At 35.1% G+C, this 144179-nt stretch overlaps 5 protein-coding genes and 1 pseudogene across 5 annotated transcripts; 4 read left to right on the top strand and 2 right to left on the bottom strand.

Annotated features, from left to right (window-relative positions):
• LOC117927124 overlaps window positions 1–7318 on the top strand; it is an 18151-nt pseudogene extending 10833 nt beyond the window's left edge.
• A 273-nt stretch (window positions 7319–7591) lies between these two features.
• On the bottom strand, window positions 7592–9774 carry LOC117927153 (chaperone protein DnaJ). The gene is made up of 3 exons (XM_034846571.1): window positions 9528–9774; window positions 8780–9396; window positions 7592–8209 (listed from the first exon to the last, which is right to left on the bottom strand). Exons 1-3 carry the CDS (start codon window positions 9711–9713, stop codon window positions 7765–7767), a joined length of 1248 nt encoding a protein of 415 aa, XP_034702462.1. The 5' UTR covers window positions 9714–9774; the 3' UTR covers window positions 7592–7764.
• Window positions 9775–15920: 6146 nt separating this feature from the next.
• On the top strand, window positions 15921–18297 carry LOC117925814 (probable receptor-like protein kinase At1g11050). The gene has a single exon (XM_034844907.1). The coding sequence runs from the start codon at window positions 16012–16014 to the stop codon at window positions 17986–17988; it is 1977 nt and encodes a 658-aa protein (XP_034700798.1). The 5' UTR covers window positions 15921–16011; the 3' UTR covers window positions 17989–18297.
• A 32752-nt stretch (window positions 18298–51049) lies between these two features.
• LOC117926926 (probable receptor-like protein kinase At1g11050) lies at window positions 51050–54963 on the top strand. The gene is made up of 4 exons (XM_034846246.1): window positions 51050–53135; window positions 53778–53878; window positions 54444–54485; window positions 54652–54963. Exons 1-2 carry the CDS (start codon window positions 51163–51165, stop codon window positions 53809–53811), a joined length of 2007 nt encoding a protein of 668 aa, XP_034702137.1. The 5' UTR covers window positions 51050–51162; the 3' UTR covers window positions 53812–53878; window positions 54444–54485; window positions 54652–54963.
• A 1678-nt stretch (window positions 54964–56641) lies between these two features.
• Window positions 56642–118136, top strand: LOC117927030 (UDP-glucose:glycoprotein glucosyltransferase). Its single transcript, XM_034846398.1, is given in 39 exon segments — window positions 56642–56951; window positions 67201–67650; window positions 67781–67928; window positions 73092–73263; window positions 74642–74715; window positions 78583–78679; window positions 78815–78927; window positions 79065–79180; window positions 82607–82664; window positions 88816–88968; window positions 89063–89161; window positions 89280–89441; window positions 90873–90941; window positions 92142–92227; window positions 92412–92574; window positions 101734–101868; window positions 102012–102117; window positions 102215–102309; window positions 102416–102528; window positions 102677–102887; window positions 103617–103685; window positions 103887–104032; window positions 105281–105382; window positions 107144–107291; window positions 108342–108398; window positions 108478–108562; window positions 108565–108607; window positions 108730–108818; window positions 108905–109254; window positions 109383–109478; window positions 113157–113221; window positions 114658–114713; window positions 114716–114759; window positions 114879–115037; window positions 115166–115306; window positions 115437–115480; window positions 115576–115690; window positions 117213–117365; window positions 117476–118136. Coding segments are annotated over 39 exon segments (4923 nt in total). The 5' UTR covers window positions 56642–56790; the 3' UTR covers window positions 117656–118136.
• A 13666-nt stretch (window positions 118137–131802) lies between these two features.
• On the bottom strand, window positions 131803–132831 carry LOC117925910. The gene has a single exon (XM_034845020.1). The coding sequence runs from the start codon at window positions 132829–132831 to the stop codon at window positions 131803–131805; it is 1029 nt and encodes a 342-aa protein (XP_034700911.1).
• Window positions 132832–144179: the final 11348 nt, after the last annotated feature.

Raw genomic sequence — 144179 nt, 5'->3', positions numbered from 1 at the left:
CACAGGGTATACGACCCTGTTTGGCTGAGGAGAGGGATGTCTTTTCGAAGGAATTAGGTGCTATTAGAGGTCTTTGGCATGATCCCTGGTGTGTGGGAGGGGATTTCAATGTAGTCAGATTCTTGAAGGAAAGGAGGAATTGTCAAAGATAATCGACTTCTATGAGGCGCTTTTCTCAGTTTATTGAGGAATGTGCCTTAAAGATCTCCCTCTTTCTAGTGGTCTGTTTACTTGGTGTGGTGGGTCTAATAACGAGTCAGCATCCAGGTTGGACCGCTTTCTTGTTTCTGATGATTGGGAGAATCATTTCATTGGGTTGTTTCGAAATACCCTTCCAAAGCCAGTTTTAGATCATGCACCAATTTTGCTGGATGGTGGAGGGAAAAGGAAAGGCAAGATGCCTTTCAGATTTGAGAATATGTTGTTAAAGGTGGAAGGTTTCAAAGATCTTATTAGAAATTGGTGGGAGGGGTACAGTGTTCAAGGGTCTTGCAGTCACATACTGGCTGTGAAGCTTAAGGCTTTGAAACAAGATCTGAAAATTTGGAATAAGGAGGTTCTCGAAAATGTGACCACCAAGAAACTGGAGGCCTTGGCTCAGTTAGGGCTGTGGGATGTGAAGGAAAGAGAAAGAGCCCTCACAGTGGAGGAAACTGAGGTTAGAAGGGGTGTGGTGGAAGAGTTTAAGAAATGGCAGAGATGGAGGAAATCTCTTGGGGGCAAAAGTCTAGAGAGTTATGGCTAAAAGAAGGGGATAAAAACACTAGTTTCTTTCACAAAATGGCCAAGCTAAGGGTAGATGGTGTTTTGTTAGATGGGAAGGATAACATCAAAGAAGCAGTCACAAATGCCTTTCAAAGAATTCTAGCAGAAACAGGGGAGTGGAGACTGAGTTTAGATGGACTAGACTTTGACTGTCTGCAATGTGTAGATTCTGAAGTTTTGGAGACCCCTTTCTCTGAAGAGGAGGTCCTTGAAGCTTTATCCAATTTGTGCGGTGATAAGGCCCTAGGTCCGGATGGTTTTACCTTGGCATTTTGGCAGCACTGTTGGGACTTTGTGAAACCTGAGGTGATGGGCTTGATTTGCTGAATTCTATGGTTTAGGGTCTGTTGAGAGGAGTTTGAATGCTACATTCTTAGTCTTGATGCCTAAGAAAGAGGGGGTAGATGACCTGAAGGACTTTAGACTTATTAGTTTGGTTGGAGGGCTCTACAAGCTTTGGCTAAGGTTCTAGCAAATAGGCTTAAAAAGGTGGTGGGCTTCTTAGTTTCAAATTTTCAGCATGCCTTTGTGGCAAGGAGACAAATTTTAGATGTTGTGTTAATTGCAAATGAGGCCATTGACTCCAAAATTAAGGATAATTTGAGAGGTGTCTTATGCAAGCTGGACATCGAAAAGGCCATGTTAATTGGAATTTTATCCTGGCAATAATGGAGAAAATGGAGTTTGGCCCCAAGTGGATAGGATGGATCAGATGGTGTATTTCAACAGTGCCCTTCTCTGTTTTGTTAAATGGCTTCCCTTTAGGTTTTTTTCCATAACTCTAAAGGGTTGAGACAAGGAGAACCATTGTCTCCTTGTTCATTTTGGCGATGGAGACTCTTTCCCGTTTGCTCTCTAAGGCAAAGGAAGGTAGTTTCATTAATGGATTTTTATTCAGAGGGAGGAACGGTGTGGGAGTGGAGGTGTCACACTTCTTGTTCGCAGACGACACACTAATCTTGTGCGATGCTAGTAAGGAAAACCTTGAGTATCTAAATTGGGTTTTTATGTGGTGTGAGGCTTGTTCAAGGTTGAAGATCAATCTGAGGAAAAGTGAGATGATTCCAGTAGGGAATGGCCCAAATTTGGAGGAGTTTGCGGAGGTTTTAGGATGCAAGGTGGGAGCCATCCCAACCACCTATCTTGGTATCCCTCTTGAAGCTCCCTATAATTTTCTAAAGTTTGGGAAGGGGTGGAGGAGAGGTTTTAGAAAAGGCTAGCTTGGTGGAAGCAGCAGTATCTTTCAAAAGGCGGAAGACAGACCTTGATTAAGAGCACCTTATGTAGTTTACCAATTTATTATATGTCCCTTTTTGTCATTCCTAAGAGGGTAACAGCTAGATTGGAAAAGATTCAAAGGGATTTCCTTTGGGGTGGGGGAGCTCTGGTTAATAAACCCCATCTATTGAGCTGGTCGGTTGTTTGCTTGGAAAAAGTGAAAGGAGGGTTGGGATTTAGAAGTCTTGGAACCTTTAGTAAGGCCCTTTTGGGGAAGTGGTCTTGGAGATTTGCGATTGAAAGAAACCCTCTTTGGAAACAAGTAATTGTTGGAAAGTATGGGCAAGAAGATGAGGGTTGGTGCACGAATGGGGTGAGAGAGAGGCATGGAGTGGGGGTTTGGAAGGTAATCAAAAATGGTTGGGAGGATCTCAAAGTTAGAATGCGTTTCAAGGTTGGTTCTGGAAACAGGGTGAAGTTCTAGAAAGATAGATGGTGTGGGGATGTGCCGTTGAGGGATGTTTTCCCGAACCTTTTTTCTATAGCTTCCTTTAAAGATGCTCGGGTGGCTAATGCTTGGGATGGTGGTAGCTGGAATCCTAGGTTTATTAGACAACTGAATGATTGGGAGCTGGAGGAGGTAGACATCTTCTTTGAGAGGTTGTATGATCATTCTATTTCTATGGATACTGAGGATTTAGTGGAGTGGGTTGACACAAAGAGTGGTATTTTTTCTGTTAGGCCCTTCTACTCCTCCTTGGCTAATAGGGGAGTGGATCCTTTCCCTCATGGTATAGTCTGAAATTCTTGGGTCCCTGTTAGAGTCAGCTTCTTTGCTTGGGAGGCAACTTTGGCTAAGATTTTGACTTTAGATCAACTCAAAAAGAGGGGGTGGAAGATGCCTAATGGATGCTACATGTGCAAAGAGGAAGAAGAAACGAGTGTTCATATTCTTCTTCATTGCCCGAAAGCTCGTATTTTGTGGCAGCTTCTTTTTGCTTTATTCAGTGTACAATGGGTGATGCGCTCTTCAGTGAGAGGTTTAATCTTAAGTTGAGGAGGCTTTCCTATTGGTAGAAAAAGGAAAAAGGCTTGGAAGGTTGCTCCGTTATGCCTTTTTTGGTCTATTTGGAGGGAAAGAAATAGGAGAGTCTTTGAGAATTGTGAGTGTTCAGATCATTCTTTAAAAAGTTCTTTTTGTATCTATTTTGGGATTGGGTAAGATTGTATATTAGGGATGACTCCTTGTCGATACTGGATTTTGTAGATTGGTTAGGAGCTCCGTAATGTGCGGTTGTTTTTGTGTGTCTAGGCCTGTTTGTTTTTTGTTTCCTTGTATACATCGTGTATACTTTTCTTTTACCTATCAAAAAAAATAAAAAAATAAAATCAGCATCCTTATCAATCTGCAGGTGAATGGGATGCCGATAACTGTAGGAGTGGGAAATGTCATCTCTGAAGATGGATTTTCATTTATGATGTCACCAGCTATTGCCGGATCTGTCTGGAAAGCTCTTCTAAGTCAAGGTGCTATCCCAATGGGTTCTAATGCTTGGGAAAAACTAAGGATTTTTCAAGGTCATAAACTCTTCACCTAATGATTTGGCTTGCATACATTCACCTGTTTAATATCTATATATATATGCGTTATAGCCTTTTCATCTGATTATTTTAACATCTGGTCAGTTCTAGCTTTGAATTTTGTGTAAATGATAAGGTGATTTTTTTTATCAAAACAATCAACTCACTTCCAAAAAGCCACATAACCATTTGGAGGAGGTTGATTAAATAGCTCAAACTGGTAAATATTGTTTATCTGAGTATAATTTTGCACTGATTGTACAATATCCTGTCTCACACAATAGGTTGAGTGCAGTGGGAAAAGTGTTGCTTCTCAGTGATGTTTTAATGAAAAAAAGTGTTTTTAGCTGGATGTTATAAAAATGCAATAGAAATAGTATTACCTATACGCTGTTCTGGAGGTGAATCAAATCTAGCAGCTAATGACATTCCAGGAATATCAAGTCATCAACCTTCTATGAGTTTGATATGTTACAAGTGAAGCGAACGGTGCACCAATATTGTCTAGAAATAGAATATGGTTCATGTTACAGTGAACCTTGATAGTTAGACCATATATATATATTAACTCAGCCAAGCTAACAATAACAAAATATTGGAATAAAAAATAAGATTACACACTAAATCAGCAATGTCCATTTGATTCTTTCCAAATTTTCCTTTATGTTGATTGCACAACCATTGCATAACTTTTTCTTTGGTGGAAAGTTGCTAAGGGTACCAAAGTTTGAAGATTAGTGTCTGTAGTGATTTCAAATGGGTACTTTTTTAAACTTTGTTAATTGTGTTCAACATGGGTTTGGTTGATGACGATACAACTTTTGAAGTTCACGTGACAATACAACTTTTGAAGTACGTGACGATACAACTTTTGAAGTTTACAGAAGAATTCCATCTTATTAAACAGACACTGTTTCTCAATACAGGAATGTGATTTCCTCCAAGAACTTATTTTAATCCAATGTATTTCTCTTTCTTGCAGTGCTTTCTCGCATGATAGGAAATTATTGATTTAAAAATCAGTACTTTTTAATCATTGTGTGGTTCAGACTTTAGACCTTAACTCAACTGTTTTGGTAAACTATTTTTATTTAATCCCTTCTACTCTATCATGAGATGCTGAAATGTGTACATGTGTTTCTCATTACTGTACTCAAAACATTTTGTTTTCTCCTTGATCCGTAGAGCCTTACGATTAAATAAAAACATTACCCGTTGGTAGCACTAGTCGTTGATCTTAGTTGTATGTAGCAGAAAGTTTCAGTTGGTTCTCCTTTTTCTCTGTTACCTATATGGTCTTTTAATGCTTTTAGTTCCAATTTTGCTTTCACCATCATTTACTTATCTCAATCATGCTTATTTCATTAGTATTTTGCATCAACCAACGCTTTGCTTGGAAAAGCATTTCTATTTCTGATGCAGGGCATCACTTAAACCTTGAAAGGTGCTAGTTGGCTTAGTCTAGGAAAGTTGATGTTTTTATTTGTCAAGAAGGAAGCCAATTGCTGGAATAAAAAAACATGAAGTTCCTTTTTATGTAACTCGCTTGGACATTCTATTATAGCTCTATGTACTACAGTTAGCCCCTCTGGCACTTACTTTTTTGTCAAATGTATCTCTCTTAAATATTAAGAAAGGTTAGGATGTCAACTACTTAACAGTTTTGGGTGTTTATTTGATGCCCTAAAGGTAAGTGGATATAGGATCATGAAATCTGGGTTTTTAGGCTAGAAGAATGTAGGAATAGGTTATTATTGGCTGAACTTATCATTGTGGCAGCAAAATGAAAAACCTGGCAATCATGTACCTAAAATAGTTATATCCAAACCAATTACAGAAATTTTCTTAAAACTTAATGGGCTAGTTTGTGGCCTATCAAAAAGCTGCTGATTAAATTCAATATGAAAATTCCATTAAAATGTATACCATAGTTTCTAAATTGGAAGTTTCGGGTTGGCAGAACTGTGGAAATTCCTTTTACAAACTTACTGTCTTTCATGCCTAGATTTCATAAATATATTTATTATGCTTGTGTGCTTCCTGGACGGTTGCCAACATCTCTCTAATTCTTTGTGGTTTTCTTATATTTCCCCCCTTGAATCACTGTTCTTGTTTTTGGTTTACTGTAGGTTTGGCCTTTTCTGGAGGCATTTTGCCTTAGTGATTTGCACTGGTGTAAAGGATATACCTCCTTGTAACGCTTGTGTTGAAAGCGAAATATAATAAGTTTTTTAAAACAATCTACAAAATATAAGCAAGTTCAATTGTTTGAATTAGTTTCAGTAATGTAAGATTGTTTTTTGAGAAAGCCATAAAAAAGGGGAAGTATTCTTGGAAAAGAACAACCATTGGGGTTTAGGAAAGCTGTTCAAATATTTATTCTCCCCCACATTAGCAACCAAATGAAGTTTAAGGCAGAGAAGCAGTTTTGTATTGGAACTTGGTGGAAAAGTCCATGTCATCTTTTGAGGTTTCTTTCTTTCTCTCATCTTCTGAGATTTCCTTCTCTATGATTTTTGCAGGAAGACCAGCTCCTGGAAAAGAGCTTACCAATGAATTCAATGTCCTGGAGGCTGGTCTCTGGAACTCAATTTCCCTTAACAAAGGTATCTTACTCACCAAAAAATCTCTGTATACAAAGAGGTTTTATTGAATATAAACATAGTTTTATTGAATAATTTCTGATCCAAGAGCAATGACTAAGATATTCTTAAACCCAATAAAGTCATATCTAAATCAAATCAGAGAGACTATGGGAAGAGTACATGGTTGTTGGTCAAGTGTAGCTATCAAGACATAATATTTGAAGTCATAGTTTCCTATGGAAGGTTGTTCTAATCCTAATCTTCTCAGGGTGTTACAAGGGACAAGAGACCATCTCTAGACTCATAACATATGATGGTGTCAAGCAGAGACTTTGGGGAATAAGCCTTTCAGGACCAGCAGAACCAGGCAGCCCTATTACAGTCGACGGAAAAAAGGTATGCATCATATCCTTGTTTAATTTGGAAAATTACTAAAATAGCTGGTGATTTAAAAGCTTTGCTCTCTGACTGAAAATGCATCATTTGACCCATTTTGTTTTGTGCATTATTGTCCCACACTTGTTTTCTTTCTTCCTTCCTTATATTTTTAATTTTTTTTAAGCCTTAAAAATTCATAGCAATGTTTAACAATACTTGGCCTGCATAGGTGGGGAAGCTAACTAGCTATGCATGTGGAAGAACGGAATCTGAACATTTTGGATTAGGCTATATCAAGAGGCAAGCTGCTTCAAATGGCAACACTGTGATTGTTGGAGATAACATTGTTGGCACAGTGGTGGAAGTTCCTTTTCTTGCTTGGCAATCACCACCATCAAAAAGCTCGGGTCCTTAACTTTCTATGGTCATGCAGATAATTTCAAACCACTTCATAACTCTTCAACAACAGCAGGAGGGATGACTTACGTAATGGTGTTCTTGCAACCATTATTGAAGATGAACCTCCCACCAAAAAGAAAGATTATAATCTCCATCAAAAGACAGAAGCTGCTCTCTGCTTGTTAAAGAATGTTGTATCAAATGCAGGCCAGAACAGGGTAGTTTGATTTGGATATATCATATTATTGTTGTAAATCATCCTCTTCCTTTCTTAGACTGCAACTGATATGTGCATGGGTTTTTTATAATCTGATTGCAATCAAAGTCTGTTCATAGTGAGTGTTGCAAAGCTTAATGAAATTATTATCTTGGCCAAATTGGAGCCAAAATCAGTACCTTCCTAAATCTTTTATCCAAAATTTGTATGTGCTTGCTGTCTCAAAACCTTGTCATTGAAACATGTCTTCTTCTAATGGCCATAAGAATCATTACAAGAGTGGAAGATCAGACTGCCTGAGACCCACAATGTGACTCTCATAACAATAGAAAGGCATAATTATCCTTTAGAAGAGTGGTTATAGGACACACCAATATTCAGATTTATTTTTATTTATTTTTTATTTTTTGTATTTTTTGATAACAAAGAATCCACCTCAACAGTGAGACATTTATGTTCTTTGTTGATAAAAACTCAAATGCTTCTACATCAAAGCAATGTATAAAATGCTATGAAAAATGCATGATTTTGAGGTCTTGTGACAAAATGTTAACTGTATTCATCCATAGAAGAGGGTGTCAGCAAAAACCAAGAAACATGAACATCAACATATTTTGAAGATCAAGAAGAATCCTGCAGAATTCTATAAACATCAGACCGTTGTTGATCACTCAATTCTGTTGGGAAACTGACAAGAAATTTGATTTTCAGATCTCCTCTCCTTCCTTCTTGTTTGGCCATGGGCATACCTTGGCCTGGAATAATCTTCTCATATCCATGGTATATGATATCATCAATGAACAAGCTCATCTTTTCACCTCCTAATAGAGGAACTGAAAGTGGACAACCAGTAATAGCCTTCACCAAAGGGATCTCAACTCCTATCTCCAAATTGTCGCCTACCCTCTTGAAGATGGGATGTCTCTTCTCATCTATCAAGAAGATTATATCAGCTGGGAGAGTACCTGGTCTCTCATCGCCTCTTCCATCAAATTTAACCTTTGTTCCTTGCCTCCATCCTGGTTTTATTTGTATCCGTAGTATCTCCTCTTCTTGAACTATTAGCCTGCAGAGACAAACACATATCATAAGAAGGTCAAATTGTCAAATTGAAACTAAGGACACTTCTTAGTCACTAATTCCTGACTAAAAGGTCGAAAACTTTCTTTCTAAGGTTTTGATGTTCATCCGTTATCTAACAACTTAAACTTTTAGATTAATCGGGGTGTAATAGTATTAAAGCTTTGAGCTATTTGTTTCATTAGTGACCCCATGTGTAAGTCCAAAAAGGGTTGCCTGTGAGATGGGGTGTTAGATTTGTAGCCTTTCTGGTTCAAGTTAACGAGCTAGAAACACAAAAGAAATCTTGCAGATTCAAGGGCTTGAACCACAACTGGACAAATTCCTTTCTATGAGTTTTTGCTGGAAATGACTCGTTGAGAAAGGTATGCCATTCATCAATGAAGTTAAGGGCCCATTTGAGGATGTAGCTGAAACACAAATTAAATTCTCCCTGAACATATGTTTCCAAAACTTGCAATTGCAAGCCTTCTGAGTGCTGAATGTTGGACAGGATTATCTACTACTATTGCCACTTAGAAAAGAAGGTGATGATTTGGGAAAGAAGGCAACAAACCCGATGTCGGAGATGACATCTCTTGTGATCTTGATCTTCTTGTTGCATCCATGGCACAGCTCCTCCAGTGTGCACTCAAGCTTCTTCTCAATGGGCTGTGGTTTCCTCCGAACTGTCGACTGGGAATAGATGATAGGCGTGGTGCTCCTCCTGCTTGTACTTTTCGACAGAGAGGCCGCAAAATCTGTTGAGGTACCAGCGCTGTTGCTCCGCCGACTAGCACTTTTTGATAGAGAGTTAGGGGTGGTGCTCTGCCTGCTAGCACTTTTGGATAGGGAGGTGGGGGTGGTGCTCCTCCTGTTGGGCGTACCGTCTGATGGGGAGGAGGGGAAGTCTGCAGGGCTGCTGCTAGTCCAAGTGGGTGTGGTTGTTGACGGTGAGATTGGAAAATCGGTGGGGATGGAGTTTCTCCGACTAGCACTTTTGGACAAGGAGACTCCGAACCTTGTAGGGGTTTGGGCACGCGGTGGAGTATGGCTTCGCCTACTTGAACTCTTTGACAGAAAAGAAGGGAGCTGGAAGAAGCCATCGTCCATGCTCAGGTGGAAGTAGGACCCTTTAGGCGTGGTTGAATCATCAGCTCCCATTGTAGTCTTTTCTTCCTCCTTGTTGAGGGCCTAACAAATGAGCAGAAATTAACAAAAGATGAATGACCTTAAACTCAAAACCATTCTCATTTTTTCATTCTGCATGGCTTTGCATGGATTCATGTCTATATCCATACGCATGAGAACAGAGATGGTCTTACCTTATAGGCTTCATTAATGGCTTGAAACTTGGCCTGAGCCTCGGGTTTATTCGACGGATTCTTATCAGGGTGCCATTTCTTGGCGAGGGATTTGTATGCTTTGCAGACATCCAGTATGGAAGCCCCTCTTGAGATCCCGAGAATGCTGTAAAAATCTGGGGTTGGTGAACGTGGAGGATCTCCCATGCGAGAGATGGCTGCGAAGCAGGAGAAGAAGAAGGGGAAGAGCTACAGGGAGACAGATGGATTGCAGAGAAGGAGGAGAAATTGTCCAAAAAGGGAGAAGGAGCTGCAGCTCTACATCCAACCAAATGTGCGGATAACCAAACATATATCAACTGTTTTGTTATGGCTTTTATTAGGCAGAACCTGTTTTGAAGTTTCTAAGTAGGGTTTGTGTTTTTTTTTCCTCATTGATGATTCCACTATTTTTAGTGGGTGTTGTGATTTATCTTCTGTCCTTTGTTACAACAGACCACACCCTTAATGAATTCCCAGCTATAAACAAGTACTCAAGTATATTAACAAAGCTAATATTAGCCATATATCTTCAATCTATTAACATTTGAAATTGAACAACTCTCTCATATGATGCCTAATTGCATAAAATTTAGGAGTGAGTTTCATCATTTTTATAGCTTTTTGCTCTAAATCATGATCACTTTGTTGTTCATATGCATTAGTCCGGCACCGGGCGAAATTTATGGCAAGGACTAGGGCTGCCAAACACACCTTGGACACTCACTAGAGAACAACTCAAGATGATCAACATTATAAGAATCAAAGCTTATTAATTTGTGGCTACAATGGAGATCTTAATTCTTAAATGGGCTAAACTCCAAGCTAGCTAGTTTAAAAATCAAAGCAATGTAGAAGTGTATGTGACACATCTTTGGAGGCATCGATGGAAATGATGGCTTTGTGTATAGGGGGTTTGGACTTATTTACAAGCTGAGGTCTACCATGTTGAAAAAAATGTGAATGTCCGGCTAGGGTTTGTCAGTTTGTGAATTCATTCCTTTGCTTTGTCTTCCATGTATTATTCTTGTCCAAGCTAGCCTATATGCTTTTACTACTTCTTGGGGCCATTAGTAATCTCCCTATAGATAAGTGTCTTAATATATTACCTCGATTACTTTATACTTTCTATTGAAGCATTTTAGGTTGACTTAGTAGTTTTAAGTGTCATATGTTAGCTTAGAAAAAGTCCAAGTCCGTGACAATTTGCTTTAGTTTTTATTCAACGATCAACTAAAAAAAATATATGTGGGCTAGGTTCAAATTGCATGCAAATTTAATTAATGACAATAAATAAGAAAATCTAGGTCTATTTGGGAATATTTTCAAATACTGTTTCCAAAAAACATTTTTTGAAAACAAGTTTTAGAAGCAATCCTTAATTGTTTTTAGAAGCAAAACTTTGCTTGAAAATTTAAATATGAAAAATAGTCTTTTGGGGTTGTATATTCTCAATGAACTATTGTATCTTTATGTACAATACCAAATATTTTAAAATATTTTCCATTATTTCAATTGTTATTTGGAGCACTATACAAAAAATAATTCAAAATATCTAAATTCTATTCTCAAAATAGCTTGTTCAATAAGAAGTGTGTTAAATGTATTTTTTTTGACTTAGAAAATTGTTTTCAAAAACAATTTCAAAACATAATCCTATTTTTTGAAAAGCAAACTTTGATATATACCATATTAAGTTATTAATTAACCTAAAAGTTTAAAATGTTAAGTATAATATATAAAATTAATCATTGGTTTGACGATGAAATTATGCCCACAAAGGAAAAATACGTTAATAGGCTAAAAAAAGGGTTATAAGACATGAAAATTAAGGGGGAAAGGAAACATTAAAGGCTATGTTTAGTTTATGGAAAATACTAAGAAAATAAAATAAAAAAATATAAAGAAAATGGTTTTTTCGTATTTGGTTTTATTGTGAAAAATATGAAAAAAAAAATCAAATACAATTAAAATTTAATAGTTGTAAAATTACTTAATCTTTATATAATGAAAAATAATAAGTGAAATAAGTTTAAAAAGACATATAAAAATAATTTTTTACTTATTTACTTCAAATTTATATTTTATTTTCTTTCATTTTTTTTATTTTCTTCTATTTTCATTCGTTGCATTTATAACACCCTCAATGAAAATAGTAAACTTTGTGTATGTTATTGAAGGTAAAGTTAAAAGAGAAACCCAACTTCTACTAAATTCAAAAGAGAAACACACATTGATACAACAAACCCAATAAATTAAATTGACTTGCTTTAATTGGTAAGTTTAATCTTTCATTAAAAAAAGAAGGAAAAAGTCATTTGGAAAGGGAAAGTAAGTATGATGACCCAAATTGAATATTTATGATAATTTAATATATTTTACATATTCATTCCTTTGTCATGGGACTACTCACTCTCTCAATGGCTTAAGCTATGCTAAATTTGCAAGGGAAAGAAAGTATGAAAAAAATGGAAGGAAAATAAATAATAAATTTAAAATTAATTAAATATTTTTATATGTTACTTTCAACTCATTTTATTTATTTTAAATAATTTTTATAAATATTAAAAAATTTAAAATATATATAAAATTTTAATTATTTTTAATTATTTTTTATAATAAAATCAAACATAAAAAATTATTTTCTTCAATTCTTTTTTCATACCATTTTGCAGAACTAAACATACTCTTAATATTTTGATTTGTTGTTCAAAGTGATTCAAAGGAGATGCTCAAGATTTAAAATTTGGTTGAAGATAATGATATGATTTATAAAGTTAATGAAATGAAACTACAAATTATTAAATAAAATATATATATATATATATAAAATAAAAAAAAAACACCATACGTAGGAGGGAATCTCCCAAATTTCCACGACTTTTAGACAATTTCAAGTGAGATCTTTGAAGGGAAGTTAAGGAAAAGTCTTCAACCACTTCATGGAAATTGTTAGAAGAAATGTGGAAAATAGGAAGCAATAGGCTTTTTGACTTATGAGCCTCGGATGACTAAAATTCATTAAGGCTATGTTTGGTTCCCGGAAAATACAAAGGAAAGAAAAAAAATGCTAAGGAAAATGATTTTCTCATGTTTGGTTGTGTTATAAAAAATATCAAAGAAAATCAAATATAATTAAAACTAATTAAAAACTTATGTATTTTTAAATTATTTAATCTTTATATTGATGAGTTAAAATAAATAAAATGAATTTGAAGTAACAAAAAAAATAATTTATCAACTTTTAATCTATTTTTTTATTTTCCTTCACTTTTTCTTTCCTTCTACTTTTCCTTTGTATTTTCTTTCCCTCGCATTTTCCCTCAAATTTTCCGGGAACCAAACATAGCCTAAGGGTCTGTTTTTATAGGCCTTTTAAGTCATGAGCTTACATATTTTCGTAGAATATCTTTTAATTGTTTTTTTTATTATTTTTACTTATTTTTTTAAGAGTTATTTTAAAAAATAATTATATAAATATATAGAATTATTAAAAATAAAATACTAGATATAAAAATTATTTTTAAAACATATTTGAAAATATTAAAAATATTTCAAATTTCCAAACAAATTTTTATTCTACAAATGATTAGAAAACGGTTTTCAAAAACCATTTTTCAGTATTATTTTTTAAAACAGTTATCGGCCTTAACTTTTGCCATTGAAGTGATCATTATATTTTCTATTGTGAGAAATCAAGGGCCTCTAACTATATATATATATATATATATATATATAAAAGCACGAGATAATACCCATAAATAAATAGGATTTTTAGAAAATAATTATTTATTTATTAAACCAAATTAGATGTATTTAAAATACCCAAATAAAGTGGCATGTGAGCGATTTTATAATTGAAGTCATTTTTTTTAATGATAAATTCAAATTTTATTATTTAAATTAAATTATTTTTTTCAATAGATAACTTTTTATTTGATTTCATTAAATTGTCATAGATTTGAAAATGTTTTTTTGAACAATCACTTCTATTTTTTTTTTTTTTGGAAATCCCTTCATCTTGGTTCCATGTTCATTCCAATGAAATGAAAATAAATATATTTTTTTTCCTCTCAGCCCTTCTACTTTTAAATTTTCTCCCTTCCTTCCTATTCATTTTCAATATTTTCCACAAGTAATAGAGGAAAAAAATACAGGGAGAACCAACACTGAAAGACCCAGAAAAAAGTTTGCATAGGAAATAAGGGAAAAAGTTTTTTTTTTCAAAGGTGACTTGGAGTTATCTTATCATGAGCTTATATAAATGAAAAAAAATTGATTTTTTTCATATTTAATTTATTATAAAAAAAAGTATTATTTAAAAATTAATTACAATTAATATTAGTTAAGAATGTACACTTTTTTAATGAAAAAATTAAGTGAAATAAATTTGAAGAAATATATAAAAATAATTTATCAATCTCAATTTTTTTTTCTTTTTACTTTTTTTTCTTTATTTTCTTTTTCTCTAAATTCCCTCAAATCTTTTTACAACCAAACATAAGGGTAATGTTTGGATTATTATATATTTTTTTTCTCTAACTGACTTGATATTTTATGGTCAAATGAAACTAATTCATGTATGGTAGTTGTAATCTACCCCTTAATCTTTGAGGTACCTAATCGCAGTTGATTATTATTATTATTTTTTTTAATGTGTAAACATCACTAATTGACTAATAGTAATTTGTTAGATTTTTAGATGGAAATACTAAGGCTATATTTGATAACTGTTTTTTAAAATGGTTCTAAAAAACTATTTTTGAAAACTATTATAAAAAACAATTTTTAAAAATTATTTTCTAATGTTTTGTAAAACAAAAATCTATTTAAAAACCTAAAACATTTTTAACCTATTTTTAATATTTTAAAAAATAATTTTTTATATCTAGTATTTTATTTTTAATTATTTTACATATTTATATAATTATTTTTTTTAAACGCTTAAAAAAATAAAAAAGTTTTTAGTTTTTAACGTATTTTTTTATTCTAAACAATAATGAAGTGTTTTCGAAAAAAATTGTCAAATAGCCCCAAGTCTTCAATCAAATACCACCAAACTTAATTAATTCTAGGATTTTATATAACACCTTTTTCATAATCTAAATGATGTAACATATTTATTGAATTTTAAGGTATAAAATTGACTTTTAAGAGGATTTTCTGTCTATTAGTTGAATTTTAAGGTGGTTGAAACCTTAATTTTCTTCTCTACTACTACTATTAACTTCGTGAGTCGACCAATCGATTGATTTTGCTTTTTCGTATACACACCTATAAGCAAAAGCATGCATTGAATATGGGGATCTTAGTAGACCCCATTCTACAATCAAGTCAATATAAGAGATGAATGGGAAAGAAAAAATAAGAGGGGAAGAAGAATGGTATGAAGATTTGTCTTGGTATTGGTATTACCACTTATTACATTCAATGACTAGTAAGCCGTGTTGCATCACACCTTCCTACCCTAACGTATGTGTCAAGACTCAAAAGGATGAAAGGGAAAGAAAAGTATCAAGTTCAATCCCCACTTTACCATCTCATTGGTCTTCTCTAAGTCCAATTGGAAAAGGAAATTGCTTGGAGTAAGGAAAATCTATCAGGTGAATATTAATTAATTCATAAATTAATAATTATTAAAAAAATTCTTATATCCTTGTTGACTTACAAACACATAAGGAGAGTAGAAGTGGACGCACTTCCACGGCAGTGTCCTAATAAATACTATCACTTTCTCTCGAATCATACTATTTAATCACCTCATTAAATCATTTATTTCTCTTGAAATCTTTTTAATGTTTGTTTCTATACAATTTATTCCTATACACGTCTTTTTTTAGGAGGGATACAACCTGTTATTTTTAAAGCAACTTTATCTATTGAGCGATGACCCTTCCACTTGTCACTATCTGATCAGTAAGACCGACTTTCGTCTATGCTTGATAAATACTATTTTTTTTTTCTTCATCACAATAATAATATATTTTTTTTCTACAATAATAATGCTCTAAAAATATTTATCATCTCGATAACATTATTGAGATAATATATTTTTTTTCTAAAATAAAAAATATTTCTACGTTATGTATTTTCCTTGAGATTTGATGGATCTAATCTATATGATGGTATTATTTGTTAAAAAAAAGTATAAATTTAAATAAAAATAATTTAATTGAACTTAAAATTTAATTAAAATCGAGTTGGGGCCTTCAATCACTTCAATGCCAAACAATCTATTTGAGGGCCCATACCAACCCTAGCGCGTGGCGTGCACGCTCCAGAGTATGAGACTGGACTAATCTTAGCTCTCCACCCAGCAGATGACAAGGAGAGAAGGCTTTTGACTCCCTTCCATTCAATATCTGCGTCTCTCCCCTATCATTTCTATCTCTGAAACTCCAAATTTTCCCAAATCTGAAGTCACCCACCATAGATCCTCCCAAACCCAGAAACACAGCCAACAAACATGGACAACGGCAGCAACTTCAGGTGGGTTTTGAGCCTGCTGACGACTCTCTGTCTCCTCTCTCTCCCCGCCACCACCGCTCTCTCTCAATCCTCCAACGTCTCCTCATGTCCCATGGACTTCAACTACGTTCTCAGAATCCCATGGAACTCCTCAAATTGCCACAACTTCGTCTCACAGGGCAGCCCCAGAGACAACAGCAATATTCTATGTTGCACAACTCTCCTCAGCCTCTTTGCAGTCGCACTCGCTCAACACCTCAAAGAGACCTCCCTCTTTCGGCTCCCGGATGTCTCCACCTCCCAATCCTGCATCCTCGATTTTCAATCCAAGCTCACCTCTCTTCCCCTGCCCGACAACCTCGCCTCCTCTTGCTTTAATCCTCAGCGGTTCGTGATTGGACCCAACATATGTGCCGGTGTGCAGAACATCTCCGACTGGGTGGCGAAGCTCGGCCGCTCCACCGCCCTCGACGGCAACTGCCGGGCGGATCTCACTGTCCTGACGGCATGCGACGCCTGTGTGAAAGCTGGGTTCCAGGTGCAATCCAAGTTGATTCAGATTGATGGTAACGAGTCTCATAGTAACAATTGCTTTTATTTCACGATTTTGTATGCCGCTGGCGTTGTGAATGAAGCCGGGCCTGAGAGTAATGGTGCAATGTCGTGTGTACTCGCAGTACCTTTGGATTCTCATGTGGGGTCTGCGAGTAAGAGCCATTCGGCTCTGGTTTTTGGGTTGACAGGGGTGGGTGTTGCTGTATTGGTGATGTCCTGCTTGTTGGGGCTGTACTTTTGGTCGGAGAGAAAGTGGGGCACAAAGAGTAAGAGGAGTGATTCAGGGTTTTTCGGAGTGGATTTGGAGGATTTGGGAGGGTCTAGGCCGCGGGTTAGGCCGAATACTGGCTCAATCTGGTTCAAAATCCCGGACCTTGTGAGGGCGACCGACAATTTTTCACAGAAGAATTTCATTGGGCGAGGGGGGTTTGGTCTTGTTTACAAGGGGACTTTAGCAGATGGGAGCAATGTTGCAGTCAAGAAGATTATAGAGTCCGATATTCAGGGTGATACAGAATTTTGTAATGAGATTGAGATCATTAGCAATTTGAAGCATAGGAATCTGGTTCCCCTCAGAGGTTGTTGTGTGGTTGATGGAGATGAGAGTTATGATGACAGGGCAAGCCAGAGGTACCTTGTTTATGATTACATGCCAAATGGGAATCTTGATGACCATTTGTTTTCGAAACGGGAGAATGGGAATGGGAATGGAATGGGAAAGAAGCCATTGACATGGCCTCAGAGGAAGAGCATAATCTTGGATGTGGCAAAGGGGCTTGCTTATCTTCACTATGGAGTGAAACCCGCGATATATCATCGAGACATTAAGGCCACAAACATACTGTTGGATGCAGATATGAGAGCAAGAGTGGCCGATTTTGGGCTAGCGAAACAGAGCAGGGAAGGGCAGTCTCATCTCACTACTAGAGTGGCCGGTACTCATGGGTACCTAGCCCCAGAGTATGCGCTTTATGGACAGCTGACTGAGAAGAGCGATGTTTATAGCTTTGGGGTAGTTGTTTTGGAGATAATGTGTGGGAGAAAAGCTCTTGATTTGTCATCACGATCGCCGGGGGCATTTTTGATAACTGATTGGGCTTGGTCAATGGTGAAAGCTGGGAAAATAGAAGAGGCTTTAGATGCTTCTTTGTTGAAAGATGAGGATTCATCAAATTCAAACCCAAAGGCGATAATGGAGAGATTTTTGCTGGTTGGGATTTTGTGTGCTCATGTTATGGTGGCTCTCAGGCCTACCATTTCAGATGCACTGAAAATGCTTGAAGGCGATGTTGAGGTTCCTGCCATTCCCGATAGGCCAGTTCCTCTTGGGCACCCTTCGTTTTTCACTGATGGGAATACGTTTAGCATATCACCAGCATTGAGCGGACCTCAATTACACACAGGAGACATGCTCAGGTAATCAAGAATGTTTATAATGTATAGTCTCTTCACCCAAAAGGCTTCATGGATTGAACTCCCTCAGTTGATTCATGGAATGTTGTTGAGAAGATGAGACCATTGGAGAAGGCTTGGAGATTGATGTCCACAAATGAATATATCAAAGATTTATATGAGCAGATGGTATTTTATTTTTTAACACATCTGATGCAAAAATGTGTTTAACGAATATATCGGAAATATCGGAAAAATACTAGTAGATATTTGGTCAAATATCCACTATCTCTTCTTTTATAATGGAATTGACACAGGGTTTAATAGTTTATTCCCACTATCTCTTCTTCAATTTATTCTCCTATTAACTTCTTTTATAACATGTTATCAACATGAGCATTTGAAGACTTCTGTTTTTGTACTCATCTTATTCAAGTAATTCTTACATTCAAATAGAAGTCTTCTTCCACTTATTTGATTCAAGTAAAATAGAGAAGCACAAGGCAATACCAAAGTGTGAAACCTCATCTATTTTTAAAGACTCTTATATGATAAGGTAAGTCATAATATAACTTTTACAATAGAGATATCTTTTAGGTAGAGAAAATACTATTTTTTTTTAAATAAACTCTTTTATCTCGCTTTCTATCAAAAGAGTAATTAGTTATCAAATTCTCTTAGAATTGATCAATAGGATTTTTAGGCAATAATTATTTATTTATTAAACCAAATTAAACATATTTATGATACCCAAATAAAAGTGACTCATAACTAAGAATTTTTAGACAATAATTATTTATTTATTAAACCAAATTAGATGTATTTATAATATCCAAATAAAAGTGACATGTGAGCCACTTTATGATTGAAGTTATTTTTTCAGAAGTTCAAAATTTATTATTTAAACTAAAATGATCTTTTCAATAGATAACTTTTTATTTAATTTCATTAAATTGTCGTAGATTTAAAAATATTTTTTGAACAATCGCTTCTAAATTCTTTTTTTAGAAATCCCTTCATCTTGGCTCCATGTTCAGTCCAATGAAATGAAAAAACATAGTTTTTTTCCTCACCGTTGTACTTTTACTTTTTCTCTCTTCTTTCCTATTCATTTTCAATCTCTTCCATAAGTAATAAAGGAAAAAAATACAAAATTTGTTGGTGCACGGTTAACAATTTGCAATTCAGCTAGCTCCCTCTGAGTGAATGGCGAATGCACCTACGACAAGGAGTGTTCAGATGGTTTTTTCGTGCACATCCCTTTGAAGTTTAAGTTAATCTAGGGAAGATATGGCTAAAAATTTGCTAGGAACTTGTTTCATACTTGGATTCTGACTTATGATGGCTATTTATCTTAGCCAAGTCACAACATTTGCCATACGCCTTAATTATCTTTAATGCCAATTAGCTTGTGCATAACAGTTTTTGTGCTTTTAGATCAGACATTTATTCTTATGAATAACCTTAATGTAACGATTACGACATTAAGAGCTTTAGTATTTAATGTCCGTCAGGTAGCAATAACCGATGCTCGAATAGTATTTCGTCGTCCAGATTCATAAATGGGAAAAAGTCTCATGCTAGATGGAAGCAAGGAGCCCACAATGCCCCTAAATTTTTTTAGTCTAATCCAGCTAAGTTCTAGACAATAGGGGGAAATAATCTTATGTGTTGTTTTCGAGAAGAGTTTCAAATTTTTAGTGCCAAAAGGACACATGTCCGTCGCACATGTACGGTTTGAGGGGTCATATCATTGCGACGATTGGCAGGCAGCATGGCTTTTCAGTTGCCTCAATACATGCATCCCTTTAACCTATTTAAAGACACATTTTTAGGTTTTGGACCCTCATTTATTGCATTTTGATGGGTTTTTTACTTTTCTTGTGTACATTGCCACTATGCACCCTCATCGTTGTTGGGGTATCGTCATTATGCTTTTGATATTGACTCTAGCATTCATCTTCCATGTTGGTGTTTCCTTCTATCACTCTGATTATTTTACAATGTTTCACGTTTTTCCTATTCTTGTCTTTGTGATTTCTTGTTTTTCATGCGCTTTAGGGCTATAATGTTTGGTTTGAGGTTTTTGGTTACCTTTCTCATTTTTAAATTTTTTTTTTTTTTTTTTTTTTTTTTTTGGAATGCAATCATGTTGAAAACATTATTTGAGTGGAGTTCTAGAGTTCAGATTGTTTAGGCAATAAGTTTCTTGGGAAGGTTCAGTTCATTTGGACTAGTATGTGTTTGAGAAGTCAAAATCCTCTTAGCAATGTAGGATGATTGGTTAGTGTTTGTCAAGTCTAGTCATTCAACTTATTAGTTTGCACTTTTCCCACACAAGTGTCTAATCGACCTTTGTCTCATCTATGTGCATGGATAGAAGAGGTGTTGCTTCTATGAGTGATAGGTCTCAACAATGTAGGACGAAGGTTTCTCGATTCAAGCACTCTAGAATGGATTGCCCTGTGGATGAGTTGTTTGAACATGAGTTTTGAGCTCGTTCTCATATTCTCGATTCTGTCGATATCTAGCTGTCAGACGAAAAAACTTTGTCAACAAACGAGCTTCCTCACAATATGATTTACTTCACTAAGGAGTACTTTGTAGCAAAGCTCTGTTTTCCTATTCTATCATTACTCAAACAGTTTTTACATTGTTCGGTAATTCCGCTCATCTACATTTACCCGAATGTCATCCAAATCCTCATAGGTTGCAACGTCTTGGATGTGTTACACCAACTAGAACTCTTTATTTTAGAGATTCTATTAGTCTATACCATTAAGATGTGCCCTAGAGAACAATTCAACCTATCAACTCATATTCTTTCGCTACAAATGATGGGCAAAAGTGCACGTCTTGGTGTCTGGCCCTTGGAGTGGTTCAACTAATGGGTCAGATCGTTTCTTCAAGTCGAACCATTCACTTGACTTACCAAGTATAGTTATTTGTTCATAGCTCGTTTGTTATTTGTTATGAGTGAAGTTTCAAATGCAATAATAATTTTAATTTCTTCGTGTAAATAAAGAAAGGTAAGGTCACTTAGTTGAGTAGGTGGAGAAATCATCTTGGGCCTTACTTAATAAGTTGTATGAGATTAACTTGGTCGAAAGGAAGTTCTCTATGCCGCTAATAGAAAATAATTTCAAAAGTTAATTGGAGAACCCTCGTTCATTTTTTATTTTGGTATTTACCTAACTTGCTCCACTTATTCTTGTTCTCAATGAGTATTTTGTGTTAAAAGACTTAACATTTTATGAAGTTGTTTGCTTCACTGATATAGAGGCATAAAAGGCCCGTTTGGACACCAAGATCGTCCCTACTACTAGTTCACACTCTACTACTCCAACTCTTAAGCAATTTGACGTCAACTCCATTCCATGGGAGATCTTGTGGTAATTTCGAGCAGTTCCACTCCGATTCCATCACAACACCTTGTTGTTCTTAGTGATGTGCCTTGTAGGGAAGAGTTAGATGATTTGCTGAGATGTTTTCCCACTTTTACAAACATAGAGTCCTCTATGAGCTCGGATCCCTTATGGCACTCCAAATAGTGTCCTTGAAGCAATCATTGCCATGCGAGGATATTCTACCTTGCAAATGGCAAAAGCGGTATTGGATTTTTATTTTTTATTTTTAAGTTTTATGACCCCTCTTAATTTGTGCGGCACATTCAAATTGAAGCTTAGGTCCACAATCTAATGTGGCAAAGTGACCATCTCTTCTAGAGATTGGAAGCAACTAAGAAAATTAGATCTTATATGACATTCTTGGCAAACAAACAACAAAAGTTGCACAAAGAGCTTGATATTGCCTGGGTTGTAGCTGCTAAGGCTTGGAAGGAGGCTGATGAAGAGGTTGGCTTGCTTAGGGATTCGAAGTTGACAAATGAGGCACTTTAGGCAAAGATACGGAGCTTAAAGCTAGACAATGCATCTTTAGGATCTGCCAAAGCCAAAGTCGAAGAGGAGAGTACCCGGCTAAAGCTCGAGCTCGAGCAAGTTCAAGTTGATTTCTTTAAAGAAAGGAAGGATGTTAAGGTAGTGGACCACAGACAAGAAGACAATATGTTCTTCAATGGGTACAACTATTGTATGAGGAAGCATGAGATTATTGGTGATATTTCCAATATTTCATCTAATGATGAGGTCGAGCCAAACAAAGAAGTTCCAGTTCTAGACGATCGAGACACTCAAGATAAAGATGTTAAGGCCCAATCAAGCAATGTGGTTGAATAAGTCGTCTTTCAACTTCATTAATTTCAACCCAATAGGCTTTTTTTTTATAATATGACTATCTTGGTTAACTAGGCCTAACTTCGTTTTTGTCATATGATGTTACACTTTGGTCGTTATAACCAAATTATGCATGTTTTTCTTGATAATTTGTACTTTTATGGTTTTTCAAAGGCTTTTTTGCCATTCAATTTGCCTTTACTTTGGGGACTTATGTTGTTTTTGCATGATTTTGAGGCTTATGCCATTTGGGTTTTGATGTGCCTTGGTGGCTTACGTGGTTTAGCTTTGCCTTATGTTGAATTTTGGTTTGCTTGCCACTTTTGGGCCTAAGCCATTTGGCTTTGCTTTCTTTGGATTTTGGCTTGTTTGCCACGTTTGAGTTTAAGCCATTTAGCTTTGTTTTCTTTGTATTTTGGCTTGTCTGCCACTTTTGGGTTTAAGTCGTTTGGTTTTGCCTTCTTTATCTTAGTTTACCTTTGTTGGCTCTGCCTTTCTAAATAAGTGATTGGTATTCAATGCATTTGATAATATTTATACTTTATTGATAACTTTTTTTCAAATTTGCAAAACTCTATCATCATGGTAATGGTATTTCGTTCATAGTCTACATATGATATGACCTGGAATTCTCTGCCTTGGTTGTAACATATGGTTCTTCCTAGTTAGCCTGGAGCTTGCTAACTCCAATTAATATTATATTTTTGAAGACTCGTCTCATTACTAGGTCTCATGTGGGTTTTAGACTAGTAGTTCGATAAGCTCATAATTCGTCTAGGAGTTCATCCACCCATTTTCTTTTTGCCCCTTCAAGCCTTTTCTTGAGTGAATTTAGTAGAGTCTTGTTTGTTGCTTCTGCCTGTCCGTAACTCTGGGGATATCTAAGAGTGGAATAAAGATTTTTTTATTTTCAATTTTCGAACAAATGGTTCGGAAAACTTGACTATTAAATTACAGCTCATTGTCAACAACAATTGACTGAGGGATTTTGATTAGCATACGATGTTTTTCCAGATGAACTTAATAATGTCCTTGTCCTTGATGGTGGCATAAGCTTCTGCTTCCACTCATTTGTTGAAATAATCAGTTGCCACCAGCAACGGTTTTTTCTATGTTGCTCCGATTGGGAGAAGACTAACTATGTCAATGCCCCACATTGTGCAAACGACCAAGGGCTAATAACCGAATTGAGACATTCGAATGGTAGTCTAAGTATAGGGGTGTACCTTTAGCATTTGTCGCAATTTTAACATAACTTTCTGCATTATTTTTCATAGTGGGCCAATTGTATCCTTTGGAATATGCTTGATATGTTAGGGTATCTCCTCTAGAGTGATTGTCACACACTCTTTCATGTAGCTCTACTAGAATATATTGTGTCTTCGAATTGTTTATGTACCTAAGGTAAGGTCCTCCAAAGGATCGTCTATATAATTGCCCATTGATTAAAGAATATTGTGTGGTTTGCACCCATATCTTGTGAGTTTCTTTTCCATCGTTAGAGATTTCTCCTATTTTAAGGTATTTTGCAATTGATTTCATCCATCCTAGGTCTGTTTTAGTGATGTCATTTACTTGTCCACAAGAGATGGAAAGAGTAGAGATTGACAACAAGGTGGTTTCCCATATGGGAACAACAACTGCAGTCCCAACTAGAGCATCAACTCGCCTATTTTCCTCTTAAGATTTTCATTTGATTTCCATTCTTCTAACTTTTTTGTCCAAGCAGCCATTAAGGCAAGATAGCGAGCCATGTGTTCGTCCTTTGCCTCATATTCTTTATGGATTTGTCTGACCATCAATTGTGAATCGCTTTTGATTTCTATTTTTGCAATTGTTAGAGCGATTGCTAGGTCAAGTCCGACTATGATCACCTTATATTCTGCCTTATTATTGGATATTAGGAAATTGAGTCATACAACTTGCCTAATTTGCTCTCCCATGGGAGATTGTAATATGATTCCTACTCCGACCCTTGATATTCTTAATGATTCGTCTACGTGGAAGATCCATCATTACTTTTTGTTCTCAGACATTGTTCGTCATTGGGGTAACTCAGCTATGAAGTTGGCTAGAACTTGCCATTTGAGGGAATGTCAAGGTTTATACCATATGTTGTACACACTTAATTCATCTTCCTCTTTCACCATTCGCTCAGATAGATCTGGATTATGTAAAGTGGCTCGTAACGACAAGTTTGTTAATATTGTCACCTAGCCAGCTTGGAAGTATGGTCACAAAATTTTGGCAGCACTCTTAGTGCAAAGGTAGTTTGCTCTAGTTAGGAATACCTTATTTTAACATCTACCAAGGTTTTGCTCACATAATAAATGGGTTTTTGCTCATTGCACTGGTCCTGTCAGAATAAGGTGATGCTAACAAGAAAAAAAAATTGATATGGCAAGATACATGAATAACTCTTCATTAGCTACAAGACTGATAAGGATCAATGGCTCTGAAAGGTACTGTTTTATGTTATTGAAAGCGTATTTGCATTCATCTGTTTAGTCGAAGACTCTTACTCCTTGAAGAATGCTAAAAAATAGATGAAGCCAATCTATGAAGCATGATATAAATCGTTTTAAGGCAACTAGCCGGCCAGTGAGGCGTTGCACTTATTTCTTGCTTGTTGGAAGATGAGATTCTAGAATTACTTTGACTTAGGCAGGATTTGCTTTTATGGCCCTTTGGGTTACCATGAATTCAAGGAACTTGCCTATATTTATCCCGAATACATATTTGAGTGGATTCATATTCATTCCAAATTTTCACAACAATTCAAAAGTTTCTTCCAAATAGTGAAAATGATTGGGACAAGTTTCACTATTTGATCAAGATATCGTCGATGTACACTTCCATCGTTCTACCTATCAAAGGCTGGAAAATTTTAGTCATCAGCCATTGGTACATGACCCCTGCATTTTTTAATCTAAACGACATGACTTTGTAGTAGTACAATCCTTACAAGGTAACGAAGGCTATTTTCTTTACTTTAGGTGGAAACATAGGTATTGTGTGGTACCTAAAGAAGGCATCAAGGAAAAATAATATCCCATATTTGACTACAACGTCTACTATTTAATCTATTTAGAGCAATGGAAAATTGTCTTTTAGACAAACATCATTTAGATCTGTGTAGTCGATGCATACTCTCCATTTTACGCCATTCTTTTGTACCAACACTATATTGGCCAACTAGTTCGAATAGGAGACTTCCCTGATAAATCCAACTTTTAATAAATTATCCACTTCTACTTACATGATTTTTTTCGATTATAGTGGAAGTGTTGAACTCTTTGTCGCATCAGTCTCGCAAAAAGGATGATATTCAATTTGTGGGACGCTATTGTCGGGTTTATCCCAGGCAGGTTAGAGTGCTTCCATGTGAACACGTATTTATTCCTTCTTAACACTTTCCACAAACAATCACACTCATCTTCGATTAGCATAATACTAACATAAGTCACATGCTCTTTATCTTCTAATAAGGCCAATTGTTCCAATGGATTTGCTGCCAAAAGGTCTCTATCCTTCACCATTTTTTGCATTTGGCTCTATAATTGTTATTTAGATTTTTTTCGCAAAGGACTGAGGTTCTTTTTCATGTTGGAATCTTTATTTGGCATCTATTGTGAATTGATAACATTTTCGGGCAGCTAGTTAACTCCTATGCAAATCCACTTGGCTTATCTCTATTAGGTAGTTGATCATCTAATGATGAGTAGACAGAATGACTTTCATCTTGTGCAGCCATGATTGTCCCAATATGGCATTATATGGTGACAAATCTTCCACAACGAAGAACCTTACATTGAGTGTGACCAATCCGACTTCAATAGGGAACACAACATCTCCTAGAGATATGGTAGTGGTTTCATTAAATCCGAATAGCACACAACCTGGATTCTCTAGGGAAACTGGTGAATATCGCATTTGCTTATAGGCTGACATTTGCAGCAAGTCAACAAAGTGGCCCGAATTGATTAAAGTTTTGCACACATTAAAATCATCAAGTCCAAGTGTCATTACCAATGTGTCCTCGTGGACCACTATAACTCGATTAAGATTAACTTGAGGGAAGGTGATGAGTCCATCAATGGGTTAGACACTCTCTATAGTAAAGGTGCATTGGACTGTGTTTACTCATTCTTTTATAGTTTTCATCATGATCATTCTCTTCATTTTCCATCTGGAGTCTGTCGCTCACCGACCCCCTATGAAAATAGTTTATCACCGCTCACTATGTCATAGGAGAAACAAGAACTATTTTGGTGTTTCTCAAGCAATGTCTTCATGTCCTTTAGCTATTTGAATGTATTGTTTTAGATGTTCAAATTTTATCAACTTTTTCACTAAGTAGTGTAGATGTTGACACTCTTTTGTAGTGTGTCAGTGCTCCTTATGCTAAGAGCATTACTGCCTCTAATCCCTTCTAGTCAGGTCAGCTTTGATGGGCTCTGGCCATTTGAATTCAGGTAATTCTCATATGAGTGGCAGAATTCTTTCATAGGAGACGGTCAATGGGGTGAATGGAGATGATTGTCGTCGTTGCTTCCCCTGTTGAGAATATTTTCGGTTACCTTATCTTAACCGATTGTCTGGTGACTTAGAGCTTTATGTTTTACTATTATTTTTTATGCTTTGGCTTGCAACAAGAATCCATTAAAAGACTACTTAAACATCATTCTCAAGCGTAGCATATTTATCTACTATTCGAAATAGATTATCCATAGTAATTGGCGGCTTTTTAGCGAGGGACTTGAAGAAAAGCGTACTTGGACTTATACTTTTTTTGAAAATCAAGCGTCCATACTATATGATTCTACCTACAATACCGCTTGGCCAAATTACTTCATAAAATCTCTTAATGATTTGTTTTCTAGCATTTTAATGTTTTGCAAGATGTTGATATTCTTCTTCTAGCAAGCGGAACATAGACAATGAGTCACAGAGGCCTTTGCTTTATCCTTAAAGAAGTTAAGCAATTTTCGAGGAAGGTGATGAAACCATGAGAGAGTTGAACCATGCAGATTAACTGGAAATACCTTGCATACTAGCAAGGCATTGCCTATGTCCAATGTCATTGTCTATTGGAAGTGCATCAGGAAATTGAAGGGGTCACTCGATTCATCATATATAATGAAGTTTGGTGCAACAAATCCCCTAGGAGAATCGTAGCTTATGATGTGAAAACCAAATGGCATTGAGAGCATGTCATCCAATCGTCTACTTATTGAACCGAGACAAGCTTTTAACAAACGACCCTGAGGTTGTAACTCTGGCATTATGCGTTGGGGAATATGACTTGGTGACACTTCTTCTTAAGGCTGCCTTAGATGAACTATTAGGGCCTTCAATACTCGTGGTTCCCATTCAAAACTTCTCATATGTTTTTGTTGCATAGAGCTAGTGGCTTCATCCATTCGACTTTTCTCGATCGCGCGCATTTGCTTGGAATTACCTAGTTCGGGCAAAGTACGGACACCACTAGTGGATGATACGTCATGCGCTTATAGTGAGAGTTCCTAATCAGATGGAGGAGTTCTCATTGTATGACTTCGAGTAGGTCTTAAAGCCGTCCAACTAGGCATGCGGTGGCTCATTCACTCATATGGGACCCAGAAGACATTTGCGCTTGTAAATTTTTGTTTTCCTATTTCAATTGTTTTGTGTATTGTTGTAGGGCTCGCATACACCTCTCATACTCTTCATGCTTTCGCTCCATTTCAGTTTGCCATGCGTGGAATCAGTCATCCAGGTCCGCCAATGGGGATGGGCTCCAAGAGGTACGTTGGCCATGTGTTCTTTTAGCTTTTGGTTCACTTCCCACATACGGTGCCAATGGTTGGTGCACAATCAACAATTTGCAATCCAGCCAGCCTCCTCTGAGTGAATGGGAAATGTACCTACAATAAGGAGTGTCCAAATGGTTTTTTCGGGCACATCATTCAAAGTTTTAAGTTAATATAGGGAAAAAAACGAGCAAAAATTTACTAGGAACTTGTTGTTTACCTGGATTCTAATGTTTGATGACTATTTATCTTAGCCAAGTCGCAACGTTTCCCATATGCCTTAATTGGCTTGTGCATAACGGTTTTCATGCTTTAAGATCAAACATTTATGCTCATGAATAGTCTTGATGTAACGCTTACAACATTCAAAGCTTTAGTATTTAATGTCCGTCATGTAGCAATAAGTGATTCCTGGATAGTATTTTTTTCTATCCAGATTCATAGATGAGAAAAAATGCATTTGAAGTTCATAAATTATTTTTATATAAAAGTTAAACAAATTAAGTGAAATTATTTTGAAAAAATATATAAAAATAATTTATGAACTTCAAATGCATTTTTTATTTTTCTTCTATTTTTTTCTTTATTTTCTTTTTCTCGTAATTCCCTCAAATTTTTTGAAAAGCAAACAAGAGGGTAATATTTAGGTTATTATATTTATTTTTTTCATAAACTAACTTAATATTCTATGGTCAAATGAAACTAATTCATGCATGGTAGTTGTAATGTACTCTTTAATTTTTGAGTTACCAACAAGCTTAATTAGTTCTAGGTTTTTTCTATAACACCTATTTATGGACTCATCATCTAAATGATGTAACATATTTATTGAATGTTAAGGCATAAAATTAACTTCTAGGATAATTTTTTGTATCTTAGTTGAATTTTAAGGTGGTTGTAATCTTAATTTTCTTCCTTGAATTTTCCTCTCTACTACTATTATTAACTTTGTGAGTTGACCAATCAATTGATTTTGCTTTTTCCTATACACCACCTATAAGAAAAATGATATGTTGAATATGGGGATTTCAATAGATCCCCTTCGACAATCAAGTCAATATGAGAGACGACGGAAAAGAAAAAAATAAGAGAGGAAGAAGAATAGTATGAAGATTTGCCTTTGTATTGGTATTAAGCTACTTGTACATATACTTCAGGATAATCTATTTAATTGTTACTATATAGATGTATCTCTTGATAGGATGAATATCGTTCATAGATATCTTTGGAGATTTCACACACAAGTTTTATGTCATTTCTACGTGATTTCGTGTTATACACGTTACCATTAATCAAATGATCCATTATTATGATAGATGAAATACAAGATAAAATTGTTTCAACATCATCCTTCACTCATACAATAATTAGGTCCAAGGATAATGGAAAGATGACAAATTCACTCCTTAATCATATATGAACATATGTTTTGTTTCTTTGTTTAAATTAGAGAAGATAGAATTTGTAATCTTCAATTTTTTTAAAACTTTTTTTAGTGACAATATTTCAAAATATAAATAGGTTACGTAGTGTAGCTGCTTATTTCATGGAGTTTTGGGCCAAAATGGGCTTCTCCCCAAAGTTAATATTAAAAGTAGGCTTCATCCAAAACAATTGTTCAAAGTAGTCATCATCTATCCACATAAGCATAGAGGCCATTTTTTATGTTATTTTTGTTTACTTTCCCATTTGCTTCCCATCCTATGATTGCTTTGTCCAGTTTTTCTCTTCAAACCTTAGCCCCACTAGTGGGCCACTATGAGAGAAACATTGTTGGAGTTGCAAAGCATCAAGATTGAAGTTGGTCCTAATCTTCCTTTTGGCTTGTTTTATGTAAAGTTTTTGGCATTTTCTCGTCTTCTTCCACATCTCATAATCACGATTTTCAGAAATATAGAGGGATCTTCCATTGAATCAAAACAAGGCACTTAGGTTTCTCCAAAACCTTTCCTAGAGATGTAACTGAATCTATGCATGTCCAAATCAATCTCAAAAGAATTTTCCCCCTGTAAGAGTTTCCAAAAAAATTCTATAAAGCACATATACATATTTCTATATGCACTAGTGTTGTTTAATCTCATGTGAAATTCAAATGCAATGATTTGTTTTTTAGAAAATGGTACAAATTATATTAATGATGTATGAAAAGTTGGACTAAAATTTACCAAGTAAAACTCATGTTGAGGACACGATAGAACAGGCTTTTTGTTGTAGGCATTCATTAGCTTCCTCTCAACTGCACTTAAATGAAGATCCTTCATATTTACTAGTCGGCCCAATATCTTTAGTCTTTCCCTAAATGGTGTAATTATATCGATAGCAAAACCTCTTACCATCTCTACTTCATCATCAATTAACCTCTGTGATGGAAAGAAACAAGGATACAAACTAATTAATAAATTGTGGCCAATAAATAGACCTATAAGCCTTTCTAAAATAAAGAACAGCTTCTCAAGAACCATCCACATGGGTAAATTATTCATTTTAAGCATTTTTGTAGTATTAAAAACTATGCTTCTCAAACTCACAGCAATGATCAAAAGTAGAAAGCTACAAATGAGTCCTTCTTACTTTGATATTTTCTTGGAAATGAAGTGGAAGTTAGTTTAAGAAACTTTCAAATAGCTTGAAGTACAACATCAAACTCATTCATTCTCTGTCATTTTCACTTTGGAAAATTGTGGCAGGATACAATGGTACCTATAAAAGGAAATTTACATCTTTAAAAATATTTCCAAACAACTCCTCTATTCATGCAAAATAATGGAGAAAACAAATTCTTAAATGTCCATCTTAGAGAATATATTAGGACCATAAAACAAATGGTTAACAATGATTTCACTAGTTTCTAACATATTCCCACAAGTAATGGACATCATTTGGTAAACCCAAAAAGGTTAAATATAGTACACAAGATCAAACATTTAATTTTTTTTATTTAAATTAAATAAATGAAAAGCAATTTTATTACTAGTTTTTCTTCCCCATACATTTAATTTAATTTGTTCCACTAGGTTTGTATTTTGGTTAGAGTTCCAGAACTTGATTGCTTGAAGTCCATCTCTTGGTAGCTTCATTAGCCAAAAAGGCATCACGTTCAGTAGGATCAAGTGTCCATAGCAATACCACCCTCTGATCACAAAGAATTTGAAATTGTAAGTATCAACCATCAAAATTAGACTAGATTATTTTCTAGTTTCATCATTTGTTCAAGCATTTAATTTTTTATTTAAATTAAATAAATAAATAAAAAGCAATTTTATTACTAGTTCTTCTTCCCCAAGCATTTAATTTAATTTAATTTGTTCTACTAAGTTTGCATTTTTGTTAGAGGACCAGACAATAGACATAGTAGTAAGCTCAACAATTTCTCAGCATCCAAATAAGAGTATTACCATTAGATAGTTTTCTAAAAATATTTTATAAACTTTTATATTGTATATAAATATGTAGTAATTTTATGAAGAATAAGCTGAGCAAATTGTATTTCATATTTCAATTCTCAAACATAATTTTGTTCTTAAAAACAATTTTTAAGAATTATAGAATAGATTTAGTTGACTTGTCTTTTAGATGTGATATATGTTATTGGAACTCAGGGAACTTCCTTAGTAGCCTTTCATTATTTTTTTTTCGATGTGGTTGTATAAATTGTCAATGGAGAAACCGTTAGGTAGAAGTTAGTATTTAGGGAATGACGGAAAAATTCTTATCCATTTCGAATATGCTACCACCCAAGACAAGAGTCCTGATGCCCATATTGATGTTTAGTATTATGACCAATGCTACAATTTATTGCCATTATTTAGGCCATCTAGGACATACTCATGATTTTTTATTTAAAAATCAATATAAAAAAATTGAACCTAAACCCTATACTATTTTCTTTTATTTTTTGAATATAAAATGACATGTGAATTCACTACCATGAGTTCTTCATCTCTATGAGTTCTTCATTTTCAAATATATATTGATATTATGATATTAATTCATAATATCATCCTACTCTTTACTCATACACTTATTTACTTATAAATTGCTTTCATTTGAGTTGAACTTGGTATTTAGACATGAAGCTTTGTTCCATTTCAATATTTATTTGGTTTATTCTTGTATTTTATGAATCATTGACCGTAAAATATTATTTTTTATTTGAATAAATATTATTTTTTATGTAATAACCATTTGATATTATCTATATGAAGGCAATTATGATTGATTCCACAGTAGAAGTGTTATGTTATTGGAATGGAATAATTTTGAGGACATAAATGGATTTGAGATATATTGGAAATAATGTAGAGATTGAGCTTATAGATGTGCCCATTCATACGCCCTTTGGGAGTTACTGAACATGATATATGATATCATTGGTGTTGACAGACACAATCAGTTAGTCTTGAAATGTCAACATCGAACTGAAATGAACAAATTTCAATTGTTAGTGGTTAGAAATGATCGAATAGTTACACATATGTTAGCGGTGCCATCGAAGTTTGAAATGTCTTCAATTCAATTATTCATAGGGCAAGCTCTCAATCACTATCATATGAGTAATGAAATGGATCATTTGACACAGTTATCGACAGGTGATACTGATGTTGATGAGAAAAATGAGATATATGAGCAAGATCATAGAGATAATGCAATCAATATAGATGAGATTCATTTACCTAATAATGATGAAAATTGTGGTCAAAGAGAAAATATTGATTTGGTGATGGTCCAACAAGTTGTGGAATGTGAAAGCACAAGATATTTGAACCTTGAAGTTAGTAATAGGTCCAATGATCCTGAGGTTGAGTTTGAGGTTCAAAACACATCACCAATTGCCTCTCCACATGGCACCCAAATTAATATATCTAATAAGAACCTAGAGGCAACATTTTCACTCATTTCATACCATATTCCACCTACACCACAATTTTTAAATATGGACGAGACAATTAATTGTGTTGTAAGAGATTGGACTCCATGGAAAAATCCAACTTTAGGAAATGTTGATAGGGAGTTATCAATTGGCCAAATATTTTCCTCAAAATCATATTTGCAATATGTTGTGAAGATGTTTTCCATAAAGTCGCACTAAGAGTTTACAGTTTATAAATCAAATACATGTATATTAGTTCTTAAATGTAAAAAAGCACTTGAGTGCCAATAGTGACTAAGGGCAATGGCGATGAAAGATACAAGTATGTTTAGAATCACAAAGTACAAAGGTTCTCATACATGTGTCAATCCATGTATTAATCAGGATCATTCATAATTGGATTCTAGCTTTGTATTTGAGTATATTGAAACATTAGTAAAGGTAGAAATGATCATTACAATTGCTGCAATTCAAGATGTTGTTGCGGAACAATTTGGTTACCAAATTTTTTATCAAAAAGCAATGAAGGCAAAAAAGAAAGCAATAACTCGATTATTTGGTGATTGGTACAAGTCTTATGTAGAGTTGCCTTGCTTCTTCCTTGCTTTGGAGCAGTTAAATTCTGGATGTATTGTGTATTCCAAAATGGTTCCTGGAAACAACCTGGATGAAGAAATTTTTCAGCGTGTTTTTTGAGCATTCACTTCATCTATTAAAGGGTTTACTCATTGTCGACCAATTTTCTTAGTATTAATGGGACACATTTGTATGGAAAATATAAAAAGACTTTGTTGATTGTTATGAGATGTGATAGTAATAACCAATTGTTTCTACTTGCATTTGTCATTACAGAATGAGATAATAAAGATAGTTAAAGTTGGTTTTTGGCATGTATCAAAATTGGGGTAACACAAAGGAAAGGTTTGTGTTTGATCTTTGACCGTCATCCTGGCATTATAGCTTTTGTAAATGAGATATATTCAAAATATACTGAGCCAAATGCTTAATATAGATTTTGCATGTGTCATTTAGTGAGTAACTTCAACACAAGGTTCAAAGATAAGACTTTAAAAGATCTCATATGTAGGGCTACTATGAAGAATAAAGTTTAAAAATTTATTTCTCACATGGATACAATTAGCTGGATAAATGTTGAGGCTAGAAATTGGTTGGAGCATATTCCTCTTGAAAAATAGTCACTCTCACATTATAGTGGGCGGAAATATCAAATTATGACAACTAACATGTCTGAAGTTTTTAATGGTATCCTTAAGGGTGCTCATAACTTACCAATAACAGCTTTAGTCCAATTAACTTTCTAATGAGTTAACAATTACTTCACAGTCAGGCGAGAGCATTGTGCCAGTCAACTCGCTTCGAGTAAAGAATTCGCTTCATATATTGACGCCAAGATAAAAGTTAAAGTTGTTAAGGCAAGTTCACATGAGGTTGTTTTGTATGATCATATGGAGGGACGTTTTCACGTTAAAACTAGACGTTATGTTGGAAACAGTAATAGGAAACCTCGCACATTTCATGTTAACCTTCGAAAAGGGTCTTGCACATGTAACAAAACACTTTTGTTAGGATTCCCATGTTCGCACATTCTTGCCGCTTGTCATTGTCGGTCAATTGATTTTCAACAATTTGTACAAGGTTATTACACCATACATGCTTACCTATCAACATGGGCTCCCTTGTTTTATCCCATATTTTATAAGTTTGAGTGGCTTCAATATAATGGACCAATAATTGTACCTTCAAACTCAATGAAGCGTCTAACTTCTGATCGACCAAAATCAAGTTGTTTGCATAATGAGATGGATGCAAGGGAAACTAGAACTCCACAAACATGTAGACTTTGCAAGCAATCGTGTCACAATCGTCATTCTTGTCCTAATAGAGAAACCAATGATAAGAGCAGTTGATGTACTTCGTGAACATCTTATTGTACTATTATTTTCTTATTTATTAATATTAACCTTAATCGTTTTAAAATATATGTAGAAACTATCTTATTGAACATCTTATTGACGTTTGTTTGTTAGAAATTGTTGTTTATTGTTAATTAATTCATTTGCTTATATCAGGTTACTTGGAAAAAAATCTCAATCACTACTGTTTAGGGGAGATGTTGCTCAAATTTTTAAAATTTTAATCATAAAATTCATGGGTAAGAAATTGTTGTTTCTTGTCAATTCATTCATATTTTGCTTATATCGGGTTATTTAGAAAAAAATCTGAATATCTACTATTTAGGGGAGTTGTTGCTCAAATTTTTAAAATTTTAATCATAAAATTCATGTTGTTAGAAATTGTTATTTCTTGTCAATTCATTTATATTTTGCTAATATCTTGTATTGATGTACATACAGACATGGACACTCGGTCGTTTCTTGTTCGTCCTAACCCTAATGATACATCTTTGCTTACTCTTCAGCATTGACATCAATCATCCACCATTCGTGTTGATCCAGATATGGGTCATGTTTTGACTTGTCGACATAGGTTTGTTGAGAGTGGGGTTTGGATGATTGTGTTTGGTCATACATTATACAATCAGGATTTTATGTCTTTCATTGAGTGGGGCATGCTAAGGTTGACTGGCCTTTCATTATTGCACTAGAAGAGAGGTGGCGCCTAGAGAAGCACACATTCCACATGCCAGTTGGTAAGATGACCATCACATTACAGGACGTAGTCATCTTATTAATTTGGATTTATGTGTACATGGTCATCCTATCACTGGTACTACAGATATCAATTGGCATGCACTTTGTGAAGAGTTATTGGGCGCCATTTGATTCCGACTCATGGTAGCTTAGCTTTAAAGGCGTATCAACAAAATTTATACCTTAGATACTATTACTAAAGTAGCCAAGCTACTATAGCATAGTGGTTCTAGGATCGTTCACTGGGAAGGGTTTTCGCAAACACAAGTGATATTCAAATTAGGAAAAAAGGTGATTTTCTTATGGATGTTAGCTTTAAAAGAAGATGTAAATGTTTTAGAAAGATTTAAACTAATTTAAGCTAACATTAAAGTCTAAAATGAAAGGGTGTAAAAACAAGTTTCTCAAAGATAGGATGGCTATGCTCTGGCTTTTATGCAAATTGGAAATCTCAGGATAGGCTCCTCGCGTTGGGGTTGCAACTATGGTGATGCTTGCTTCCCGAACCGGTATGGATTTAGCAAATCAAGTTTTAATCCTTTAAAATGGCAAAACAGATGGTAGTGAATTTCATCAATGGTTAGTCACCTTAGACTTCCTTTGAATGGCTCGTAAGAGATAACTAATGGTCTAAAGCCAAAAGCTTACCAAATATTGGCAACTCAAAGTCATTCCGGGTGATAAACTCACCTTTCAATGGCCATTGAAATTGGTTCTAATGGATTAATGCAAAACTTGGAATTGAAAACCTCACCTTCCAATAGCTCGTAGGAGATAACTAATGGATAGAAATCCAAAAGCTTATCAAGTATTGGCCGTTGGAAGTTGTCCAATGGAAATAAAAACTAAACTTTGCATTAATGAACCATTAATGAAAAACGACTACCTTACCTTCCGGGTGCAAGAAATTTCCATGGGAATGCATCCAAGCCATCACATAACATCCATACTTTGAGAAACTTAAAAGGTTTTAGCCTCTCATCCTTGGGGATTTCATCCACCAAGGATGTTTGGCTACTAAGAAAATAAGAAAGAGAAGAGAAGGAGAAACAGAGCAAGGCTCTGTGGTATATTTCAATATTTATGGGTATATTACATAAATTTCTCCATATGTTTCAACGGATGCAAAGGAGTATAAATAGAGAAGCTTTTCCATCCTTCCTAGCTAAGAAATCTTATGATTGGTGGATTACAAGGAGAAGAATGGAAATTTATACAAAAATATCTAAAAGAAAAGATCTCGTGTGGAGTCGGCAAAACAGGGGAAGGGGTGTGCGAAATTCGCACACCATTGGAGAGGTGTGCGAAATTCGCACACCATTCAGAAGGTGTGCGAAATTTTCGCACACCTGGAGCAGTTTTCTTCCAAAGGCCATAACTTCCTCGTTTCAGCTCCAAATTGTACACGGTTTGAAGCGTTGGATTCTTGACTTCCTGAGCTTTGAAACGGTATATAGCATGTAGAAAATGAACTTCGGGAAGTGCTCCAAAAGTGCCAAAGAACACTACAGCTGCTGTCCTCAGATTTCCTCCTTGCTTCTCTTTGCTTTTCTTTTGCTTTTCTTTGCTTTTCTTCGCTTTTCTTCTTTGGTTGGCTTGTCTAAGTAGCTCCTCCATCATTTGGCATGCTTGAATTGATTCATAAGCTGATATAAACATGTAAACTTGCCACAAAATGGTTAAAACCAATTACTAAGGACCTTAATGAATTAATTGAGTTAAATGAATATGATTACTACACAAAGGTGCTTAAAACCATTATAATTAGGTCTACAAAATAGCACTTTTTGGTAGTAATCACACCCCCCAACCGACTCATTGCTAGTCCCTTAGCAATGGAGGAGATAAAAACTAAGTAAACTATAATAATATACATAAAAGGGATCATGCAAATCACTCCAAAAAATGATATGAGTGGCATGATTGGATCAAACTCTCACATGGCAAGTCAAGGATATAAAACTCAATCATCAACAAGAGTCATTAAATAACTTACCTATCACAACATGCAAAGAGCGGGCATTATGCAAATTTGAGTATCAAAATAATTTCCACTCCCAAAGGTCCAACACTTAATCTTCCACAAAAATCTATGTGTTATTTATTAGTTTCCGAATATAGTATGTCAAACTAATCTCTCCCCTCAACCTAGTTCTTTTCAAAGCTTAGCAAACTAATCAACCTCCAATAGGCTAAGAACGCACCTCTTTTCTTTCACATTTTTTTCTTGTAGGAGTGCAAAGCTTAAAGGCATTCTTTTCTAAATTGTCCATGTAATGGGGGTCCATCGATGACTCCCAACCAATCAAGGTTTAGGGCATCAAGCTTTAAGGATCTTTCAACCACTAACTCCTCGGATTTTACCCCGGACTTTTGAGAATGAATTTTTAAATACCCAAGCACCTACAATATGTTAAACTCCACCTATTCACCCTTGTAACGAGCATTGAGGTCGGTGACTCCCAACCAATAAAGGCTTAGGGCACCAGGTTTTAAAGATTTTCACCATATACCCCTCGAACCTTGCTCGGGTTTCAAGGCAAGCAAACATTTTTCTTTTTCTTTTTCAAAGGCTCATTGGCCTTTTACAAGGTGTCCCAACACTATTAAATGAGGTCAAAGGTACCAAGTCTAAAATTTTCCTAAGTCAAGGGGGAAAATAGTTCTTCATCTTATAATCGGAACCTATTGTGTTTAGTGTGTGGATAGCTTAAAGTGGAAGAACTAAGCTTGAATTCAATAGAAGTTTCAACAATTCATCAACTTTAGTAAGCATAATACAAACTCTAAGACTATGGTAATAAGATAAGAATTTAATTTCTCCCATTTTCTTTTGAGAATTTTTCCTTAATAACCATGGAGAGTAGAATAAAAACTTAAAAAATTTTAAAATTAAGCAAAAAGCAACTAAATTACCAAAATAACTTAGCATTAATAACAAAAACTTCCTTCCTCAACTCTCCCCCCAACCAAGCTGAACATTGTCCTCAATGTGACAAAGCGATTAAAAAATAGGGAGGAAGTGGTACCTCCTGAGTAATATGAAGTATGAGTCATGTAGGAGAAACCACATGTTTCAAAGAAAACATAAGAGTTAGTGAGTAGAGGAAATAGATAAATGCCAAACTTAAACAAAAAATGATGTCTATATATGATGTATCATCAGTAATACATCCAATATAAAGCATCAAAACATGGAATTATCTATATTAATATGTAAATACAAAAAATTAAAGAGATGATCAAGTAATGGAAGGGTCCTGTGGAGTTGATGCATCTGTGGTGGCCTTCTGAGTAGGTTGGATCAAGACTTTGGCCTCTATTCTGGTATTCTCCTTGGATGGCATAGTCTCCTCAACTGGAGCTCTCAGTTGGAGCTATGGGCTTTGATGGTTTAAGGAGGTTAGAAATGGAGTGAAAGGCTTCATGTGTGTGATCCCAGGGTGCGCGGGGCTCTTTGACTGCTCTGGGGAGCTGTGGCATAGCCTCCTCGGGTCTTAGGCATAATGGAGTAAAGAAATGAGGCTTAGAGGCTTAGGTTTGGGGAGGGTAGGGATGAAGAAGCTGAAAAATTCGCACAAGGCAAGAGGTGTGCGAAATTTTCGCACACTTGTGCGAAATTTTCGCACAGGGCACTATTCACCCGCCCAAATGCAAAATTGGATTTTTTTCAAATGGCCATAACTTCTTCGTTTCAAATCCAAATCGCACACCGTTTGAACCACTGGACTCCTGACTTCCTAAGCTTCAAAATGATATATGGTATGCATAATTTGAGCTCCAGAAAGTGCTCCAAAAACGTGTCCAACAGTAGCAAAAATGGGTGCGGCTGCAACATTTCCGTTTTAGCTTTGCACAGTCATCTTCAAACAGCCATAACTTCTTCGTTTCAACTCCAAATCGAGCACCGTTTGAAGCTATGAACTCCTGACTTCCTAAGCTTCAAAACGAGATATAGTACACATGAAATGAACTTCGGAAAGTGCTCCAAAAGTGGCTGTCATGACTGTCATCAAGGATGCTTCATGGCAAATTTCTTTTTGCTTCCCCTGTTTCCTCTGTTTCACCTCCATTTCGATTTTTGCAAGCATCGTACCTACATGAACACTTCAAAACTCATCTCAAAAACATATTAAAACTAAATTAAAGCTAAGAATTCAAATTAAAACATGCATAAATTTAAAGAAAGCATAGAATTTAAATGAAGCTGATAGCATGTACCCCAAAAAGAAGATGAACTATTTAGCTCATCCTCACTCACACACCCACGTCATGCTGAATTCCCCCTGGATCCCAAACAAAATTGGCATCCTTCCCAATTGGTCCAAGGGAATTTGTTTCTCTTCTCTTCCCTAGAGAAGTGGATGCTTTAAAGGGTTCAAGTAACCCTTTATCATCTTGAACCTTATGATTTTCAATGGAAGGTTGGTCCATAGAGTTGTCATAGCAATCCCCCACCAAAGTGTCGATCTTCAACACTTTCCTTGATCTTTTTGTATTGGTTCCTTGAAGGTTATGGTGGGGTTGAGGAGGAAGCTTCCTTTTCCCCCTTGCTATGTCGAGATTGGTGAGCTTCTCAATGGAGTCTTGAACTTTTTCTATCCTTAGTGATAGATCATTATAAACCTCCTCCATTCTTACATTTATTGAACTCTCCAAATTATCAATCTTTTCATTAAGATGAGAGTTGATCTTTTGTTGCTCACCTACAAAGTCCTCCATGACTTTGCTTATCTTCAAAATGGCTTGCTCCAATGAAGATGTACTCATTGATGGTTGAGGTTGAGGTTGGGTTGTAAGGTTGGGATGGTTATTCCAGCTTGAGGTGTAAGAGTTTTGGTAACCGCACATGTCTCTCACAGTTGGAATGGTAGGGCACTCCCCTACCGTATGCTCATATGCTCGTATGCAAATTTGTCCTTCTCATGATGTTGAGAGCTTTGATCACTACCCTATTGGCTTTGTTGAACTTGCCTTTTCCCTAATTCAATCCGATCCCTCATGGATAAGTATGCAAATTTGTCCTTCTCATGATCATAATGAGAGCTTTGATCTTCATGTGGAATTTCCATTTCTAAAAAATGATATTCAACTAAGGCTCTTTTCTTCAACTTGTACCAGGGTTCCCTCTTGGTCTCGAATCCAACAAGGAATGCACAAATTGAAATTAAAACAAAAATAAAAGAAAAGAGAATAAAAAATTTAACTAAATAAAAACTAAACTAAAAAAAATTATAAGAAAACTCACCAAACTTGTGATGAAGATCACAAGTTACCCTTAATGGTTGCTTCACTGTGCTTGTGGCACCTTCCCCGGCAACGGCGCCATTTGATTCCGACTCATGGTAGCTTAGCTTTAAAGACGTATCAACAAAATTTATACCTTAGATACTATTACTAAAGTAGCCAAGCTACTATAGCATAGTGGTTCTAGGATCGTTCACTGGGAAGGGTTTTCGCAAACACAAGTGATATTCAAATTAGGAAAATAGGTGATTTTCTTATGGATGTTAGCTTTAAAAGAAGATGTAAATGTTTTAGAAAGATTTAAACTAATTTAAGCTAACATTAAAGTCTAAAATGAAAGGGTGTAAAAACAAGTTTCTCAAAGATAGGATGGCTATGCTCTGGCTTTTATGCAAATTGGAAATCTCAGGATAGGCTCCTCGCGTTGGGGTTGCAACTATGGTGATGCTTGCTTCCCGAACCGGTATGGATTTAGCAAATCAAGTTTTAATCCTTTAAAATGGCAAAACAGATGGTAGTGAATTTCATCAATGGTTAGTCACCTTAGACTTCCTTTGAATGGCTCGTAAGAGATAACTAATGGTCTAAAGCCAAAAGCTTACCAAATATTGGCAACTCAAAGTCATTCCGGGTGATAAACTCACCTTTCAATGGCCATTGAAATTGGTTCTAATGGATTAATGCAAAACTTGGAATTGAAAACCTCACCTTCCAATAGCTCGTAGGAGATAACTAATGGATAGAAATCCAAAAGCTTATCAAGTATTGGCCGTTGGAAGTTGTCCAATGGAAATAAAAACTAAACTTTGCATTAATGAACCATTAATGAAAAACGACTACCTTACCTTCCGGGTGCAAGAAATTTCCATGGGAATGCATCCAAGCCATCACATAACATCCATACTTTGAGAAACTTAAAAGGTTTTAGCCTCTCATCCTTGGGGATTTCATCCACCAAGGATGTTTGGCTACTAAGAAAATAAGAAAGAGAAGAGAAGGAGAAACAGAGCAAGGCTCTGTGGTATATTTCAATATTTATGGGTATATTACATAAATTTCTCCATATGTTTCAACGGATGCAAAGGAGTATAAATAGAGAAGCTTTTCCATCCTTCCTAGCTAAGAAATCTTATGATTGGTGGATTACAAGGAGAAGAATGGAAATTTATACAAAAATATCTAAAAGAAAAGATCTCGTGTGGAGTCGGCAAAACAGGGGAAGGGGTGTGCGAAATTCGCACACCATTGGAGAGGTGTGCGAAATTCGCACACCATTCAGAAGGTGTGCGAAATTTTCGCACACCTGGAGCAGTTTTCTTCCAAAGGCCATAACTTCCTCGTTTCAGCTCCAAATTGTACACGGTTTGAAGCGTTGGATTCTTGACTTCCTGAGCTTTGAAACGGTATATAGCATGTAGAAAATGGACTTCGGTATGCTCCAAAAGTGCCAAAGCACACTACAGCTGCTATCCTCAGATTTCCTCCTTGCTTCTCTTTGCTTTTCTTTTGCTTTTCTTTGCTTTTCTTCGCTTTTCTTCTTTGGTTGGCTTGTCTAAGTAGCTCCTCCATCATTTGGCATGCTTGAATTGATTCATAAGCTGATATAAACATGTAAACTTGCCACAAAATGGTTAAAACCAATTAATAAGGACCTTAATGAATTAATTGAGTTAAATGAATATGATTACTACACAAAGGTGCTTAAAACCATTATAATTAGGTCTACAAAATAGCACTTTTTGGTAGTAATCAGGTGTTCAACTGACAGAGACTGATATTTGTGGAACATCCCTTAGAGTTTGTTTTATTACCACCTATTTCTCTCACTTACCACTAGAGGTTTTAGATGAGGTCACATTAAAGTGTCATGCTAGAGCATATATTTTATTGTTAGTTGGTGGTTCATTATTTCCAGATAAGAAGGAAACCTATCTCCAATTAACAATTCTACCCATGTTAAGAGATTTTGATGAGACTGCACGATATAGTTAGGGAAGTGCAACACTAGCACATCTTTATAAAGAGTTATGTCGAGCTAGCTTAAATAGTGCAGAAACTATTGCAGGACCATTACAGTTGTTGCAAGTATAATTACAAGTCTTATTAATTATGTAATTTTGTCATAATTATGTGCCTTTAAACATAATCTTGTTTCATTTTTAGTTATGGTCATGGGAGCGATTACAAGTGGGTTGTCTTACTAGATCACTTCCCCATGCACCAGTGCCTATAGATGAGATACTCCCACCAAATGCACTAAGAAGTAGGTGGAAAGTTCCCTTATCTCATACAGACACTCCTCATCATGTGTTGGTCACATACATACAACGATTTGATTAGGTTTAAGCTAAATACTTGTATTCTTTAACAAGATTATTAATATTAATATTATAATTTAAACTTTATTAAATACATACTAAGATTTGAATATGTCAGGTATTATGGTAACCTTACACAGATGATACGCTAGCATTGCTTCTAGACATTTGTTTAGTTGATCAGGATATTTGGCGGACGATGTCACCACTTATATTTTTTTATATTGTTGAGTGGCATTGTCCTAAGCGTGTGTTGCGACAATTTGGACTCATACAAGGTATTCCTTCAACATCCTATATAGATTCTGACATTCACTCCATAGATCGACGCAGTCGAGCTCAGTTTGATTAGAGGTTGTATCATGAGCACTATGTGGCATTATTGGAGGCTGGAAGGGACCACATTATTTCTATGAAGCCTATAGAGCCTCGTATGGACTACCATGCTCCATACCTAACATGGTACCATCGTATTACACATCACTTTATTACACGTATGGATGATTTTGGACTTATGTAGTACTAGGCTACTGCCCTATCTGCCTACTTATTGATTTGTATCACTTTAATATTATGTACATATTGTGTATAGTATTTATTCCAACAAATAACTACATATCATTTTATGTGATAGATTGAGATTGACATTGATCATATCTCGAGGAGGTCATGCATTGGAGGACTCTAATATTGATGTTTGTCGCACTAGTATTATTGATATTATTTGTATGGCCACTGATGTTATGTGCATTATTCGGGGGGATTATCGTATCCCACATGTAGAGCATGGAGGAAGTAGGTCACCAGCTCAGTCGACAGTTGCTCGACTGCCACTTGTTCGAGGTCGATCAAGTGGAGGTAAATATATTAGTCGTCAGCCCATCACCTCATCATTGTCAGCATCATTACAGTCCCCTCATTTTTTATCCTCACAATTAGTACAATCACCCATCTTTTCAGACTTACCATAAGTGCAACCCCCTACCTCTTGAAACCTACCATCAGTGTAGCCTTCTACCTCTTCAAACCTACCATCAGAGTAGCCCCCTACCTATTCAAACCTACCATAGTACAACCCCCTATTTTTTTAGACCTACCTTCAATTTAGCCTCCTACCTCTTCAAACCCACCATCAGTACAACCCCCTACCTCTTCAAACCCACCATCAATATAGCCCCTTCTCTCTTTAGACCTACCTCCATTACAACCCCCTACCTCTTCAGACCCACCATCAGTGCAACCCCCTACCTATTCAGACCTACTATTAGTACAACCACTTATCTCTTCAAACCCACTTTCAGTGCCTACTACCCCATATGTTGATCCTCTTTCATTACACCTAAATGTTTCCTTAGCTACTCCACTAGGACCTGAGTTTAGGACATCAGTTTTACCATCACCAGAGTCATTTATATTTGTCCCTATGCCTATGCAGACTAACACATCTACTCAATTAGATTTACCTCCAGCCATTCCGAGGGGTAGGTAGGGCCTACGTCAACCTAGATTGCTACTTCCACCACCACCTCTATTTCTAGCTCCAACTCCATTACAGACAAATGTTCTTCATGTGTCACATACAGTACCTACTACAGTTAGAGAAGAGTAACTAAAAAGAAAAAGAGTACCAGTTACACATAGATTCTCTCATTGTGGAGGCATATGAGATTATATATGTTTTTTTTTTCCATTATATAAATGTTTACAGGGTATTTTTTGTGACTTTGATGAAATTACTAAAAATTACATTTTGTAACTAATTAATTTCATTAACTAATTTTGTCATAAAATCTATATATGGCAACTACGACTTAAGAGTATATTATTATTTCGATAAAGATAAATTTGTCATACAAATAAATTAATATCTTAAAAAACAAAAAATTAAATATCTTAAATTAATAAGTTATACAATTTTATATATTATTTATATGTTGTATAAATTTATTATTTTAAGATTATTAATTTATTAATAAATAAAATATTCATTTATAATATCTTCTATTTATTAATTTATGTTTGTTGAAGTAATACTAGATTATTAAGTTTAAATATAAATAATTTATTATTAAAGTATATATTTTTAACTTCAATAATAAATTGTAATTTAATAGTTTTTAATTAAATTTTAATTTTTTTTAAAAAAAAATAACTAAAACCTCAATTGGTAATTGAGGCTTTAGTTCAAAAATGAAGCCTTAGTTACCAATTGAGGCTTCAATTAAAAAATGAAGCTTCAATTGGCAACTGCGAGTTCAGTTCATAAATGAAACCTCAATTGCCAATTGAGGCTTCAATTCAAAAATGAAGCCTTAGTTGGCAACTACGACTTCAATTAAAAAATGAAATTTCAGTTGCCAATTGAAACTTTAGTTCAAAAATTAAGTCTCAGTTAACAATTGCGACTTTAGTTAAAAAAAACGGAAGTCTCAATTGGCAAATGCGGCTTTAGTTCAAAAATGAAGTCGCAGTTATCAATTGAGACTTTAACTAAAATTATGAAAATATATATTTATAACATGGCTCCTACGTGGCATTAAAGATGTCAATTTGAACATAAATTTCATAAAGTGTTTAGATTTTATATTTATATATATATAAATGGGACATTTTGACCCAAAACTCTATTTCATGGTATTTCTCACATGTGAAAACAAGACTTCGCGGCTTGATTACCACTTATTACATTCAATGATTAATAAGCTAAGTTTCATCACACTCTTCTACCCTAAGGCATGAGTGTCAAAAGCATTGTTTTAAAAACCGGACTGGATTGTCGACTGGTGAACTTTTCGGTTCGATCCATCTCAATGAACCATTTCGTGGTCAAATCGACATTGCCGTTCAAATTGACGATTGAACCGTTGAACTAGCCAAACCTTAATTGCTACAAATATTTGTTTACTATTAGGAGGTTCATTATCCATCAAGCCCATTCCACACAATACTTTTAAAACTAAAACTAATTATAAGCCCATATTTGGTCCAAGCCACTAGGCCCAATCCAATGACAAGAAATGCCTATAAAACTTATATTTGGGTCATGCCTCCAGGCCCAATTTGCTACCAAGTTTGGCTTGCAAGGTATTTATAGAGCACATAAAATTCATAACGCACGGATCTCTAAAATATTAAAGTTTGAAGTCTTTGAACCATTGAGCATTGCTACATATTTATTAAATGATGTTGTTAAAAAATATATATAATAAGAATATAAGATTAATGTTTTTATTTCAAATTTTTATCATAAAAAAATCTTTAAAGAAATGTAAATATTTAAATTCCTGTTTATTTTTATAATAATAATATGATAATAATTATAAAAAATAATATAAATTAATTAATATAATAATTTTAAAACAATAAAATACAAAGACAAAAAGATAAAATTAAATATTATAAATTTTTTTCATCTTAAATATATCTTCATTCTCAAATATTACATATTTCTATTTAATAAATTTTAAAACATTAAACTTTGTCATTTAATTTAATATACCAAATATAAAAATTACACATTATTAAAATTTGTAATTTTACATATTTTTAATTTTTTATAATTAATTTTAATTTTATATAATATATAAATTATATATTTATTATATCATCGGTTGAACCGCGGTTCGACCAGTGAATCGGTTCAATAACCGATCCAATAATGGAAACATTGGTCAAAAGGATAAAGGGCAAGTATCAAATTAATGCATCAAAGCAAGTTGAATCAACTTTCATTTTAATGGACTCTCAAAATAATTCACGAACTCCTCTTTTTGTCTTGACCCCTCACCTACTCCATTGTCTTTGACCCATTTCTCACCACCTTTCCATTTTTCCATGTCATTGGCCTTGTCCCACCCCAATAGAAAATGGAAATTGATTGGAGCATGGAATATCTATCAACTAGGTCAAAATTAGTTAACTAACAAATTATTAATTTATTAATAAATTTCTTGTTTTTCCAAAATATTGTATCTTTGTTGACTTGTGGCAAAGTAGAAGTGGAAATACTTTTTTTTTTTATATACGTTAGGAAAAGTTAAAAAGGAAATTCAAATCAACATGTGAACATACATATTACGAAGACCTCCTAAAAAGATTGTATGGATTTAATTAAATATTAAAAAATATTAATATATGTAACAAATCACGCATGTTGGTCCTAAATTGAGACTAATAAAAAATATTATTTAATTAAAGATTATTAATTTATGAAGGTTTTTTACTACACGTTTCATTGAAATATCATTTGACTAAAAATGATATATTATGTCGATGGCACAATTTGATAATATTGTTTTTTTCTAAAATAGAAAATATTTATATATTTTTCCTTGAGATGTATTATTTTTCAAAAACATATATATAAAAATTTAGCTAAAATATTTATTCGAATTTTGATTGTATTATCAATACTTAAAAACTAATCTTATAATAATCTTTTTTTAACAATGTATAATTTGATTGGATTAAATTTAATTTGCTTTGAGTCTAATTTTAGAATAATTTAATGAAAAATAATTTAATTTAATTAAAATCGAGTTGAGGCCTTCAATGCAAAACTATTTATTTGGCGGTGGATATCAACCCTAGCGCGTGGCATACACGCGCCGGAAACTGGGTCTGGGCTAACCTTACCTCTCCACCCAGCACCATAAGTTATTAAATTGATTTACTAGACTGAAATTAATTTTTTATTCTCATTCTCATTATTTTATTTTCTTAAATTTTTTTGGTTCTCATTCTAGTTTAAAGCGGTTTAACATCTAACCAACGATATTATAAACTTCTTTGAATAATCCACTATAATAATTGTTGGGACAAGATTTTCCAACTATGTTTCTTCCTTGAATTTCTCTCTTTAATTCTACTATTAGCGGTGTGAATTGAACAATTGATTGCTTTTTGCCTTCTCCTATAGACCACTTGCAAGCAAAAGGATGTGTTACGCGTCGGATATATGGGATTCAAGAGGTGCCCTTTGAAAATAAAAGGGTTATTATTTAACAACTTAAGTTGATTTTAAGTTTATTTTTTATTTTTACTATTAAAGTTGTTCGATATTGAAATATTAATCCTTCTTAATTTTAATTAATATTTATCCCCACATATTTCAACTCATATTTATTTTTATTAAGGTGGTGTTTGTTATTTTTTACTTAATTCTAAATAAAATTTGAAATTAAATAGTGTTTAATAATGTTAAGTATTAGATTGTTTGTTTTTTTAATATTTTATTTCTATTAAGTATTAAGAAAATAAAGGTTAATCTGAATAGGAAAAACACTCAAGAGGGGGGTGAACTGAGTTTTTAAAAATCTTTTTCAAATATAACAAAGAAAACAAAGAAACACAAATATAAAGAGATAAGGTTAGAGGAAGCAAACTCGGATTTTATAATAGTTCGACACTCCTTGCCTATATCCACTCTCTTTAAGCTCCTAACCGAGTAAGGGTTCCATTATAATTTGAAGTTTCAACCAAACTTCCAACACTTTTACATTTAGATTCTAACTCTAATGGACTCTTACACAATCTCTTCAAGTCTCTTCTCACTTGAAACTTCTAACACTCAAATAACAAATTTAAATCTCTCAACCTGGCTAAAAAATAACTCAAATGCTATAATGAATAACAAGGGTGCACTAAAGTATATGTAAATGGAAGTTTAATGCACCAAAGAAAGAATGAAAACTTTTCAGGTAAGAACAAATAGATAAACAAATAAATGCAAGTGTTCTTATACTCATAAATGAAGTGAAGTTCTCAATTTATAGTTTTCTAGCATCGAGAGCCAAAATGCCAAAAAGTAACCTTGATTGGTCGAGTTAAGGGGTCGACTGGTTGACTAGTTGTGGTAGGTGATTGTTTGGCCTCAACCAGCCCTTAACAGAACCTTGATCGAACCTCGATTGGGAAGACATAACCCTCGATCGAGAATACAAGACTACTAGAAAAGAGAGAAGATTTTTTTACATTTTTCAACTGAACCTCAACCGGGAAGATATAATTAGTCAATCAATACCTTAATAGGTTGAGTTGATTGACCAGTGCCTCGACTAGTTCACAATTTTTTGCCCAAAATCCTATCTTTTAATATTCTTTTCCCTTCTAAAACTTAGGTAAGGTTTTTAGGTAAATTAATATGTCAATTTTAAAATAATTTGCCTAAGGTTCATTTGACAAAACTTGGTTTTTATTGGAAATGTAACTTGAATGCATATACCGAGTTTTTAAAGATGCATGAAAAACTTAAGTGCACTTATGCATTCATCTTACATATGTTTCCTATAATTAAAGGTTTTCCAATTGTCTTGATCTTACATCCATTGGGTCCTTTCATAAATTTCCAAACTAACACATGAAATTCTTTTTAAATTTAAAATGATTAACAACTTAATCATAGTTTGTTGTAAACAAAAAACGATTAGGAAAACTCTTGAGCTAACAAATATTAAAAAGTAAAAAACAAAAAAATTGTCTAAAAATTGAAATGGAGGGGATGGGATTTGTTCCCTTGAATATTGAAAGTATTTTCAAATACAACTAGGTTACTTTGTGTGGTAACTAATTACATAGTATTTCTCACATTTGAAATGAGACTTGGATGACACGATTACCACTTATTATATTCAATGATTGGTAATAATAATAAAAAATATGGGTGAGGACAAAGCAAGGAAATGTAAGAAATTCTCATCTTTATCTCATCTGTACATTGATTATTCTTTTCAATTTTTTATTTTTAAAATTTAAATTCATTAAAAATGAATATGAGTTATAAATAAAAAAAATATTAGAAATACTTATAATTATTTTTATGAGAAGTAATATTTTATTTATCTTTAAAAAGTTTTCTAAAAAAATCAATTAATATAATTTTTTTATTTAAAATTATGTATAATTATCATACTCGAACTCATTTCAAACTTGTCCCAAATTTTTAAAAACTTCTGAAATCTCTTTTAAATTTACTTATCTTTATCTCAAATTCTTTCTATTAACAAGGGGACATTATAAATACAAAATAAATAAATAAATAAAATAAAAATCAACCCTGTTGTCATTCCTATCATCACAATTTTTCTATCCCTCCCATCAGCACCCAAGGTATGAATGTCAAAAAGGATAGGAAAGTATCACCTTTCATTTTCATGGCATGTGGTACGTGGAAATACATGTAACTTTCAAAATGACTCACTCGCTTCTTTCTTTTTAGTCTCAACTCCGTTATCTTTGACTCATTTCTCACCACCTTCCCACAAACCCCACAATATTATTAAATTTTTTTATAACGTATTATCTTACAAATTTATCAAATTATTAATTTAGGATATTGACCCGAAATCAGAACCGACATAAAATATTATTTATTTGAAAATTATTAATTTATTAGGGTTCTACTATCGTATTGTCGAAGTATCATTTTATTAGCAATGATATATGACGTAAATTTTGTATAACATAAAAAACATATTTAATGCATATTTATTTGATAAAATTTTATCAATACTATAATAATAATAGGTTTTATCTAAGATTGAAAAATATTTGTACACTATATATTTTTTTCTTGAATTTATTCTATATTTATGGTATTATTTGTTTAAAAAATATATAAATTTATCAAAAATAATTATTGGAATTTTGGTCAAGTCTAATCAATAATTAAAAACTAATCTTAAACTATATTTTCCTAACAAAGTATAATTTGATTGGATTAAACTTAATTTTCTTTCGGTATAATTTATATATATATATATATATATATATATATAATATCTTATAGAAAAATAATTTAATAATTTAATTTAATTAAATTCGAGTTGAGGCCTGCAATGCCAAACTAAATGGGCCCACACCAACCCTAGCGCGTGGAGTGCACGCTCCAGAATCTGGGACTGGACTAACCTTAGCTCTCCACCCAGCAGCCGGGGATGACAAAGAGGGAGGCGTTTTTTGACTCCCTTCCCTTCGCTGTAGGTATCATATCTATCTCTGCAACTCCAAATTTTCCCAAATCAGAAGCCACCCACCATAAATCCTCCCAAACCCAGAAACACAGCTAACAAGCATGGACAACGGCCGCAACTTCAGCTGGGCTTTGAGCCTGCTGACGACTCTCTATCTCCTCTCTGTCTCCGCCACCACCGCTCTCTCTCAATCCTCCAACGCATCCGCATGTCCCATGGACTTCAACTACGTTCTCAGAATCTCATGGAACTCCTCAAACTGCCACAACTTCGTCTCACAGGGCAACACCAGCGTCAACAGCAAAAGCTCATGTTGCACAACTCTCCTCAGCCTCTTTGCAGTCTCACTCGCTCAACACCTCAAAGAGACCTCCCTCTTTAATCTCCCGGACGTCTCCACCTCCCAATCCTGTCTCCACGATTTTCAATCCAAGCTCACCTCTCTCCCCCTGGCCAACAACCTCGCCTCTTCTTGCTTTGATCCTCAGCAGTTCGTGATTGGACCTGACATATGTGCCGGTGTGCAGAACATCTCCGACTGGGTGGCGAAACTCGGCCCCTCCACCGCCCTCGACAGCAGCTGCCGGGCGGATCTGACCGACCTGACGGCATGTGACGCCTGCGTGAACGCTGGGTTCGAGGTTCAATCCAAGTTGATTGAGATTGATGGCAACAAGTCTCATTCTACGGATTGCTTTTATTTCACGGTTTTGTATGCTGCTGGAATTGTAAATGAGGCTGGGCCTGAGAGTACTGGCGCAATGTCGTGTGTACTCGCAGTACCTTTGAATTCTGATGAGGGGTCTAGTAGTAAGAGCCATTCGGCTCTGATTTTTGGGTTTACAGGGGCGGGTGTTGCTGTATTGGTGATGTCCTGCTTGTTGGGGCTGTACTTTTGGTGGGAGAGGAAGTGGGGGAAGAAGAGTAAGAGGAGTGGTTCAGGGTTTTTCGGAATGGATTTGGAGGATTTGGGAGGGTCTAGGCCGCGGGTTAGGCCGAATACTGGCTCAATCTGGTTCAAAATTCCGGACCTTGAGAGGGCAACCGACAATTTTTCGCAGAAGAATTTCATTGGGCGAGGGGGGTTTGGTCTTGTTTACAAGGGGACTTTAGCAGATGGGAGCACTGTTGCAGTCAAGAAGATTATAGAGTCCGATATTCAGGTCGATGCAGACTTTTGTAATGAGATTGAGATCATTAGCAATTTGAAGCATCGGAATCTCGTTCCCCTTAGAGGTTGTTGTGTGGTTGATGGAGGTGAGGGTTATGATGACAGGGCAAGCCCGAGGTACCTTGTTTATGATTACATGCCAAATGGGAATCTTGATGACCATTTGTTTTCGAAATGGGAGAATGGAAATGGGAATGGAATGGGAAAGAAGCCATTGACATGGCCTCAGAGGAAGAGCATAATCTTGGATGTGGCAAAGGGGCTTGCTTATCTTCACTATGGAGTGAAACCCGCGATATATCATCGAGATATTAAGGCCACAAACATACTGTTGGATGCAGATATGAGAGCAAGAGTGGCCGATTTTGGGCTAGCGAAGCAGAGCAGAGAAGGGCAGTCTCATCTCACTACTAGAGTGGCCGGTACTCATGGGTACCTAGCCCCAGAGTATGCCCTCTATGGACAGCTGACTGAGAAGAGCGATGTTTATAGCTTTGGGGTGGTTGTTTTGGAGATAATGTGTGGGAGAAAAGCTCTTGATTTGTCATCAAGATCGCCTCGGGCATTTTTGATAACGGATTGGGCTTGGTCAATGGTGAAAGCTGGGAAAGCAGAAGAGGCTTTAGATGCTTCTTTGGTGAAAGATGGGGATTCATCAAATTCAAACCCAAAGGCGATAATGGAGAGATTTTTGCTGGTTGGGATTTTGTGTGCTCATGTCATGGTGGCTCTCAGGCCTACCATTTCAGATGCACTGAAAATGCTCGAAGGTGATGTTGAGGTTCCTGCCATTCCCGATAGGCCAGTGCCTCTTGGGCACCCTTCGTTTCTCAGTGATGGGAATACGTTTAGCATATCACCAGCATTGAGCGGACCTAAATTACACACAGGAGACATGCTCAGGTAACCAAGAATGTTTATAATGTATAGTCTCTTGACCCAAAAGGCTGCATGGATCGAACTCCCTCAGTTGATTCATGGAATGTTGTTGAGAAGATGAGACCATAGAAGAAGGCTTGGAGATTGATGGACACAAACGAATGTATCATAGATGGATATTAGCTTATGTTATTTTATTTTTTTACAAATCCTATGCACAGCAGTAATCATCCAGCTCAGTTTGGTTTCCTATAAGGTGAAAGTATGAAATGAAATTTTAGAAATTTCTAAATTTCCATTTCCTACTGACTCATCGGAAACCAAAATGGGCAAAAAGGATCTCTATAGTAAGGAAATTCTTGAGAAGTCGACTTGTAATATAGATACTACCTGTAGTTTTGTGTATTAATGTTTATGTGGGGAGTAAGAGTTAAGCATTGACTTCTTCATTGTAGAGCTGTGAGTTTGATTACTAGCTGGCAAAAAGGTTCATTGTACGACATTAAGATCTTAGTCATAGAATTTGAACTGTAATTTAGACAATTACAAGCTTCTCATATATGTACTTTCAATGTCTTAAAAGAGTTTTTCTGGTTTTGATTTGCCTTGATGCTATCTCTTCCTTAAGAATGTTTGTATGCCTTAATACTTTATTTGGGGAATTAGGGAAGGACGTTTTAGAGGACAGCTGCAGGCTTGACGGGCTTTTCACAGATGAGGTGTTCTGAAGTGCGTTAAAGCTCTTCCCTCAGTGTAATGAGGAACAGGTGCTTCCCTCCTTTCTCCTGATAGAAGATCGTTGTACTTTTGGTAATGCTGCAGTAGAGAACACTAGTTAATATAGTTAATTGCATGAAAAGACAGAAAAAAGATATGCTTTCTCATTTGAAGCAATTCCAAGTACATGTTTTTATGTAAGTGAAGCAATTTGATGTCAATACTAATTTATAGTGTAAGATCAACAACTTCTATTTACTTAAACACTGAGTTCTTTTCTGTCTTTTGAAATTATCTTCGTGCCCTGCAATCTGAAACTGTTGTTGGTCGAGGTGTTCGGCCTGGATCAGTGATTTTTGAGAAGTTGATGTGAAAAAAAGAACCCCACCTGAGTTTACTTGCATATCACACATATAGTGTCGGATTTTATACCTTTCATGCTAATTACTGGAACGTGTTAGTATGTCCATCCTTATACACTGAAGCCAGCCTCAAAGGTCATACTCAGAGATTAATGGTGGACAGGAGCGCCCGATCCTTGTTACCTTCAGCATGGAATGAAATCTGCAACATATCAAACATATACTGAAGTTGCTAACACTCTGTTAAATGCAGATAAGAGTCTCAGCTCAATACCAAAGTGGCCTTGATGGACAGGTAAGTGCCTTTGAAATGTGCCCTTTTTTTTTTTGCAGCTTTGAGGAAAGCTCTTGATTTTTCTTAAGCATTTGCTGCATACCTTCCTTTTTTCTTTCTTTTCTACAAGACCATATTGGAAGGCTTTTGGATTGATTGACACAAGATGGGTATTTGTTTTCATCAGATGCCTGGGAAGTGAGCATTGAGCTCAGTTTTGATGCAGATACAGTGAAGAGAAAAAGAAAGTAAAAGTTTGGAATCTTGGAACCTAACGTGAGTTGGGATTTGTGTGATGTTCTTTCTCTCGGAGCAAAGAAACTGACCATTACATTGAAGAGCTGCAACTTTCTTGGCTGCATGTATAAATATAAGAGGTTCATCATCAGAGCATCCTAAAATTTCTTGGGTCATGATCTTTTTTTTTGTAGAAATTGAATTGTAACTTATTTATGTTGCATTCCATGTATTGAAAATTACTAGGGTTAGTTGCCCAAAACCTCATGAGTCTTGCTCAGTGGTATTGCCCTTTGGTCATCAACTTTAAGGGTATAATGGTCTGTTTGACAATAATTTTAAAAAACATTTTTAATCTTAAAAGTGAAAGCGTTTTTGAAAAAAAATTAGGTGTTCGACAAAATTTTAAAAACATTTTAAAAATTTTGAAAAATCACTTATACTTTTTTTTTTAAATAAATACTTGATAGATAATTCTCTTAAAAACACTTTTGAGTAAAAAATAACAAAATGTAGAATGCGTTGGACAGTGTTTGACCTTGAAATGTTTTTACCGAAAATGTTTTTTCTAAAAGTGTTTTTAGGAAAATCACTTATCAAATGTTTTTTTAGTTAAAAATATTTTTTAAATTTTACTAAATACCTTATCTTTTTAAAAAAAATATTTTTTAGGTTAAAAACATTTTGTAGACAGACTTTTAATTTACTTTGGTTCTAGAAATACCAGATAAATGAAACAAAAGTTTTAATTTACTTGATAAATATGATTGTTCTATCATCAAACATTTTCAATTTTTGAGTGATTTATAATTTAATATGGTATCAAAATTTTGATTCTTAAAGATTGGTGTACTAGAAATGTATTTATGAGATAGGTCACCCATAATTTTAGGCAAATGTAAATTTGTAAAATTAATTTTTGAAAGGGCAGTGATTTGAATGTAAATATTTGGAGAGTTGGTTTTTGTTGAAGGAAAAAGAGAATCTATAAATTTATAATGTTTGAAAACTATTTTTGAGAATAACTTTTGATTTTTCAAAACAAAAAGAAATACGAAATAATGTTTGATAATCAAAAACAATTTTTTATTTTTCATTCAAAAGAAAAATGAAAAAGAAAATATATTTGACAATTAGAAATCATTTTTTGTTTTCTATTCTTAAGAATAAAAAATATGGTATTTAAAAAAAAAATATTTTAATTGTTTTAACTTATTTTTTTTAAAAAATAATTATACTAATATGTAAAATGATTAAAAATAAAACATTTAATATAAAATTACTTTTAAAACATATTTAAAAATGTTAAAAAAAAATTGAAAATAATAATTTTCAAAATCTATTCTTAAAAACTGCTTTTTAAAATTGTTTTTGGAAATAATTACCTCATAGGACCCTAATTTTTCATAAAATAATAATGACATATATTTAATAGCCTATTTCTTTTATGTATTCTATCTTTTATTTTTTATTTAAAATTTTTTTTTTAGAAATTGTATTTTAAAAATGTAATTTTAATATAAATTTAGATATTTGATTTTGAAATTGCGATTTTAGTATATATATTTAGAAATAATATTCTTAAATTATGGTTTATAATGTCTATCAAAACTATATTTTTAAGATACGATTTCAAATTAATTTAAAGAAAAAAAGAAGAAGACTATTTTAAAGAATAATTTCTTCTACCAAATATATTTTGATTGGTTAGTGGCGATTTACTAGGATTTCTTGTAAACCCGACATGACTGGTTGACCCGACCCGATGTTGACCTACCTGACTTGAAATTCCAACCAGAGGCCGACACCTCGAAAACAGGACGTGGCCCAAAACCCAAAACCCGTACATTCCCAAACTACCCTTGAACTTTCCTCCAGAAAGACTAAAAACCCACAGAGTCATGACGTGGCAGCCCCGCATTGAGTACAGGCAAACCAGAGAGAAAATCTCAGAGCCCTAAGTGCACTCGGTGGAAACTGCAACAAGCTCCTCCAAAAACCCAGAAGTCTTCGTCGTCTCTGAGTCTTCTGATACTAATCGACGGAGGATCTATTCATCGGATAGATCCGAACCCATTTTCAATCACCAATGGGGACCCATTTCAGATCTGGGTTCTGGGTTTTGGTGGTTCTGGCTTGTGCAAGCCTGTGTTGGAATGGTTCGGTTGTAGCTGATAATCGTCGACCCAAGAACGTGCAAGTGGCGGTTCGGGCCAAATGGTCTGGCACCCCACTTCTTCTGGAAGCTGGGTATGTGATTTTTCTCATTGTTTTTGTGGGTGTAATTATTGAATTGGTTGTGCAAGGGAATTGTTTTGGCTGCATTTGAAGGTGGGTTTTTCGTTGGTCTGTTGTTATTTTCATTGTTTTGATGGTTTCGAGCATAGGACTATTGGGCTAGTTCAGTTTTTGTGAATTTTGAAAAGGGTCTTTGTGGGTGAGATTGAGTGGGGTGTGGGAGTCGTTGTTTGGCATTCATTGACAATTAAAAGTTTGGTTTTTTGATCTTTATATGTATGCCACGTGTGATTATATATTGAGTTTTCTGAAATTTGAGATGGGTTTTATCATAATTTTTAAAGGTTTGATAGTAGAGTTGTATGGGTGAGTTCAATTTACGTGAATTTTGAAATGGGTGCTTGTGAGCGAGATTGAGTGACTGTGGAAATGTTGGTTGCCATTTATTCAGAATAAAAAAGATTTGAATTTTTGATCTTGTAATTATATCTGAAGTTGTAACAATCATTGGGTTCATAATGTAAGCTTAGTTGATCATTAAATATTAGCTCTTTTGTTCACAAAGTAGGCTTTTTTTCATTGCCTAAAACCGTTCCAGCTTAGAATCTCTGTGAATATGATACGAGGGAAGCATATTTAACACTGGTGCTAAGATTGTCATTGGAAATCCTAGAGGTCATGTGAGACTGAGGGAGTGTGAATAAAGAATTGTCCACTTTTCCTCTTTAGGTTCAATTGGATCACAGAGTGAATGTAAAAAAAGGAAGGCAATTTCCAGGATCCAAATTGAGCCTTTAGGTGTCTTAAGGTCCTGTTCATTCTCTTCAATTGTTCGAGAATTTTGAAGTCCCAGAACTCAGAAATTCATGGAATCTGGAATCTCAAGATTTGAGAGTTTACTGCTCTTTACTTCTTTGAGGACTTGAAACATTTACTTTCTGCAATTCAGATTATGTTGTTATTTTGATTTTTTTGGTTTCAAATACAATTTTTGCTTCTTGTTTTATTTTAGTTATTTCCTTGATCCAATTTTGAGCAGCTGAGTGATAAAAATAATCTGAAACATCATACTTTGCCATGAAAATTAGAAGGACATCCCTATGAATGAAGCACTGATCATAAATTAGATATGAAAAAATAATTTGTAGTGGCCAATGGAGGTATATAACATTGATCAAAATTAAATGCTAACCAAAATTCTATCACCCTTAATATTAGAACAAATTCCGAAGTCTCACTCTCTCCTCATGAAGATGTTTAAGTGACCAAGATTGCCTTAGTTTAAGATCGATGGTGAGAAGTGTTTCAGTCTTTGCTCATCATCAGCAAGGTTTTGCCACTACAATAAGATTAGTGCCGAGGTCTTCAAGCTTCTTAACTTTGGGTTGCATCATTATTCATCCTCTCTTCCACAATATACTTTTTTTTTGTTTTGTTTTTGATCAGAAACAAAACATATATATTAATAAGAAAAGAAACACGAGAAGGATGAGGAATCCTCCCCATGATGTACAAATCTGATCAAAAGAACTAAGTAAACCTCTAGTAACCAAGGAAGGCTATACAAGAGGTAAAAAAGCCTATACAAGTATAACGTCTCTTGACCCTATAAACCCAATCCTAGGTGTACATATCAAAAGTCAACTAAGCTAAATTACATCTCAAAGGATAGGGTTTAAAAATGTTTGTACAGTGAGCCTAAAAAGAAACATAGAAATGAAGTTGATCCCACATCATTACCGGTGTTTTCCAAATGTCCTCGAAAATCCTAGCATTCCTCTTTCTCTACGCAATCCATAACAGAGAGAGACACATGATTTTCCAAAGAGTTTTGCCTCTAATAGAATTCCCAAAACACGTGAAAGAAATCACCATCATATCGTAAATACTTTTCTTTTTTCTTAATTGAATCAAAGTTGAGACTTGAGATCATTAGATCATTAGACGTGGTTGTTTTAAGGTTCCAGTGAAATCAGTTTGATCAACTGGATGGTAAATGCTACATATTCTCATATAATTTTACTTCTGCATAGAATTTTTTCTTATAAAGTACAGTGAATCAGATTCATTTGTTTCCTTTTACCCATCAGTTATTTATATCTAGAAAATTCATATCATAAATCCCCTGTTAATTATAAAATAGTAAACTAAGGTGTCATTTGGATATACTTCTTGTTTTCTGTTTTAAAAACAGAAAATGATATAACTCCTATAAAAAATGCAGAAACTCTTTCAGGTTTACCTTAAAAAGGTAATGATATTTTAAAAGCTGTTTTAAAAAATTAAGGTATTAAAGAATATTTAATATTTCAAATTTGAACCATTTTAAAAGTATTTTTTAAGGACATAAGGTAAGTCCATATTTTTTATATAAGAATATAGAAGTTACTACTATTTTTCTATTTTTAAAAATAGGAAATAGAATGCATATCCAACTGAGCACTAAGTTACATATTTATTATATAAAGGAGCTGGATGCAGTTAAAAGAGAATATGGGCATCATCCTAATTTCAGTGCAAGGCTAAAGAAATTAAAGTGAAAACCTATGAAATAACACTAAGCATAAATTTAGAAAAAGAAAATGAAACTCAAAGCATGGTACTTTTTCAGTTAAATCTCTCTACTCCTCTTTGTCTGATGAAAATGCGAAGGCTTTTTTCCTTCAGGAATTGTTTGGAATCCTTGGGCTCCATAGAGACTCAACTTTTTTGCCTCATAAGCTGTGTGGGGAAGGATATTGAGGTTGGACTATGTAACAGCCAGGAAGAAGACACGGTATAGACTAAAAAATAGAGCTTTTATTTTTTTTTGATAGGCAAACACACAACAAAAATATATTAGAAAAGGGCGCCTTGAGGCTGACCCAAGCATATAGGATGTATACAAGAGGCGCCAATAGGCACAAAAAGAAAAAGAGATACAATACCAGCCCTCAACTAGCGCCTAGCCAATAAAAAAAATTGATCAAAGGAAGAGGACCCTCATTTACAACCGATTTAGTCCACAACCAAAGATTACAAACAAAAGAATTCTTCAACCTATGAATTGATAACTCTTTATAATCAAAAGCTATCCTGTTTCTTTCCTTCCAAACCGCCCAAAAAATGCACAAAGGGGCTGCGTTCCACACCTTCCTACGCTTCTTGCCCAACTTAAAGCCACACCAACCACTAAGAGTATCTCTAATCGAAGAAGGGAGGACCCAAGTAACACCAAACAGAGCAAACAATAACTCCCATAACCCTCTTGCCTTAGAGCACTGAATAAGAATATGATCAATTGACTCTTCTTCCATACTGCAAAGGAAGCATCTGTTAGCTAGAGACCGGCCCCTCTTTTTAAGTTGATCCAAGGTTAGCACCTTACCCCAATAAGCTTCCCAAGCAAAGAAGCTCACTTTGGTAGGCACACAAATACTCCAAATATTACTATAAGGGAACTGAACATCTCTTCTTGAAGCTAGCGAACTATAAAGGGACTTAACTGAGAAAATCCCATCTTTAGTCTCTTTCCACAGCATTCTATCTTCCAAAAGAGGATTAAGCCTCCTACCCCGGATTGTTAGAAGTAATCTCTCCACCCCTTCCACCTCCCAGTCATTAAAGGACCTAGAGAAGCTAGGATTCCAAACCCCTTCATCTCCCGAATGATCCCATAACTCCACTAGCCAAGCCTCTTTAAATGAAGCAAAGGCATACAACGAGGGAAACAAATTACTGAGAGAGAAATTCCCACACCAATTATCATTCCAAAATTTCACCCTTCTACCATTCCCCACAGAAAAGACAACTTTGTTTTGCAATAGAGCTCCTTCCTTCCTTATTTCCTTCCACAAGCCTACTCCAAACCCCTCCCTAACTTCTCTAGTATACCAGCCCCTTTCATCCTCCCCGAACTTCCTACTAATGACTTGCCTCCAAAGAGCCTCCTTTTCATTCGCAAACCGCCAGTTCCACTTGCATAAAAGGGCTCTATTGAGAGTAGACAAACTTCTAACTCCCAAGCCACCCTTCCTTATGTCCGAGCACACGGAATCCCAATTTACTAGATGAGGCTTCCTCTCCAAAGCTCCTTCTCCCCACAAAAAATCCCTTTGAATTTTTTCCAATCTTAAACTAACCACTCTTGGCATTCGAAGGAAAGACATCAAGTATATGGGCATACTTGACAAAGTACTACGAATTAGGGTAATTCTACCACCTTTGGAGATATAATTCCTTTTCCACAAGGCAAGCCTTCTCTGAAATCTCTCTTCCACCCCATCCCAAACAGCCACGGACTTGTGATTCGCCCCCAAAGGGATCCCCAAGTAAGAATTTGGCAGCCTTCCCACTTTACAACCAACCTCAAGAGCCAAAGCCTCCAAATTCTCTACTCTCCCAACCGGCAAAATCTCGCTCTTATCCAAATTAATCCTCAAACCTGATATGGCTTCAAACCACATCAACAACCAGCTTAAACGAACCATCTGATCTTGGGAAGCTTCACAAAAAACTAAAGTATCATCGGCGAACAGCAAATGAGTTACCATAGCCCCGTCTCCACTTCTTCCTTTTATCCTGCAGCCCGAAAGAAAACCCCCCCTCACTGCTCTAAGGATGAGCCTACTAAAAGCCTCCATCCCGATAACAAATAGGTAGGGAGAGAGAGGATCCCCCTGACGCAAACCCCTTGAACTATTGAAAAAACCGGTTGGAGTGCCATTGATCAAGACTGAAAACGTCGCTGTGGAGATACACCAGGAGATTCAGCCAGTCCACTTCTCCCCAAACCCCATTCTTTGCAATACCAATGGTAGAAAATTCCAATTCAAGTGATCGTACGCCTTCTCTATATCTAGCTTACACAACACCCCACTCTCATTTCTCTTCAGCAACAAGTCTATTGCCTCATTGGCAATTAGGACAGCATCCAGAATTTGTTTTCTTTCAACAAAGGCGTTTTGAGCTGAAGATACCACCTTTCCCACCACCTTCTTGATCCTGTTTGCTAGCACTTTTGCCAACAGTTTATACAATCCACCTATCAAGCTAATCGGTCTGAAATCTTTAAGGTCCTCCGCATCCGGTTTTTTAGGGATAAGGACCAGGAAAGTTGAATTCAGGCTCCTCACAAATCTGCCATGCTCGTGGAACTCCTTCATAAAGCCCATAACCTCATCTTTCACAAAATCCCAGCTGAACTGCCAAAAGCTGAGAGAAAAGCCGTCTCATAATCTCTACCAAAAGAACCTATCTCTTTATACCTAAGAGTCACTGACTCAACAAAAATAAAAGGAAAGCATAAATCACGGAATAAAATCAAATAAAATCAAGCAATTGCCAAACTTGGCTTATTCAGAAATACCTAAAATAACCAAAATAAAATCAAACTTGGCTTACTTGATTCTTGATTGTATCTCTCAAACCACTTATGAAGCAATTGCTGATTTTATTTTGGTTATTTTAGGTATTTCTAAATAAGCCAAGTTTGACAATTGCTTGATTTTGTTTGATTTTATTCTATGATTTATGCTTTCCTTTTATTTTTGCTGAGTCAATTTTTTTTTTTTGATAAGTAAGCACATATATTAACAGAAGGCAAAAAAGCTTGAAAGCATACAAGGAGTATACGAGGCGACTATGACCTCCCAACCAAAAAACAAAACACCCCAACCCCTAATTGGAGGCTAACCACTCCAAGAAACCTATTAAGGAGTTCAACTCCATACCAATGTACACTTTAGCCCAACCCCAAATATTACACACAAACGAAGTTTTTAACTTCTGAACTGCTAACACCCCCCTAAAAGCTAGCCTATTCCTCTCCTTCCAAATTGTCCAAAAAATGTACAGCGGAATGGACTTCTACAATTTTTTCCTTTTTTTCCCCACAAAAGAGCCCTTCCAGCTACATAGAACCTCCTTTACAGATTCTGGAAAGACCCACTGAACACCACACAACACAAGAATGATATCCCACAACCCTCTTACCACTGTACAATGAATTAAAATATGATTAATCGTTTCCTCTTCACACCCACACAAGAAACAACGGTTAGGAAATTGCCACCCTCTTCTCTGAAGCCTATCAAGAGTGAGGATTATTTTTGCTGAGTCAATGACTCTTAGGTATAAAGAGATTGGTTCTTTTGGTAAGGATTATGAGACGTTTATTCAATAAAAGTTCTATTTTTTAGTCTATACCATGTCTTCTTCTTCCTGACTGTTACAAACTAGCTCAAAAAAGGGGATAGATGATGCCAAATAGATGTTTTATGTATAAAAAAGTAGAAGAAATAGTTGATCACATCCTCCTTCACTGTTTGAAAGCAAAAACCTTGTGGCAACTGATTTACGCTCTATTTAGAATAGAGTGGGTAATGCACTTCTTAGTAAAGAATGCTGTAGTGAGTTGGCATGGATCCTTTGATGGGAGACAAAGGAAGAAAGCTTGGAGAGTTGCTCCCTTATGCCTATTTTGGACCATATGAAGGAGATAAATAGGTGAATGTTTGAGAATATTGAAAAAACGGGTTAAAAAATCAAACGATCATTTATGAATGGGTTAGAGAGTAAGTAGGAGATTGTCCTTTGTCCATGTTGGATTTTATTGATTGGTTGAGCTTTATGTAGTGTGTGGGAGTTGTTTTTCGTGTATTCCTCCATTTGGTATGGCCGTTTGGTGCCTTTGTTTACATCGTGTATTCTTTAGTGTGCTCTCTTGTTAGGTACTATTAATATAATGGATATTTGCCTATCAAAGAAAAAGAAAAGAAAAGAAAAAGAAAATCAACAAGAGATGAACCAACAAACGAGCGATGGTTATGGTGTTGGGTTATGGAAGGTTATAAGAAAATTGTGGGAGGTAGTAAATTGTAGAATATCTTTCTTTGTGGGCAACAAGAGAAGGGTAAAGTTTTGGAAGGATAAATGGTGTGACAACGAACCTTTAAGTGTTTCTTTTCCCTCCTTATTTACCTTAGCTAGTTCAAAGGAGGCTTAGGTGGTGGACTTTGGAAAGCAATTAGGAAGGAGTGGTGAAGAGGAGGGGGGTTGGTGCACTTGGGAAGTAAGTGGGAGATACGGTGTTGGGCTTTGGAAAGCAATTAGGAAGGAGTGGTTGTTTTTAAATGGAAGATTGGCCTACCATGTGGGTAGTGGGCAGAGAGTGAGATTCTGGACGGACAAGTGGTGTGGAGATGAGCCACTTTATGAGTCATTCCCCTCTTTATTTTCCATCTCTTTGTCTAAGAATGCTTGGGTTTCGGATGTTTGGAATCCCGTTGGTGATGGGGATGGCTGGACCCCTCTTTTCGTAAGGGCGTTTAATGATTGGGAGATCGAGTTGGTGGAGCATTTTTTGCAGAAGATCCAAGCCTTTCGGGTGCAAAGGGAGGAGGAAGATAGAGTATTCTGGACAACTTCAAAGTGTGGCGCTTTCTCAGTCAAGTCTCTTTATTCTATTTTGGAGCTCGGAGGTCCTTCTTTGTTCCCTTATGATAGTATTTGGAGGGTGAGAGTGCCTCCTAAGGTAGCATTCTTCGCTTGGGAGGCTTCCTGGGGTAAAGTCTTAACTTTGGAGCAACTTCAAAAGAGGGGGTTCTCTTTGGCAAACAGGTGTTTTCTTTGTCTATCTGAAGTAGAAACGGTGGATCACCTTTTACTTTATTGTTTTAAGACGCGGGTCTTGTGGAATCTTCTTTTCTCCCTCTTTGGTGTGACTTGGACTTTTTCGTGTATAGTGTAGGAAACTCTTCTTGGGTGGCATGGAGCGTTTGTGGGGAAAGTTCGTAAGAAGGCTTGGCAAATGACCCTCTTATGTATTTTTTGGTCAGTTTGGAAGGAAAGGAATTTTTTAGCTTTTGGGAATGGAGAACTTTCGCTTCAAAGATTGAAATATTCTTTTGTATGTAATCTTTGGTCTTAGGTCAGGGTTTCTTTAGTTTTAAGTCCTTCTTCTTTTGTAAGTTTTTTAGACTGGTTAGGCTCTAAGTAAGGGAAGGTGGTGTGTTGCTTTCCTTTCCCCCTTAGGAGTGTGTCTTTGGGCTTGTTTGTATACTCCCTGTATACTTAGAGGGCACTGTTTTTGGTGCTTCTTCTTTTCGTTTAATATACTTCCTTTTTATCTATCAAAAAAAAAAAAAAAAAAGGAGGCTTAGGTGATGGACTTGTGGTTTCATTCTAATGGAAGGGGTGTTTAGACTCCTAGATTCTCTAGGCGTTTAAATGATTGGGAGATTGAAATTGTGGAGTGCTTCTTGGCAAGGCTACAAGATAAGGTGGTAGTTGATGAAGGAGAGGATAAGGTGTGGTGGTTGGAGACAAGGAGTGAAACTTTCTTTGTTAAGTCCCTTTACTCTAGTCTTGAGATGGGGAGATCAGTGCCGTTCTCAGTAAGTACTAGGTGGAATGTTTGGGTTCCACCTAAGGTGAGTTTTTTTGCTTAGGAGGCGATTTAGGGAAAAACTTGGACTCTTGACTAGCTATAGTGGAGAGTTTGGTCATTGGCTAATAGATGTTTTTTGTGTTACACTCATGAGGAGTCAAATGACCACATCCTTCTGCATTGTAGCAAGGTGAGGTTGTTGTGGTAGCTTTTGTTATCTCTTTTTGGTATTTCATGGGTGGTTTACTCTTTAGTTGGAGAGACTTTGTTAGGTTGACATGACTCTTTTGTCAGAAGGAAGTGGGAAAAGGTTAGGGTAGTGGCTCTTTTATGCCTTTCTTGGATAATTTGAAAGGAGAGAAACAAAAGATCGTTTGAAAATGTGGATTTCTCTGATCAAAGACTAAAAGTCTTATTTTTATGTAGCTTGTTTTTTTAGACCAAACTTTTTATAGGAGAAAGATCAATGTCCTTATTTGATTTCATTGATTGGTTGAGTTTGGTTTGAGGGAGGGAGTGGTTTTTGTTTTCCCTTCCTTTTTTTTTGTGCCTTTTGGTAGTCGTTGTATACATCCTGTGTACTTTGGTGCGCCCCTTTTTGGCGCTTTTCAATACTATTGCTATTTACTTATTGGGACCACATTTCCTAGTGTTCGCCCTGACCAACTGGGTTACCCTAGTGGGTAATGTCATTAAAAGCCCTTCTATTCCTTTCAATAGTCCACAACAGGCATAAGAGAGAAGCCCTCCACGCTTTTTTCTCTTTTTTGCACACGAAAGAGCCATGTCAGCTCAACAAATCCCCTCTAATAGAGGAACACAACACCCACTGCACTCCAAAAAACAAGAGATGAACCTGGAAAATAATAAAGAAAGGAAAAAGGGAAAAGACTGTTCAGTAAAATGAGAAAAAAAGTTCAAAACATGTGCCAAAGGCGTTTAGTGATGAAACTATTAGATGAAGGCTGTAAACTTATAATACTAATATGCTGCGAACCGATAGTTGCACGACTAAAGTCCAACAGACAGATCTGAAAATTGATGAAGAAGAATGAAATATAAGAAGAAAGAAAGGGGTGGCTAGGCAGTGCATGTCAGGTTTGTTGCTACAAACTAAATAGGAGATTCTTTAAGAGAAGACAAAGGCAAGAGATATTCCAGTCTTTCCATTTTTTGAAATGACAAGAGGAGATGTGGGGATCTTAAATCCTTTGAATTTTGGGAATTAAAAATCTTGACCAAGAGCTGGGACTTAGAAACACTTATGAGAAGTCCTGACTCCTGGGACATGGTAAATCACACCCTTCAACATTACATTAAGCATTTGCAAAAATGCTGTGGTTTTAAAATACACCCCATCCATACTGGGTGTAATAAAATTTTGTTATGGAAAATGGTTAGAAGTTGTGTGTCTTGCTTAAGACTAAAAATATTTGTTTGTTCTAAAATAGTTTCATGTTATCACTAGATCACTGGTTCTGATATATCACCCCTATGTGCTAATCCCAGCTACAAGGGACATGTGCATGAGTCACATGAGAAAAGTTGTGGACTTGAAGTCTTGGAGCACCCTCTTTTCTACAAATGGCATGTGTTCTTGCATGTCATGATAACAACGCATGCACAGGCTTAGTGGGCTCCTGTTGGGAATATTCTTGGTTCTTTGAATAGTTATTAGCAAATAAATTTTGTCATTTGTTTTGGATGCCCTTTTTTGGGCCATTTCTGCAGTCTTTGGTTTTGTTCTGCAGAAGTTGTTCTCAGAGGTTAACTGTAATTGGAACTAACATATGAATTTTTTTCATCTACTATTTGGAAGTGCAGTTTAGTTTCTTTAAAAGAAATTCATCTTTTTCAAACCTGTAATAACTTCCACTTGTTTCCATTCTACAGTGAGTTACTAGCTAAAGAAAGGAAAGATCTATTTTGGCGGTTCATTGAGGTCTGGCTTAGTGCTGAGAAGGATGATGCTGATTCTTTTACAGCTAAAGATTGTCTTAAAAAAATTGTAAAATATGGACACTCTCTTTTAAGTGAATCGCTGGCATCATTGTTTGAATTTTCTCTTACTCTTAGATCAGCATCCCCAAGATTGGTGCTTTATCGGCAATTAGCAGAGGAATCTCTTTCGTCTTTTCCCCTGACAGATGAGAGTAACCCTAACAACATTGGTGGGGGAACTTCAGAGATAAATGAAAACATGGAAACTAAAAAATTAGATCCTTTCCTTGTTGGTGTAAACCCGAAAAGCCCTGGTGGAAAATGTTGTTGGGTGGATACTGGTGGGTCACTGTTCTTTGATGGGGCAGAATTGCTTTTATGGCTTCGCAGCCCTACTGAATCGTAGGTCCTACCCTATATTTTTCATGTAACCGTTTGATATCTTTCTTTTGAATCCTATAATTTTCATATGATGCTGTCTTATGTACATCTGTTTGTATATGCTTGTCTTTTCCTTGTTTTTGGTTGCCAGGGGTTCATTTCAGCCGCCTGAACTTTTTGATTTTGATCACATCCATTTTGGTTCAAGTGTTTCAAGCCCAGTTACGATTTTGTATGGAGCTCTGGGAACTGATTGCTTCAGGGAATTTCATGTCATCTTAGCAGAAGCTGCCAAAGAGGTTTGTATTAGTTTTTAACCTATCTATGTTATTTTCTAATCTTGTTTCATTCTGTGTTTCTAGGAATTAAATTAATTGATTTTTATGATATTATTTATCCCACTTTCTGAATTGGAATTACTTTCTGGGAATGTAAAAAGATAAATTGGGGGAGACTGGTTAATTCCATAACAAATGACAATAGACAAGTAATAGAACAAGGACGAGATATACAGTTTTGTAGACAAATGAGAGAATAAATACAGGATCACTATAATATAACATTTATAGATTGGTTAGGGTCCACCTCATGAAGGGGCCTTTGTTTTTGTTGCCCATTTTATTGTGTTTTACTTTTTGGCATCCTGTGTATACTACCTATGTATTTTGGTGCTCTTTTGCTAGGCACTGTTACTTGTCTATCAAAAAAAAAAAAAAAAGTGTAATAAAATTTCAATAGTCATATTACTGTTTCCACTTTTTACTCTACCTAACTGCTTGGTTACTATCAGGCATTTTAGAATTTGGGGCTTAACAAAGGACAGATCTTTCAGCTTTTAAATCCCCAATCATGGACAACAGTTGCCTTAAACCTGTAATCTCTCTACTTTCATCAGTGGAAAATATTTTTTACTGTTAATATATATTTTTTTTATAGGAAATGACAAAGGAATATATTGATAAAAAGGATGTACAAGAGAAGGATGAGGAATCCTCCCACCAAAGAAAAATAAAACTACAAGGAATCAAATACAAGAAAATACAAAGTAAAAACAAACAAACTCTCTAGGTTAGGCCAACCCATTGGGATTACACACCGCTAACCAATCAAGTTGTAACACGTTAAGGGGAATCCCCTTAAAAACCTTAGAACAAAAACCCCAAAGAGAAGCAAGGAAATGAATAGAATCCCAAAGGTTCTCTGAATTCCTTGCTTTATCCTCGAAAATCCTTGCATTTCTTTCCCGCCACACCACCCAAATTAAAGCGATGCACGCAGCTTGCCATAAAACAATCCCTCTCTTAGAAGATCCAAAACCGTTAAAATTGGTAGATAGCATGTCAAAGATGCTCCTTGAGGGAACCCAATCCGTCTTTGCTAACTGAAATAATTTGTGCCACAACCCTGTCGTCAAAGAGCAATGGAGAAAAAGATGATCTACTGTTCTCCATATTTCATGCACAACTTACAAATGTCGGGACTAGGTGCTTTGTAGGGTCTTCTCAACTATAGCAAGTCATTAGTATTTACTTTCTTGTGTACCACTAACCAGACAAGGGACTTGAGAATTCCAGACGAACTTAGTAGGGAAAACTGGAGGCAAACTAGAAAATTGGGATAAGGCAAGAAAGAAAGATTTGACCAATGATCCTATGTCCATCTAGGAAGAACTTCTTGAAGACTTTGAGGAAATAATTGTTCCCACTCATTAGAGTAAAGAAAATGATCTAATATTTGCATACGGGATACTCTTGCATGTTTGACCAAGTGAATGGTGTGCTCCTTAAAGGTGAATCTATCAATTCACATTCTCTTATAAAATCATCAAAGTCCTTCATGCTTGGGGTTAAACTAGAAGCTCCCAATTTTTTTGAACTTCTCCTTATGACATTGATATCGCCGCCCACACACCAACACGGGGAAGGAAGTCCAAAAATGTTTGAAATCTCCACCCAAAAATCCTTCCTAAGTACTGTGTTGTTTGGGCCATAAATTGCGGATAACCATAACAGTTCGCATCCATCCAATGTGAACTTGACTGAGACCGAAAAGGAGCCTATTACCACCTCCTCACTACGCAGTTTTTTAGAGTCCCAAATAATCAAAATCCCAACCAAAGCCCCGCACGTCGGAAGGGCTGCCCATTCCTTATTTCTAACTGTCCAAACACTACCCATGAACCTTCTATCACACTCCGCCTTTTTTGTTTCCTAAATCATCACTACATTTGGATTTTCTGATCTTAGAAAATCTTTAACCACCCTTCGCTTTTTCCTTGAACCCAAACCCCTGGTATTCCAACTAATTATCTTCATGGATTAAACTCACAGACCCTAATCCTCTAATCCAGTTCCAACAAGTCTAACAAACCTATGGAGCATATGCTCTTCCTCCTGGAATATACCTTAATATCCAGAGACTTTAAAACCTCACGAACTTTTGCCATTTTCCTGGTGGACAGTCCTTCGATTTGGAACACACCCAATGGGGAGCCCGCAGTAACACCCTGGCTAACTGTAACCAGGTTGGAGGCCTTATTAGGTGAAATTGGTTTAGGCAAAAATGGGTTAACACTCTCGGTCATCTGGTATGGATAAGCAGGCTGGATCACCTCCATTACAAGATTAGGGATGCCAACAGAAGATTGACTTACAGAACCATCGTCATCTTTTTTGGAAAAAAATTCAGAGTTGAGTCGATTTTCCATAGGAAACTGAGATCGAAAGGCTGAACTGGGAAGATTGGGAACAGAAGGACTCGGAAAGAAAGAAGTCAAACCATAAGAAGGGGGTATAGAAGACGAGGGTGACTGAATAGGTGAAGACGGGATTACCTCCAAATTTTCTACGACCAACAATCCACAATTCCCCATAAAGTTAAGCCCTTTACCTCTGATTTTAGGCGTAGAGGGCAAAACCATGACTGCTGGGCCATGAAGATTGGACCCCACTCGGCCCAAAAATCCTTCCCTGTCTTCGTCGGAGGAAAATTTGTTCAGAGCCACTTCGTTTCTTGAGGACGAAGCCCCTTTCCCCAAACAATTCTTCCGAAACCTTGGAAATCAACGAGAAAAGAGAGGACTTGCACTAGATCCTCGATCCGCCTGAAAATCGGCCCTGGGAGCCTCTTCCTTTGGGTCCTCTTCGCTTTCTGCTTGATTCTTCCCGTGCAATAGAGGCTCGCTGCGACACCGAAGACCTTGTTGGCTCTCAGAGCTTGGAGGAAAAAGGGTAGACCACAACTTCTTTGAACCAAACATCACCTTCTTCTTTGCGGAACTACTCGACTGAACCTCAAGAAATACAGAAGCTGTTTTCCCCTTTCCCGCTGTAGAAGGATCTTCTTCCTTTTGTAACGACACCACCGTCTCATTTGGGTTTTTTCCTCCTAGGCTTAGGCCCAACCCCGACTGGTCTTTGGAGTTGCAGCCCACTTTTGCATATTTTGGACCAGTCTTAGACAATGACTGGGCCGCCTTCCTCTCGTAGGCCCGATAGCCCTCAACAGCGGAGGCCTCGTCCCCTCTGGCTCTAACTCCTGCTTCCTCAGTCCCAACAAGCCTATTGTCTATTTTATTTGAATTCAAATTGGGCAACGATGGAATCTGACCACCCTTACCACGTGTCCCCTCTGAAAGAAATGCAACCATACCCCTTTCTTCCTCCTTCCCTTCCTCATTCTGCTATCTTCCCCGACACGGCATCTTTCCCCAGCCGTTGATCTTACTCTCTCCCCCTGCCTTCCTCCACCTGTCCCCGAATGAGATGCAATAGCCTCCCTAGTCGACTCACCCTTTACGCTACCTCTTCGACCATCTTCATTTCCGACCACTACGATGGAACCTGTAAACACCCAATCCCTGTCTGTCACCTCGATCAAAGCTGGGAGGACTGACCTATCCTTCATTGCAATTCTTACCCTCGCCTTGCTAAGATCGAACAGTTTCAACGTTCGCCAATCAATTTCAGTCACCGTCCCCCACTGCTCCACAATTTTCTTCAGGTGTACCTCAGACCATAGATGAAATGGCAACCCCCGTAATTCGATCCAGCCTCCTCTGAACTTCCTCTCTATTTTCGAATTTTCCTTCGGCGACCATCGTCGCAACTAGACCGTATTCCTTCCCTCAACCCTTAAATTCCTCAAATCTTGGAGAAAGAGAGCTTCCTCTGTTGTTTCAACGAAAAATACTCCTTTTCCACCTGAGATGGGTACAATCGTTACTATACCTTTCTTCCTTAAGCTTCTCGCCACCGCTTGGCCAACCTCAACCCATTTAATGCTATCATCATTGCGTTCACACACCATGGCTTGCACCCACCTCTCGACAGGAACAAGGCTCTTCCTTTTGGTCCTTCACCACTGACTACTTTCGTGAAGGACCGATGCAGAGGACCCATGTGATAGTGGGAAAATCTTTCCCCTCTATATTGCCTTCCTTATTCGATTGCATTCGAAGGGGGAACCACCAACATTGAAGACAACAGGCTTTTAATATTCTCCCATCCTCTGCCCTTCTCGTCCTCAGGAATAATCAGAAAAGAAGATTTTCTGTTGGTAGCAAACTCCGAGATCCTTATGAACCTTCCGTGGTTGTTGAAGCCAACTTCCATCAAGTGGACACAACATTTTCCCCTGAACTTTCTGTTGAATCCTAGGTGACTCTTCATTGCGATGGCTTTCGTCAAATGTTCGATCATCCATCCGACTGCATCCTTTTCAAAACCTTAGACAAAAACAGAGCCTTTACTGTGCTCTGTAATCAAGCACCAATTTCCTCCGTGCTCGCCTTCCAACCTAACCAAGAAAGTCTTCCTCTCCACAAAGACCTTCAACGTTCTTACCATGTCTTCTTTTGACGTTATCACCTGGCATTTCAGTCCCATTCTAGGCTAAGGAAATGAAAGGCTCAGGAGTCAAGCACTTCTATTTGAAGGAGGTTATAGAACATTGTGGTGCTGATCCCACTTTACTAAAAATATTGCATGTTCACTATGACACATAATATATTGATTTGTTAATTAAAAGGGAAATCTTTAAGCACAGCAGAAAAACATACTAGAGAGGAAGTTTCAATGAAACAATTTGGCTATGTGCTTTCTGATGATCGCTAATCCCTATACTCTAGGAGCTGCATATTCTCATTCAGTTTCTGCATTGTCTGGGAGCTAATTCAGCCTTATTTTGATCAACTTTTCAAGTTCTATGTACACTTTCCTCTACGACAGAGCTATTTTTTTTTTACCTATATTAAGGAGCTGTTTGAAGATCCACCCTAAAAGACTGGTAGCAATCAAAAGAATTCTGGAAATAACACTTCCATTTTTCTAGTCAATTTGGAAAGATTACCATTTATTCTCTCTTTTTTACTATGGATTATTTATAGCATTTGAAGTAACAATCTAGTCTTCAGGTTATTCTGTTTTAATTGTGCTGATAAATTTTGCTCAATCAATTTTCAGGGAAAAGTTAAATATGTTGTTAGACCTGTATTACCTTCTGGATGTGAAACAAAGATTGGCCATTGTGGTGTTGTTGGTACAAAAGATCCCTTAAACTTGGGTGGCTATGGTGTTGAACTTGCTTTGAAGAATATGGAATATAAGGCTATGGATGACAGTATGATAAAGAAAGGTTAGAGTGGTTGACTCATTCTGTATCTACTTTTTTTTCAGCTTATGCTTAAACTTTAAAAGCTAGACTTTGTGCTGTTTTCTGTGGCTACAATTTTATTGATTGGATTCCAAACCTAGCTGTTATTTTAAGCTTAATAGCTTAATCTTTTTTTTTTCTTTTTTTCTTCTTGGTTTGTCTTGTCGGTCTCTTATTTCTATTGGTTACTTGACATACTACATGAATACCTTTATTATTTTTTTGTGCTTGTCATTAGTGATGGATGGAATTCATTTCTAATTTTCTTATTCTTTGACCTGGTATCTTTATTTTTATATCATTTGCTTTTGCCCCCAAATATCTCATGCCTCTCTTTCACGGGCCTAATATATAATCATTTTGCTTGTAAGAGTTAAATGGTTTTGTCATCCTGTGGTTCTAAGCTGGTTTTACAGTGGCCTTGCAATCATATTTTACTTTTTATAGGATGAAGTGCATTTATCTCCTTTATGATTTGCAACAATTACTTCGTGTGTACTGTTTTCGCTGTTTCTAGTGTTTCTAATACATGCTCTTATTTACCTATCAAAAATGATTTTCAATAATTACAGGAAATAGCCTTTTTGTTTCTATAATTATAATTATCACCCCTCCAGTTACTGTTACTGTCACAGGTCTACCCTAACCATTAAGTCAGGTGATTGATGATGGTGACATCAGTAAAGCCCAATTTCAAGAGGAGTTTACTGTTGTTTGACCTATTGACCCAGCAAAAAAACTAATATATCTTTACTTTGCCTTCTTTTATTGGAAATAAGGGTATGTGGGTTTTTTCCTCATGTCAGCATGTTAAATATGGTTTTAAGAAAGTGTCTTTTGGAACAAAAAAGTTTAGTGATATCGGCAGCTTGACAATGAGGGGAGCCTGTGATAGTGTTAATAAAGTATAGGAAGGATAGTGGTTTTATCGAAATGTTATGGGGAGTTTTCTGCAGTCCAGAAACCTTTAGGGAGGTGAGTGTGATATTACCTTTTTAAGCCCTGCTTAGTGCTCCCATTTCTTGGTTAGCATTTATTACATTTTGTATTTATATGCAGTTTCATAACATTGTAAGAATGTTCTCAATGTTCTATTATGGAAGCCTCTTGGGAAATTATTTTATTTACTCTGACATAAGTTCATCATGGAAGTCAGTTAAGTCTTGCTGATAAAAGTTAAAGTTATGAAGGTCAGGGCTCTAAGGGCTCTATTCTTGAACTTGGTCCTATTTGTATTTGCATGTTTAGTACTTTGTTTTTAGATTTTGTTCTATCTTTCTAGTTAGTTGATTTCTTTTTCAGTTCTATTCATTTTTCAGTGGAGGATGCTTTCCTTAAAAATGTGAGGTTTGAGTTGCAGGTGTCACGTTAGAGGATCCTCGGACTGAAGATCTTAGCCAAGAAGTTAGAGGGTTCATATTCTCTAAAATTCTGGTTTGTTATCCTGAAAAGTCCCTTAAACTTTTGTTCAGTTTGTAATATAATATTACCTACTTCTACCTAAACCTCAAAAGTGGTGTGAAGCTACTTCATGGAGTTGTTTTTTTATGTGAGCCATTTCTTTGTTATATAATTTTTCTTTTTTAAATTTATTTTTTAGCTTTTATTTTATTAATAATTACTTTTGCATCTTCCTTCCTCTGACTGCTCAACATTAATAGAACACCAAACATATGAGAAGACGATATATCTAACATTGAAGTCCTGCTAGTCTGTAACTGAACCTTGCCTGGAAGGACCGTTAAGGGGATTAACAAAGGGGTGTAGGAACTCTAAACAATAACAAGTGAAGTAGCATATTGGAAATTATGAAAAATAAGGGAATTTACATCATGGACAAAAGCGAATTATCATATTAGCAAAGACGGTTTGGAAAGAGAGGAATAGGTTAGCTTTTAGGGGAGGGTCTTTAGCTATACAGAAGCTCAAAAATTCTTTTGTTTGTAATCTTTGGAGTTGTGCTTGGGTGTACATTGGTGGGGAGTCCTTGTCTCTCTTAGGCTTTTGGAGTGGCTAGCGTCCACTTAAGGGCTGGTGAGGGTGTTTGTTTTTTTGTGTTTTTTGGGTTAGGCTGCTGTGTATACTCCCTGTATGCCTTGTGGCTTTTTGCCTTTTAATCTATTGCTTGCTTATTTATAAAAAAAAAAAAAACAAAAGTTTATGTAAGGGAATTTACTAAGGGGGTGCTTTTTTTTTACTTAATTCTAAATAGAATTTAAAACTAAATAGTACTTAATAGTGTTAAACATTAAGTTGTTTGTTTTTTTAATATTTTATTTCTATTAAGTATTAAAAAGTAAAGGAAAACCAATATATTACTTTTAACATTCAGAAAAAGCCAAATATTTTGCCTTTTTCTATTCAATTAAAAAATTTAAGAAAGAAGTAAAGTCAACAGAAAGTGAAAAAACAATCTGAATTTGAAAGTAAATTGCTTTTAGCAAAAAGTAAAAAAAAAAAAATGCCACCTAAGTCTATCTAGCTCAGCATTAAGTGAATTTACAAAGTCTATTTTTGAGAATGGGTTAAAGTGTACATAAGTTACTGTGGAATGTTCTTTATAGAATTTGTAGATTGACTGAGCTTCCTGTAAGGAGAGGGAGTTCGTTTTTTGTTTTCCCTTTCCTTGGTTAGCCTTTTGGTGTGTATTGTGTGTGCATCAGCAGGTCTCCTCTTAGGTGCTTCTAATATATTTTCTTATTTGCCTATCAGAAAAAAAGAAAAAAAAAAGGGAAAAAAGAAAAAGAAAAAGAAAAAAATAATGCTTGTGTGAGACCAACTTCCAACCGTTGGTTCATGGTTTCTGAGTTTTGAAGACCAGTAAATTTCTTACCTCTCTTAACCCTTTACTGAAACAGAGATTGAAAAGGAGAAGGAAAATTTAGACCATCTGCAATTAAGGAAGACAAGTGGCAAGGAAGCACTTCCTTTTGTTCTTTTCTTTTCCCTCAATATCTTGGAAAGTTAATCTGTAGCTTATTGATGTTTTGGAGTTGTGATTAGGTGCACCTATAGTTGCTTTGGGATCCTTATTTAACTTCTATACAGTTCAGAACATGATTCAGAGAATTTTAGTTGATCCTGAAATGTTACAGAAACACAAGTTTGGAAATGCCTTTATGTTTTTGTAATGTATAAGTAAAACTGGAAAAGGAAAAAAATTAAGCATATTAGAGAACAATCCTTTTTGGGTGTTTGTTAGGTATCAATGTTAGTGAAGACCAACTTCTGGCTTTAGCTTCCCTTTTATATTGTTGGGTCTTTGATAGGCCTATGCCCGTTTTGGTTTTCCTATTAGGAGGGAATCCAACTGTAGTTTCCCTTTGAGATCCAGTCTTAGAAAGGATTTTTTGAAGCTTATAAATGATTGGAAGAGAGTCTACTTTTCTTTTGGTGACAGAATATTTCATTCGTCATTGGTTGTTACTCATTTCTATTTTATTTTCTGTCAGTTTTTAAAATTCCATTAAAAACGAGTTTTGGGATTAAATATTTGCAGAGATTTTCTTGCTTCAGGAATAGGGGAAAGAGAGAATTCACCTTGTGGGTTGGAACCTTGTGTGTAGACCTAAGAGGGAAGGGTGTAACTGTAGGTATGATATCCCCAAGGAAGGAAAGTGGCCATGGAGGTTTCCAAGGGAGAATTATGCTAGATGACACAAGGTGAATTTGAGTATCTATGGGTCACATTCTAATGATTAGGATGTGAACACTATTATCATGCCATTGCATTGTTGCCTAGGAAGGTTATAGCTCAAATCGCCTTTGATTTCTCTCTTTACTCATTTGGTTGTGGGTGACGAAAAAAAATCCACTTTTAGGAAGACATTTGGTGTAGTGAGTTACCCTTTTGTCTTTAATACTTAAATCTCTTTTGTGTGGCAAGGATAAGAGACTTTCATGCTTTTGTTGATTTTGTCACTTCCACTTCCTCTTTTTGTCTTGGAACTTTACCTTATGCTGAGACCTTTTGGATTATGAAATTAAGGAACCAGCTTTTATTATGTCTTTTGTAGTCTAAGTGTATCCATTACCTTCACAGCTTGATGTGATGGTTTGGTCTTTGATCTCTCCAAGTTTGTACGGTTCATTCTTCTGAGCTCGTCTGAATTCTATCAAATCCATTTCTTGCCTTTTCGAACATTATTGGGAGATCTAAAGCCCCTCCTAAAGAAAGACTTTTGTTTGACTTGTAGCTTGGAAGAAGATTAATACTAATTATATGCCTAGAATTGGAGGTCTTTCAAGGCCTTCAATTTGAAGTGGCGTGTCATACTCAAGGGGAGTGAAGAATCAATGAATAAAAAATGGTAGACATACAAAATTTTGGTGACAGATGGACAAGGGAGTTTAGGTTATTCGCTTTTCAGAATAGCCTCTTCCAATAATGCTACAGTTGCATATTTATGGGATACGGGTGGAGGTGGTCATTGGGAGGTTCAATTCGGAAGACCCTTCCAAGATTGAGAAATAAAGGAGCTAACCCAATTTTTAGATCTTATTCACCCTTTGAGAGTGCAAGAAGACACTTTTTACTTTAGAAAGAGGATGGGAGGGGAAATTTTAGTGTCAAGTATACTATAAATCCTTAAGTGCTTAGGGTAATATAGTATTCCTAGCCAAAGAGATTTGAGGATCCTGGGCTCCCTTGAGAATGTGTTTTTTTTTTTCTTTTGCATGGGAAACTGTTTGGAGGACATTTGTAACAGTAGATATGTTAATGAAGGAGGGATGGTCCATTGGTCAACAGATGCAACCTTTGTAAAGACGATGAAGAATCAACCAATCATATCTTTGTTCATTGTGATAAAACAAGAGTGCTTTGGACTTTTCTTTTAGTAGTCTTTAGCTTGAAATAAGTGTTCCCAGTTTCAGTGAGAAACCTCCTTGAGTGGAGATTTAAGGGGCTGGATAAGAAGAGAAGAATTGTTGTTTGGTATATGGCTCCGGTTTTCTTATTTTGGTGCATATGAAAAGAGTGTAACTGATAGATTTTCGATGAAGAAGAGTTCTCAGATCAAAGATTGAAGGAGTTCTTGATTAAATCACTATTGGAGTGGTCCCATGTATCATTGGAAATGGAGGGCCCCTCTATTCTAGATTTCTTAGATGCTCTTCCTTGTGGATAGCTTGGCTTGATTTGTAGGCTGTTCTTGTTCATGTCTTTTGGTGCTGGTATTGTGATGCTCTACGTACACTGCCTGGATACATAGGGTGCACCCCTCTCTTTGGTGCTTTTTAGTCCATGTTGGTGTTGTCTATCAATTTCCCCCCCTCACTACTGTGTTTGTCAATATGCAGGAACGCAAACCTGAGCTGTCATCTGAGATAATGGCTTTTAGGGATTATCTCTTGTCATCAACAATATCAGATACTCTTGATGTTTGGGAGCTAAAGGGTATTTATCATGACTGTTGATGAAAAGTATATGATTTGGGGTTTAAATTTTTGTCACTATTGGTCATGAAAATTATCTGATTTGGATTAATTATTTTAAATAACTGAAATTTGCCTAATGATGACTTTTCAACAGATTTAGGACATCAAACTGCACAGAGGATAGTTCATGCCTCTGATCCTCTGCAGTCAATGCAAGAGATCAACCAAAATTTCCCTAGTGTAGTTTCTTCCTTATCTCGCATGAAGGTAAATCATCCTACTAAGATGTTGCAGGTCCTAAATGATCTAAAAAGGTGTCTGTTGAAACATGGAAAGTTTGTTCCAAGGATATCTAATGCTTTTAGACATCCTGATTAAACGGTATGGTGCTGAACATTTTGCAGCTCAATGATTCAGTTAAAGATGAAATAATTGCAAACCAGCGAATGATCCCACCTGGAAAATCATTAATGGCTCTGAATGGTGCTATAATCAATATTGACGATATTGACCTTTATCTGTAAGCTTTTGCTCCTGCTAATTTCTCTTTTGATTTAACGCTGAAGATCTTACACTTAATCCTGATTGTTTGTAGTAATTTGATATTTGACAGCTTTGAAATTATGTTCTCTTATATTTCAGTTTTTGGGCTGGGCTCACTGTTTTGAAGCCCTGAGCTTACATGATAAGGATTAGACATATTACTATCTTCTTTGCTTAAACAATATTTTTATTAATTTATTTGATTTCAGTTCTTGGCCTCTGATTAGCAGCAATTTGATTTATAAAACATTATGGCTAGTCGTTAATATTTTTGAAATTTAACTGCTTCTAGACATGTGACTAACTGGGTTATCCATACAGGATGTGGAATAACTATGAAATGTGATAATTAGCTATTCCTAGAACACATTGTTAAGGACTCTGTTTGACCAAACTTTTTCTCATAGTAGGATTGTAGTTTGGGTTGATCCCATATAGCATGTTCCATTCAACATATTTTGAGATGGTAAGTTGACTTAGTCTATCCTATAAAAGAAAAACTGAAAAAGTAAAAAGAATAATTATATAAAAAAATAAAAATTGAAGACTTGATCCAAGTTCAGTGTGTTCTGTTCCCATGCAATATCATTCTGTATTTTCATTTCCTCCAAAATTGAAGCCAACTTCAACTGTTTCATGTTGAGTGTGATACTTCAAAAACTTGGTCTCATACCCGGAGAAAGGTCGGGAGTCTTTGGTGGATAGCTAACATAATATCCATGGTTCCAGCTTTATGAATGTGAACCTGACAGTTGATGGATGCAAGTAGCCCTGAAGTGGCTGGGATATATGCAAGTGGAGTTAAGCAGGTTTTTCAGCATCTACATAAGATCCTTTCATATGTTCTTTTAAAACCCTGAAGCCATCTTATGTTTAATATCATGTAAGTATTTAAGATGATGTGTTCATAAAGAAAGCTGATTTCTGCTTGACTTTTTGGTTGTCAAAATTTTCCCCCTTTTAGTCATTTTGATACCAAACTAAATTTGTTGATGATGAAAGAAATGTACAAAGAGGAAAGAAAGGGCAGAAACAACCAAAGGGTACAACAAAAGCAAATTGCATGGGTTTTAGGCTGAAGTTGAGAAGGATCCAGAAATGGAAGAGGCATCTCCTTCTTTGACTCAATTAATAGAGATCCCTTTCTTCACGGTCAGGGCTGATCACAGACTTCCTCTAAGGCTACCAATGGAGATCTCTTCACTTTTATGGCTTCTCCATGATTTAGCATATGGGAAGATGGTGGTAATGTTGCTTTCATAGTTTCTCAAGATTCCACTAATACCCCATTCTCTTGGATTTTCATGGGAGCAAGCATCATGGTTTAGCTTGATGATTTTAGGTGGAGGTGACTATCAGTTTCTAATTGGGCAGAAACAGTGGGAATTTGGGCTGCAATGTGGGCCAGTTGGGTGAATGGAAAGCTAACTCATGCCGAATCTGTTTATCAATATGTTTAATCCATGCCAAACCCAACCTAAGATTAGATTGACAATTCTCAACCCATGCCAAGCCTATGGGCAACTCAGGTTCTTACTAGTTATCAAAGAAAAAGCCCACTCCCATTAAATAAAACTATTATTTCAAGGCAATAAAATTAAGCCATATTATGGAATAAATTGTTAAAAGTTAAATGTCTTAAATCCATAAAATATATTATTAGTTGCCAATGTTTTAAAAGGTCAAAGTCAGTATTGAGGCATTTTGCCTAAATGAGACGAGGCGTCAACAACAAGAAGAATACGAAGAATGACAACAATAACAACAACAATAGAAACTACTGATAATGATAAAAAAATAATTTGGTTATTATGAATTGTATGGTTTCTTTTTTTATTATTCAACACTACCATTGCTATCATAAGTGGGATCATCCTAGTAATAATAATCATATTCTTTTACTCTATTATCCTCCACATCAATGTTAATGTCTATGCGTTTTTTTTCTTCATCTATCAATTATAGTGGTCTTTTTCCTTTATTTATTATAATATGGAATTAATTATTATATATGAGTTCAATCATTACAATGGCCAACAACTCCTTTAGTTCTTCTTCTCAATCTCATTCTTCCCTCTCCATTTAATTAATAGTTAACTAAGCTTGTACTTTATTAAAGGTTTAACCCTAGTCTTTTTTTTTTTATTAGGAAAAATAGGATATATTTAATAGGACCAAAGAAAAGGTACATTAGAGTACACATGATGTGTACAATAAGCACCAATAGACAAACAAAAAAGAAGAGAAAAAACCAAAAGAAAAGCTCCCTCTCTTTACTTGGAGTTAAGCCAATCAACAAAAAACAAGCTCCCTTTCAATATAGATTTATTTTCTGTCAAATCTTTTTTCCTAGCCTTATCTAATCATTCAACTTTAGTTTTCTTTTCTCCTGCTAATTTCATATGGAAATTAAAAGCCCCATCAGAGGTCAAGACATTTGCTTGGTAAATGGCCAACAAAAAGGTTGATACCAATGGCTTGCTTTAGGTGAGAAGACCTTTCAAAGCCCTTATTCCGGATTGTTACATTTTGTGTGTTTTTTTGATAGATAAAGAATTAAATTGTATTAAAAAGAGCTGCCAAAAGAACAACCCAACGGATACAAGAAACAAACCTTCCTCTGCCTCCAAGGCTCAAATAGGAGAAAATTTACCAAAAGAATTAGAGCCTCAATAAGTGCCCAACTAATCCAAGAAACTCACTAAAGTTGGAGGAAAATCATCTTTAAACAACTTAATCTCTGACCAAAGAAATAAAACAAAAGCTCTTTTTAGCCTTTGGATTGAAAACATCTCGTCATGGAATGCAATTCTGTTCCTTGCCTTCCAAACTGTCCATAATATGCATAAGGGGCCTACACTCCAAACCTTCTTGTTGATTTTTGATATATAGATCAAAAAGGTTAAAATAGCCGTGTTGAGACGTTTTGATGTCTTTTGGATTGTTTTTCTTTTCCTTTCTTTTGATCAGGTTTTGTATTCTCATCATTCTCTTGTTTACTCTTTTAATGATTTTTTTTTTTTGATAAAAAAAATGTTGAAAATGTTTTCGAACATCTAAATATAGTGGGGGTAACTCATAATGAAGAGGTAGAAGAGCTTAGTTTTTTATTTATTTATTTCTTTTTTTTTATGCTTCTTACATGATAAAAACACGAGGGTTGAAAGTTATAATTCTCTTTTTTGGAAGCTTATCTGCCATGTTAACCTTCTTGTGGGAGTTGCTATTTCTGATGCCTTGTGTTCTCATTAAAATATAAAACCTGTGTCCATGTTTGTCCCATGATCCATTTGTTCACTAATTTTTATTGTGCATTGGATACTCATTTGGATGTCTTCATTAATTACAACTATATTGTCATTTCTTAACTTTTTATAGCACCTTTGTATTATCCTTTTGACAGGCTAATGGACATGGTTCATCTGGAGCTATCATTAGCTGATCAATTTTCAAAATTGAAGGTAAAAAAACCGTGAACCTTAGGCTAATATTGTTTCATTGTTTATGTGTTTGAATTATTGTATATTTGCTTTTGTTGCCTACAAAAAAAAATTGCATTTGTGCCTGTGCTTGAAGAAAAGAAGAGGCAATTTAAAGGAACCATGGACACTTGAATGTGTAGTAGTTCATATTTGTAGAAACTGAGAATAATACAATTGTATATTCAATCGTGTGTATTTTACATAATCGAGTCCCTATTTAACATATACACAGAGAGCAAAATATGAAAATATAAAAATAAAACCAAACATTTAGCCTAAATATCAGATCAAATTGGGGCCTCAATCTTCTACCACAATATCCTACAAATCACCCCCCAAATCATATGAGATTTCCACAATATTCTAGCATGTTTCTTAATCATTTTTCAGATTTCTGTGAAGTTGCTAGGTCCTCCAAGTAGACTTCCTTTTGTGCTGGTTGGGAGATGAGAAGGATCATTTACTCAGATGGGGTATCTGAATGTAGATCTAACAGTTAAAAATTAGAGAATTTGAGGGGTACTTGTGTTGGAAACTAATGGTTAATTTGAGACTTTTAGTAACCAAAGCTCTTGATACATTGTTAAATTACCAGGTGCCTATAGCTAGTGTTGTTCTAACCATTGGATGTGTGCAGATGGATTTGCTTTTTTAAACTAGTATTACTTCTTTGGCTTTTTTATCAGACTTTGTATAGAGGCTTTTGTACTTATTGGGAGGAAGTCTTATCCTTCTTAATATTTACCATATCACTCAATGAAATTGTTGTTTTTGATTAAAAAAAAAAAAACAGTTGACTTAATGGGTTTAGTTGTTACATGCTAAAGCTTGGACTCAAGGTGGAAACCTTGCTGATCTAATTTTAAATCAGGTTTCTATAATTCCATTTAAGAAAGCTTGAAACCAACAAGCTATGAGGCTAATATAAAAATCCTCGAAGGGAAGAAAAGAAGGAAATTTCTTGTCATTATATGTAAATATATATATATATATATATATATATATATATATATATATATATATATATATATATATATATATATAACCCCAGAGAGATGGCTACAAGAGCTTTTCATGAAATTTTCATTATCTCTCTGGTGATCTTTTAAGAACAAGGGAATTTTATGAACAAATCCTTGTGGATGCTGGTTCAGTTAAGATTAAGCATAATCTGGATAAGTTTAGCATATATATTATATATATACAAAAAAACAAGTTATGACTCCTTACTTTGAGTTAGGCCAATCAAAAAAGCATATCATAGATTAAGAATTGTCATCTGTGTACACTTTGACCCATTCCAAAAAAAGTATTCATAAAAGATGATTTAATTTTTTGTTCTGACTATTCTAAATCTTCAAAAGACCTTCTGTTTTTTTTCCTTCAACAGTGTTCAAAACAAACACAAAGGGGTAGCCCTCCAATTTTTTATTTATTTATTTATTTAATTATTTTTTCTTTTCCATGAAAAATTCGTGCCAACTCAACAGATTTCCTCTTACTATGGAGTGCATAAACCAAACCACACCAAAAAAGAAAAAGAAAAAGAAAAAAAGCTACCATAGGATACTTGCTTTAGGGCAGTGAAGAAGTAATTGATCAATTGATTCTTCCTCAACTTTGCACAAATAGCATCAATTCGACATTGTTCATCCCTTACTTTTAAGTTGATCAATTGCTAAAATCCAACTTTATGTTGCTTCCCATGTAAAGAATCCCATCTTCACAGGTATGCTTAAGGAGTGGTAGAAGAATTTGACTTGGAACTTACCACTGTTGGATTCCTTTAACCCCATTACGTCATCCTCCTCTCTCCTAATCGGGTTCTTTGAAAAATTCTTCAAAAATGCCATCACTCCTTCGATCTTCCAATCATGAAAGTGGTTAGAGAAGTGGGGACTCCATTGACCTCTCTCTCCTATTTGCTCCCATACCTTTGCTACCCATGAGTCTTTATCATTGGCTATAGAAAATAAAGTCGAAAGAGACTCTTCTAATGACGAGTTACCACACCATCTATCTTTCTAAAATTTGACCCTTGTTCCATTGCCCACTGAGAAATGAGATTTGCTTATGAAGGACTCCCTCCCATTTCTAATAGCATTTCACATGCTCACCCTATAACCACTCCTCAAAACCTTTAAGCACCATCCCACTTTTTAATATCTTTCTTTTGATAGGCTTTGAGTGCAATCCCACTTTCCCTTCCCAAACTTTTGTGCTATAACACTTTTCCATAGGGATTCCCTCGTGGTGGCGTATCTCGAACTCAACTTGCTAAGGTGTGCCTTGTTTAGAGTAGAGACTAGAGAGGTTTATAATGCCAAGGCCTAATCCTTAGTACTTTGGAGGTTTGTTATTCCCATATGGGTTGTGGTACTTCATAGTTGTATAGATTTACTTAACACTTTGGAGGTTCATACCTTTTGTTTAGTGTTTTTTTTTTTTTTTTTTGGAGGATTCCTCATTCCTCATCCTTCTTTTGTACCTCTTGATACCTAACTTAATTTATTACATTGTTTTTTCTCATAAAAAAAAAGGATAATGCCAAGGTCCCCAAATTTTTTGTTCGAGTAGGCCATGGACCAATTAACCAAATGAGGTTTTTTCATTGTTGCACATCCACCCTAAAGGAAATTCCTTTGAATCTGATCTAATCTTGGAATCGCCTTTTTAAGTAGATTGGTAGGCTCAACGAAGTCCCTTTTATTAGGGTGAGTCTCCCTGCTTTGGAAAAAAATTGCCTCTTCCACATGGTGAGCCTTTGTTGGAATCTTCTTCCATTCCATCCCAAGCCCTTACTGCTTTGAAAGGAGCTCCCAAAGGCAAGCCTAGATGTATGGTGGGTAGATGCTCCACTGTACATCCCAACGTAGTGGCAAGACCCTTCACATTTTCAGCTCCTCTTAACCAAAATTAGCTCACTTTTCTTTAGATTAATTTTCAATTTGGATATTACCTCAAACCACATAAAAGGCCAACTTAGATACTCTAAATATTCTTGACTAGTGTCACAAAAAATCAGGGCAACATAAGCAAACAGGAGATGGGTCGTTTCTAACCCCTCACCTCCTCTACTACCCACCTTGAAGCCCTAGATTAAGCCCCCTTCCTAGCTCTCCTAAGAATTCGACTAAGCACCAGGGTTCCCCTGCTCAACACCCTGGAGCTCTAAAAAAATCTAGGTTGAGTCCCATTAACTATTAAATAGAACTAAAAATTTTGTTGTGGAGATGCACCATTTGATCTATCTAATCCAATGACCATTTTCTCCGTGATTGTCATTAGGAAATCCCATTTCACTTGGTGGTGTCCCAACTTTCTTTATAAAAAGCTAAGGTAAAACCATCAAGACCTAGAGCTTTTTCTTTGTCCAATCTGAAAAATTGCTCCTCAGATTTCCTCTTCTGTAAAGGATGCTGTAGCCAACTAAGAGATTGAAGACCAATCCAACCTTCTAACCTCCAAGTATCCTCAATTGATTTGTTGTATAGGCTGGCAAAGAAATTCAAAGTCTCTTTTGTTATACTTTGTTGATCCTCCAACAACGCCCCATCTACAAACACGAGACTTGATATATTTCTTTTTCCTCTTACCATTTTCCACTTTACCGAAATACTTGGAGTTGTAAACCCCTTCCTTTGACCCACTTTACCCTAGTTCTCTTAATGATAATTGCTCGAGTTCAATCTTTCTAGCATGTCTCAATGCTGCTAATTCACTTGTCAAAGCACCTTCCCCTTCACAAGAATCTACCATGGGAATGTCTTTTAAGATAGTGTCTTTCTTCTCTTTTATATCCCTAAAGGTTTCCTTCCTCCAATTTTTTAATTTTGCTTTCATGAATGGCAATGACCTTCTCATCTCATCTGTCAACAGGTGGATCTCTTTACCAAGATCTAACATTAGTCTTAAAATCAACATGAGATAACCACATATTCTCAAAATCTAAAAGGACCTAGGCCCTATTTAAAAGGATTGGAGTCTTTTTCTTCAGTTCTTCTAGACACCTTGGATCATTTTTGGTTTTAGTAGTCATTTTGCACCTTGTTCAAGTTTCTTCTTTCCTATGTTTTTTCCTCTTTTCTTTGTAAATGGTAAGCAGTCATCTTCAATAGCCTTCCTAACTCCTACCATATTTGGGTTTGACTCCATAACGCCAGTTTTGGATTTCAGGAATTTGAGTCTTGCCTAATGATGAGTAGTTGTGTGCTGGTTAATCTTTTTTGTCTGCTCTTGTACCTGAAGACAGCTTGAATGGAAATATATCTCTTCTTGGAATCCTGCTCTGACCCAGAGTTTGAATTCAGATTTGGGGTTTTTGGCTTCTGTTGCTAGTTTTGGGCCCAGGATCTCTCTGGGTGCACACAAAGAGACAGATGCAAGAGGACTGCATGCCAATGTTTTAAGCAGTTATTGGACACCACCTAGAGGGCCGTATGGCAGAAGCTTTAAACTTTTAAGATATGACTGTTGTTAGATGGTCACATCGTTGTCCTTGGACGGCTATTGCACAAGTTTTCCAAGATTTTTCCAAGTTTACTCGGTTCATTCGGTTTTGGGAAGACTTGTGGTAGGGGGATCAACCTCTGGGGGTCCGTTATCCAAGACTACTTAGAGTAGTCTTGGATAAAAACATTCCTATTTCTTCAATTCTCGGATCCACTCGCCCCTTCTCTTGGAACTTTAACTTCCGTCGTAACCTTTCCGATTCCGAGATAGAAGATTTAGAAAGTTTCATGTGGTCTCTTGATCATATACATTTATCACCTTCGGTTCCAGATAAGAGATCTTGGTCTTTATCTTCTTCAGGACTTTTCACAGTCAAATCTTTCTTTCTTGCCTTATCCCAAATTTCTGGTTTGCCTTCAGTTTTCCCTACCAAGTTAGTCTGGAATTCTCAAGTCCCTTTCAAAATCAAGTCCTTTGTCTGGTTAGTGGCTCACAAGAAGGTAAATACTAACGACATGCTACAGTTGAGAAGACCCTACAAAGCACTTAGTCCCGACATTTGCATGTTGTGCATGAAGCAGGGAGAAACAGTAGATCATCTTTTTCTTCATTGCCCTCTGACGATGGGGTTGTGGTATAAATTATTTCAGTTAACAAAGATAGATTGGGTCCCTCCTAGGAGCATCTTTGACATGCTATCTACCAATTTTAATGGTTTTGGATCTTCTAAGAGAGGGATTGTATTATGGCAAGCTGCGTGCATCGCTTTATTATGGGTGGTGTGGCGGGAAAGAAATGCAAGGATTTTTGAGGATAAAACAAGGAATTCAGAGAACCTTTGGGACATGATTCATTTCCTTGCTTCTCTTTGGGCTTCTTGTTCTAAGGTTTTTAAGGGGATTCCCCTTAATGTGATACACCTTGATTGGTTAGCGGCGTGCAACTCCATTGGGTTGGCCTAACTTATAGCAGTTGTCTGTATCTACTTTGTATTTTTCGCATTTGTTTCATTGTAGTTTTGTTTTTCTTGGGTGGGAGGATTCCTCATCCTTCTCTTGTACTTTCCTTTTTATCAATATATGCCTTTGTCGTTTCCTATCAAAAAAAAAAAAAAAAAAAGATATGATTGTAGACCACCTGACTCAATCAAAGCTATATTGAAGTACTAATAGAGTTTTTAGCCTTCCAAAATAGGAGAGGTTTTTCAAGATTTCAAATTTGAGATAATGTGTAAAATTTGTTTAAAGATTGGATAAAGTTGATAAGATGCATTGGACCTTATTTGAAAGAAGTTTTGAATTTGATATAATTCCAAAACATCAAGTAGATTTGAAACTTCAATGAAATTTGGGAATTAATTGGAAAGTTAATTGTAGAAGTTGCTTATTTTATCTACGAAAATTGTGAATAATTCTAGGTAAGATCAGTAGAGTTCTAAGTTTGGTGCAGGAAAGGTAAGGTAGACAAGCTAGGCCTTTTAACTGCCTGATGCCTAATTGTACAGACCTAAAGTCTGTACTTCCAGAATGAACTGTTCATCTAGATGATGCTTGTGATGCTAAAAATTCACCTTTTGAAAGGCCAATTGAATTTCCCCTCTATTCTAGTTATTCTTTTGCATTCCTTCCTTTTCTAGATGAGTCCCATTATGAACTAATCACAATTGTTAAAAATTTAGATTCCTCAAAGCACTGTTCAGAAGCTCCTAGCAACTCAACCTCCTCCTGAGTCAAATATGTTTCGTATTGATTTCCGCTCGACCCATGTTCATTATCTCAATGACTTGGAGGAGGATGCCAGGTACAGGCGATGGCGAAGCAATATAAATGAGGTACAAGTTTTTCAATCATAGTTGTTTTATGTGAAGATATGCTTTTGATGGATTTCTCTGGAAACATACTTTCTAACTCTTGTCTTTGATGAAGATCTTGATGCCAGTTTTCCCTGGCCAATTACGTTACATCCGCAAGAATTTGTTCCATGCAGTTTATGTTCTTGATCCTGCCTCAGTTTGTGGACTTGAGGTAAGTTCAATTTGCTTGCTAATTATTTGATATCCTTGAAAATGTCTTTTTATTTGTATTATTTTTGTTTATGTTGCAGAATCTAATCATGTAATTTTGTTTTGTGTGACATTTCCAGTCTGTTGATATGATTATATCCATGTATGAAAACAATCTCCCAATGAGATTTGGAGTAATACTGTATTCTACAACATTCATCAAGATGGTTGAAATGAGTGGTGGTGAACTCCAAGTTTCCAAAGTGGAGGATGGTCAAGTTGAGGAGGATATATCCAATTTGGTATTTGCTTCTTTTCATTCATTTGTTTGCTTTCTTATTTTTTTATTTATTCTTAGTTTTTGCCTTTTGTTTTACATTTTTCATTTTTTCGTAGTCTGCTTTCTCCTTGAGCTATTATCACAAGTGACTACTGTAGTAATTTGCGAAAATGAATCACCACCCACCAGAAATTGGGATTGGGAATTTTTTTTAGTATTAATAAGGTTGGGGTTGCATTTATTTCATTTTTGTTTTAACCTTTTGACTAACTGTCATTTACCTGGATTTTACTGAGTTGGGACAAGAGTTTCTTGTTTGAAAATTCATGTTCATGAGTGTTCCCATTATTTTCTGTAACCAATTTAGGTTCAGGCCTATGAATAGGGAAAAATCAACCTCGTTTGTTCAAACATTTTGTTTGTTAGAACTTTTATTCCTGGATCCTTCAATTTCATCCAATGTACCTGTGTTGAAGGACATTACACAGGTATGGGTATATGATCCTTGTTGGACACTTCTATTTTACTTTGGGTGTGACTGTTTGATTTTTTTATTGATATCCTTTCAGTGTTTTAACCTTCTTAGTAATAATTACATTAGAGAAAAAGAAGAGTTAGTTGAAAAGTGAATCTTTGTCAGAATATTTAGGGATAAAAAGATAAAAAAGGGATTAGAGGGAAAAGATGACACCTTTTAAAAAGGATATCTTTACTTCCAATTTGTTTTTAATTGATTTTTCTTTTATTATGCCGTATCCTAACACCCATGCCCCTTGTTTGGATCCTTTTTAGCTGAGTTCCCCCATATTCTAAAATTTGAATTGTGAAGGATCAGATACCAAGATACATATCCCCATCAGACACTTATACCTGAACCCGTGCAACATAGAATTTCATAACAAAGCGCCTAATGAAAAAAGGGGTGTAATTTCTTATTTTGCAAATTCCCATGGCCAGTCATTGCATGCCACTTACCTAGTTTATGCTACGTAAAAGTGATTATGGCATGATCATCTGTAAACACCATGTGTCCTGTGTCACGACCTAGACTGTTCTCCACTAGCTTGGTGTTGGATGTCTGCTACCATGGATTGAATTGCATGGTTGGCTCCATATTTATGGTTTGTGCTCACTATCACTAGATCTCTTCATGTGCGACAGTATTACAAAGTATTTGGGTCTGCTTTTTTCCATTGACGTTTCTGCAATCTTGAAGTGGAAGTTTATTCAACTGTAAAGATTTGTATTGGAGGTCCAAGCTCAGCCTTTAATCTGTTCCATGTTTTTACTATTTCAAATTTCTGCTCCAGCTTTTAGATTCAAAACACTTTGCTGGTCTGAAACCATTGTCTGCCTTGCTGCTGTATTGCTACATGCCCATCACTTTTTTGTTCAGTTTTGGTATATTGACTTTTGTGGCGCTAATGGAAATTGACAACAATTTGTTTTGCAGATTATACGCCTGTTCATTTATATTAAGGAGGACCAGGGGACTCAAATGGCTTTCCAGTTTTTGAGTAATGTATGGATATACTTTAACCATTTCCTTTGGGTGAAGACTGATAGTACCAGTCTGTAAAATTGATATTTGATCAATCTATCACCTGCATTTACTATGCTGCTTTCCCTTTTCTTTTTCTTTTGCCCCATTTTTCTGTTGAATGTGTCTCATGTTTGTGCTGGATGTGAGTTGTGACACCTACCTCTGTGTTCATGTTTATAAATTTCTTCCTCATTGGTGAGGAGTTAGATATGTCTTAAATTCCAGGGCCTTACTCTAGCAGGATGTTTTAATTATATGGTGGTTATGCTGAAGATATTGTCTGGTTATAACTTCTGATGTGTCAATGTGTGCATTATATGTATCTTTTGTGTAGTATATACATTTTTGTGATTCCATGCTATTGGCAATTATCTGACTCGCTCTTGGCTCTTGTCCAGTTGTGCTCTACTCTGCTAGTTTCAATTTCCTTATGCCTGAAATTTTCATTTTTTTTTTCTTGTTTTATGTGAAAGTGAGAATGTTCTGCCCTAGTTATTCGTTACTGCCTCATCTTATTATGCATGAATAAAATTCCATTTATGTTTATTTATTTTTTCTAAATTCTTCCTTAATGCTCTGTTTTGTTTTGGGAGGAACTCTAATCTGGAAATTACCATTGCTGCAGTATAAGAATATAGGTAGTTTGTTAATGACAAGTAAAACATCACTTCCCCCTTTGAATTATTAGGGAATGTGCTGGGAAAGGTTGGCTTCATTCTTCTTATTTTTTGAAAAATTTTCTGTATAATGCTTACCCATGCCACTGTCTTGATGATGATACATTCATTTCAGGATTTTGTTTTTCAGAAAATCAGGTAGATGTTAGTGGTAAAGCAATGTCCTCATTGAGATCATCCTTGTGAAATGTTACATAACTTTGAGCTGTTGGCAAGTTAAGGAGGACTGTTTATAGAGAATTCAATATTGCTTTCAAAGAAACTTCTTATGCTCTCTCTTCTTTTGGTTTTCCTTGTAACATAAGTGAGTTTGGAGTATTTTTTTTCCCAGCTCATTTAATGGCACAAGTTGTATAATGACATCATCTTCATCTGTACATTTTTAGCTGTTAAAAGCTCAAGTTCTCATTTTGATGTAGAGTATATCACTTTTAATAAGCTGATGTGCTTTTTAGTGGCATCCAAACTTATATCTTGATTAAAGTTATCACATATATTGCAGGTAAACCGTTTAAGGACTGAATCAGAAGATTCTTCAGGTGCTCTTGAAGTTCACCATGTGGAAGGAGCATTTGTAGAAACACTATTGTGAGTTATGCAAACCTGATATTTATTGCTGTGCTGCTTTTCCTAAATATTATATGAAATTTTTTCATGTAAATATGAATTTTTCTTATCAACTTATAAACTTGATACAAATGTTTTGTGTTCTCTTGGTAAGCACCCATATCATATCCTTTCCTGCTTTAATGGCCACACTGTTTTCTTTTAGACCAAAGGCAAAAACTCCACCGCAGGATATTCTACTTAAACTGCAAAAGGAGCAAAATTTCAAGGAACTGTCTCAAGAAAGCTCCATTTTTGTTCTTAAGCTGGGTTTGTCCAAGCTGCAGTGTTGCCTCTTGATGAATGGCCTTGTTTTTGATACTAATGAGGTACAACTTAAAATTCTTCCTGCCATCTTTTTTTCTCTTCAGTTAATAAATGCCGTTTCTTTTTAACTTATCTTTCTTTAGTAGTTGTTAAATTTTCTTTTGGGTTAAATTCTTTATTTGAAGTTTCACCCAACATATTGGATCCTTTTAAGTCTCTCATGAAATATGGGATAAGCATATTTGATGTGGATATGGGAGGCAGTATCTCATTATTAACTGTTTAGAAACACATGTATAACTTCATTTTAGATTTTATTCTGTCTGATGTGAAATTACATATTGAAGAAATATGAGAAGGAAAAAATGATTCTATTTTTCATTTCTTAAATAGAGAAGAAAATACACTGCTATAAATAATGGAGTGGCTGAAAATACCATCCCATTATTCACAGGATACAACTACTAAGTTACCTAGAAAGATTTCCTAATTTTAGGAAACAAAATAACTATGAGATTGGGTAACATGCTACCAAAATCTCCTTATTATAGAAATACCAAACAAAGTCAATTAATTTACGACATTAAAACTCCTAGAAATCAGATCCGTTTCAGCCATCTTGGGTACACCTCTTTGTCTTAGGATCTTATTTTTCGTCAAAATCTAACAAATGTGGAGATTGAGGATCTTGAAAGACTAATGTCTTTACTTTCCCATGTACATTTGTCTCCTTTTGTTCCAGATGCAAAAGCTTGGGTACCTTCTTCTTCAAGAGTATTTTCAGTAAAATCCTTTTTCTTAGTCTTGTCCAATTTCTCAGAATCAGTTCCTTTCCACCCAACTAATTTTTTTTGTGGAAATCAAGAGTTCCTTTTAAGGTCATGGCCTTTGCTTGGTTGGTCACACATAAGAAGGTAAATACCAATGATTTCCTACAGTTGAGAAGACCTTTCAAAGCCCTTAGCCCTGATTGGTGCATCCTATGTAAGAGGAATAAAGAGATGATTGATCATCTTTTGCCTACATTGTCTGATTACTTTGGGATTATGACATAGGATATTCTCATAGACTAAGATGAAGTGGGTTCAGCCAGGCAGTATTTCAGAAATGATGATTATTTCTTTCAAGTGCTTTGAGAACTCTACTAGAGGCAAGACTCTTTGAAAGATCACTTGTCTTACTTTGTTGTGAATTGTGTAAAGAAAAAGGAATGTTAGAATTTTTAAGGATACTTGAAAGACACCGAAGTTGATGTAGGACTTGCTTTATTTCTATGTTTCTTTTTGCACTTACTGTAGTGCCGTTTTTAAACCCTATCCTTTGAGTGTAATTCAACTTAGTTGACTTTTGATATGTACACCCTAGGGTTGAGTCTTTAAGGTCAAGTTCCTATATGAGCTTCAAGAGATGTTATACTTGTATAGGCTTTTTTGTTCCTTTTTATATAACCCCTCCTTCTATAGTGGAGGTTTCTTGGGTTCTTTTGGTCAGGTTTGTATATCATGGTGAGGATTTCTCATCCTTCTCATGTTCTATTCACTTTTAATTAATACATATGTTATTTTTGATAAAAAAAAAATGAGTCTATTTTTCATTCTTGAATAGAGAAGAAAATACACTACTATAAATAATGGAGTGGCTAAAAATATCATCCCATTATTCACGGGATACAACTACTAACTTACCTAGAAAGATTCCCTAATTTTAGGAAACAAAATAACTGTGAGATTGGGTTACACGCTGCCAGAATTTCCTTATCATAGAAAATACCAAACAAAGTCAATTAATTTACAACATTAAAACTCATAGAAATCAAACCAATAATTGAAAGATTTCCACACATATTAAATTCCATTTTCATTTACTTCAGTTTGTTTTGTACCAATTTGTTTATTGATGCACTTCTTTTGGAAGTTTTAATTGCTATCTTCATTTGAAGACTCTCCATCCTCACTTTGGCCTGGTTAGTCACCTATAAAAAAGTTAGGCTTTGTTTGGGAAGTGTTTTTCGAAAACACTTTTGAGAAATAGCTTTTGAAAACCGTTTTATGATGTTTTGTAGAACAAAAGTTTATTTGGGAATTTAAAATGTTCTTACCCTGTTTTCTATGTTTTTAAATATGTTTTAAAAATAACTTTTATATATAGTGCTTTATTTTTAATCATTTTCTAGATCTGTATGATTGTTTTTTAAAAAAACTTCATAAAACAAGTGCAAACAACTAAAAACAATTAAAAGATGTTATCTGAAATATTCTATTTTTTATTTTTAAGAGTAGAAAATTGTTTTCTGATTGCCAAACATGTTTTCTTGTTTTTTTTTGTTTTGAAGAACAGAAAATTGTTTCTAAAAATAGTTACCAAACAGGGCTTTAATATCCATGAGAACCTTTGGGCCATAGTGCTTGACAAAGCATTGTGTTTTGTCATATGCACGATGTGAAGAGAAGATTGGTCATTCATTCACACACTATCCTCCTACATGAACCTCCGGTGTTTTCTCTGGTGGGAGGAAGGGTGCTTTAGCAATTATGGAAATGATCTTTTATTATTTTAGAAGAATGGCAAGGGTGGAACTTGATGGATGAATGATGTTCTTCCGACTCTAAAGATGATTTGTATGTAGAAGAATGCTCATATTTTTTTTCGGGAATGTTGGTTTCTCTGAAGAAAATTTAGGACATGATCCATTTTGAAGTTCCCTATGGGTCATGGTGTCAAACTTTGAGGGTTTACCATTCAGTATCAATATGTCTGATTTTGGAGCAGTTTGTTCATGTCTGCTTAGGAGCAATAGTCCTTCAAGTGGCATCCTGCTCCATAGATTGTTTGTGCTTGCTAAGGACCTTTGTATAGCTCTATCCTGTAGAATCTCTTTGAAGAACCAGATATACTTCAGTTTTAATTAATTTTATTGATGGGCGAGTTAGGGAGATGTCTGATAGAAGAGGGGGTAGATGCTGGTTTGCAGTGGACTCAAAGTCCTTTGAAATTTCTATGGATGTGTCTGGGGAGAGACTTAAGGGAATCATTGTGGAAAAGAGCAGAGGTTTTACTTCGTGGATCAGGTTTGGGAACCTCAACTTGTGTTGTTTGTTGGAGGGAGTGGAGGCTTGTTGTAGGGGTGAGCTTGTTCAGAGATTTGTTAAAAGTTGGGATGATGGAGGTAGGAAGTTTAAATTGGAAAGTCGTGCAAATGAGGCAGACAGGTTCTTATTGTGCTCTGTGGTTGACTCGGAAACAAAGAGGTATTGTTTAGTGTTTCCAGAGGGGAAAGGTATTCTGGGAGGTTGGGTCTTGTTGGTTGAGAGTTTTGACTCGCAATGAGCCCAGGGGAGTCTTCGCTTACTATAGGTCAGGGTGTAGAGATGGGGCTTTTGAGAGAAAGGCCAAAAACTCCTCTGTTGATGCGGTGAAAACAAGAGCGAAAAAATTAAGGGAAGCAATATGGTTACAACTGGGGGAGAAAGACGTGCTAAGCGAAAGGGAGTTTTTGGACCGGTGCTTGGTTGGGAGATGGGGACAGTCTCCCGTGTCGGCCCCAGATTTGTCCGCTTTGGGCAGCTGGGGAAGATCTCTTTGGAATATTAGAGAAGGGGTGAAGTTTGCGAGGTTGGGGAGCCCTTTCATACTGATCGAGTTTGAGAATAAAGAAGAGACACACAAGGTGCTTTTAAGAGGATATCGATGGTTTAAGGAATCGTTTCTGCACTTGGATAGGTGGAACCCAAAAGTGGGGTGTTCTCAAAATGGCGAGTGGGTCAAGGATGTTAGGGTGAGAGTAGTGGCCTTGCCGCTGCATTTTTGGAGTCGGGAAGTGTTTAGAAAGATTGGGGATTGTTGCGGGGGATTTGTTGCAGTGGATGAAGACACTGCTGCTTTTAAGGAGCTCCAATGGGCCAGATTATTAGTGAAATCTGAAGGTTTAGAGTGGCCAAGCTACTTGCAGGTGGTAGTTGGTTCTTCTTGTTATGCTATCTAGCTATGGTGGGAGGTGCAACCAGAGGTGTCAGAAGTGGCTCCGATGATCAGAAATGAGACGGGTAAGGAGCAGGAGGTTAGGGATGATGGAGGAGGTGATTCATGTGCCGATTTCAATATGGAGAAGGTACAGACGCATGGGCAGCCTGCAAAAGTGGCCATGTCGTGCGAAGTTGGTGAAGGTGGCTGCAGAAAAGATAGGAAGGTTGAACTCTTTGACCTTGTGTCAACAAGAGGAGTAGAGGTTGATGTGGCCAGAGGAAGCCAACAGACTGTTTGAGAGGAGACTACAAATTTCGGGCCTATAATCCAAGTTTCGCTGGGCCGGGTAAGGGAGATGGTTATGGAGAGAAGGCCCACCGAGGAGGGCCAAGCTAGTGGAGTTTTAAAAGAATTTTTGGAAGTGGGCTGGCCCATGACGATGCCTTTAAAAGGCCCAGTGGTGGTGAAACGACCCAATATTGAAGTGTTAAATGGAGTTGGGGCACGCGGGGGTCTTCGTGACTGCGGAGAACAAGGGGGGAAGTTTTTGGCTCTCAGTTGGGGTTGTCTCCACCAGCCTTAAATCTTACAGAGATCACCGACGAAGCTTTGATGGAGGAGGCTTCTAGGTACACAGATTGCTATACTTGCTCTTTGTTTTCTTTGGGGAAGCGGGATTTCTCTCCATCTTCTACTCCTTCTGGGCGGGATGGGGTAAATATTGCCACTGCTAGGGATCCCAATCGGGGTAGTGGTTTAGAAGCAGTCGAGGGAGCAGTTTTGGGCCCTTTAGGGTGATTTTGGCGGACGGGAGGGAGGCGGAGGTCTTTGATTTGGCGGGTAGGCCTAATGGGGCTTTTGAGGAGGCGATAAAGGGGGTTTCGGAAAGGGCTTTTCAAGAAGACGTGGAGGAGAGGGACAAAGAGGGTGAATCGTGTTGGCATTCCAGTAGCTTGGCTAAGTTTAGCCGTTATCTTGGAATGCTGACAAAGGGTTTCAAAGGGGAGATTTTGTTTTTACTAAAAGGAACAAAATAAAGGAAACTTCAAGAAGGAAAGTTGAATGGTAGAAAAAGGAAGAAACTGGAGTCGTCAAAATTCGAAAGAGAATTAAGAAAATTGGAATGGACAATGAACTATCTTGGAGGAGGAGGAGAAGGAGGGGGGGGGGGGGGGGGGAGTTTTTGCAGGTCTAAATGAAGTTCTGGTTGCTCTCTTGGAATGTAAGAGGGGCTAATAATTGGGATAAGAGGAAGGTGATCAAAGCTTTGATAAAGAAGAATGCGAAGTACTTGCAGGTCTAAATGAAGCTCTGGTTGCTCTCTTGGAATGTAAGAGGGGCTAATAATTGGGATAAGAGGAAGGTGATCAAAGCTTTGATAAAGAAGAATAGGGTGGATTTGGTTTGCTTACAGGACACCAAGATCCTGGAAATGTCAAGGGGTATTATCCGTAGTTTAGGAGTGGGAAGATTTCTTGAATGGGGAACTGTGGATTCAAGGGGCGTTGTTGGTGGTATTATGGTGTTTTGGGATAATAGGGTGTTGGATTTGGTTGACCTTCAAAAAGGAATGTTCTCAATTTCTTGCATTTTTAAGACTTGTGAGGATGGTTTCATGTGGACTTTTACAGGGGTTTATGGCCCAAACCATGAGGAGAGTCAGGGAGTGTTTCTGGGAGGAGTTAGGGGCCATAAAGGGGCTTTGGAATGGGTCGTGGTGTGTTGCTGGGGATTTTAATGCCATCTTAAGTCCGGAAGAGTGTGGCAGAGGAGGGAACCTGAATTCAAACATGAGAAGGTTCTTAGAAGTTATAGAAGATTTAGAGTTAAAGGATCTGCCTTTGGTTGAGGGTCCTTTTACTTGGAATGAAGGGGTGAATAACTAGTCATTTTCAAGGCTGGATCGGTTCTTGGTTAATGAGGAGTGGGACTGTCGTTTTGGTGATGCGAGGTAGTGTGTCCTACCAAGACCTGTGTCCGATCATTTTCCGATTCTTTTGGACGGAGGGGGTCTGAGAAGAGGCCCTTCCCCTTTTAGATTTGAGAATATGTGGCTAAAAGTGGAGGGTTTTAGGGACCTCTTGAAGTCTTGGTGGGAGGGAGACAACTTTAGTGGCTCCTCAAGTTTTATTTTGGTGGAAAAACTAAAGGTTCTGAAGGCTAAGTTGAAGGAGTGGAACAGAGACATCTTTAGTAGGGTTGATATAGGAAGGATTTGGCTTTGGAGTAGGTGGAGTTTTAGGCTGCTAAGGAGAAGACTAGCAGACCGTCCTTGGAAGAGCTGGAAACTAGAAAAGAAGCGAGGGAAGAATATAAAAAATAGGTTTTACTTTAAGAGATCACGTGGAGGCAAAAATCTAGGGAAGTGTGGCTGAAAGAGGGTGGTATAAATACGGATTTCTTTCACAAGATGGCCAATGCTCATAGAAGAAGGAACAATGTGGACAAAAATAGGATTAATGGTGTTTGACTATGGAGGAGAATGGAATGAAGGAAGGGATAGCCAATGCCTTTAGGTCTTTGCTGTCCAATCCGGGGGATTAGCGCCCTTCTGTTTCTGGGCTGCAGTATGAGACTTTGGAGCATATGGATGCTTGTGCTTTGGAGATGTCTTTTACGGAAGATTAGGTATTTGATGCTCTGTTGGGTTGTAATGGGGATAAAGCTCCAGGGCTAGATGGCTTTTCTATGGCCTTCTGGCAATTTTCTTGGGACTTCGTGAAGGTTGATGTGATCAGTTTCTTCAGGGAATTCTATGAAAATGACAAATTTGTTAGAAGCCTAAATGTAACTTTTATGGTTTCAATTCCAAAAAAAGCGGGGGCTGAAGATTTAGAGGATTTTAGGCCTATAAGTTTGGTGGGAAGTTTGTACAAGTGGCTAGCCAAGGTTTTAGCCAATAGACTAAAAAAAGTGGTTGGAAAGGTGGTCTCTAAGGCTTAAGGGGCTTTTTTGGAAGGTAGACAAATCGTAGATGCAGTGTTGATAGCTGATGGAGCCATTGATTAAGCTCTCAAGAATAATGAGAATGACATTTTGTGCAAACTGGACATAGAGCGTACGACAATGTGGACTGGTATTTTCTTCTCACAGTTATGCAGAAAATGGGTTTTGGGGAGAAATGGATTAGGTGGATAAGGTGGTGCATGTCCACTGCAAGTTTCTCTGTGTTGGTTAATGGAACCCCTACGGGCTTCTTCCAAAGCTCAAGGGGTTTGAGGCAAGGCGATCTTCTTTCTCCTTATCTTTTTGTGATTGCTATGGAGGTCTTTAGTTCTCTTCTAAAAAGAGCTGTGGATGGAGGTTTTATGTCGGGTTGTAGGGTGAAGAGTAGGAGTGAAGAAGGGGTTATAATTTCCCATTTGTTGTTTGTTGATGATACCTTGGTGTTCTGCAAAGCTTCTCAAGACCATTTGACTTATCTCAGTTGGTTACTTATGTGGTTTGAGGCCATGTCGGGATTGAGAATAAACTTGGAAAAAAGTGAACTTAGTCTAGTAGGGAGGGTAGAGAATATTGATGATCTTGCTTGGGACTTTGGTTGTAGAGTGGGGAGTCTACCGTCCACTTATTTGGGCATGCCCTTGGGTGCTCCATTTAAGTCAATAACAGTGTGGGATGGAGTGGAAGAGCGTTTCCATAGAAGGTTGGCCATCTGAAAGAGGCAATATTTATCCAAGAGAGGGAGGGCGACTCTAATCCGAAGCATGTTATCGAATTTACCTATTTATCTTATGTCACTGTTGTGCTTACCAAGCTCAGTTAGATGGAGAATAGAGAAAATTCAGAGGGACTTCCTTTGGGGTGGTGGCAATTTGGAGCGAAAGCCTCATTTAGTAAGATGGGAGTTGGTGTGCTTAAGTAAGAAGAAAGGGGGTTTGGGGGTCAAATGCCTTTCCATTCTCAATAAGGCTCTTCTTGCTAAATGGAATTGGTGTTTTGCAAATGAGAGAGAGGCTTTGTGGAATCAAGTGATTAGAGGGAAGTATGGGGAAGATAGAGGGGGTTGGTGCTCTTGGGAAGTGAGAGAGGCTCATGATATGGGGTTGTGGAAAGGAACAAGGATGGATTGGGAGTTGGTGGGCGATATGATGGTTTTCATTGTTGGTAATGGGCGGAGGGTGAGTTTTTGGAGGGATAGATGGTGTGGGGATTCCCCTTTGTGTGTGTCTTTCCCTTCCTTATTTGCTTTGATTGTTGATAAGGAAGTGTGGGTGATAGATATTTGGGACCCTTTGGCTGAGGGGGGTTAGGGGGGTTGGAACCCCTGTTTTTCAAGAGCCTTCAATGATTGGGAGGTAGAGGAGGCGGAAAGATTTTTGGAGCGGCTACATGGTAAGAGAGTACTTGAAGATGTGGATGATATGGTGTCATGGACTGAAACAAAGAGTGGAAAATTCTCGATCAAGTCTCTCTACTTTGCCCTAGAAGCGGGTTATCCGTCTTTGTTTCCTTCTAGCTGCATTTGGAATGTGAATGTGCAGCCCAAGATTAGTTTCTTTGCGTGGGAGGGTATGTGGGGCAAAGCCTTAACCTTGGATATGGTCCAGAAAAGTGGACAAGCTTTGGCAAATAGATGCTTTATGTGTCTTGAGAAAGAGGAGACCATAGACCATTTTCTTCTACATTGTTCAAAAACAAGGGTTTTATGGGATTTACTCTTTACTTTATTTGGGGTGTCTTGGGTGTTGCCTTCTTCGGTTAGAGAGACTCTTGTAAGCTGGCATGGTTCTTTTGTGGGCCAAAAGCGCAAGAAGGTGTGGAGAACTGCTCCTCTTCGCATTTTTTGGACGGTTTGGAAGGCGAGAAATAGATTGACTTTCAAGGATGATATGTTGTCAATACAGAGACTGAAATACTCTTTTATTCTGTCTTTTTGGTCTGAGGCTAAGTTGTTTATAGTTGAATGCCCTCTAACTATAGCTAATTTTATTGATTGGTTGGGCTCTAATTAAGGTTGTTTTTTGGGCCATCTAGGTTCTTTTTGGCCTTATTGGAGGTGGGTGTATAGGTATTGTATACCTTGAGTTGCCTTTTTGGCGTCTCTTTTTATATATGAAATTTTCGTTACCTATCAAAAAAAAAAAAAATTTATTGATTCTTTAATAATATTTTTCTTTTTGTTTTTTGTAAAAAATCATTCTTGTCTCATCATCCTTGTAGGTTATGCTGATGCTATTGTGAAGCCATAATATTGGACCTGTGTGTTTATAACTCTTTGGCTATGCACTTTTGACATTTTGGATTTGTTTGATCAGGATGCTCTTATAAATGCTATGAACGATGAGCTCCCTAGAATACAGGAGCAAGTTTACTATGGGCATATAAGTTCACATACCAATGTGCTGGAAAAGTTCCTATCAGAAAGCGGCATTCAACGCTACAACCCACAGGTAAATCATTTGGAATAATTCCTGTGAAATGGTAGATGGGTCTTGTTTACATGTTTTCTTTTATTATTTATTATTGTTTTAGGATGATTCCACAACTAGGTTAATGGCTTTGCTTAATCTCTTATGTCAACGTGATTATGTAGATTATTGCAGATACCAAGGTCAAACCCAGGTTTATCTCTCTGGCTTCATCAGTTCTTGGTGGGGAATCTGTGCTCAATGATATCAGCTACTTGCATTCTCCTGACAGTAAGACTTAGTCAAGTTGTATCATTGCACTACTCTTTGCAATAGTATTGCACGATTGAATTTTAACGTGGTTCATATGATCCAATTATTGTAACAGCAATAGATGATTTGAAGCCTGTCACTCACCTTCTTGCTGTTGACATCACGTCAAGGAAAGGGATGAAATTGCTTCGTGAAGGAATACGTTACCTGGTTATTCTTTACAACCAAGATGCTAAATCTCTCATTTTCATTCTTGATATTAGCATCATTTTAGTTGCAATAATTTATGATGTTGCAATGTTTCACTATGGTGCAGATTGGAGGGCCTAAGAGTTCACGCTTAGGAGTGCTATTTAGTGTCAATCCAGGTCCTGATTCACCTAGCCTCCTTTTCGTGAAGGTTTTTGAAATCACTGCATCCTCATATAGGTTTGTTAAGTCTCCAATAGCATTATGGGCTATATGTTAATCATCATGTAACCTTGATTTTATATTTCTTTATGTTTTCTGTTTGGCTGATTTTAATAAAAAAATTTCTGGTTGGTAATCCAATTGTATGATTTGTGGTGTCATGCAGTCATAAGAAAAAGGTGCTAAATTTCCTGGATCAACTGTGCTCATTTTATGCAAGTGAGTACATGCTTGCTTCTTCCATAGCGGTTGAAGGCACTCAAGCATTTATAGATAAGGTCTGCGAGCTTGCTGATGCGAATGGGATACCATCTAAGGGCTATAAATCCATTCTCTCTGAATTTTCAGTTGATGAATTCAGAGGTCATCTGAACAAGGTATACGACAATTTGTTGTCTTTTGAACATCTGAATCTCAAAAGTAACAATGGCACACATTCTTGTCTTTTGTTCGAGAGCATGATGTACATTATGGGCCCCGAATCTTAACAACCTAAGCTTTTAAGAAAATTAGTTGTCCAACATAGTATCATAGTCTCATTTGGTGGCCGGTCATGAGTTTGAACCTCATGTGTGTGTAAACACAAAAAGGGTTTATTCATAGTTTGTTTGTCTACAGGCTTGTATGTCTCCCCACATGCCAGGAAGGGGTTGCATGTGAGGGAGGGTGTTGAAGAGCATGATATACAGTGTGAGCTCAAAGCCTAACAATTTGAGCTCTTTGGAAAATTGGGAGTCCAACATCTCTCATAATCCTACTTCATATCCTGGAAGAAACTGGTCTGACATGTAGCACTTAAATCTTCTTGTGGCTTTCAGAAGCCTCTTATATCTTATTTTTATTTAATATTTATTTATCTTCTTAAGGTTGAAATATCTTGAGATTCTTCAGTATTTGCCTTATGTCTTCAGTGTAAGGGTTCTTGAAAACTGATTGATCAGATTGGTCAAGTCATTTCTTAATTTCTGGTTTTGGTGAGATGTTGGAAATGCAGTTTTACATTGTTTATGCATCCAGTCACAAAATTTCTTGTCTATAGTTTCTAATGACATATTTGAATGCAGATTTCTTATGCTATATACACTTATGTTTTAAATGGTCTGCAGGTGGCACAATTTTTATACAGGCAACTTGGACTCGAATCTGGTTCTAATGCTGTCATTACTAATGGAAGAGTGAGTTTATGTGGGCCCTTTCTGCTTGATTGGAAATCAATTGGATCTTAAGATTTATTCTTTTTGATGATTAGAAATTTAAAAGTAGAGTCTTGCCTTTTTATGTTCCTTGTTGTATTTCATGCATATATTATTATTAATTTTCCATTAACATCACGCATTTCTTTGTATTTGCATGTACATTATTTTGACATTTGATAGGTTATGGTTGCTGTTGATGAGGGCACAATTTTGAGCCATGATCTGCTTCTTTTAGAATCTGTGGAGTTTAAGCAGAGAATAAAGTTCATTTTGGAAATTATTGAAGAAGTGAAGTGGCAAGACATGGATCCTGACATGCTAACAAGGTGTGACAATTTTTTTCTCATAGTTGCTTCTTCCAGTTGTTTCTTCTTTTTCCAATTCTTGTGTAGCAGAGTGGATCCCTAAATTTTCCCCTAGATGCACAGAATTCTTTACTAACATAAAAAGATGTTCAGAAGTTAGTTGGGTATACAAACCATGTCAGAGCTGATGATTCCTGATATCTGTGCAGTCCACTGGAATTTTTTTAAGTTTAAATTCTCTGTAAACAATAACAAGGGAGCTTGGCTGAGAATCAGGTCTCAAATTTCTTGTCTTAAACTGCTTCAGTGTGTAACAAAACACTTGAAAGTGCTTTGGAATGCAGGGAGTGCTTTCAAACTGCCGGAAATCTGCACCAAACAGGGGCTAATTAGGAAAATTGAATTTTCCAATTCACACATACAGCTGGGATGGTCAAATATGAGTAGTATTTAGCCTTATTAAAGCAATAGGTGAGTTGTCCATTGCTTGAAATGTATATCATAATTAAGCCCTTGAGGCCTAATTCAAGTGGCAAGCATTAGGGTGGGGATGGAGAAATTCTAGGTTGGCATGTAACAGCTACCCCCACCATGCCCCTACCCAAAAAAAAAGTATAAAAAAGAAAAAAGAAATGCAAGGTCTAATTGAACCTCCTTGACTTGCAGAAATGTCTTAAATGACATTTTCTTGACACTCCCCACATTAGTGCCTGCTTAAGGTCTCCTGATTAGAATAAAAATGAAAGAAATAATGAATGATGTTTTTGGTCCTTTGTGACATTGTAACAAATGATGTGAACTAAGTGGAATTCAAGTGAATTGGGCTCTTGAATCTCTCTTTTCTGTATCCCCTGGTGGTTACATAGCTAAACTCTTCTCAGAAGGACTTTTATTTATTTGTTACTATAGGCATACGTCAGACAGAGGTCATGATGTATATACCTTGTCATATGCGTTTGTGTGTCTGTGGAGAAAATAGGAAATTAATCAGAGCTAAGGCAGAAACATAATATCTTCTCTGAAGGGGGTTTTTTCTCGGAAGGGAATTCTAACCTGTCTGACACATTAACTAGTGTAAGTACCTTTTCAAAACATAACTTAGTGCTCTAGATGGAGGTTAATGTAATTTTAGAAGCATTAGGGGCCATTTGTTAGGAGAGGTAAGTCTAATTTCCCTATTTTTTAACATCGTTAAGCTCATATTTTATGTAATTTCTTTTAAATACATTTTCTGTGAGTTGATGACAATTTTTTATATATGACTTGCAGCAAATTCATTAGTGATGTTATTATGTTTGTTTCATCTGCAATGGCCACACGAGATCGAAGTTCTGAAAGTGCTCGTTTTGAGATTTTGAATGCAAAATACAGGTGCAGACCACTCCTATTTCTTATTTTTAAAAAAGGTTTTTAAGTTTGTGGTTTATATTGGTTTCCTATTTTATGATATATATACGTGAGGACATAAACAAGTTGACCTCTTGGTGTTCTTCTGGAAAGAGGTTTTTGAAGGCGTTTGCATAACAGTTTTTTTTGGAGAGAGGAGAATTTTATTCATATAAGCTTTTGTCTATTGGTCTTTTGTCATTTAGTTTGAATTCTAATGAGTTGCTTTTACTTTTGGACATGTTGAATACAAACAAAGCACATAATATTGTTAATCGTGCATTACAAATATGTTGTCGTTTGACTGTGGGTGCTTTTTTTTTTTGGCATATTAAGTGTCATCAAGTAAAACACTATTTCACTTATTTCAAGCATCCAATGAAATACAATGATAACCTATTAGAAAACTATAGGAAAACACTGTTGCACAATACAAAAACCAAAGGTTTATATTAATATTTGAACTGATGACAAAATACTTAAGAATTTCCAAATAACTATCCAGTGTGAATTAACAGTTATATTAATCTTTAATTTGAAGAAAACAAAGGCAATTTATCAATCCAAGATCGAGGGGACAAATTTGTGTTTTATGACCTCACTGCTTCTGAATCAGTCATGGACTGTCATTATTTTATGTTTTTTTTTTTTTCTTTTTGGAGATTAACTGTTTATGTTTGTCTGAATGAGATGCTGTGACGACTCTATACTTGTGTACTCTTTCTTTTATAGAACTTACTAGGGGTGCAACTTAAATTGGTTGACCTGACCCAACCTGAACCCAACCTGACGTTTGGGCGGGTTTGGGCAGGTTTGGGCAATCATTTTAAATACTTGGGTTGGGTTTGGGTAGGTTTTTTTCAACCTGAGCTCAATTTGAGTTGGGTTTGGGTTAAGGTTTGGACAATCTGAGCCTAACCGAATTTGATTTAATGGCTTTATAATATTTATAATGCATAGGATAATAATGCATATTATCCTATATTATAATATTTATTTTCTTTTTCTATTTTTAAGAAAAAAATATCAAATTATATTATATCATATGTTTTTCATTTTTTTAGAAAATATATAAATTTATGTTTGTTCTTTTGTTGCTATCTTGAAATTTTGCCCTATTTACTATTTAAATTTTCATATAAATACATTAAAAAAGGTTTTTTTTTTTTTTTAATTAATTATAGATAGATTTTGAATTGTGCAACCTGGTCAACTTGAGTCTAACCTGACCAACCCGAGTCTAACTTGATCAAATCGAGTCTAATCTGAGCTTAGAAAAATGAGGTTGGGTTGAGTACCTCGAGTTAGAGTTTGGGTTGGGTTGAGCTGAGGTTCATTGTTTCTTAATTCGGGTTGGGCTTGGGCTAGTCATCAACCCAACCAACCCACCCAAGGTACAGTCTTAGAAATTACTGGTTTTTTGTATGCCTCCATTTAGCATAACTCCCTTTTGGGTCATGCCCTTGTCACTTATGAGGTGTTTTTTTCCTTTTCAGAAACAGAATAATCACTTATGAGTGTCGTGTTCCATTGATTCTTGTTCTTCTAATTAATTATCTATGCTTCATCATCTTTTGTGCTTGGGTTTCACTCCTTTTGGGTGCCCTTTATTTCAGTTTCATATTGACCTATTGAAAACAAAAATATTTAGGCTTCATCGATAATTCATTCTTCATCTACTAATTTAGAAATTATTATTTTACTATCTCCTGGAATCTAACACATCGCCTTGTTTTGGTTGTACAGTGCGGTTCTGTTGAATAATGGAAATTCTAGCATTCACATTGATGCTGTAGTTGATCCTTTAAGCCCATCGGGGCAGAAGCTTGCTTCACTTCTTCGGGTTCTATGGAAATACATTCAACCAAGCATGAGGATTATACTTAATCCATTGGTAACTTTATTTTTGTATTTTTCATGTACCTTTAAAATGTTTGAAACTTATTTATCTCTATGTCAATTCTGAAGCTAACAGAATCATCAGATTTAATATAATGTCTTTTCCTTTTTCAGATTAGTGATATCAATTGGGCTTTAGATCCTTTCTGTGAGCAAAAAGATATTCTGCTGTGAGATTGGTTTGGTCCCAATTCTTGAGTTGAAATTCTAAAAATAATGTACACTTAAAACTATATGAAAATGTAATAAAATAGGAAAGTAAGTTGCACTTAAGTAATCAATCAGCCAGTTTCACCGGAACATCTGTTATGTAATTTTTCTTTCTTCCACTTCTTTGGCAAAGCGGGTTTTTCATCTAAAATACATAGTGAAATTCAATTTTTTAGTGATTGCATTTCTGTATATTTTTTTCTGCATGTGAAATATTTTTCCTATCTTTTTCCATTAAAATATAAAATCCTTTAAGAATTGTCATTAAAAAAAAAAAAAGGCTTTCTGACCTTTTAAAGGTGAAAGAAGATGATTCAAGGAGATGCTGATATTTTCTTACTTTTTTGGTTAGGAATTTTTTTTTTTCAATGCAGAAAATAGAATACATACTGAATGATATGAAATGGACGCTCTAATCATAATTTGTATTAGAAAAAAGGTATAAACGGGGAAGAATGAAATGCAGCTGTAATGTACATGTGTTCAACTGCAGTCATGCTCTTCTGAACTCTATGATACTGTTTTGATAATTTTCCTGAATAATGATTTGGTAGGAAATATGTTGTTTATATTGGAAGTCATGATAACTTGTTGATGTCCTCCATTTTAGGTTAATTATCAGTCCGTTTCCTCCATTTTATGGTAAAGGGCTTAGTTAATATTAGTATATGTTCTCATAAATTATATTTCAAGATGATATTGTTTTTAATCTGTATTTCTTATAGCATTTTATGGTAATCTCTCCTTGTAATATTTATTTCTTTGATATTATTCAAAGATGCCACAAATGCCTTCTGAGGAATAAATGTAATTTTTTTTTTCCGGTTCCCGGCAGAGTTCTCTGGTGGACATCCCTTTGAAGAATTACTACAGATATGTAGTTCCAACAATGGTATCAGCAGTGTATTTTGTTGTTTAGAGACCAAATTTCAGCTTGCATGTGGTGTCTTAGTTATGCTATGATTTTGCAGGATGACTTCAGCAGTACAGATTATACAATCAATGGCCCTAAAGCATTTTTTGCCAATATGCCATTATCCAAAACCCTCACTATGAATCTGATGTGCCTGAGCCATGGCTTGTTGAGCCTGTTATTGCTGTGTATGTTTCTTCCATTACCTGTTGTATAAGAATTGATGTCAGTTTTTTGAATCTGTGTGTGCATCTTATTAGACTAACTTGTTTACATTTGATCTTTTCTTGGTCTGGTCTGGTTCTTTCAGACATGACCTGGATAATATTTTGCTTGAGAACCTTGGAGACACAAGGACATTACAAGCCGTGTTTGAACTTGAGGCTCTTCTTTTAACTGGTAAATTTGTGTGTAGGTGCATTTTGATATTTTTGCGTGTTATCAGTGATTGTTATTGTTCTTACCAATTAACTATCATTGATCAGGTCATTGTTCAGAAAAAGATCATGATCCTCCTAGAGGCCTTCAGTTAATTCTTGGGACTAAAAGTACACCTCACTTGGTTGATACCCTTGTGATGGCCAATTTGGGTTATTGGCAAATGAAAGTCTTTCCTGGGGTTTGGTATCTACAACTTGCTCCAGGTAGAAGTTCTGAGCTCTACCTTCTGAAGGAAGGTGGTGTTGGAAGTCAGGACTCGCCTTTGTCAAAACGTATCACTATAAACGACTTACGAGGTAAACTAGTTCATTTGGAAGTAGTGAAGAAAAAGGGCAAAGAGCATGAAAACTTGTTGATTTCTTCTGATGATAACCACTTGCAAGATGGAAAAAAAGTGAGTTCTCACTGCCATTTATTGAATTGTTTCCCTCAAACTACATGTCACTAAACAAGGTTTAGCAGCTGACTAGGTACAAATGTATGATGTGAAACTGAAAACCATTTTCTTGTTGAATTCTTCAGGGAAATCATGACAGCTGGAACTCCAACCTTTTGAAATGGGCTTCTGGCTTTATCAGTGGTGGGGAGCAGTTGAAAAAGAGTGAAAGCACTTCAGTGGTGACTCTTCTCTCTCTCTCTCTCTCTCTCTTTCTCTAATATATATATATAAAAAAAAAAAAAAAAAAAAAAAAAAAAAAAAAAAAAAAAAAAAAAAAAAAAAAAAAAAAAAAAAAAAAAAAAAAAAAAAAAAAATATATATATATAATATGCAAACCCTCCCTCTTTCTTGTGACTCCAGTCACTCTTAATTTGAGTTCCATTGGAGACTATTAGTGGATTCTAAAGCTCCTAATTACTGCAATTTAACTTTCCACTAGGTTTCTCTAGTTTTAGATCATATAGTATATAAGACTTTTGCCATGGGTTCTGCTCTAGTTGTAACTCAGGTATCATTGATTAAATGCATGATACAAGTTCATGCTCTCATTAATTTTGGTGGTTGTGTTTTGCAGTATTGAGAATCTACCCTCAAAATCCTTCTAAGGGAACACAATCCCCAACAAAAAACTCATGGGATCAAGTTTCCCTTGTCTAACTTACACCTTTCAGTCATGGGAAACCCCAGCCAATCTAGGGTCTCTGTGATAAGGAAACCACCACATCTTTCTTTATATGCTTAATTTTGCAATCCTGATTTAAATGCCAAGGACCTCTCCCATTGGATGAGAACCTTGATATAACAACCTAAGAATCCCCCTTCCCAATAAGATTAGAAATCATCATGGAAGAAGCAATCTTTAGGCCCTCTAAAGGGCTGCTAACCAAAAAAAGTCAAAATCCCAGCCTTAATAGGAAGCCAAATGCAGCGGACGTATAATAAGCTCAATAAGAAGTCCACTATCATCCTTAATACCCCCTTGAAGGTCCATCTTGCACAAGTTAACTGAGGAACACCCTTCAAAATTAAACTTAAGAAGCCTTATGGGAGTCCACTGGAGAATAGAGCTCCCTTTCTTATCTTCTAAGAAAATAGCTTCCCAACCCATAGCGGTGAAGCTAAATCGATGAACAAGGATCTCTACTAATTGAAATCCATAGGGTGCTTTTTCTCGTGTATACTTCCATTTGAAAGGTACTAATGTAGGGAAGCTTGGATTACTTCGTTCTTTGACCCTACATCTCATAGGGTGCATGCATACTATTTCTAAGGCTCTCTAGATCTAAGCAGTGGAAACATATGACGATAAAAACCAATAACAACTATAGATTTAGATATTTTGAGTCATATCTGTGATCTGGATGTTCCTAGATTGATTCTAATCTGATGAAGATAGTTCGTAGGCATTGTAGATCTTGTCTGGACCCAACAATCTGCTACCCGATCTCTCCTTTCACTGATCTCTGGACAAGAGAAGGGTGGTCTTCTCTTTTTGAGGGGAGATTAGGTTTTTCTGGAGTCTACAAGACAAGGATGCAAAAGTGAAGCCCTAAGCCCCTAAGGGGGTTTGTATAGGCTTCCCTATGGGTTTAAGTGACTTGAGCCCAACTTGGCCTTAGGTCACTTAATCTAGCCCACTTGGGTTCTAATTAATTAATTAGCTATATTGGGTTCCATTAATTAATTAACCTAATCCAAAAAGACCATTCATAAGATCTAATGCAACTTTAGGTTTTTACCAAAACGCCATTAGCACACTTATGAATTGCAAACCCATTATCCCCTCAAACAAACATACCACCATGAATCAAGAGCTCAAACCAAGACCATTGAGACCCATAGGAAAATGCTAATCCTTTTGAAACCAATTTTGAAGTTGACTCAACACTTTACTAAAGAGAGACAACTGCACTCTAGTCTCCTATGATATTATAACGAGACAAATCTTGGGTTTGTAACCTATTATCCACCACATGCAGACTCCCCATGAATTGGTATGAGTAATCTAATGAGGTATGTGCTAACATCCTTTCAAGATTACCTTTAAGATCTTTGAGTTACAGATCCTCTTATTATATGATCAACTAATAAATTCTAACTCACAAAGAGCATATGTTAAATTCTACTTAATAAATTACTATGACCATAGATTTCCTTAACATATCGATCACCTAAGGAGACATGCTGTTTTAATCCCATGAAATATTATGGTGCTTTTGTCAAGAATGCCTGTTGCTATTGACCTCCATCAACAGTAATACAATCTGTAGGGAACATATAACTACCTTAAAGGTCTCACCCATAAGTCAAGCCTTTTATTGAGTTTAGCACATGCTCAATATTTTTTCAAGGTTAACAGTTCATATAGTATAGGAGTTTGGTGAATCATGACTACCCGATAGCTAATGTCATGATTCACAATAAGTTCTATCTAATATGTAACTATATACACTAGTGTACTTACTATGGGAAAACCATCCCAATGACTAAGACAAGTTATCCCTTCAATTAGGAGGTAGTGCTATACAACCTTTGTTGGATTACCCAAATCCATGAATCGGTTGTGAACTACTTATCATCTTGCAAAAAACCCATAACTTGGATTTTTTGCACAACTCCTAATGCACCTAAGTTATGTACAATACAAGTGATGGAAGCATGAATGCTCAAATAACCAATTAATACAAATAGGATAGTAAAGGGAACCAAAATCATAAATAAATAAATAAATTTATTAATGAAACTAAATCTGTTATATTATGTCATGTTTTCTAGGGCTCTATCTTAATAGCTGACAAGAAGGGGCTATAATCCATGTATACATGAGTATACAAGGCATGCAAATGCAAAATAATGAAGGAAAAAATTAAAGGCATGACATAGTCTTAACTATGACATCCCAAAGTAGCTACAGACTTTAGGAAGGAAAGATCGCCGATTTCTTTAATAATACTAGACCACAAATACTAGTGCCATAAAGAAACTACCCTTCACAGCTCATTCTGACCTCTTGAGGCCTTCAAAAGGTCTTCTGTTTACTTTATAACATTTTTATACACCCTTGAAGGATCACTCATCCTTCTTGTACTTGTCTTAAGATAAGTGAAGGTGGTTGTTTCTATTAAAAAAAAGGTTCTTCTGTTTAACTCTTCCTAAATGGACCAAAGCAAGCATGATAAGAGCTTCATCCATGCCAATTTCACATATTATTCAGTGTTCTCTATATGATGTTTAAAATTCTTGCATTCCTTGCCAACTGGAGGACCCTAATAGTTCTGAAGTACTCTACTTCTCACCTCCTTACTAAAGCCATCATAGGAGATATCATTAATCAAATCTCCTTAGAACACCTGAGACAATCCTAGCTAGATTAAATAACATCTTCCATAACAATTCTGAAGAGGTACAGCAAAGGGATTTGGAGGTAAACAAAATCCTCCTCTCCTTGGTCCACCCTTGTTAGGGATTGATAAGGACAAGTGTTTTGAAGAAAAATAGAAAAGGAAAACCCTCATTTCAGTCATGAAGATTCTTCCAAAAATCAAAATTTCAAGTTGTTAATAGATAATAGATGTTAACTTGGAATCTAATTTGTGGAAGAAATTACCTTTCCAGCTTTATTACTCTAGTCCTGCATGTCCATAATGTGACCGTCATGATATGCTGTATATTCACCTGTCATGGTTAAATTTTTTGGCATGACTAAGAATTTGTCATTTATGAATCTCCAACATCGTATCTTTTTCAAAATTAGGCATCGATATCAATTCTAATTAGTGGATATTTTTTTTACTAAGCTTTTGGATGGTGATTGGTGGGACATTTTTAAAAAAAAAAAAAAAATTCTTTATTTTCAGGGACATGGAAAAGGTGGAAGACGTGGGAAAACGATTAATATTTTTTCCATTGCTTCTGGACACTTGTGAGTGTTTCCTGTCTTTCTTCTTCCAGCCTTCTTTTTAATATTTTTTTCTTTCTATATTTCTCTGAACTTGGACAATGATTTTACTTGTTTGTTAATATTGAACAAATCGCATGTTGAGAAATAGATTTATACACTGTACATATATATATATATATATACATGAAGGAAACTAATGAAAATACAGTGAAGGAAACAAAGATCAAGATCCTGGAAAGTGTCATTTTTATGGCCTGTAGAACAATAATGAACTGACCTCATGTTAATATTCAATATGTTATTTTTTTTTTTTTTTTGATAATCGTGGATGTCTGGGCCAGCTTATGCGCACCTCGACTAATCCCACGGGGCCCTGAAGTTAATGACCGGGTAAACCTCCAGTGGCCCCGAGGGGACTCGAACTGTTAATATTCAATCTGTTATACTCTTATCAACACTTAGTGCAATTACGGAAATTTAAGAAAACAACTAAATCTTGAACATTTTCATATTAAATATGTAATTTTACACAAGAGCTTCCTAGCACTTTTGCCCTAGGAAATTGAACTAAAATTTATATATGATTTTTCCATTGCTTTTAAAGCCAAAAGGGTGAGGTAAGGGAACCTTACTTCTTCGGGCTATGGGTTATCATTTTTGTATAAGATATAAAAAATGATGAATGGAGTAGGGTTGGAAATTCTTCACTCGATTCATAAACATGACTTGAAAATGACACAACATTATTGGTTTAGGTTAAATGTAATTGTGTTTGTAATGCTCTTGTCAACTGACTTTACTAATTTATTAAATAAGTCTTTTTGAAGCTAGAGATGTCCAACTTGTTCTACCTGTTTTGACCCACTTAACTAATCTGTGCTATTTTGATACGACTACAACTCAACCTGTATATGACTCATTTTAATTTTTGTATTATTTAAGCACAATTAGGACTTGGCTTGTATTTTAAGCCTTTTTGCCTCATAATCTATTTTTTAAAATCTCAAAAAGAAACAGGAATTCTTATTGATATGCATTAATTTTATTATTTTTCAATAAATTAATTGACAAAACAAGTCAAATTGTAGTTTTATTAGTTTGAAATATCAAACAGGTTAAATGGGTTATAACATGTAAGTTAACCAGTTATGTGTGTACTATAACAAGGCTTGATCCAACTCGAACTAATCCAACCTGTTTGTTTAATGAGTTATGCACATTGGATCATGTTATCCATGTAATCAACAGGATGTTTTTGTGCCAGAGAATTTTAACCCAAATATTAAATGGGCTGTATATGAGTTGGGCAGATTTCTTTAGAATATCCTTGACACAGTTTGAGCATGACATTTCCATTTCTACAGGGAGGGAGTCTGTGCGTTAATTCCTGTTTATGTTTTGTTTGTTTGTAGTACCAGAAATTGCTCTGCTAATATTTAATGGTTTGCTTTCTGCAGATATGAACGTTTTCTGAAAATCATGATACTAAGTGTCCTGAAGAACAGCAATCGCCCCGTAAATTCTGGTTTATAAAGAACTATCTTTCTCCTCAATTTAAGGTTGCAACCATTTTCTTTCACTCTTCTTTTAGTGTTTTGATCGTCGTTGTTTTCTTCTAAATTAAATGTAGTCAATTTCTTATGGGGAAACTCTCTTTTGTTGTTAACTTTCAATGCAGGATGTAATTCCACATATGGCACAGGAATATGGTTTTGAGTATGAGTTGATTACTTACAAATGGCCAACATGGTTGCATAAGCAGAAAGAAAAGCAGCGAATTATCTGGGCATATAAAATCCTGTTCCTTGATGTTATTTTCCCACTTTCTTTGGAAAAGGTAATTTGGTTTCAAGCCCTGCTTAAACATAGAGTGCTGCCTTGTTTCCATTTCATTCATCTTCTTATGCTTTCCAACTTCACATGCATGTATAGCTTTTCACCATCTATCAATGTGTCTATCTGCAGGTTATATTTGTCGATGCCGATCAAATTGTCAGGGCAGACATGGGAGAACTCTATGACATGGATATAAAAGGAAGACCACTTGCATATACACCTTTCTGTGACAACAACAAAGATATGGATGGATATCGATTTTGGAGACAAGTAGATACCCTTCAATATCATCCTCTTTTATGTTTGGGTTCATGGTTCTATTAAGCATGCCATTGAAATGCTGATTGATTAATTGTCCTACTTTATTGGCTTATATTATCCCTTATTTTTTGTTGAACAGGGTTTCTGGAAAGATCATTTGAGGGGGAAACCATATCACATCAGGTAAATAACTGATTTCATTAATTTCTTCATTTCATGTATTGCTAGAATTCTTCGAGAAAGAACTACAGTTCTGACATGTGGCATACTTCCTCCAGTGCTTTATATGTTGTTGATTTGGTGAAATTCCGAGAAACTGCAGCGGGAGATAATCTAAGGGTTTTCTATGAAACTCTCAGCAAGGATCCGAACAGTCTATCAAATCTTGATCAGGCAAGTCACCATTTTCATGATCATCAGTATCATCTTCTACTCTCAGTTCCTTTAATAATAATTCAATATATTAGCTTTATAAATTTCATGAGTTTTGTAAATTCTCCCTGTTCTATATTGACTCAATAATGAAGCATCTTAGTTTATCAACGGTGCAAAACAGAAAGAAGGGGCAAACCCACATCACACTGTGAGAACCAAGTGGGTTACCCAAAAAAATGCTGTCAACAAAATATGAAAAATCCCACCCCCAACATTGTTAGACCATGGTTCTCCATATAGAAACAGAGACCTCAAAAGTATCCGGTTGAGACTGGAGAAAGTTTCAATTCTTCGGAGATTTTTCCCTACCTAAAAGAGAAGTCATAAATTCATTATGGAGCCTTTTCCAGTCTCAGTCAAGTTCTAAAATGACATTTTTTTTGAAACTGATCCTATACATTCAAGATAATGCGCTATGGAAGCCAAACATGACTCATTTCAATTACTTTACAGGTAAATGAATTTGGTTCCAAGGAACATTTTTTCACTTCTTGAACAAATTACGTCCAATCTTTCAATTTTGATCAGAACTTGGCATTGTTAAAGACAACTGGTGCGCAACTTAAAGGGAAAGACCACTTAGAAGGAAGCCATATTGGTCCATGTCACACTCGATATCAAACTTTGAGATAATTTTTTCTATTTCATTACTATCACCTTAAATTACCACCTGTGTACAATTCGTCACTTCTATGTTGTCACCAAAATGACATTTGAGTCTGGTGTGTGGGTTAATGTGATTTAATTTTAATGAATACTCATTTTTATTATGTTAGACAAAGAAAGAGAAATGAGTTTGACATTGAAGAAGGCAGGGGAAGAAAATTAATGGGACTCATGGTGACTCGTGAAATTGATATGTTTTCTTCCAGTCTGTAAGATAATGATATTTTAGTTCATTTTGTTAGGACATAGCAGCCCTTAAACACATATCAATTTAGTGCATTCACATAAAATTTTAGCAAACAAGTTGGTCATGTATTATGAAAAGATCATGCTACCTGATAAAATCAGAAACATTTATAAAAATCCTGTAGTGCCCTATCTAAAAAAGTCTATTTAGCTGGTATCAAGATTCTTGTGATGTGTTCCAATTCCTGCGCAAAATACAATGGGGCTATGTTTGTAACGCTGGATTAGAGAATGGGAATGAGAAGTCAATTCCATCTCCTATTCATTCATGTCTTCGGATTGTTTTTTAGAATGGGCATCTGAATAAAAAATGCATTAAATTCATTGTTATAGAAATCAAATCCTACTTTCACTAGGATTTTGATTCCTTGCTTCTACATGGTATTATGATTCCACTCCATTTCCCATCTTATTTTCGTTCCTATTCTCTCATGCCAAATGCACTCTGAATTCATTCAAGCTCCTTACAACATCTGAATGCTCCATCATTTTATCTTTTTATGTTCTGTTTGCTTGATTATTATTTTCCAAATAATATGCATTGCTCTGATAGCCATCCACATTTCAGGATCTTCCAAACTTTGCTCAGCATACGGTGCCCATCTTTTCACTTCCCCAAGAGTGGTTATGGTGTGAATCATGGTGCGGAAATGCTACAAAATCCAAGGCAAAAACCATTGATCTTTGCAACAATCCCATGACAAAGGAACCCAAGCTTCAGGTAAACATTCCTATCCTTGAGCTTGTCTTCCCTCTCTTCAAATGACTGTACCACCACCGTCATCACTTTTTTCCCTTTCCATTTCTGTTTGCTCTTTGTCATTCTCCCAGGGTGCTAGAAGAATAGTCCCTGAGTGGCAAGATCTTGACTTCGAGGCAAGACAATTCACTGCTAAAGTCTCAGGGGAGGTGGACCCCCAAGAGCCAGTCACACCTCCTAAACAATCACAGGATCCAATCACGGACAGTTCACCTGAAGAAGATGAGCAGGAATCTAAATCAGAGTTGTGATGAATATCCACCATTTTCAGTTCATTAGAACATTTTGATGGGAAACCCAAGGCATTATCCCATAATATAATTTATCCCAAGAACATCCTCCATTTCAACCCTGAAACTGTATGCTTCATTAGGGATTTGCCAGGCACTCCCAACTGTAAGGAAGAAGCAGGCAATGCAGGAGAAGGAATTCATAGGTTGCAGCAGTGGGAAGACTATCAACTGAGGAGGAGATCTTGAAGGATTCTATATTATATCATTCTTGATATGAACTCTCTGTAACAACTGATTATTGATAAATATTGTCTTTTGCCTTGGGGTTAAGAATCCATAGGGAGGTTTCAGTAACTGTGAAGAGGTAGGCTGAGATATTTTGGAGATATAAAAATTTTGAACTGTTAATTTATCTGGAAATTCTTGCAAAGAAGAATGCAAGAAATTTTTGTTAGATATTCCACATTTGATAGCAATAAGTAGAAAGTTTTGTACTCAATGCTGGAATTCTTGGTTTCTCGTCTTTGATTTTATTTGACTCAGGGTAATTATTCATGGCACACACCTATGTATTTATTCATACTGGGTCATCTGGAACAAGGTAAAAGTATACAAAATAAAGCCATTTCCAATTTGACAAGGTAGAATGGAAAATGCCATATGAGTCCAATGGTAAAAATTTGATAAAAGCTAGTGATTTAAAAGTAAAAATCCTTAATATTTGGTAGATTAGCACTCGGGTGGTGTTTATTTTTTTACTTAATTCTAAATAGAACTTTAATGCTTAATAGTGTTAAATATTAGGTTGTTTGTTTTTATAATATTTTATTTTTATTAAATATTAAAAAGTAAAAAAAAATCAATATGTTATTTTTTCTATTTAGAAACAACTACATATTTTGGTTTTTTCTATTTAGTAAAAATTTATAATAAGTCATGAAAAAGTAGAAAAACAAACAACCTAAATTCTAAAATTAAATTGCTTTCAATAAAAAGTCAAAAAAACAAACATCACCTTAGTTTATGTTTGGTTCTTAGAAAATACGAAGGAAAGAAAAAAAAAATGTTAAAAATAGAAAATAAGGTTTTTTCATGTTGGGATGTTTTATGAAAAATATGAAGAAAAATTAAATATAATTAAAAATTTATTTATTTTAAAATTATTTAATTTTATATGAAAAAGTTAAAATAAGTGAAATAAATTTAAAGTGGAATATAAAAATAATTTATTAATTTAAATTTATTTTTATTTTCCTTTATTTTTTTCTTTCTTTATATTTTTCATATTTATTTTCTTTTTCTTCCATTTTCTTTCAATTTTTTTTCAAAAACCAAATATAATATTAATTTTTCAAAAATTATTTTTTTATTATTTATTAAAATAATATAAAAATGCTTCTTTGGTTTATATCTAAACATGAATTGATATTTTATAAAAAGGAAAAGTGAGTGTTTTTTTACAAAAATTTAAATTATTATACAATAGAAGATACCAGTCAACATTGACCAATTGATTGAATTGTTGCAAGGGTGGACCTCATAAGTAATGTTGCAGTCATTAGGTTTAGAATAAGGTGTGCCCTTTGATTTTTTTATAATTTAATCAACCTTATCATCATTATTATTACCATTATAATTATTGATTTCACATCCACCACATAGTGACACCCTTTATGGATAATACATATTAATGATATTGATTGAATAAAGCAAAAGGGAGAACTAAATAATTTAGTATTCAATTATGTTAACCTCGTGTTTTGTTCTCAAATATAACATGCGATAGACAATATATTCTATCCCATATGTGGTGAGTGTTGGGATAAAATAAAGGATCTCCTTGTCCTAAATCGAGATATGAGATACATATATTCCATGAATCATCAAGTTGCTTTTTTTTTTTTTTGTTAATTTTCTATATTAATCATTTTGTAAAATAAAATATTGACAATTTTTTTTATTAAAGATTGAAAAATATGTATAAAATATATAGTAAAATAAATACTAATATATGTATTATTTAATATAATATTTAATTTATACAAATTGTTTTATATATTTAATAATATAATATTTTTTATTTATAGGTATTTTAATAATGAATATTATTAATAAAGAAATAAAAAAACTACTAACTAAATTATAAATTATAGGACGATGTCCAAATAATACTAAACATGTGGGAGATTTTATACCTTTTTTTAATAGCAACTATGTGATGCAATATCATCTTTATTTTAAATGATATTATAAAATAATATATTTTCTATTTCATTTGTTTAGTTTTTGTTCAAATAAAATAAAAGCTTGAAATATCTCAGTATCTTATATCATGTCTATTGGATATAATATTTGACTAAAAATGATATCACTTACATTCTGTAAAGTGATATACGATATTGTCTTATATACATATCTTATTCTATTATATTCAATCAATTACATGTAGCATAAAGAAATTAATTTGAATTTTATGTGGAGAAGAGAGTTTGAAGTACAATCATTTGATTCAAAATTAAAATCTCAAAACCTAGATCCAACATAAACTCCAATGAGCTTCTTTTTCAGGCTTGAGCCTATGATTTTCTTAGTAGCTTATCTTTCTACTTTCTAATTTTATTTTGTTTTTTTGTTTTTTTGATTGACTTGCATGATTTACCTTCGGTTTTATACGTCAAGTCAGCTAGTACCTCAAGCTGTTGATTGACCAAAAGGAAGAGGTGATCAAATGCCTATGGCTATCCTTGAATTTGGAGGCTATGGCCTAAGCCTAAGTTGAGGAGTCCATCTTGGTCATGGAGAAAAAGCTAACTAAGAAATCCAAGGCATTAAGGGATAAAGAGGAGAAGATGGTTGCATTCCAATTATCAACTTCCATTTTGCATGCATAGAATGAAGCCTTTTAAGGTAAGGTTTTTAGGTTGCGTGGAGGAGGTGATGACCCTTTAGAGTCTAGCTTACTCTGCTAAAGCCAAGCTAGAGGATGATCGTTCATGACTTGTTTCTTTGGAAGACCAACTTCATTTGGGTTCGGAAGAAGTGTGGGAATCCATTTGATCCAAAGATGAAATTTCTATAATTTTAGAGAAGCAGTCTTGCACCATTGAGTCACTTAATATGGATGTCACAAAGGCCTATGTGGATGTGTTGGCTACCTAATCTTGCTTGACTAAAGTGTACTTTGCTCAAGTGAAGTTGATCTTCGAGTTTGCAAACTTACGAATTGCACCTAGGTTTTGGCATAGATTTGTGAGGACAATAATGAAAACAATGCATAGATGATTGTTCTTCTTTGTCATGCTTTGTCAACATTTGGTAGCTATAGGTTATTCCAAGTAGGTGTTGGAATGACTTGGTACCCTAGGCTAAATGCCTTTAAAGGTTTAGTTGCTAGGGGCAGGTATGATATGGTGATTATTGAGAGATGCTTCATATGGAATGACTTTGTAATCCAATGCCGTTGAGGGTTTAGCTACCAAGAGCAGGTTATAATAGGGTTGTTTTAGGAAGATCCTTAGCATGGAAGATTTTATACCCTTAAGCTAATGCATTTTTTGGTTGTTAAGAGTCGGTTATTGTAAGTCATCCTAGATGATGCTTGATCTAGAATGACTTTCTATTTATTTTTTTTATTATATATATGTAAAAGTAATTGTATTAAAAAGAAAAGTATACACGATGCATATAAGAAAACAAAAAACAAAAAGGCGCAGACACACAGAAACAACCATACCTTACAAAGCTCCTAACCAATCTACAAAATCAAGCATCGATAAGGAGTCATCCCCAATATACAATCTTACCAAATCCCAAAATAGATACAAAAAAAGAAATTTTTAAAGAATGATTTGAACATTCAAAATTCTCTAAGGCTCTCCTATTTCTTTTCCTCCAAATAGACCAAAAAAAGGCATAATGGAGCAACCTTCCAAGCCTTTTTCCTTTTTCTACCAATAGGAAAGCCTCCCCAACTCAAGAGTAAACCTGTCATCAAAGAGCACATCACCCATTGTACACCGAATAAAGCAAAAATAAGCTACCACAAAATACGAGCTTTCATGATAATCTCTAGTCATTAAGTTTAGAATAAGGTGTTCTTTTGAGCTTTTTATAATTTAATTACCCTTATCATCATTATTATTATCATTATAATTATTTGATTTCATATCCACTAGATGGTGTGACACTCTATTAGGATGATATATGATAATGATGTTGATTGAATAAAGTACAAAGGGAACATTTACTATTAAAGATATTTATAAATAATTTGATATTCAATAAAATTGAATCATGTTTGATTGGTTGTATAACCTACAATAGATTATATATCATGTTCTATATTTTTATTTGATATTGAGATAAAATAAGTTATCTTGTTACTTGTTATATCGTATCTTCAACTAAACAATAATCCTAAGTTATTTATTCATTTATTTATTTTTGTCTTTTGTGTTAATTTCCTATATTACTCATTTTATGAAACAAAAAATTAACAAAAAAAGTTTATAGTTAAAAAAAGAATTAAAAAATATATATAAATATATAATAAAATAATACTAATATATGTATTATTTAATATAATATCTAATTTATATGGTTTTTTATATATATTTAACAACATAATATAATATTTTTTATTTATGAATATTTTATTCATGAATATTATTAACAAAGAAATAAAAAATTACTTACTAATTATAAAGAATGTGATTTTAAATAATACTTAGGATACCTTATATTCGCTCAATTACGCATAGTTTAAAGAAATTAATTTGGAGTTCATTCGATGAAGAGAGTTTGGACTGCAATCATTGGATTTTAAATTAAAACTTGGGAAACAAAAGTTTATTTAGAAAAAAAAATTATACAAAAAGAAAAAATGAGATATTCTAATGATAACAAAGACCATAAAATCAAAAGAGGGAAAACTGAAAAACGTTCATAAAAAACATGTTTTCGAAAGAAATTTTAAAATATTTTCTTTAATTTTCAAATAAATATCAAAATATTATCAATAAGATCATATATTTCCATCAAATGCAAGTAAGAAATTATAGTTGCATCCAGCAAATTATATTTACTTATCTTTTTTGATAAATTTTATCAGGATTATGGAGAGATTAGAAGAGAAATGAAGGAAGAAGAATAAGGTAATTTAGGAATTTCATTGAGGGGCATTTTTGTCCTAGAAATATTTATCATTTAGGTGGATGTAAAGATCAATTTGGTGGATGCAGATACACTTTTCCTACTATTACGGAGGCAAAACAAGTAGAATATAATTCTAAATTTCTAATAAAACAATTCTAATAACTAGAAATCCAATTAAACCATTGAAAAAAACTTAATCAAAACTTGGATCCAACAGAAACAATGAACTTCTTTCTTTCAAGCTTGAACCTATAATTTTCTTATAAGCTTGGCTTGAAACTCCATCTAACAAGCTAAAATTCAAGTCGAAAACTTCTAATTTAATTTGATGGTGTAAAATTTAGTAAATTATTAAAAATGTATTACAAAGTAATAAATATTTATGGTTTAAAATCATATACTTATAAACTCAATTACAATAATAAAAGTCGTTACAAACTTTACTTTATATTGAATTTTAATAAATATAATATAGAACAATTTATCTTAGTTTGTATTTTATCAATACCTTATTTTATCATATAATTTTCATTAATTATAACTTAATTTGAAAATTTATTATGCGAATATTAAAATTTAAAAATATGAATCCATAGTTTTCATTAATTATAATTTATTTCACTTTCTTGAAATTGGTAAGCTACTTTTGATTGTAACCTTCGTCTATAACACATGAGAAAATGATTAGAGTGAGATGGTTGATTTGATCGACCTTTCTTTAATGATAAAGTTCGTTATGAACAATAAGAGGGGTTAATAGATGTATATTAAGAGAAGGACTAAGACTTGAAATTCATCGTACCTTGGGATGCACCAATTATATGGTTTTTATGGTCTCCCGGTTGTATTAGTTTGGTAAGTTTGACTACATTGACTATTGAGCGGCTTACGTCATTATGTACTTTATCAATGCATTGTCAAACACTCGTTACATAACGCTTATTTTATGGTATACAACTCTACATATATCGTATTTACTAGGTTTTGTATGCCATAATTTTAGTGTGGAGTTAATCACATTTAAAGCTTGTTTTATTACAATTAATTACCATTGCTAGTCCAAATGCTACCTTAGGATGGGACGATCATTATGTTGTTGTCGGGCTCAAACCATCTAGTCCTCTTTTGATTCATGCCTCTTTCCCCTTTCTACTATCGCTAGGTTGAATGCCGCCTTGGAAGGGGACAATCATTTTGCCATTATTGAGCTTAAACCACCTAATGCTCTTTTAAATCGTGCCCTTTTGTATAGCATGTGTTGCTTGGTATAGGAATCCTACAATTTCCTCCCTTAATTCTACCACTACTATTTGAATGTCACCTTGGGAGGGAACAGTTATTATGTGATTGTCAACATTAAACCATTCAATCGTTTTTTTACTCACACTCTCTTGTAATATGGCATGCATCATTTGGTTTAGGCATCTCTACCCCATTTATTGTTCCCCATGGTAAAGTTATGAGTGGGAAAAAAAAAAAAGTGGTTTTACAGAAACTATAGATTTGAAGAAATTTATAGTAGCTACACAATGATTGTACCTACTTTGGTTATTCCAACAACCATATTTAGTGCCTATATAAAACAATTTCCAACTTCTCTATTTTTTTTTTTTTTTTGCTTCTATCAACTACAATTTAAACTTCTCTCTTTGTTTTTTGGCTTCTCTTTACCTTTCTTCACCAAGATAAAATGTTAGATTTTTGCTTATTCAACTTGTCATTATCGCATCCTTTTGAATGTGAAGGATTTGGGTCTTTTGCACAAAGATGAATTGTGGCATTTGCATCCTAGAGAGTGTTATGTTCCGATGGACCACCTAAAGGCAAGGCTTTGCTAGTCATTATTGTCATTTTTGTGTCATTTTTTTCTCTTTTGTAAAGGTAACACTCCACCATTCCAATTTGAACACTTTTACTATTCTAATGGCAATTGTGATCATGAACCTAACCTTAAACGACTTCATTGAGGTTAGAGAATTGATCCCCTTATATTAAGTCAACATTATAGTATTGAGACTTTTTACCCTTTTCCCCAATGATGGGGCTTGGAGCTTACTTTCAAGAATCTTTTATTTAAAGAAGAAATAGGTGCACAAATGTTTCTTCCTAGTCGAAGAAGATTAGGAGAGACTAAACGTGCCAAAGAATGTTTTTCTAATGCCTTTACTTGAGGGTGGTAATGGTATGGTGACCCCTTCTTACCTTTTTTTTTTTTTTTTTTGTTATTGTTATTGTTTATTAAGTTGATTTTTTAAACGTGCCAAGTGGCTTATTTGACATGAAACCTAAGAAATTTGTAGCCTCTCTAGTCACAAAAGTTCATGCCTACCCGATTGATCTATCTCAAGATAGATCAAGGCCTTTTCTCATCACCTCTACAACTCACTTAAAGGCATTGTCACATTTACTCCTACGACATCTTTTTTCCTACTAGTGGATCTAGCCATTGAGGGGTACTTTATTATACCAAGCTCTCTCCAATATTTTGGGTAGGAAAAAACAAGTGAATCTATGTTGCATTCTACCCCCTCCTTAGGTGGGAGTGAAACATGGTCTGTCTAAGGTCAAGGCGAGAAGCTTATGCTTGTTTTGATGAGATCCATATTGTTAAAGGAAAATACCACCTTTAAGAAATGGACAAACACAAGATTCTTGGCATTTCTAACATTGAAGAGCGATAACTAATGCTTGATTCTACCTCTAGAGAGATCAAAGTTAAGGCTTCAACTCCTCATATGGTCTATTAATCTCATTATCACCCTTAGAAGATGGACAATCACGAGATTACCATCATTTCTAACATTGAGGAGCATAAGATCCTAGAAGAAGGGTTATGTCAAGGAATGTTCTAGGTAGCGAATAAGATCCTTTAAATTTTGGACTCTTAATCTCTTAAATTTAATTGAAGTGGTATAAGAATTCTTTTACTCCTCTTTTGGTTGCTTATTTCTAATTCCTAACTTTTTTTCCTATTCTTTTTTTATTGGCTTGTGTGATTACTTCCAATCTTATGAATTAAGTTAGCTTGTAGGTCAAGCTATTGATGAATTAGAAGGAAGAAGCGATCAAGTGCTTATGGCTATCCTTGAATATAGATGCTATAGCTTATGGCCAAGTTGAGAAGTCCATCTTGGTCATGGAGAAAAAACTAGCTAAGAAATCCAAGGCATCATAGGAAAAAAAAAGAATGTGGTTGCGTTCCAATTGCCAACTTCCATTTTACATGCAAAGAACGAAGCCCTTCGGGGTAAAATTTTTAGGTTACGAGAGGAGGTGATGGCCTTTCAAAGTCTAGCTAACTCCGCTTAAGTTGAGCTAAAGGATATTGCTCATTTTTTACTAGTTACTTTGGACATCTAATTACACTAGAGTTAAGAAGAAGTGAAGAGGAGAGAGGGAACCCATTCAAGCTAAAGATGAAATGTCTATGATTTTGGTGAGGCATACTTGTAGTATTGAGTCACTTAATGTAGATGTAAAAAAGGCTTCTATGGATGTGTTGGCTACCTGATCTTGCCTGACTAAAGTGTACTTTGATCAATTGAAGTTGACCTTCAAGTTTGGAAAACATATAAGTTGTACTCAGGTTTTGGCATAGATTGGCATAGAGAACGACCATGAAAATGATGCATAAATGACTATTCTTTTTTTTCATGCTTTGTCAACATTCGATAGCTAAAAGGTTGTTCTAAGTAGGTGCATAGCCTGGAATGACTTGGTACCCTTAGGCTAAATGCCTTTAAGGGTTTCGTTGCTAGGGGCCAATTATGATATGGTTAATATTCTAGAGAGATGTTTCACTTGGAATGACTTTGTACTCTTAAGCCAATGCCCTTGATAGTTTAGTTGCCAAGATTGGATTATGATAGGGTAATTCTTGAAGATATTTGACCTATAATAACTTTAAATCTAATACCCTTACGGTTTTGGTTGTTAAGGGTCAACTATGATAAGGTCACTTTAGAAGATGCTTGATCTAGAATAACTTTGTACCCATAGACTAATGCCCTTGAGGTTGTAGCTATTTAGGGCTAGTTATGATAGGGTCATTCCACAAAGATACCTAATCTAAAATGACTTTGTACCCTTAGGTTAATGTTCTTAAGGGTTTAACCTCTAGGGCTTAGTTGTGATATGGATCTTTCTAGGAAGATGCTTAGCTTGGAATGAATTTGCAAAAGTTTACTTGAAGGTTTATTTATTAATAATATTTCTTCATATCAAAAGCATATTAGAATTAGGGTATTCCTATTCCATTTAGTTTCTCTAAGTAGTACACTGCTATGCCTTAGACTATTTGAACATGGTATGAGCCTTTCCTATTTGGTCTTGACTTGCCTTCTATTAGGTCCTTAGCATTCTCCATGATCCTTCATTATATAAATTGTCCTTCATGGAATTGTCTTTCCCAGATCTTCAGGTTAAAGGATGAGGCCACATGTTGTTGATAATTAGTGATCACTTTGAGGGCAACTACTTAACTACTTATTATTTTTTTAGTAGGTTGAACGCATATTCTATGTTCATAAGGTATGCAATATGTAGACATGTGGATCATTATTGCTATCATTGCTCATATGTTAATGCAAAAATGGTTTCCTCATTAGCTTCTCTTTTAATTATTTTGTAGGCTTAAAAGATGGTTGGTATTTTCTTCACCAAGGCATTATTAACTTTATCTAGTCATTTTGTGAAGTAGTTCACGATGGTTTTGTTGGTAACCTTTACATGGTCGTTACCCTATGAGTATTGTGGTGTGGTATGGCATAGAGGTTTGTTATCCCCAATTTCTTGTAGAAACTCTTAAATTATTTACATTTGAATTAGACCCCATTGTCAATTATGAGAGCATATGATTCACACTATATTTTTCCATATGAACTTTGGTATGTCTCCCATTTTCACCTAAGAGTGAGCCTTGGATTCTACCAATTTGGTGTAATATTTGGTGGCTACACTGATTGCTCGGATTTTGTCGTTTGTTGGATCAAAACAAAATTTATAACCTAATTCACTATTCTATAGCAATTTGTACCCGATCAAAAAGTGGTTTTAGTACAAACTACTGTAGTATAGTGGTTTTTAGGTATCGTCCACAAGGATGGATTATTCTTGGTAATTAAGGCTTGAATGAGATGATAAGAAATGATTGTGATAAAATGAAATTGATTTGAAAATGCATGATAAAATTCCAAAATAACAATGTATTCAAATTGAGAGGAAAATGAAGTGTAAAAGAGAAGAAAATTAATAAGATGTGAGATTCTCGGAGTTAGGATTTTCTAGAAAGCAATTTCCATGGTGAATAGATGTTGAGATCTAATTTTCATCAAGTTAGATTGAAAACCTAAATTTTCATCTAAACCGATTTTTGATTTAGCTTTAGGTCTAGATCTGATTTCTCTTCAAATTAGATAATCTAATCCAAGAGATCAATTCAAATCATATATTCAATTCATCTTAAATTATCTTCCAATGATTCACATAATGCAACTATTCAATCTCATCAAATCTAGCATTAAGAATTTGCTGAATCTACCTAGTTTGCATTGTAGTAATCATCCAAGATAATTTGAAGAGAAAAATCCCCAAATTTCAATTAATCAATCAATTGGATCAAATTACCTTTGCAAATCAAGCTCAATTCTCTAATTCACCATAGATCTTGCCTTTAGATCTTCCTTCCTCCGAGAAAAACGAGATTTAGCCACTCATGCTTGGAGATTTGATCTCACAAGACATGTTTGGCTATCGAGAAAATAAGAGAAACTGAAGGAAAATGGAGAATTATATAGAGAAAAGAAATCTAAAAAGTTCTACAATTAGAAAATGTATCAAAAAAGTTCTTAAATGAGTCAATCCCGTTTCTATTTATAGACCAAGGTAAAAAGGACACTTGGCAACATTTTAGAGGTCTTCCGGATGCTTCTTCATCAAGGAATCTGGAGAAATTGCATTTTCGCACGAGCCCCTAGCAATCTCGCATGATGGTGCGAAGTGGAGAGTCCATCAGCTTCATTTTCGTTCTTCTGGAGCGTTTCGCATGATTGTGCGAAAATTTCGCATGGTCATGCGAAATCACTTTTTCACAATTTCCTTATGTGCTGCAGCCACATCCCTTCTGTTTCATTTCGCATGACTATGCGAAAATTTCGCATGGTCATGCGAAATCGAAAATCATGCTATTCCGACTCCTCTTTGCAATTTCTCTCATTTCTTCATGTTTAATCCATCTCCACCACCTTCAATTAAGCTCCAAAGCTTGGTCCAAGTGCATTTCCTCTTCCTCTTCATCCACATTATGTACCCTCCTCCATTCCATTTTCCATTTGTCACTCCATGCTTCAAAAATCACCTTAAAATATCTCCAAAACTCAACAAAGAACCATTAGTATCTCTTGCAAGGGTAACAACATGCTAATTGAGTGTTTTAGGCATAATTACTACTCAAAAGATGTGAAACTCATGAAAATTATTATCTAAAATATGCTCTTTTTGAGTAGTAATCATTCCCCCCAACCAACACATTGCTAGTCCCTTAGCAATGGTATAACAAAAGGAAAGAAAAACAATACCAAACAAAAGAAATCATAAGTCACATAAGCAAATCATTTAAAAAAATATATTTGAAATTTCCATAGCATAAATGGTTAATAAACAAGCACACCCTACTATCCATAGGTATCAACAAAATCCCAACTTATTTACTATCTCTAATAGAAAGAATATCATGTAAGTCAAGGTATCAAAAACATATCCATCTTCATTTCCCAAACAATTTTTCCAAACAAGTCTTGAGTGTAATTAACCTAGCCCCCAAATATAGTACTCAAAACTAATCCTCCCCCCAACCTAGCTCAAATTATCTCAAACAACAAAAATCACTCTCTCATAGGTCAAGAACACACCTATCTTTATTTTATTATTATTATTTTTTTTCAAAGGACTTATTGTAGGAGTGCAATGCTAAAGGTATCTCCAAGTATATGGTCCATGTAGCGGGGATTCATCGATGACTCCCAACCATAAGGCATAGGGCACCAAGTTTATAGGACTATTTAGCCACTAACTTCTCGGACTTCACCCCGGACTCCTCAAATTAGGATCCAATACCTTAGCACCTACAATTGAGTTCATACCCCACCTATCCACCTATGTAACAAGCATTGAGGTCGGTGGCTCCCAACCAAAATGGCTTAGGGCACCAGGCTTTAAAGACCTTTGGGCCATATACCCCTCAGACCTTGCTTAGGTTTCAAGGCAAGCATAACTCAACCTTTTTATTCATCAACTTTTTTTTCTTTTTCTTTTTTCAATTGGGCACATTGGCCCTTTTTAAGGTGGCTCAACTCAATTCAAGAGTAATCAATGTTACGAGATAATTAAGTCCAAGTCTTAAGGTTAGAATAGTTTTTCATCTTATATCCGGGGTCTAGAGTGCACAGTATGTGTTAAGACTCAAATAGAAATGACCATTTGAAAAATGAAGACTTCAAAGTCAAATCAACTTTAATTCACATAACAAATCTTCTAAGATTAAGCAAATAAGCTAGTACTCTAAATCAACTTTTTTCAAGTTAGGTTTGCTCATTCATCAATCACAAATGCTATAGTCATCTCAAAAAAATCTCACCAAATAAGTCACAAATGTGATTTATGAAAAAAAAAAAATTATAGAAAAACTAATAAAACTAATAACATATTTCATTCTCTTCATTTTTAACCCTCCCCCAACCTAACTTGTACATTGTCCTCAATGTGTAATGAAAATATACAAAGAAAGAAAGGGAAGATACCTCAATCTCTCATGAATTTAAGCTTCAATAGCTAAAACAAAAATAAGACCACACATGAGAATTGTCGAATATGAATGACATAAGAGAAGAAAATATGAAAACAAATCTATTAAAAACCAAAAAAACTATGTTAGAGACACAATGTATGGAGTAAAATCAAGGTATAGATGATGACAATGTCCAAAGAAAACATGATTTCAATGATAAGTCAATGATTCTCATGGAGTTTTTGAAAATTTCACACAAGTGTGCAAACTAGACAAGAAGGTGAAGTGTGTTGCAACCACTTTCTTCTTTTGAAATAATTTGGCACAATCATGCGGAAATTTGCATGTACATGCGAATTGGTCAAGAGAGTTTTATCTTATTATAGCCTTTAGCATAATTTTCGCATAGTCATGCGAAAATTCGCATGCTGATGCGAAATGGTCCAGATGCATGAAATTTCTGCAGTCATCCACATTAGTTTCGCATAGTCATGCAAAAATTTCGCATAGTCATGCAAAAATTTCTCATGAGTGTGCGAAGTGGTCCAGATGGCTCATTTTACTGCAGTCTTTAAGATGGATTTCGCATAGTCATGCGAAATGTTCGCATGGTCATGCGAAATGGTCCAGAGAGTTAAAAATTATTGCACTACCCTTATCAGTTTCGCACAGTCATGCGAGAATTTCGCATGATCATGCCAACTGGGACAGAGACTCGTTTTGCACATTTCCAAAGGTATGAAACTCCCCTGTTTTTGCAAGTGGTCCAGATGGCTCATTTTACTGCAGTCTTTAAGATGGATTTCGCATAGTCATGCGAAATGTTCGCATGGTCATGCGAAATGGTCCAGAGAGTTAAAAATTATTGCACTACCCTTATCAATTTCGCACAGTCATACGAGAATTTTGCATGATCATGCCAACTGGGACAGAGACTCGTTTTGCACATTTCCAAAGGTATGAAACTCCCCTGTTTTGGCATGAACTCCCCTGTTTTTGCATGAAGACGCAAATTGGTGATGGGCCATTAAAACTCCTTTTTCCTTTGCTTCATGCATTCCATCCATCCGGAAAATCCTTCAAAACACAAATCAAAGAATTGAGATGGATTTATTTAATGGAAACTAAAAGAAAAAAAATGAAAATTCAAAGGAAAGTAGAGAAATGAGAAACCATTGGGCTTGCTAGCCATTGACATGACTAAACCCATTATTCTTTGCATCAATACTCAATTTGGATATGGCTTGCAAACAATGAATGGACCAACTCCTTGGTACTTAAGCTTTCTTGGAAAAAGATATGGCTTGAAATAGCCTTCTTTGAACTTGTTCTTTTGAATAAGTTGGTCATGCCATTCCTTGATCTTCTTTTTCACGGTCTTTGGATTATTATGCACATCATGCTTCATGGTGTTCACTTTCTTGGAGCTGAAAGACCATTTCATTAACTTCAAAGGTTGAATTTCTTCATTGATCCTCCAAACTTCAATCCGTTCATTGGAAATTGATTCACCACGTTTTGAAAAATTATCTTCAACCTTTTCTTTCACTAGCTCTTTCATAGGCAATTCAATCAAATAAACCTCCTTAAGTTCCTCCTCCTCCTTGGTACCATGCTTCTTACATGAATGAAAAATGTTTAGCTCAATTGTCATGTTACCAAAGGTAAGTTGCATCACCCCACTTCGACAATTAATCAATGCATTTGTTGTGGCAAGGAAAGGTCGACCAAGTATAATAGGAACATGGTTGAGTCCACTAGTTCCTTGTTCCGTATCAAGCACCACAAAATCAACCGGATAATAGAAGTTATCGATTTGGATCAACACATCTTCAATAATTCCTCTTGGAAACTTAACCGATCTATCCGCCAATGAAAGTGTGATGGAAGTAGACTTTAGTTCTCCAAGCCCCAATTGCTTATATACCGAGTAAGGAAGAAGATTCACACTTGCCCCCAAGTCTAAAAGTGCTCTTTTTACAAAAGTGTTGCCAATATTCACCGAGATAGTTGGACATCCTTGATCCTTATACTTGATTGGGGTTTTGCATTGGATGATTGCACTAACTTGTTCAGTCAAGAAAGCTTTCTTTTTCAAATGCATCACTCTCTTTATGGTACACAAATCCTTAAGAAACTTGGCATAGGCTGGAACTTGTCTAATCATGTCAAGGAGTGGTATATTGACTTTGACTTGCTTGAGAACTTCAAAAATTTCTGGAGCATTATTTACCACTTTCTTGGATTGAAGAGCCATGGGAAAAGGTGGAGCTAAAAGCATATCTTTCTTCTTAACCTCTTCTTTAATAATCTCATCTTCCTTTGATCTATCATCCTCATTCACCTCTTTCTCTTTTTCTTGTTCTTTCACATTTTCCTTTTGTTCCTCTCCTTTATTCTCTTTTGGTTTTGGCATAGGTTGATCAACTTGCTTACCACCTCTTAAGGTAATGACTGCTCTGACTTCATCCTTCTCAATAGAACTTTCACTTGTCTCTCCAATTTCATGGACTCCACTTGGATTTTGTTGGGATTGTGAAGAGAATTTTCCTTTTTCTTGCACCGTATGCATGCTTGTGAGTTTAGAAATAGCAAGCTGCATTTTATCAATCCTTTGTGTGAGATTAGTTTGCAAGCTATCAAATTTATGATTGAAAGATGTCTCCATATGGTCTATCCTTTGATTTACTTGAGTATTTATATTCTTTTGATCACCTATAAAATCTCCAAAAATTTTACTCAAGTTTACAATAGCTTGCTCAACCAAAGAAACTTGTTGTGGAGAGTCCTCCATGAATTGTTGGCTTTGTGAGTATTGCCTTGAAGAAAATTGCTCTTGTCCACAATTCCAAGACATGTTCGGATGATTCTCAACAAGTCTTTCCCCCATGGCTAGTATTGTAGGACAACCACTCACTTCATGTTCTATAGATTGATAACTAGAACATTGCTCTATGTAAATTGGATTATCATATATTGCATTCACCTCATGAAATCCCTTAGCTTCAAGTTCCTCTAGCCTTTTTGTCAAAGCTATCATTTTAGCTTGTAGATCAACATTTTCATTCAACATATACATTCCTCCTTTTGAATTGCTTTGAGACTTGGACTTGTGTAAATCCCTTTCATGTGGCTCATCCCATGACCTTGATATTTCAGCCACATAATTCAAAAATTCAAAGGCTTCATCGGGACTTTTGCTCATAAAGTCACCTCCACACATGGTTTCTAGCAATTGCTTCATAGTTGGCGACATGCCATCATAGAAGTAACTCACCAACATTCATGTGTCAAAACTATGATGAGGACAAATATTGACTACTTCCATATATCTTTCCCAACAAGCATAAAAATTTTCATTGTCCAATGCCACAAAGTTGGTAATTTGCCTTTTCAAGCCACTTGTGCGATGTGTGGGAAAAAATTTCTTCAAGAAGGTTGTTTGTAGTTCCAACCATGACCTTATGCTTTGGGGCCTCAATGAGTTGAACCACAACTTAGCCTTATTCTTCAATGTGAATGGAAAAAGCTTCAATCTCATAAGCTCTATGGATGCAGTCCCTTCTTGAAAAGTATGACAAACTTCTTCAAAATCCTTGATGTGAGTATAAGGATTCTCATTCTCCATTCCATGAAATTGAGGTAGAAGGGGTACCAAGTGAGTTTTTATCACAATAGGCTCGTTAGGAAGAACTATACATGATCCCATGCCTATCCTTTGAGGATGCATATATTCTCTCATTGATCTAGACATGTGAGAATTGCCATTGTTTGGTCCTTGTTGAGTTTGTTGATTTTCCCCTTGATTTTCCATTTCCTCAACAATTGGATCACAAACCAAAGATGATTAGCAATGTAAGTTCTTTTCAATCTCTCCCTTGAGTTTTATTCTCAATGTAGCATGCAATGTAGAGCCTACAAAACAAGCTAAGAAAAACCAAAAAAAAAAAAACAAAAAGAACAAAAGAGAAAAATAAAAGATAAAAAATGGAATAAAAAAAATAATAAAAAAATGGAGAATCGGTAAAGAGAACTTCACCAATCTTGTGATGTGGATCACAAAGGTTAATCCTCACCAAAGAAAATGCCTCAATCACCTTGGCACCATCCCCGGCAACGGCGCCATTTTTGATCGCTCGGATTTTGTCGTTTGTTGGATCAAAACAAAATTTATAACCTAATTCACTATTCTATAGCAATTTGTACCCGATCAAAAAGTGGTTTTAGTACAAACTACTGTAGTATAGTGGTTTTTAGGTATCGTCCACAAGGATGGATTATTCTTGGTAATTAAGGCTTGAATGAGATGATAAGAAATGATTGTGATAAAATGAAATTGATTTGAAAATGCATGATAAAATTCCAAAATAACAATGTATTCAAATTGAGAGGAAAATGAAGTGTAAAAGAGAAGAAAATTAATAAGATGTGAGATTCTCGGAGTTAGGATTTTCTAGAAAGCAATTTCCATGGTGAATAGATGTTGAGATCTAATTTTCATCAAGTTAGATTGAAAACCTAAATTTTCATCTAAACCGATTTTTGATTTAGCTTTAGGTCTAGATCTGATTTCTCTTCAAATTAGATAATCTAATCCAAGAGATCAATTCAAATCATATATTCAATTCATCTTAAATTATCTTCCAATGATTCACACAATGCAACTATTCAATCTCATCAAATCTAGCATTAAGAATTTGATGAATCTACCTAGTTTGCATTGTAGTAATCATCCAAGATAATTTGAAGAGAAAAATCCCCAAATTTCAATTAATCAATCAATTGGATCAAATTACCTTTGCAAATCAAGCTCAATTCTCTAATTCACCATAGATCTTGCCTTTAGATCTTCCTTCCTCCGAGAAAAACGAGATTTAGCCACTCATGCTTGGAGATTTGATCTCACAAGACATGTTTGGCTATCGAGAAAATAAGAGAAACTGAAGGAAAATGGAGAATTATATAGAGAAAAGAAATCTAAAAAGTTCTACAATTAGAAAATGTATCAAAAAAGTTCTTAAATGAGTCAATCCCGTTTCTATTTATAGACCAAGGTAAAAAGGACACTTGACAACATTTTAGAGGTCTTCCGAATGCTTCTTCATCAAGGAATCTGGAGAAATTGCATTTTCGCACGAGCCCCTAGCAATCTCGCATGATGGTGCGAAGTGGAGAGTCCATCAGCTTCATTTTCGTTCTTCTGGAGCGTTTCGCATGATTGTGCGAAAATTTCGCATGGTCATGCGAAATCACTTTTTCACAATTTCCTTATGTGCTGCAGCCACATCCCTTCTGTTTCATTTTGCATGACTATGCGAAAATTTCGCATGGTCATGCGAAATCGAAAATCATGCTATTCCGACTCCTCTTTGCAATTTCTCTCATTTCTTCATGTTTAATCCATCTCCACTACCTTCAATTAAGCTCCAAAGCTTGGTCCAAGTGCATTTCCTCTTCCTCTTCATCCACATTATGTACCCTCCTCCATTCCATTTTCCATTTGTCACTCCATGCTTCAAAAATCACCTTAAAATATCTCCAAAACTCAACAAAGAACCATTAGTATCTCTTGCAAGGGTAACAACATGCTAATTGAGTGTTTTAGGCATAATTACTACTCAAAAGATGTGAAACTCATGAGAATTATTATCTAAAATATGCTCTTTTTGAGTAGTAATCATACACTCATGGACCTTTTCTAGTAGGGAGGATAGATAGAAGTTTAGTTGTGTCCAGTCCCTACTAGACGAGTGACCATAGCACGACTTGGATCATTAGTTCTTCAAGGGCTTTACGTTTAGCAAAGGTGAATCATTTGAACCTATCACACTTTTGGATTTATTGGTGAGCATCTCTTTACATAGTTGGTCAATAATAGCTTTTGGTTATGCCTAAATGATCCATGGTTTATACCCTTATATGTCCTCTATAGATTATTTCATGCATTCTTTTTTCCTATGATGTATTTTACCACTTCCATTGTAAGGTGGAGGAGGCCGATATGAGCTAGTGAAGGAGTATTTGTACCATTCCCTTTTGATTAATGTGTATCAAGCCCCATTTTGCCTCAATCGTTACACTTCCTTATGATTCATTGGTTCTAAGTCATCCTAAAGGTGTTGTAGTATGCACATTGGGGGTCATCCATCCTAGATCTTATGCTTAGACTTGAAATACATCTCACATCTCTTTGATACTAGGGCATTCAATGAGTTCTAAGGGTATACTTACCTTTATTGATATTCTAAAAAATGCCTCTATGGCTTGGGCGACTAGCTCTTTGAATCTATTCACATAAGATCTATGTTAGGATGACCTCTTGAAATTTTTAGGATCTGAATCTATTCATATAAACTTTGAATCTATTCACATAGGTTCCAAGCCTATGTTAAGATCTATGCTACTTTTGATCATGACCTTCGTCTACAACAAAAGAGAAAAAAATTAGAGTGAGGTGGTTGGTTTGTCGACTCCCTCTCCATGGCTCAAGTTAGTTATGGGAAGTAAGAGAGAGCTTAATAAATATAAGAGAAAAAAATAAGGACTTAGAAATCTTCATAACTTGGTTTACTTCAATTATGCAGTTTTTATAGTGACATAATCATATTGGTTTGGTAAGTTTTATCATGTCAGTTATTAAGTGGCTTACATCATTTTATACTTTATTGATGCATTGTTAGACATTGGTTATAAGATGCTTATATTGGGATTAAGCCCCTAAAAACAAGATATGATGTAACAAAGTTAAACTTCATTATCCTTAAACTATCATTTTTTATGCATTAATATCAATTTGAGCATTCAACTCATATTTCTTACATTGAACATGACTTGGGTGTATTGTGAGTTGCATAAAGGAAACGAATCATGAGTTCTTTATAAGTAGATAAGTTGTCTATAATCAGTTTGTGGATTTGAGCAATCCAGTAGAGACTATAGTGCATTACACCTTAATTGGAGGGATGACTTGTCTTGGCCATTAGGATGAGTTTTCGATGGTGAGTGCACTAGTGTATATGATGTACATTGGATAAGACCTATGATAAATTAAGACATAAGACTATTAATTACCATGATTCACCAAACTACTATACTATATGGACTCTCGACCTTGAAAGAATATTGAGTTTGTACTAAAGTTAATAGTGACTTTGACCTACGAGAGAGATCATAAGCTGATTATATATTCCCTATAGATTGGGTCATTATTGATGGAAGTTGGTAACAATAGTTATTCTCAATAGAGACACTATAATATCTTATGAGATTAAGATAGTGTGTCTCCTTGGACGATCCAAAAGACATGCGATCTAGAAGACTATGGTCATAACATTTCCTTCAGTGAAATTTTGACATATGTTCCTTAGAGCTAAAGTATATCAATTGATCACATATAAATGATATCTTTAACTCAAAGATTGGAGAGGTAATCCTGACAGGTGATAACACTACCTTGTTATATTACAGACACTAGTTCATAGGGAGTCTGTATGTAGTGGATAGTAGGTTATAAACTTGAGCTCCATCTCATTGTTATTTACATAGGCTATTGGAGTGTAGTTGATTCTCTTTAGTAAAATATTAAATCAATTTCAGAATTGGATTTTGAGGGAGCCAGTACTCCTATGCATAAAGGTGTTTTGGTTATTACGTAGGTTGTATAGGGTGATAGCGAATAAGTTCTCTGGATTGGACTAATTGATTAATTAGATAGCCCTGCATTGTTAATTAATCAATTAGAACTCTTTTTAGGTTATATTAAGTGACCCAAGCCTTGGTGGGCTCAAGTCACTGAAGCCTAGTATAGGAACCTTATATATATCCTCTTAAGAGTTAGAGTTTCAGAGGCTTTTGGTGAGATAATTATCTTTCATCTCCAAAGAGTGAGAAAAAGATCATAGAATTCCTTCCTTCCAAAGCCCACACTTTGGAGTATTAAGTCATGGTTCAATTCATCGAACGAAAGAAGATCTTGGGTGTGTAAGACCTCTAGACTATTCAAGCACATCCTTCATTATAAGGAATTGATCTAGGAACATCCAAATCTAGGTATGATAACTATTTTCTTTTAGTTTATTTTTCTATATGGTTTTTGTTGCCATTGTTTATGCTAGAATAGGTCCTAGAGAAACCTAAGGTAGATTTGCATGTACTTATATGATCTAGGGTTTGGGAACAGAGAAATCTAGGATTCCCATCAACTAATATCAGAACCCTAAGATAGGTTTTTGCTTGTTAGATCTACTTTAAGGTGTGCTAACTCTATTTTACAGGGTATTTTGATTCATCCCATGACCCCAAGGATGAATATATGGGATAATTAAATTTGTCCATGATTTTATTTTGATGGTTGTAATATGATGGTTCTAATAATGTTTGGATTGTTTGTTTTCTAGAATGAGTTGTAATCTCCCTATTTAAGAGCATGGATTTTTTATTTTTTTAATTGATTGTAAAAATCTTGTTTTTATTTAGATTGGTTGTAAACTCTTTTGATGGAGTATAAGATTTTTATTGTAAAAATCTAGGTTTTATCAATCTTGTAACCAATAGAAGGCAAGAAAGTGATCTTGTATGTCAATCATGACTTCCACTTCTACCAAGGTAAGTTTTTGGTGGAGAAAATTATTAGAATTTGCAAAAGAAACCACCTTGGGTTCACTTGAAGAAGATGCAACACTAAAGTGTTAGGATTAGCACTCAAGTGGCTCAAGCATTCAAGCGATCCCTTAGGGCGCTCGAGCGGTCAACGACTGGAGGCAACAATAAGGAAGGGGCAGTAGCATAAAAAGATAATTTTTATTTGGATTTTTGTAATAGATTAGGGTTTTTTTGTATAACTAACTCTATTTTGATAGTAGGATTATTTTGGTAATTTGGTAATTTATATTCTTATCCATATTTAATTACCAAATATGCAAGAGGATCCTTAAGGCCATGAGAATTATTCTTTTTAATTTCCTTTTATGCTTGGTATGCTATTAACATGTGAATATTTGGTATTCTTAAGGTAAGTGAATTTTCCTATGATTTTTCTAAATTAGATAACTTATTAAATTTGAATGTGCTAAGTTATTACGAAATCTTTAAAGAAATAAATCAATTTTGGAAAAATCTATGATAAACAATTAATGATTAAGAAAGCCTACCAAGATATTTGTTTAAATTTTTGAAAAATGATTTTGGATTTTTCTTAAGAAAATAAATTTTCATGAAAAGTTAATTTCTTTATTATTATTTTTCTTAAAACTCGTTGTTGAAAAATGAAATTGCTATTCCTTTTTAGATTATGCACTTGGTTGGATAGTGGTTTTCTAGACTCTCCTCCTCCTGAGAGAAGGATAACTACATTTATCATTTGTCTTCTAGGCTCTCCCCCTTGAGAGAATGAGAAAACTGTTTTTGTGGATATGAATAGCCCAATAATAAAGGAATAAGAGAGAAATTCTTTTAGAATAAGAGTCCCGATTTAAGAAGAAAATAATGGGTTTAGAAAATCTCATGACAAAGAATTTATTTTAAGAAATGTTATCAAAATATTTGTGCAAAGTTTTAATAATTTAATGGAGATATAAAATATTTTGAAAATACATTCCAAAATGAATTGTTTAATTCTTTTAAGGAAATAAACATTTTTTAGAAGTTTTTTCAAAGAGAATGTTTTATCCATTAAGGAATTACTAAAAGTTTTATTTTTGGTAGTATTTAATGGAATAAATTATTATAAAGTTTTTATGAGAATTTTTATTCAGTTGGAAATGTGTGAGGAATAAAAAAAGTAGATTTATGAAAATTTTGAATGTGAGAAGTAAAAGTTCCTTTAGCGGGTAAGGTGCTGCTCTTAAGATTTTCAAAATCTTATAAATTAGTAATTTCCTTATTATATTAGAGTTTCCAATTTTGGAAATAAATATTTTGAAAATTTTAATTAGAGATAATTTATGATTTAAAATTTATTACCAAAAGACTTAGTAATTTGATGGTTATAAATTTCTTTGAAGATATTTCCTAGATAAGATATTCATTAATTGGATTTGTGTAAGAGAAGGAGAATTTTATGAAAATGGTTTTTAAAATTTTGAGAGAAGGGTTTTCATCAAAATTTATTTTAAAAAAATATTTTTATTTAAATTTTAAAATTTTCATGATTGACGTTCTCTAATTACATTGGATTTCCAATTAGAAAATGAAAGTTTTTGGATAATTTATTCATCAAGATAATTACTAAAGATTTAAAATACTTTTATTCAAAAGATAGAGTAGGAGAGGGTCTTAGGTAAGCTCACAACCTCCATTGTTGAACATATCTTGATTTGGGTTCATCACCATATCCATGATGGGTTTGTCTCTTCTGATGTTTGTTTTCATAAAAAAAATAAAAAATAAAAATCAATTAATGTTATAAAAAGTGCGGTAGATTCGGAAATGATTTTAAAAGTCATATTTTAATAAATATCTTTTAGAAGTGTTGTATTTTATTTTTGTCAAAAATCCGAGGTAGAGTTGCTTCTATAAAAGAAGAGCCACATATATATACTAATTGGGCTCAATATTCTTCATATCAATCACTAATCTCTACATTGAATTTGATTGTCTTATCAAACATTACTGTAATGCCTTTACACTCACCCACCTAGATAAAGCAATATCAAAGCAACAACCAACTCTAATTATTTGAAAAGATGGCACTTCTCCAATTATCTTTTGGGTATCATATTTCCCGGGAAACAAACAAACAAATCCATAGAGAAAAAAAAAAAAAAGGTAGGCCCAAGGAGACAATGGTTCCAAATTCTTCATTTCAATAGTAAAATTGCTAAATATTAATCTTATATGGATGTAAATTTTGGCCTTTGTTAGATCATCTGCAAAATAAAGCTTTTTATCAATTATACTATGTCAAATGAAAATGATTTTTTAAATTTTACATCTATTGTTTATTTTTATTTTTTAAATTTAAAAAAAAATGTTTTCTTAAATAATATTTTATACTCACAAAGAATCCAAAGAAGGCTATATGGAAGAAATACTTGATGAGAGCAAACTAATTCTATCTTAATTAATTCTTAAATTAAATAATTTTATTTGAGGATTCAAATTGTTTCATCACATAATAACACCTCTTCTAATTTTAGTATTTATAACTTATGCTTTGTAGAAAATTTTAACCAACATAACATATATCACCCATCCATTAATCTACAGAGGACATTATTATAATGATTAAGATCAAAATTTATATAAGTTAATTTCATTGACCTTTTATGAGATTTTAGCTAAATACATTTAGCTCTTGTTGGTTTGAAATTTCATCAAATGTCTTCCTTATCCATCTCATTTGATATTTTCACTTCTCCTCTAATTCAAAATAAGGATGGTAGATGAATTTCAAACCAATGAAGGCTAGTTATATTTAGTTAAAATTTTAAAGGAGGCCAGTGAAATTAACCCAAATTTATATTAAATAGGTTAAAATTATAAAAACGCCAAAAAATATTGTAGGCATCACATCAAACTAAGCTAACAAGGAGGTGAGTTGACGAATTTTCAAATCAATGGAGACTAGTTATATTTAGTTAAAACCCTAAATGAGGCGAATGAAATTAACCCAAATTTTTATTAAAGAGGCTAAAAATATGAAAACGCCAAAAAATATTGTAAGCATCACATCAAACCAAACTAACAAGGAGGAGCTCAACGAACTCAAATGAATCAATTTGACACTCAATCTCAACAACAACTTAGATTGATGTCATTAATTTTGGATTAAGCCAAAGCAATCTGCAAAACTAGGGTTAGTCGAATATCAATGTGCTCCATGCTAGTCACATTTGCCATTAATGAAATGTTCAAAGTGTATGAATCACAATATGCTTGGTGGGTGCAAGCCTCAATTGGTAATGTGACTAGGAAAACATTAGTTTTTTGTTGTAGGATTTGTTGTATATATATCCATGTATAGCATCACCACCCAGATGATTATATGCCATCCAACAAAGCATAATTTTAGGGCAACACGGCAAAGTTTTGGGAAGAATAAATGGCTGAAAGCAATTCTCTAATAATGGTTGTCTACCATGTTCACAATTCATGTAAATATGGTTTGCTTTCGGTCTAGCGAAGATATTGTTAATGACTTGTACATGCTTTATATAGATATTCTCGATTTTGGACTTGATTTAAAATGTTATTTATAGATATTGGATGAGATAATTGTGTAATTAACAACATTATTTGCCAAACTTTTTTTAAGGAGATGTGATTTTCTGATACTATAGAATGATTGATGTAGATATTGTTTACTTTGGATGATCAATTGACTTTCATATACAGTTTTAAAAAATACTTATACATACCAAATGATTGGTTATTTATAAGAACCAAAATTATTTATATATATATATAGATAAATATCTAGATAGATAGATAGATAGATAGATATGAAGTTTTATCCAAGGATTAGTAGGGAAAGGTGGATTAGTTTGTATTGGGAAAAGGTGAATATATGCTCAAGAATGCTATTGGGGTTTTCTTTGATTCCCAAAAGAAGGAAAACCAAATGTATGCACTAGTGCAAAACTAATGAATGGATGTATACTGGTGACAATGTGTACACGATTTGGATATATTCTGGGTAGTGACAAAAGATGAAAAACATAGTATTTACCTAGCTTTTTAACATGGAATATTTGTCTGCAGGGCTCAGATTGAGGTTTGGTTAGGGGCATCAATGAAGGGTATTTCATGCCATGGCCACTTGGAAATAGCTAGATACCCTTTTTCTTTTTCTAGTTTTCCAGTATGGTAATGGTGTGCCTTGTGGTCCAATATCAGAACAATGTGACTGAGAGGGGTGCCCAATGTTACCATGTTTGCCAACTACTATAAAGAGCAGGTTTTTATTTTTTATTTTTATTTTTATTTTGAAGAATAAAAAAATAGAAAACAGATTTTATTATCAATTATTCCCAAAATAGGTTTTTAAAAATTGTTCTGAAAACTAGTGTTTTTCAAAAAATATATTTTTTATTTTTATTTTTATTTTTTAAGGATTATTTTTTTTTAAAAAATAATTGTATATATATATATGGAGAATGATTGAAAATAAAATATTACACATAAAAATTAATTTTAAAAAATATTTGAAAACATAAAAAACAAATTGAGAACATTTCAAAATTTCAAGTAAATTTTTATTCTTAAAAAAAAAAATCCAAAAACTAATTTTTTAAAAAACTATTCTAAAAAATTATTTTTTCAAGCAATATTGTTTTAAAAAATGTTCTCAAACAAACCCTAGTAATGGAATCGATAAAAACCCACAAATTAAAACCTATATTGGTTTGAAATGAATCTAATGATCTATTATTGTGAATAAATGATTTATTCTCATAGATTAATCAAGAAATGGTTTCATTTACACTGTATTGAACCAAAATTTCTCAATTGATTTGTTCATTTAGTGTGCAGTTGTTTCATTCCTCACAACCCTAGATATGCACCAAAAGTGATATACCTTAGGATGATTTCTTCAGTCACATCACAACAGACACCATGGTCCCCTCAAAATCAAATGTTACTGACTTCATGTGACTTGGTTTGTTG

Source organism: Vitis riparia, chromosome 12, assembly GCF_004353265.1.
Source record: "Vitis riparia cultivar Riparia Gloire de Montpellier isolate 1030 chromosome 12, EGFV_Vit.rip_1.0, whole genome shotgun sequence".
Taxonomy (NCBI): Eukaryota; Viridiplantae; Streptophyta; class Magnoliopsida; order Vitales; family Vitaceae; genus Vitis; species Vitis riparia.
The sequence above is the reverse complement of the archived record's forward strand: the minus strand, read 5'-3'. Positions and strand labels throughout refer to the sequence as shown.

Coding starts and splice junctions, on each gene's coding strand:
- LOC117927153 (XM_034846571.1), bottom strand. CDS start 9,713: ATGGGAGATCCTCCACGTTCACCAACCCCAGATTTTTACAGCATTCTC. Junction 9,397..9,527: donor CCATTAATGAAGCCTATAAG/GTAAGACCATCT, acceptor CTCATTTGTTAG/GCCCTCAACAAGGAGGAAGA. Junction 8,210..8,779: donor GATGTCATCTCCGACATCGG/GTTTGTTGCCTT, acceptor TTGTCTCTGCAG/GCTAATAGTTCAAGAAGAGG.
- LOC117925814 (XM_034844907.1), top strand. CDS start 16,012: ATGGACAACGGCAGCAACTTCAGGTGGGTTTTGAGCCTGCTGACGACT.
- LOC117926926 (XM_034846246.1), top strand. CDS start 51,163: ATGGACAACGGCCGCAACTTCAGCTGGGCTTTGAGCCTGCTGACGACT. Junction 53,136..53,777: donor CACACAGGAGACATGCTCAG/GTAACCAAGAAT, acceptor TTGGGGAATTAG/GGAAGGACGTTTTAGAGGAC.
- LOC117925910 (XM_034845020.1), bottom strand. CDS start 132,831: ATGGCTCTTCAATCCAAGAAAGTGGTAAATAATGCTCCAGAAATTTTT.